Consider the following 144,179-nt stretch of genomic DNA (forward strand, 5'->3'; position numbering starts at 1 on the left):
TAGGTATATTTAATCCTATCTGGGGTTGATTACAGATGTCCATTGGCGGCAGTAGCCACTTACCATCAGGTGGACTGCATGCTTGTCTGCTACTATTATAAAAAATTATAAAAAAAAACTGTCCAGCAGGCAACCCCGGGGAGGACGGTGGTATGTGTGGACGCATACCGTCGCAAACACTAAACACAAAAATAGGTATTATTATAATATGCTTTAAAATAATAAAATATGCATTAATATTGATTACGTAGTTTTATTAATTAGCAAACAAATGCATAAAAGAAAAAAAACAATTATAAAGTCATTTATTTGTTTATTTAGTTTTTATTTTAATTTATGTTATATCTACCATATCTAGGTTAGGTTAATATAGTAATCATATTTATGTTTATAACATAATCATTTGTGATATAAAGTTTATTATAATTAAAAAATAAATAAAAGAATCGTAAAAATGATCAATGTTAAAAAAGCTCAGTGGATAAATAACTAATTTGAATGTACTCGTAAGATATCTATTGTAAGTAGGTTGTGGTGAACTTGAAGGTGGTAGAACCCTTTGCGTCGAGTCTGGAGACGCCGCTGCCACAATTTCTGCCTAATAACAGCACTGTTAAGCGATGCTGCGTTCCAGTTTGAAGGGTGTAAGGTAGATATATTTGAGGCGTTCCAACTTAGTCCTCAAGGGATAGCAACGCACGTAGGGCAGACATCATACAGGACTCTACTCTTAGTTTGATTACAGATATCCATGGGCGGCAATAGCCACTTACCATCAGGTGGGCTGCATGCTCGTCTGATACTTTTATATTTAAACTAGCTGACCCGGCAAACTTTGTACCGCCTCAAAATCTATTTATTAAATATATTTCATTTAAAATATAGCCTATGTTATACGTGGATAATGTAGCTTTCGAATGGTGAAAGAATTTGTAAAATCGGTCCAGTAGTTTTTGAGCCTATTCATTACAATCAAACAAACAAACAAAGTTTTCCTCTTTATAATATTAGTATAGAAAAAAGGTGTAGGTCTTTGGACATATATGTCATTAAGATTACCTAGATATAAGTGGAGAAAGTATTGAATGCATTCATTAAGTTCCAAGAATCATCATATTTAATTGAACATGTTCATCGAAATCTCGTCACATTTATCTTCAAAAGGGCAGCGGCATATTGTTTGGTTACATAAGAAACTATGTAATACTCACTAACCGTTAAATGCGACGTTGTTGCAATAACTTTTCTTTTCTATAATTATGTTAACTAATATTATAAATGCGAATATGAGTTGGTTTGCTACGCTTTGTCGCCTTAAATACATAACCAGTTGGCTAGAAATTTTGTACGTTGTGTTTGTGTTGTAATATATACCCTATATCCTTGTAACCCCCAGAGGGTTACAAGGATATAGGGTATATTTTATCTATACTAATATTATAAGGAGGAAAACTTTGTTTGTTTGTTTGATTGTAATGAATAGGCTCAAAAACTACTGGACCGATTTTAAAAATTCATTCACTATTCGAAAGCTACGTTATCCACGAGTAACATAGGTTATATTTTATATTAAATATATTTGATAAATAGATTTTGAGGCGGTACAAAGTTTGCCGGGTCAGCTAGTCCTAAATAAAATTATAATTTAAAAACTAATAACCACGCTAAAATGGCACAAGGAAAATTGTTAATTCTGATTCCTGACGATCCTGATAAGGAGAATGGGATAAAATTATTAAAATCGTGTATTTTATCGGTTCAAATTTTTAAATTAATCGGACCGTTCAAAGTGGGTAAAAACCGAGTTCAAAGTTTCCGTTACATACATACATACATACAGGTCAAGCTAATAAAAGCGTGGTAAAAACACCATTTAGGTACGACTGATAGATAAAAAACCTCTGACCACGAGTAAAACAGCGAATAAAGCTAATTCGTTTTATAAATGTTTAATTGCTTCTCATAGATTAGTAAAGATTACTCACTCCTAACAAGAAAATGTACCCAGTTTTGAGAATTGAAATAGTTGCGTAAAAATTACGCAGTATTAGTTATTTATTCGTAAATTTTCTCTAAAAATGTTTTTATTTGTCAAGAATTCAAAAAAAGAACTTGCTATAATAAGCCATTTGCGGCTTCATTCAATTTCAAGGCGGCGAAGTATCTTTACTAATCTATGTTGCTTCTGTGAAATGTGTATAAATGAGCCAAAAAATACTAAGGTCATCGGAATCAAACGTATTTTTCAGCGAATAAGTCTATGACACATTTGTAATTTTGTAAAATCAAATCAACTTTTTACATTAGAGGCCCATTCAACTTTTCTCCAGACCTTTTCCCGCCTCTGGGTCCATTATCCAAGATTATTGAAGAACAATAGAATTATGTTAACATGCTAAAACTAACGATGAAAGCTTATGACTAGCTTAGCTTTCTTCAGCGAGCTAAAATCAAGGTAGGATGAGGGCTAAAGACGAATGTAGCTCTCTTCATAATATAACTACGAAACCAAATGGAAACAGCGTAAAGAAAGATATTTTGAAGACAAACAATTTACTTGACAAGTTCCGGTTGTATGGGTCGCCATTATTTGTAAAAGATGCACACGTACAGTTAAGGCAATGCTTCTAAAGAAATTAATAAACAACTCGCTATGGAGAAGTACTTACAGAAATTAAGTAAGATAAGAAAAGAAATAAGGATACATAGGTTTAATAATGGGTTTAAGGTAGAATTTTAAGGTAAAATCTTCTATTCGACTCCAGCGGCACCACCTCTACATCTATTTCTGTCTAATACAGGTGGTGGTAATGGGTGGTGATATGGTAAGGGAAACATGCTTATCTGACGCATTCCGACTTAGTCCTCAGGGGTTTCGGCGCATCTATGATCAACAGGTAGGAATCTTCTCTGAGGTTGAATGCAGATGTCCATGGACGACAGTAGCTATTTAATATCAGGTGTTCTGCATGCTCATCTGCGTTTGGGTTGAAGGGAGGGACTAAGACATACATTCGAACAACATTACCCTCCGCGGTGGAGTAGAAAAACATACATTAGGTATTAAAGAAAAAAAAACACGTTTTCTACACTCTCAGCCCCACACTAGGATTCCCTGTGTCGTGGGTGCCATGGACACACACATAGACAGATACAGAAACACCCAGACCCAGAAACAGAATTCTAAATTCATCATTTAGATGTCTGTCTGGCCGGGGATCGAAGCCGCGACCCTCTGTGCGTCAAACCGGTATGTTGACCGCTCCGCCACGCAGGTCGTATTCTCCGCAGTCGGGTAAAAAATATATTATGTTTAACTATGAAATATTTTCTATACAGTTATCCACTGCACTACCACCACTATTATTACACTATTATCCACTGCAGTGTACCTACAAAAAGTAAGAACGGAACTTGTATCGCGGCTGTGAAAACACTGTAGAAAGTTTGTTTGATGTAGCGCCATCAGCTGATGTGGTGTTATGTGTAAGGCCTTGTCATACAGTTGAAGATGAGAGAAATATGCCGAATAATATGCCAAGTAATAGGAAAAATATGCTGTGACGTATGCTTCGTAATTTTTATGCTAGTAGCGTCCGCGGATTCGCCCATGTTTTTCTACAGTCATTGGAATGACAGTCGCGCCATCTGTCGAATATTAGTCGTACCAACCCAAAAACCTTCGTGGGCTCATGTACACAACAATTTTGCTAAAGAGTATCACATGATTAAATGCACACTGCTCACTGCTAGAAGTTTTTTATCTATTCCTCGGGAACGGTACTGTTTTTCGGGATAAAATATACCATATTTACTGTTCTGAACCCCTGACAACGTGTGTACCAAATTTTATGTCAATTGGCTATGAAGTTAAGGCGTGAAAGCATAGTAGATTGAAAAAAATCTTCATATTTGAAGGTGGTAGAACCCTTTGTGGTTCGACTCCGGCGGCACCACCGCCACACCTATTTCTACCTAATAACAGCAGTGTTAGGCGTTGCTGTGTTCCGGTTTGAAGGGTGTGGTAAGGGAGACATACTTTTCCGAGGCGTTCCAGCTTAGTCCTCAGGGGTAGCGGCGCATCTGTGGCCGACCTCAGGTAGGAATATCTAATCCTATCTGGGGTTGATTACAGATGTCCATGGGCGGCAGTAGCCACTTACCATCAGGTGGACTGCATGCTCGTCTGCTACTCTTATATTATAAAAAAAAAAAAGTAAACAAACAAACGAACTCACATTCATAATATAAAGTGAGGATGCGTAAATATTTGTAAATATTCTACAATATTGATAGAAGATTGCCTGCAAGCTGCCTGACACATCGTTTGTATCAATAAGCGCTGGAAAGTCTGATTTCTATAGAAATATGAACAGGCACATTGCAACTTTATGGCCATTTTGTCTTGAGCCGTGACAACTCTCTATTTGAAAATGTTAACCGTAGATCTAACAAATTCGGATATTAAAATGTTTTATTTGTGAAATGAAATAAAATTATAATTTAGAAAATGTTTAATAGTACAATGAATATATTTTTATACATAATTGCATTTCTGTGTGTTCCCATAGCTTTTAAACGAATAAAAAAAATTATTTACATTTTTTTTTAATTTTCATGTAGTATTATTTCATATCTACTGTCAACTATGAATCTTATTGCCACTCAAACACACATACTACTTTGAGTACTTATTTTATTTAAAATCTCCAGTAAAAACACCATTGCGAATACCCCAATATTATTTTGAATAAATATTATATATCCAGGGGACATTTGACCACCTGAGAATCTGCCCGGGTAAAGAGGTTATTCTCGAGACCCGAATTTCCTGCCCTTATGTTGATAATTCCGCAATATATGTGCGCCTGGAGGGTAAGGCATCCCATCTTAGCTCTCCAAAAGATTTGTGCAAATCATGGTAGTGACAGATCAGTCATAGGCAGGGTTCAACGTAAACTGGTCACTCAAATGCAAAGTAAATTATGATGGATCTCAAATGACCATTGAAATAACGTTACTATAGAATACATTATATTTAGAAAAGACCTTTGAAATATACTGTGTATTGAGATAAGTGGAAAAAACTATCAAAAATACAAATCAAGGTGTTTACGTAGGTACTGTGGATAACAAAGATAAGATCTTAAGCACCCATACTTTGAACTAAAATACGAATAGGAATTCATGTCTGTTTGACCGGGGATAGGACCTGGAACAGACGCTGAGGCGTTAATTTGACGCTGCATCGAGGGTCCAAAAATAGCTGCGACCGACGCTCAAATGCCGAACTAAAATTCAAAAATCCACAAAGTAGCCAAATCGTCGAGCGAAAACACTGAAAGTAGCTGTTCGATTGAAGCGTTCAAAAGATCTAAGTAGTCTATTGGAGCCTTTTTTTCTTTTTAAGGAGGGAGAAACCTTCAAAAGGTACCCGATGCTGTGGGAGCGACACGGGGTTATGTGGGACTCTTACCGCACAAAAATCCCGGAGACCTCTTAGCGCTTTGTCCCGTCGGGCCCCACCCAAGTGAGATTGAATCACCACACCGTCTGGTGCATACGATGGTATGCGAACACACATACCGCCGTTCTTCCTGAGGTCGCTGGTCGGGTGGTTGTCGCCAGCAACTCCGAATGCCCTTTTTAGTCGCCTCTTACGACATGCAGATACCGTAGCCCTATTCTGGTCCCGGAATTACAGGGCCAGTCCACTAGACCCTGCAAGAGAGCTGTCTACAAGAGCTACGGGGAGTCTTAACTTTATACTGGTATTACAGAAGAAGCAGGTGTGGCGGTGTCGCCGTAGATAAAATAAATTTAAGAATTCATGAATAAGAAGTTTAAAATCAACGTGACTCCGGTTACGTTTTAAATACTTTAAACGTTTTTGCTTTTTAACATTTTGGAGAAATTTCTCTTTGCTCTGCCTTATATACTTTTGAAATGAGATAAAAAGTGATTAAATGTATAGTCCGCGCCAAACTGCTAGTCCGCTAGTCTTTGCGAGTGGGTGTAGTCATACAATTTGCTATGGCGACGCGATTCATTTCTATATTTAGAGCGGACTAGTTTTATGCGGACTATACTAGGTAGGTATAGTCCTACCTACCTACGAATGAAGGTGGTAGAACACTTTGTGGTTCGACTCCGGCGGCACCACCGCCACACCTATTTCTACCTAATAACTGCAGTGTTAGGTGCTGCTGTGTTCCGGTTTGAAGGGTGTGGTAAGGGAGAAAGACTTTTCCGAGGCATTCCAGCTTAGTCCTCAGGGGTAGCGGCGCATCTGTGGCCGACCTCAGGTAGGAATATCTAATCCTATCTGGGGTTTATTACAGATGTCCATGGGCGGCAGTAGCCACTTACCATCAGGTGGACTGCATGCTCGTCTGCTACTCTTATATTATAAAAAAAAAAGAACCTACAAAAAAAGAAAAAAGATTTTAATGTGAACATTTTTGATAAAATGTAATTAATTTTCCAATATTAAGTAATAAATCGACAGCTTTCTCTTTTTTGTAGAGTTTTGGTGCGCGTGTGCGACTCTACCGATTTCGATGTTTTAAGAACTAAATAGTTAGCTTCTTAGCTATAACGAGCTTTTGCCCGCGGCTTCGCTCGCGTTACGAAGTAATATTTTCATCTCCTATTTTATCCCCTTGGGGGTAGAATTGATCAAAATCCTTTCGTAGCGGATGCCTATGTCATAACATCTACCTGCATGCCAAATTTCGCCCCGATCCGTCCAGTGGTTTGGGCTGTGCGATGATAGATAACTATGTCAGTCAGTCACCTTTGAGTTATATATATTTAGATTAGCGCCAGTAGCTAGCGCTGATGTCGACATTCAGTGTTTTTTATTTTTAGGTTTTTTTTTTTAATTTACGACTAAGTAATACTTCTTATACTTTTTTTGATTGATCGTATAAAATATTGACCAAATCTCAAATGGCCCCAACAATTTAACATTTTTAAATTCAGTGTATTATATTTTTAGGACAGTTTACTATATTTTATTCATGAATTAGTAAGCGATCCCTTAAATTATAATCTTGTTGTTTTCCGTTCCATAATTATAATTTACTCGGTAATTCGGTATAGTGGTAGGCACTTCATCTTCATATGAAAACCGTTTAATTTTAAGTATGATGACAGTAACCAAATCGAAACGCATAGCTTTCCGTTGGTTTCTTTTTAGTCTCTTCTATTTGACATTATGTTCTGTGACCAACTTTCTCATACGAATTGGATGTCAAGTATGGGCAGGCGCACTTATGTTTTGCAATGCATCGGAACTTTAAGAAGACATTATGTAAGTATGGTGTGACACGGAAAGATCGTGTTGATGACCCGCGGTCATCATACCGGTTTGACACGCAGTTCCGTGTTCGATCCTCGGCCAGGCAGATTTTTAAATTATATTTTTTTGTTCTGGGTCCTGGGTGTTTGTGTTTTTTTTTGTTCATGGCACGAAATATTCTAGTATGTGCTATGAGTGTGGAAAACGTTGTTTATTTATCATAGGGCCTATACTATTTAGGTACATTTAAGTAATAAAACAGCCCTATATGTTTTTTTGGTATTTTCTGTCTTATAGAGGTGTAGAGTTTATCTTATTTGAGACCCAGTGGCGGTTTGTCGACGATTTCCAATAAATAAAGCGTTATTAATATTCAATCTATACTTTTACCTATATTTAGGATAAAGAAATCGATCTTTGGTAGTCAATACATTGGATAGATTGATTATATTAATGGACTTAGATCATAAACAAAAGTCACATATCAAATATTTCATTTCCAACAATAAACTACACAACAAATTCAAAAGTCAAATCCAAAAAAAGTAAAATACAACTGACAGTAAACGACAAACATGCGAAATTCATTCGTAAAATAATCAGAACTGTGCAAAAGGACACAAAAATAAAGAAATTTGCTAACATTTACACTTTTTATGTTTACTATGGAGAGAACTATATCAAATTTCGAGTCTCCGATACCGTTGTCGGAGATTGAGTCTGTTCTGGCGTGGGTGGACACTTTCAAGCTGTCTAGACCCACTAAGAAGATTAATAGGGATTTCTCTGATGCTGGTTCGTATCAAATTCTTGTTACTAGAATAGTATTCATTGTAGAATACTGGTAGGTATTTTTATATATTTTCAGTATTTCTAAGTAAAAGAACCCACTTATAATTAATATTAACCGTATTTTGCTTACGTTTTATACTTGTATGATTTTAGACTAAAATTATCGCGAAATTGAGACATTTTTTTTATTTAATGGGTACTCACGATATGCGTTTTTTAATTTCTATAAGTTTAAGAAAAACGAACTAGACGTAGGGTAGATAGATTAATCTAGCACTAGTACTTGTCAACTGTTTTTCCCCGCCACCGCAGTTTCGCCGTGACCACGATCCATGCAACTGGGTCGAAATATCGGCAATAAAGAAATTAAAAAAACGCATATCGTGAGTACCCGTTATATAATAAAATGGTCATAAATTTTATTTTTATAACATGAACTAACTAACTTGTAGTTGTAGTTCATTTGATGTTAAGTGGTCACTGCAGAACATCAACATCTGTATCTAACTTCATATAGAACAGAACACTACTGAATAAATATGGTAGCTTTATGTAAATGAGCAAATATTTTAATGATACTTTGAATTCTTGATTTCATGAAATTTTAAGAATTAGTACATACCACTTGTAAAATTACTCAATTTTAGGCTTTATGTTAATTACGTAGTTAAAATGTTTCCAAAGTTCTCCCGCTTTCTTTACTTAAATCCAGATATTCTTTAGGTAATTGGATTATGACTATGGTTAAAAGAAATAAGTCTTACGGCGGTGTCAGATAAACTACTTTTACTTTTTACTTTTACTTTTACTCCACAGTTCTTCTAGCAGAGATCCTAAGCGTCCACTACCCGAAACTAGTGGAGATGCACAACTACCCACCGAGAAACAGCCACGCGCTCAAGTTGAACAACTGGATGACCCTCAATCGGAAGGTCCTGAAGAAGCTGAGATTGACCCTGTGCTGCAATACCATGGAGCAGCTCGCGAACAGTGCTCCAGGGGTCATTGAACGCGTCTTGGTCATGGGTTAGTGTCATAGGTTTTTTTATACTATAGGAGTAGCATACGAGCATGCAGTCCACCTGATGGTAAGTGGCTACTGCCGCCCATAGACATCTGTGATCAACTCCAGGCAGGATTAAATATTCCTACATGAGGTCGGCCACAGATGCGCCGCTACCCCTGAGGGCTATACTGGAACGACTTTGAAAGGTAGCCTAGTTAATTATAAAAAGAGGAGAATCGAGAGTCGACAGCTTCCTTATTCCTATTAGCTCTTTGAAGGGTGTAGAATCCTTCGCAGTTTGACTAGATGTATTATGTATCGCTGTTTCTGCTTAAGAAGAATAACAGTCTTCTGATTTAAAGAGACACTTTCACATGTCATTACATCTTATATTATACATTTAGGGTTGAAGGAATCTCACTGACCAGACGAGAGAAATAAATTTGCTATCGGTCGACATTTCCACGATACAAATCACGTAAACACATATCTCACCGTAATAATCTAAATAATCTAAATATATATAACTCAAAGGTGACTGACTGACATAGTGATCTATCAACGCACAGCCTAAACCACTGGACGGATCGGGCTGAAATTTGGCATGCAGGTAGATGTTATGACGTAGGCATCCGGTAAGAAAGGATTTTGATCAATTCTACCCCCAAGGGGATAAAATACGGGATGAAAATATTACTTCGTAACGCGAGCGAAGCCGCGGGCAAAAGCTTGTAAAATATAAGTGAGTAAAATCAAAACATACCTATTTTTTAAAAGATTTGTGCTTTGTAGTTTGCTTACCCCTTCTTGTCTAAAACGAAACACTTTGTGAAACGGCGGTAAATTATTGACGTTCATAAAAAGTCCGTAAAAAATCTATTTACTCTAAATATATAAAAAAATATTTAATGAAAAAACTTTCAAACGCACTAATCACCCCTACGATTTTTGAAAGTTCCGCTCGATTTCCTTGGTCTGCCATCATCAGATCCTGACCGCCTTGGAATTTTTATTTCCAACAAAAAATCATCAAAATCGGTTCATAAACGACGAAGTTATCCACGAATAAACATAAAAAACATATATATGGTCGAATTACCAAAACCTCCTCCTTTTTTGAAGTCGGCTAATAAAATATTTTTAATTCTATTTGTTAATTCCCGATTTATGTGTACAAAAAACTTACAGTATTAAAAGCAGGATTTAGCAGCAAATCATTGACACCGTTTTTCGTTCTGAACGATATACTGGTTTAAACCAGGGTTGTTGCTGATGCAGGTTTTTACTAGATCAGCGGATGCTGATGCTGATGCTGATTTTTTCAGATTAATATCAGCTGATGCTGATGCTGATATTTAGAAATACTAAATATATATTTTATACTAAGGTATTTGTACGTCCCTTACGAGAATAGTCTGTTTTAACCGACTTCACAAAATGAGGCGGTTTATCAATTCGACCGTATATGTTGTATGTTATTTTTTATGTTTGTTCGCGGATAACTTCGTAGTTTATGAACCGAACTGGATGATTTTTGTTTTGTTGGAAAAAAAGATATTTCCAAAGTGGTTCCATTATAAGTAAATCAGGGTCTGATGATGGCAGACCAAAGAAATCGAGGCGAACTTTTAAAAATCGTAAAGGCGACGAGTGCGTTTGTAAGATTTTAAGTATGTCATCACTAAAAAGGTGAAAAAAATTAATTAAAAAATACAATCGACTTCCATGTCACTACAAAGCAAAAATCAACTGACACAAATTTTGGCTCAGCACATATCTCTGAAGCCGGCGCTCATATTGAACTCGCTGTTTGCGCCGTTATCCAACGAAAGATATTTAGCACTGACTTCAGAACTATGTATCAAACCAACATCCACTTCAGCTACCCTCCACTCTGCAGTGACACAGAAGTCGGCATTTGTTTGTTATTACACTACACTGTGCCGTATCTTTGTTCAATAACGAAATATTTGGTCATATTGCACTTTTCACTGGATGTGGCATTATGAATTGAATACATAATTATGTTATTGATTGATTGAACTATGATCGAAAGTCATTGATGTCTGACCAAATTACTTTGTCAAATCAAATCAAATCAAATCAAATCAAATTTATTTTGTAAAATGTCAATACAATCGAATGATTGTTAGATGAGGGAACAAGTGACAACTTGTGTTTATAAACCGACTGTGATTGGCTAAAACTCCATGATTTAAGCTCGGTCCCGCCTTCAACGAACACGTTACAACTTCAATATCAGCATTAAAAATCAGCGTCTTTTGTTGCGGATGCGGATGCTGATGCTGATATTTAAAAGAAAGCTGATAATCAGCGGATGCTGATGCTGATGCTGATATTCGCAACAACCCTAGTTTAAACTATACTGTCGCTTACTTTTAACATATCTAGTGATTGCTTTTTAATATCCACAAGAAGTAGATAGAAGATAATTAAGTCCAGTGGGTCAAATATATGAATATGTGGGTTAGGCAGGCATGTCTAATGGTTATTTTATGTAATTGAAGAGGTAATGGTTAGTAGGTAGTCTTTTAATCTCTATGATAGCTAGTCCTTATGGAAAATTAAATATAGAGTCCAGCTGATGGTGAGATAATATTGAACTAAAAATAAGATTCAAATAGAATAGAAAGGGTGTGGTTAAGGACGTATTTAAAACTTGATATAATCAGTATGAGCCAGGGAGGTACCATCGTCACGCTCATTTCTAGCGTGGAGCAGTGGTAGAGGAGTGTTTTTTCCGTTTCGGTGGGTGTGGATGCTGGCTGACTTACTAATGAGGCGATCGTCATTCGCCCGTTATTAATATTCAATCTATCCAATCCCGAACATTGGATAGATTAGCCTACCAAAAATCGACATATGTCAGTTTCTTTTAATGTGTACATTGGCAAATTTCGATATTTGATAGTTAAAGATTGGATAGATTTATTTAACGGGTGTTAGTCTTCACAAATGACAACGCATTTGTGATCAACTTCAAATAAAACCAGTTCTATGTGAAGTTAGTTACAAATGTCCATCGACGGCCACTTACCATCAGGTGGACTGCATGCTCGTTTGCTACTTCTATAACAAAAAGTATACCTATATGTTATTCAGTGCGAGACAAGATCAGGAGGGACGAGGACAACCTCAGGAGTAACAGGGAGGCTGAACAGAATGCCTCCAGCGGCGGCAGCTACTACGAGGCGTGTGGTGATGACGGTAGTGGTGAATTATCCGAGGCTTATTTCCTTTTTATTATTTTATCTTATATATAAAATTCTCCTGTCACAATGTTAGTTACCGTACTCCTCCAAAACGGCTTTACTGATTTTCACCAAATTTTAAATTCATATTCAGTAGATCAGAGAATCGGCTACTATCTATTGTTGTTCACTCTTAACGTTTTTTTATTTATATGGCAACACAATGTTTGCCGGGTCAGTTAGTACAAATATAGTAGTTAGTATATTTATAACATTTCACCATCGATAGAGGCATCAAGAGATCAACACGATGGAATTTGACATAATCTTTTTCATTCTGAAAGGGTTGGTGATGATGATAGTTTGAAAATTGACGCTGCCGATTAAAATGTGGTCCTGATGGTTCGTTCACAAAGTCATAAATATAGTTAAAAGTTATAAATAGGTACGTGCTGCGTTCTGTACCCTTACCATGAGTTTTTACGTGTCGACAAATATGACTGTTTTGGTATTTATTTACGTATTGGCCCATACTATTTCCAATCAGCGCCCCTAGCGGATTGTGTCGGGAACTTGGAAATAGTATGGGCCAATACGTAAACAAATACTAACATCCTTTTTGAGTTTTTGAGTTTGAGAGCAGTCAACACACATGATGCTACTTAGACTAACAGAATCGTTATGTAATTGTAAACAATTTTCGGTTCCTAATAAAAATAATAAAGTAGAATATCTTAATTGAAGAAGACCGCCTAACCAATAATAACAAACCCAAAACATAGTAGCTTGAACTATACAAGCAAGAAATCTGGTATAACCCTTTGTGGTTCGACTCCGCCGGCACCACCGCCACACCTATTTCTTCCTAATAACGGTAGTGTTAGGCGCTGCTGTGTTCCGTTTTGAAGGGTGTGGTAACGGAGACATACTTTTTCGAGGCGTTCCAGCTTAGTCCTCCCATAGCGGCACATCTGTGGCCGACCTCAGGTAGGAATATCTAATCCTATCTTGGGTTGCTTACAGATGTCCATGGGCGGCAGTAGCCACATCAGGTGGACTGCATGCTCGTCTGCTACTCCTATATTATAAAAAAAAACTATTATTTTCTAATAAAATTCGTTATAGAAATTCATAATTATAATGTAAGAAATTTCGTTTCTTATTGTAGACAATGTGCTCGTGATACCTGTAAAAGTGAGGGTCAATGGAGTGTTGGAGACGGTGCAGCAGAAGGTGATTAGTCACGAGTCGTACCTGATCATGAAGGAGGAACTCAAGGACGCGAAGGATGCCGCTGATCTGCTTAGACAAAAAGTAAGTTTAATATTCCACTGATGTTTTTTTTTATACTATAGGAGTAGCGAACGAGCATGCGGTCCACCTGATGTGACGCCTGAAATCGACTCCAGATAGGATTACATTCCTACATGATATCGGCCACAGATGCGCCGCTACCCCTGAGGATTAAGCTGGAACGCCTCGGAAAAGTAAGTCAACCTTACCACACCCTTCAAACCAGAACACAGCAGCGCTTTACACTACTGTTAATAGACAGAAATAGGTGTGGTGCTGGTGCCGCCGGAGTCGAAACACAAAGGGTTCTACCACCTTCAAAGTTTAATATTTCTCTGATGTAATATTGACGAGGTTTAAGAGCCTTTTGATGATGGTAAGCATGGCCAACAACAATCTCCCTGTATATGAGAGCTTATGGCAATCAGTTTACATTGGTGGCTGAAGGATGTACAAGTGAAAAGCCAGGTTTCATCTACGGAACTGCCATCGCCACGCCTATAATAGTAGTGTTTAGAACTTCTTATAAGCTCTACATTAAATTGTCTTCTGGTTTGACGCTTATAGTAAAGCCAAGACATGAAACGTTCAAAATTACTTTTCAGGTATAACAAAAAATCTGAATGAGGTATTTTGATGTGATTATTGATAAACCTATATATTCATGGATGTTTCACAAATGTTACTTGTGTTCTGTATTCTGTACTAAAATATTAAACTGTTCCTTTAGGTCGAACATTTAGACAACTTATTGAAATTAAAGGACGAAAGAATAGAAGAGTTGCAAAAACAATTGGAAAGGAAACAAACCAGACGCAAAGAAGTTGAAGCAATCCAAAACAGCCTCGCCGTACCATTCGACAGTTCAGTACCTCTATCGCCTAAAATAACCGATTTTGTTATCGTACCTTGTAAAACGCAATCACTTAAATCCATAGAATCGAACACTAAAGTACCAAAATTGGAAGAGTCGAAAATACCAGTGCCTATAACAGATATAACTAAAGCTATTTCGAAGCCGAGTACAACGGAAATTTCATCGACGAATTCGACAGAACAATCGCTGAACGTGGATAAGATTAAATCGGACGTATTTAAAGAAGCAGTTGCTATAGAGGATAAGAATTTTGAAGGTTTTCAGGATACGCAAGAGTTTGTTCCCGAACAAGTGGTAGTTACAATCGAGGATACGATTCAAAAGGAAATTAAAGAAATTGTGAGTCCTTTAACCTTTGTACCGGATGCTAATATTGTGAATCAGAATTAATTTGAGGAAGTATCAGGTAATTGGATTTGTTTTATCGTAGAAAATGTTTCATAAAATATTTATATACTTGTACTTGATATTCATGGGAAGATCAAAGGAAAAGGTAGGAAATTATGAAAAATATTGCAACAAAGTGGAATGTTACTGTATTTCTTATCCGTTTTCTCATTTTGGAGAAAATTTTCTAGTTATTTATATAGGATTAAAACCATTGTTAAAATAATGTTTTATTTAATAGTTTGTTACATGTAATTTAGAAATAAATGTTTACAAAAATTTTGGTTTTTCTAACATCGGATATTGCCTTGGAATATTTCACACAGACTCGGGTGTTGTTTGAGCACTTTCTGGATGTCATGGTAGCGTTTTCTTCGAAATTCCTGTTCAGTTTCGGTGTGCCTGGAGCAAAAGAGAAGATTAGGAACAGTGTAATAATGATTGTCAAAAGTTTATGTCAATGTAAATAGGCAGCGATAACCTAGTAGATAAGAAATTCTGCTCTTGATCGTGGGGTCCGAGGGTCATATCCCAGGCACCTCTGTTTTTTCCAATGTTATATATGCAATTTAAATTAATTAACACTTGCTCAAACGGTGAAGGAAAACCTCGCGAGAAAATCTGTAGAGTCGACGATTCTTATAAAAGTCTCCCAATGCGGACTTTGGCAGCACGGTCAACTATGGAGCAATTCTTCTCATTTTGAGAGGAGACCCGTGCCCAGCAGTAGGACAAAAAAGGTCTTAAGACGAATACTAACACAAGATCTTCACGACTGTCCTGCCCAATGACTTTGAATCGATCGAATTCGATGTCCTCATTGTAGAAGCACTCTTGGTTGATCTTGTCTAGTTCTTGCTTCAATGGGATCAGCTCGGACACTGCAAAATATATAATTTGAACTTAATTTTCTGAAAAATTTTGGATTTATATTTGGTTCGGTTCTGTTATCGGGAAGTAAATCGATTTTTTATAAGAAATAGCGGATGAGGATGTAGTCCACCTAATGGTAAGTGACTACTGCCGCCCATGGACATCTGTATTCAACCCCAGATAGGATAAGATTCCTACCTGAGGTCAGCCATAGATGCGCCGCTACACCTGAGGACTAAGCTGGAATGCCTTGGTAAAGTGTGTCTCGCTTACCACACCCTTCAAACCAGAACACAGCACAATATGTTTGTTTCTGCTTCATAACATCGCTTAACACTGATGTTATGAAGCAGAAATAGGTGCAGCAATCGCATGAAATGCATTTGATAGATTATTGAAAACCGCCGATATTAGAAATTGTCTTCCAATCTTTAGTAGTCAAAATTACAGATTGATTATAATGGGATAATTTGTCAAATTTCGCTCTTTGGCGGGAAACAATCCGTTAGATTGTTTATCAATAATGGAAGTGAGACAGTATAATGAAGAACTTTATATTTACGTGTAAATACTCTCTGGGTGCTAGAAGCTGGTGTAGGGCTGGGAACTCTACACGTGCACGGTGGTAGAGACATGGAGAGTTCAGATGTCTGTATGGCAACTCCTTCTACGCTTGGTGTCCATTCGTCTAGAGGATTGTCATCCTGCAGCTCGAAGTCCACTCTCTCCTTCTTCCGCTTGTCTTCTATTCTCCGCTTTAGGATCTCTAGTTGTTCTGTTTAAGAAGAATGTTGATGGGTTGGGTGGTAATTTTTAGTCTAGCGCAGAGGATTTAGGACTTGGTTCTCGGTCAGCGAGACATTTAAATTATTAAGATTTAGATGATATATTAAGGTTTATGATGATTTTGTTTTGGGTCTGAATTTCTGTATTCGTCTTTGTGTGTCTCCATTTTATAGCATTCATTACAAAGGAATGCCAGTGATATTTAGGGTCGACACATCTATAACTAGCCAAGCAGTAATAGTCTCGTGGTTAAAACTTGGTTTCTAGACCAAGTTCGAGGTTCTAATCCCAGACACGTTTGATATTTAATGATACGTGCGTATTAGATATCAATCGCTTGCTTTAAGATGGAAAAAAGTTCTTTTGTACCCAGCAGTGGGACAATAATTGTCCACATCTACAACAGATTCTGGGGGGAAGACACATGTCCAATATAGGATTGATGAACTAACCAGGGGAACAAGGCTCGTATTCGTCATAAGTTTGCTCGAAGTGAGTGAAGGGGCTAGCCCTCATGTACGGTGGTAGAGACCGAATGAAGGAGTCCACTTGCAAATGCTGGCATTTCTCGATAGGACAAACCTGTAATCATTCATGGTTTCAGTATTATTACTATTTCTGCCAAATAATAATATTCTGATGGCAGTCAGTGCGATTCGAGGTTCAAATTCTAGAGACACTTCTGATTTTTATGATTTCGTACCAAAAAAGTAAAAACAGAATCCTTTTACTAAGCTTCCACTGCCTGTCCGTCTGTCACAACGCTCTAACTCCAGATCCGAAATAGATAGACTCTTAGAATTTTGAAAGTTAACTGCGTATAAGAAAATAATAGTCACTTGCTTAAAGATGAAGGAAAACGAAAGCAAAAACAAGAAATATTATAAAAGGGCGCAATAATCCCTTAACTTTAAGGGCGTGTGTATTCTACCAATTCACTCTTGGGCAACGCGGTGGGCTACGGCCTAAACCCTTTGAACCCTCTCACTTTAAAAGGAGACATGTGTCCCAGTAGGTCAGTAAAGGGTTTGGTAATGTCCTGTCATATATTAGTAAAGATACTTCGCCACCTTGAAATTGAATGAAGCCATAAACGGCTTATTAGTAAGTTATTTTTTTGAATTCTTAACAAATAAAAACATTTTTAGAGAAAATAAATAATTAATTCAAGTATTTTAGGGACATTTAGCACGGAGACGTGGCAAAACTTTTTTACGCAACACTTTACGGTACATTTTCTTGTTAGGAGTGAGTAATCTTTACTAGTCTATGTGTCCTGTACACCTTTTGCCTGAACGTGTTCAGCAGTCGTGTACCTTTCACCATCGGCCTTAGAGCGTTGTGCCTGGGGGCCTACCACCATCTTTTAAAAACCATCATAGTTCAGGAAAGTTTTATTTCCTCCTTAAAACAGTAAAATATTCCGTCATACGCAGTTGAACAAACTTAAACCCTTATTAATTTCTCGCTTATCTATTGTATAAAACCAACTGAAATTGTCATATTTTGCTTAAAAAGTTAAATTTCCTGCAAAAAAGTAAAAGTATGGTTAAAGTAATATTGTGTTAAGAGATGGTAGTAACCCCCTGGTCTATTTTTACAGTCTATATTGTTTTGAAAACTATGTCCTTATAGTCGGAATAACATCAGCAACGAAACCTAAAAATGGCAGAAAAATAAAATTTCACATTTAAATTTTCTACCATAAACCTTGTTTTTATTATCATTACTGTATGGAACGAAATTGAACGAAATATAAATATTAGAAAATGTGAATTTATTTTAATTTGTTAGATTATTATTTTATCGTTGTATTACGTTAATATCGTCGAAAATAAGAAACTACCATTTGAAACGTATTTTCTTTATAACAACACTTTTGTTTACATTTTGGACACCTGATTATGAATCGAACTATACGTAGCTTTTTCGGTAACCACTGATTTGACTTCTTACCTTTTCGTAATTGATCTTATGGTCGTGGTCTGGTACATGCGCTGGGATCACTTGTAAACTGTCGTTGTGAAGGCTTCTGCAAATTTATACATAGTTATAGTTAAGTATCAATGTCCCTTTTTATTCCTTATTTAAGAAGTTAGTTAAAGGGTAGAATAATAATAAATAATAAAAACCTTTATTGAGCCAATTTAGACCTGTATCGATTGACAAATTATTTAATAATAATAATTTACAATAATTGGTACAATGCAAGTGAACACTGCCTTCTATACTAAGTATAGCCTGTATCATAGAAGGCAGGACTCTTCACAGAAATGTTTCAGTTTATATATATTAATGTTATAAACATGGTTAACAGTCATATGAGGTCGGCCACAGATGGGCCGCTACCCCTGAGGAATAAGCTGGAACGCCTCGGAAAAGTCTGTCTTCCTTACCACACCCTTCAAACCGGAACACAGCAGCGCCTAACACTGCTGTTATTAGGTAGAAATAGGTGTGGCGGTGCAGTAAGTCTCTTAAGATAGTTATAATTTAGGTTAGATTTTATCCAAAACTTGTAATATTCGGTTTTGATTAAATACATATCGATACCTTAATTCGCAAATCAGCCAACTCCACTTTTTATCAAAATGTTTTTATTTATTTTGATTTCGTCCAATGCCATTTATTATCAAAATAAATAAAAAAAAAAACATTTTGACAAAAAGTCGAGTTTGCTGATTTGCGAATTAAGTTATCGATATACAGGGTGAATTTTTCAAACGGGCCTTCAGGGCCAAATCCGAAACTATAAGGATTAGCGAAAAATGCTAAAAGGAGTTACGCGGCCGATTTTGATAAAAACTAAAACTGCATCGTTACTTTTTTAAAATATCCTTTTCCCTGGCCGGGAATCGAAAAGGCTCATTTTGAAAATAAATACACCCTCTATATATTATTCCACTATCTGATAGTGTTGATTATAAGGACCAAATTCGGGGAAATAATGTTATGTGACAAATTTAAGGAAAAGGAAAATTTTGAATAAAATACATATTTTCAATCAAAATCAAAATCGGCCCTGAAGGCCCGTTTGAAAAATTCACCCCGTATATAAGTAATTCGGTCTTTCCGTATCCTGGCTGCTGCATTCCGAGGTAAAACATAACTCCATCGAAAACACTACCCATCGTAGTGGGGCAAAAACACTTAACATAACAAAATAAAGAATACTCATATTACCCAAGATTAGACGTAGAGTCATCGTTCACATAGTCTTCTTCTTCATTCTCAGTATCCCTGTTATTAAAACAACATATTTTATCTATCTTTTTAAACGCAGTGATAGCCTAGTGGTTAAGAAACTCGGCCTCTCGATCGGGGGGTCCGAGTTTCAAATCCCAGGCACGTACCTTTCGAAATTATGTGCGTATTAGAAATTAATTATCACTTGCTTAAATGTAAAGTATACCAATACGCACTTGGCCTGTGCGGTGGACTATGGCCTAATCATTCTCATTCTGAGAGGAGACCCGTGCCCAGCAGTGGAACAGTAATGGGTCGATCAAGAGGATCTTGTTAAACGTTTATTAAAAAAATAGAGCAGTAGAGATAGCCCAGTGGTTAAGAAACTCGCTAAGCGCTACTGTTCTAGCCTGAAGGGTGTGGTAAGGGAGACATACTTTTCCGAGGCGTTCCAGCTTAGTCCTCAGGGGTAGCACATCTGTGGCCGACCTCAGGTAGGAAACTAATCCTATCTAGGGTTGATTACAGATTTCCATACGGCAGTAGCCACTTAACATTAGGTGGACTGCATGCTCGTTTGTCACTTCTATATTAAAACTGTGTAGATGCTGCAAAGAAGTGTATTTACCTTCTTGTATATTCTACCTCCTCGCTGTTATCATCTTGAATATCTTCAAACATGGACGTCTGAAACATTTAAATGTAACGTTACTTAATAAAGATTTTAATCCAAAATGTTATTTATATGTGCCTCTCGCTCGTTCTCTATGATGTGTGAGCAAGAGACATGTTATATATAAAATTCTCGTGTCACAATGTTAGTTACCGTACTCCTCAAAACCGGCTTTACCGATTTTCACCAAATTTTATACGCATATTCAGTAGGTCTGAGAATCGGCTACTATCTATTTTTCATACCCCTAAGTGAAAAGGGTTTTTCACCCTTATTTTTTTTTTATTTATAGGGCAACACAACGTTTGCCGGGTCAGCTAGTAATTATATAAAAGACAAAGAAGCAATTTGGATGTAGTTTTTTATATTTAATTTAAAGTATAGTTAAAGTATACCTATTTTATATAATATCAATTGCTGCATTTTTTAGAATGAATAAAGAAGGTATTAGATACATATAAAGTCATTTACATAAGCCAAAAATATACTTAAATACTTACCCTTCTACTTCCAATATTAAGCACAACTTTACTATGATCGAAGGATTTGTTGTGCTTTTCCCGCTAAAAATAATAGATGATTAAATATTTGTTTTAAATAATTCATCATGTTTTTAATATAAATATAAATGTAAGTTGGATCAAATCAAATCAAATCATGTTTTTTTATTCAAAATAGGTTCTTTGCAGAGCACTTTTTGAATGGCATTACATCTACCACCACTTCACAGGGTGTTTCGTTATGGAGAAGAAGCGGCGAAAGAAACTCCATACCACACATCTTTTAAAAAATATAAATGTTTTTTTACAATGGCAAACTTAACCCAATGGTACTACATATGAAGCTGGAGCTACTTCAGACATTTATATTACATTTCTTTAAATAATATTATAATTTTGTATTGTTTTAGCAATGTTACTAGTATAGTAACCATCTATACTAATAATACCGTCAGATCCATAAGAATAGGGTTTAAAGAAAATATAATAAAAATATAAATTATAAGAAAATATTTCAATCTTTTGCTTGTACCATGTACAAAGTAACTTAATAGAAACACATTTTAAATAACTTTTAAATTAAGTAAAAAAGTAATGTACTAGTCTGGTAGTAGATGCAATCTCCATGGAATCTCTGGCACCAAGTAACGTGGCCTTTGTCACCGGCTGGGGATTATTTGCGGCACTGAAAATGTAATAATTAATACCACCATTGTATATTTATTTCAATACATAATTAATATTTAATAAGTGTTTTTATGACTTTAATATTTCATTGTGTTGTGTGGCGCCATCTTTTCTCAAGACGCCCTTCCACAACTTAACAAAAGATGGCGTTACGTTTTATGGAACCTAGATCACGCTATCGCAGTTTTTTAAACAGTTTGCATCCATACTGCGATTAAGGAATACGTTGGTTCTTTTTAAGTATAACTTAAAAAGAACCAACATTGAAGAAGACATTGAAGAAGTAAATAAGCATGCAGACCACCTGATGGTGAGTGGCTGCTGCAGCCTATGGACATTTCAACCCCAATAAGATTATATTCCTACCCGAGGTTTGTAAGCTGTAACGCCACGGATATCTCCCTTACCACACCCTTGAAAAAGAAACACAGCAGCGCTTAACACTGCTGTTATTAGGCAGAAAGATTTATCACACAAGACATAGGTGTGACGGTGTTATCTCCATGGTCAAATGGTCATACTAGTTCCAGTATAGAAAAGTACTTACAAAATTTTCAAAATAGAACCCATATTGCCTCTAATATCTATGCTGGCGGTGGTCACACGACGACTGGCGTTATCTGACTGAAGAGAACGTGACATCATGAATAGATTTAAGTACAGTAGAATCCGTTTACTATGACTCTTACTATGACTTAAAGCCGGCGATGCATTGGCGACTCCTCTGGTGTTGCAAATGTCCATAGGCGACGGTGACTGCTTTCCATCAGGTAGCCCGTCTGCCTTATCGTTAGGTTACATATAAAAAAAAAATCTCGGTATATATTGACCAACCGCTATTATGACGTAATTACACAGCGAAGTTTGGTTTTCATATAAAATTCTTTGTAAAAATCGGATATAATGACTTCCCTTACAGTGACATATCTCTTATTATGACCCATGGTCAATAAATTATGTCCGATTTTAATGACCGACATGACGACATGATTTTTTACATCTTCGGTAATGTTCGTTGATCTTTGTGGTCACGAAACCTAGACTCAGATTCTTTAGCAGCACCGGAAATGTGGAAAGATTATGTTGATATTGATAGCGCTCTCCTCACATCTGAAGCACCAACCGATGAAGATCTCGTACAGAACATGAATGTTAAGGAACAACTCAAAAGTGATGAGGAAGAGGAAGTCGAGGAAGAACCATTACCTACCACAGAAGAGGCATTATAGGCTGCAGAATTATTACGCTTTGTATGACGTTCGCTTATTATGACGTGTTCGTCAATTCCCTTCGATGTCATTATTAACCACTGTAATTAGTTGGTGTACATGCAATCCATAATAACATACAATCATACGCGGTTTCTTCTATGTTAAAATATTTATTAAGTACGTCAGTGAAGTATAAAATGTTGTATTTAAGACAATTTATCAGATATTGAATGCTCGCTATTGTCCACTTACGAATTTAGTATCAACCCCATAGTCTACCGCACAAGTCAAGCGCCGATTGGTAAACTGCGATTTTAAACATCTCATGTAGATTTTACGATGTATTTTGAAGAAAACACATTGAAATGTCAAATTTATGTGATAGTCAATTTCTAACTGCATTTACATACTGGGCATTTGCCAAAACCAGAAAACCTCAAACTCACAAACATGTGCGTATGTTCAAGGAATGTGGCAAAATCCTTTTAATTTGCTAAAAAAACTGACACTACATTGGATCTACAAGCGCAAAATCTACACAAACAAAGTTAAACGTTCGATCCGCACCTTTGAATTTGTAACCGTTTGTTGATGTTTGACATTTTTTTTATTATAATGTAAGAGTAGCAGACGAGCATGCAGTCCACCTGATGGTAAGTGGCTACTGCCGCCCATGGACATCTGTAATCAACCCCAGATAAGATAAGATATTCCTACTCGAGGTCGGCCACAGATGCGCCGCTACCCCTGAGGACTAAGCTGGAACGCCTCGGAAAAGTCTGTCTCCCTTACCACACCCTTCAAACCGGAACACAGCAGCGCCTAACACTGCTGTTATTAGGTAGAAATAGGTGTGGCGGTGGTGCCGCCGGAGTCGAACCACAAAGGGTTCTACCACCTTCAAACACATGCGTGCGGACGCGGCACATTACTTCGAGAACCTAAACGAGCCTAAGATTGACCCCTGTTCCCTGGCGTGAGGGGCCAAAGTTTTTTCCTAGGCAGTTACTGCTGATGCCAAAATAACTTCATGTAACTTACTCCGCTAGCATAGATCGGTTCCTGATTGTGAACTGTCTGGCATTCGAAGTTATCTCCCACGGGCAAATGCTTGAAGTACTCATCTTTGATCGTGTCCGCGTTGGGACATGTCGACTTCAGGAACATTTCGTTGAAAACTAGAAGAGATTAAAATTGCAATAGCAGATGAACAACAGCACATAGTACAACTGACAGAAAAATACTGATGTAAGTGCTTTAATTGCAACGAATCATAGAAATAGATCAGCCCTGATGTCCTGCCCCCAGCCCTGCCCTTATAATTATAAGTAACGAGTTTTTGCCTACGGCTTCGCTCGCGTTACGAAGTAATATTTTCGTCCCCTTGGGGGTAGAATTGATCAAAATCCTTTCTTAGCGGATGCCTACGTCATAACATCTACCTGCAAGCGAAATTTCAGCCCGATCCATCCAGTTGTTTGGGCTGTGCGTTGATAGATCACTATGTCAGTCAGTCACCTTTGAGTTATATATATTTACTTATTTAGATAGTGTTTTATGTAGGATACTTACTACACTTAACTTCAAGTAGTGCAGAATATACGAGCCATCAGAGGAACTATGTTATTTTTTTTAAATTAAGTAGGTACATGATAATATCACATCAAAGCGTACAAATCAGATATTTAAGAAGCCAAATTATTTAAAATCGTTCAAACATCATGTTACCCGTTAATTACCTTATGTGAATGCAATAACTCTGGTAGTTCAAAAAAGATAGGAGAGAAGACAAAAGACAAAGAAGGAAAGAGACAAAACATTGCCTTATTTAGACTTAGAGAACCTTACTTTTTCATATTATAGGAGTAGCAGACGAGCATGCAGTCCACCTGATGGTAAGTGGCTACTGCTGCCCATAGACATCTGTAATCAACCCCAGATAGGGTTAGATATTTCTACCTGAGGTCAGCCACAAATGCGCTGCTACCCCTGAGGACTAAGCTGGAACGCCTCGGAAAAGTCTGTCTCCCTTAACACACCCTTCAAAACGGAACTCAGCAGCGCCTAACACTGCTGTTATTAGGTAGAAATAGGTGTGGTGGTGGTGCCTTCGGAGTCCAACCACAAAGGGTTCTACCACCTTCCAAATACGTACCATATTCCTTCCATTTCTTTGGAGCGGTCTTTGCAGCTTTCACACTCCTGAGCACCTCTCGTCGCTGCGAGGCTTGGAAGTCAGCCATGTCACCAAACATCACGAACGGTCGGTTCTCGCTTTCCAGCATCTCCCACCAGGTCTTCTCGCGTGGTAGTTCTGGATTGATGGGTGCCGTGATATTATGTATTCAAATCCTTATCCCTACTAATATTACAAATCCGAAAGTAACTCTGTCTGTCTGTCTGTCTGTCTGTCTGGTTGTATCTTCTTCACGCCCAAACCAGTGAACCGATTTTAATGAAATTTTGTACAAAGATAGTCTGACACCCGAGAAAGGACATAGGATAGTTTTTATCCCGGAAATCCCACGGGAACTAGGTATGGCGATCTAACATTGATTAATCAGAAAATCGATCTTTTGGACCCCAAACATCGATTATTTTTATCGTTATTAGTAAGGATTGAATCGTAAACTATGCATTTGATCAAGTGATAATCTTTAGCAAAGTTCAAGGTACGAATTTCCAGCTTTATGTATGTTAGTATGTTTATATTATTTTCTTTTAAACGCGGGCGAAGCCGCGGGCAAAAACTAGTGTATTTTATAATGTAGGACTAGCAGACGAGCACGCAGTCCACCTGATGGTAAGTGGCTACTGCCGCCCATGGACAACTGTAATGAACCCTAGATAGGATTAGATATTCCTACCTGAGGTCGGCCACAGAGGCACCGCTCCTGAGGACTAAGCTGGAACGCCTCAGAAAAGTATGTCTCCCTTACCACACCCTTCAAACCAGAACACAGCAGCGTGTAACACTGCTGTTATTAGGTAGAAATAGGTGTGGCGATGGTGCCGCCGGAGTCGTAGAGGGTTCTACCACCTTCGAGTTACTAATATCTAATATCAAGACAAAAGATAAATAACCTTCTTCCATAACAGTTTCTTCTTCACCAACATCACAGGGATCTTCTTTGGGATTGTCTACGACAGGCGACTGAATTTTGAGGAGGTCTGGCATGTTGAAGAAATATTGGTTCGTATCAGGTGTTCCACCCGCAAAATGGTACACGAAGTTTTGGAACTGGGAAAAATTGAGACAAAATTGTATTACGATTTCAATATATGAATCTTATGTAAATATTGAACAGTGTAATGTGAATCTTCTAGATAATAAATATGTCTTCATCAACCCATTGTTGGACACGGGGCCAACTCCCACTCCACCAACACGCCCTTTTTTTTTTCTTTTCGAGGGGGGAAATCTTCAAAAGGTACCCGACGACGTGGGAGCGACGCCGGGTTATGTGGGATTTTTACCGCACAAAACCCCCCCCCCCCCCCCCCGGTGGGCATCCTCAGCGCTTGTTGGAGAACTCCGGGATCTCCAACGGAACACAACCAGAGTCCTCCAAGCGCGATGCCCAGATCGGGCTCTGCCCTGGGGAAACGTTCGCTCCTCCCACAACATCTGGTGATTACGACGGTATGCGACCACACATACCGCCGTCCTTCCCGGGGTAGCATATTGGACGGTTCGAGTTCCCACTCTTGTCGCCCGCAATCCCGGAAGCCCCCTTTTAGGCGCCTCTTACGACAGGCAGGGGATACCGTAGCCCTATTCTAGTTCCGAAACTACAGGGACAACCAACACGCCCTTACAACTCTTCTCAATCCTCTCAGAGTGAGAGAGTTTATGCCGTAGTCCCGTCCGTAGGTTTGGTAGACTTAAAAATACATTAAGAATTTCCATCTTTTTAAGAATTCTCAGGCGTGTAAGTTTTTCTTACAATGTTTTCCTTCAACGATAAGCAAATGACCATTAATTTCAATTTTGAAAAATCCAACGTAAGTACCTAGAATTCGAACCTTGAAATTAAAGCCACTAGACTGTTTTAAAACAATACGAATTTCAGCACTATTTTGAAATATAATTCTCAAATACACAGACCTGTTTCATAATTTGTTGCATCTTCTGTCGCCATTCATGGTCAACCCTGGCTGCAGTTTTGTATCCTCTGGATAGATGAAGGATCAGCGCTTGTCCTTCAGAAAGCAGGTCTTGTAAAGCTCGGATATATGTCGTGTATTCTGCAGAAAAATCCTTTCTGAACTTATTTAGGAACTGGTTCTTATACCTAAATTGATCTAAATTGTTCTAAATTATTGACTATTTTATTCTAAATTTACTAAATTATTCTATGCAATTTATTACAACTACCTACAGAGACCCGTGTGTGCCAATGGTTATATTTTAATTAAGTAACAATTATACATAATATATCTATCTATTTACAAACTTAAAATCTATATACAATATACACAAAAAATATAATTTAAACAAAAAAATATTAAAACTTAAATAATTAAATATAAAACAATGAGTCCAAATCACTGCCTCCCGGTAGAGTCCCAAGAATGCTGGCTGCGTTGCCGCGTTGTATGGCCAAACTTAATCTTTGGCCAAAGTACGCACCAGCTCTTATTCTAAATTGATTGTCTTATTTATTATTAACTAGTTTTATAACCGTGCAGTTTGTTTATTTATTTTGTCTGTTTGTAATTGTACTGTTGCAATATTCCTGAATAAAGTATTTTCTTTCTTTCTTTCTTAATCAAGATTCAAGATTCGTAAATCCTGGTTAGGGAGACACGCTTAAATTTTTGCGATTCTTGCAACTCGATTTAAATTGACAAATTCCAATATGATATTAATTTAAAATCACATTCTTTGAAGGTGATAGAAGTGATTCAAATAATGTCGTGAAACTAGATGTTAATATTAGGTACAGCTTAATGCGAAACACTTATTATTTATATTTATTATATTAGCAACAAAAACTAGATGCAAAAAATGGTTTAATAATTATTAAATATTTGAACGATATTCCTAACAAGTCACCATGATTATCAAAGTATTCTATAACATCCAAACAGAAGTAGATATCGTCCAGTTTGGAAGTTTTGGTTCAGATTATTGTCGCCGAAAATCTTGACCAGGGTGACCAAGGCCTGTGACAACCTAGTCTAAACTAACGTTCAGTGATCCTCAAGATCTCTAGTTTGCTCTTCTGTCGTTCAGACGCGAGGACGTACATAAGCCCCGCTAAGTTCTTGCACTCCAGCTGTCGTTGTAACGCCATTATCTTCTCCTTCCTCTCTCTATGAGCTTCTCTCAACATGTAGCTCGCACGGGTTTGCTCATTGCTGTGAATCAAATTACAATAAGATCAATTTCTTAGGTTCAAAAGGATTTTCGAAGGGATTTTAAGGGAGATCTGCGACAAGCGAGTTCTAAACTATAATACATATGGAATCTGCTAGCAACATTCCTCTCAGTAACGAAATTCCTTCCGTTGGTAGTTGACGATCAAAAAGTGAATCAATTTTAATTAAAAACCTTTTTTATTTGATTTGTTTTAGTTTTTTTAGTTACTCTAAGTATCTTCTTTAACTTAAATTGATAGCTAATAGCTATATCTATTTATATTATATTAAGTACAAATAATTACAAAGAATCTTTCACAACAGGACTTACTGTAGAATAAAATCGAATCTCTCCTTCAACAACTTTATTTCCTTCTCCATGCGCTGCTGGAAATCTGTTTTTAACTCTTCTTCTTTGTCCCTAAGCATCTTCTCCAAATCATCAGCTCTGGCCTTCTGTTTTTCTATTTCATCATTCTTACAAGGGCAGACTATATGATTGTATCTTATAGAAGGTTTATCCTCTGTTTTTGGTTTGGCTTCAATCTTAGGGGTTTCTTCTTTGGTAGGCCCATCAACAGTTAGCTCGGTAGACGATCCCACCGGCGTATTCTGTTCTTCCCGAATGATTTCTAACACTTCTGTGGTGTCTGAGATGGTGACGAGGCGTTCGTGACTTGCATGGCGGGACATCTGAGGAATTTCAATATTGCGGATGTTAAAAATACATCATCAATTGTGCCCATAATACTTCGTTTAACTCCGAGGGCATTACCGGCATACCTATTTCTGCTATAATATAACAAGATTGTTAAGCGCTGCTTTGATTTGAATTGAAGGGCGTTGTAAGATAGACACCCCAGACTCCCACTGACATTAGTCCTATCCTAATCCATGGGATGTAGTTGCCATTTAGCAGTAGGCGGACTGTAATGTTTGCTTGTTGTTTCTATAATATAATAAAAAAGATACGATCGGGTTTACTTTGGAAATATATATTTTAGCATTATTTACTGTCGTGCATTAGCTCGAAACATTGCCGATTTAAAAAATTAGGCGTTCAAAGCACACATAGTTTTTGGTTCCTCTTGATCAAATGACGGATTTGCAAGCCATTTATAATGTTAATATTATGTGGTGATGATTATGCAACCAGATACGAAGAATTTTACTAATATATATTTTATTTGGGATGGGTAACTGGCAGAAGAATGATTTGACTGCGAAAAAAACAACGCTGTAACAATTTCTGTCCTACTTAGCAGCTGTTTTGTGCTTTACAAAACACCTGCGCTATGCTATCAAAATAGCTAATACTATTTAAATATTTTAACGGGCTATAATAATAATACTGGTAATGAGATAAGTATACAAAATAACACATTTTACATTTCTTTTATCACGAGTAAAAATGCGCTTTTGCTTTGAAATTCTATAAATAAAGATATATTTTTGCTATCGGCTGGAAACATCGTGACGTGTTGTATCTAAGTATGTAAGTATTAATAAATACACGTGTTTTTAGACAGATATAAAAGGTTAAAGGTGAAAAATAAATTTCTAAACGTAAACATTGTATTTATTATGAAATAATAATAGATATTAAGTAAGTTTTTAATATTTCGAAAATTAGATACATTTACATAAACAATTGGTTTTGTACTTATGTAAGTCACCACATGGTTATTTTGTATTCATAACAAAGAAACGGCACGTGTTCAAATTGAGTGAAAGTGCATGGTTTAATGAAGCGCGCGTATATTTTGAATATCAATTCGGACACTTATGTAGTTTATGGTTTCATTTATTTTAAAAATATTTAAAAAATATCTAAGTGTTATTTGTAAAGAAAATACTGTTTACCTATATTTCATGAACAACTTAAGTAAAAAGTGAACTTAATAATTTTCGGTGGTTAAAATTACTTTAAATATTTACTTTTATACCTTAAAATAATTAATGCAAGTGTTTTAGCAATACAATTAATTTCACATTTTTCTTTTCAACTTTACATTCAAACTTTTTGTAGTTAAGCTTAAGTTAAGCTACTAGTTAAAAGTCGAAGTCGATTAAAATGTGGATATTGACCTTTAAATAATTATTTATTGAACTCAAAAGTAAAATCTTGTACATTAACGATGTATTTTGTTAAAATGCTTTTAGCGGAAGAATTGTGAATCAGCCTAAGCCTGTATAAACAATATTATAGTTATCTTAATTCTGAGAATGATATATTATTGGACATTGCGAATGTTTTTACGTTTCCAGGTATTTACGAAATTCGTAGTGGAAGGGATTAAGAGAAGAGCTTTATGTTGAGTCGCACTGTTAATATTATTATAACATTTAGAATTTTTACTACTTAAGTAAGCAGCGTATTGAACGCTCAATATTTTTTTAATACAATACCTAAATATAAAATATTAAAATCATTATTTATTGTGGCATAAAAATTAGAGCACGTTTGTGTTATTATAATATTTTCCCCGGTGAACGCATGGCAACATCGTAAGTCGGAATTTTGCTGTCGTGCATGAAGTTTGTAGCATGTGATGTATCGTGAAAAGTGATAATTTTTTACGAAAAAGTGTTGATTAATTGGACAGTGGTGTGATTGGAAGTGTTAAAAAAATCTCGTTGTGCGTGTACCAAGTGGTGTGTGTTGTGTAAACGGCGTCATAGTCCACATATACGAATTACATGGATAAAGCCGTCACCTGAGGTTTTAAAGGTTAGCTTTTTTCGTCTGTTGTTTGTCTTAAAATAGATTTCTGTGCGGGTTGCAATGATATTTCAGTTTTGTTTGTGTAACGCCTTCATGTGACTTTTCAGTTTTTTCTGGGGACCTTGAACTAGAAACTGGTAGCAACCTTTTTTCGTTATCGTATCAAGGTTATGTTTCAGTGCGCGCATTTTGACGGGATGCTAATGTTTGTTTTGTTCTTGAAAAACTGTGTTAATAGGAGAAATTAAAAAAAAATGTGTGGTGGGACTTTTATTGTCGGCGATAAAGGCGCGAAATAGCGTTTAAAATCGAATTCAAACACGACGGCCCGACCTAACCTGTACGTGGTCAATGTTAATTTTTTGCAACATTTTTTGTTCTAGTTCGAGTAACCGTTATCTCTAGCCAGGCGGAGTGCAATAAAGCGTTTTATTACAAGCAACTGATGTTTTTAGGTACAAATTGCATTGGGATCACATGATTTACTGGTTGTTTTCACATTTTGACAGATGGCCAGGTATTTCGTCCGCGTATCTTTTTCGTTGACAGTATCACGATGTAGAAGTAAATTCTACGATAACAATCTTGAGTAATACTATTTCATCCATTATCTCTGTTTGGTAATACCTGTAATAACTTACATTATTGCTACAAATCCATTTCCCGCAATATCTAATAGTTATCTATGATTGAAATGGTCTGTTTTGTCACTGTTATAAATACAAATTCAATATTTATGACTCAATTTAAATTGCATATTAATGGGTTAATTAATTATTTTTTGAATATATTTTTAAATAATTTTCGAAGGAATGTAAAGTACAGCTGATTTCTTTATGTGTGTAGTAATAGGGTTTGCTAATTAAGTTCAAAATTTGACCATAGTTCTTATGAAATATTTGAGGATTTTTTTATTACTGAAACGAAAGCTCTTTAATAAATTAAAAAAATGTTTACAATCAAAAGAGAAAAAGACACTAAAATATTTTGTCAATGCCTATGCCTGTCTATGCCTACTTATATATAGAGTTCTGTAAAAAACTTTAAATTATTAAATTGAGTCAAAAAGCTAAATATTTCAGTCTCATATTCATAATCAATTGAATTAAATTTATTCTAAGCTTCTATAAAACTACTTTGTTAGCACAGCTGTTCCTTTGCTGGGTATCGGTGCTTCTTGGGTCAAATTTAAATAATAGAAGTCTTTAACAACCATATTACTGCAACTCTAACATAAATTAGGGTAAATATGGGCAAACTTTAAGGCATTCTCGATGAGTCAACCCTGGGTGAAAGCAAAACATTGAATACTGCCTTATACTTCAAGAAATATGATGATAATACCATGTCCCTATACTTTATTATTTTAAATCAGGTTGATCCACAAGTTAGATTATTCTCACATTGTCTGTTGTTTCTCTTACGGATAGTATTATTTGCTATATAAGGTGTATTACCCATCCAAAACCACAATATGATATGGTATTGCTACTCAAATTTTTCAACTAAGCTATTTATTTATTTGTATGCAACCTTCAAATCCAATGAAATCAAATCATTTATTTTGCTTAATATAGGTATACAGCTGTTATATCCTCAAAATAGTATATCACAGGACATACCCCGCTACTTTGCAAGAAGAATGGCACAACTCAAAATTATTTTTTCTGTTAAAGATACAATTTAATCCTAAATATTTAGTATTTTAATGTGTCTTAAAAGTACTGTAGTTATAAAACTACTTATAATCATATTTATCATCATTTCAATTCTTTTAAATAAAAGATTTCGAACAAAAACATTGTTTAAATATAAACTGGCTCTCCTGGAAAATTGCCTTTTTTACTTGTGCCATTATTCTTGCATAGAAGCGATACTTGAAAAAAATACATACAGCCAAATACAGAACCACTTCATTTTAGAAGTCGGTTAAAAAGCAAAATTTCGATATTCCTACTCCATCTATTTGCAAGAAATGTGACACCTATATAAGACCTCACAAGACCACACATTAGACAGGCAACGTTCAGTAGCAATAGTGACTGATTAGGCTTTACTTTCGAAATTGGTTTCTGACACTAATATGTTCACTTTTTTTCAATGTTTATTTGAACAAAATTTGGAATCATTCAAATAATTATTACTTCTTCATATAAGTGTATTAAACCATGTTCTAATCTCAGTCAGTAAATAAAATAGAAGGACCTTTCTTCGCCAACTTCCTTCTAGAGATAGATTTATGCCATTAAAAATAACTTGTAAAAAAAACAGTCTCCCAAATTAATTCTTCTAATTATGATATTTCCATAAAATATATTTTTATTAATAATGCTTAGGGCTTTCTACACTCACAGCTCCACACTAGGATTCCCTGTATTGTGGGTGGTATGGACACACACAGAGACAAATACACAAACACCCAGACCCAGAAACAGAAACCTAAATTCATCATTTATAATCTGTCTGGCCGGGGATCGAACCCGGGAACCTCTCGCATCAGACTGGTATGGTGACCGCTCAGCCACGCGGGTCGGTATAATTGATACTTGACCCCCATAGTAAAAATATGGAGTTACACTTTAAACCCCTGTCTATTTATTGAAATATGAATAAATACAATAGATACAATTATCTATCTCTAATTAAATTCATAGAATAATTTTGATGGTTCATGTTGTTTTCAGCTGGATAAATATTAACACTGTTCTAATCTCTTATTTCAAGTGTTTATAAATGTTCGTAACACTATAAAAATTTCCATTTAATGTCTGGTTACAAGATACTTATTTTTTTTGTCTGAAAGCAGATATAAAAATAATGATTTTGCATATTAACAAATTTTTATGGCAAATCATTCGAAAGTGGATATTTTGTTTCAACTAATTAATATATTTTTTTATGTTTGAGTTAACTTTTATGTAAATAACACTGGAATAAGATTATTTATTTACGCTAGGGCTAATAAATTTGTCCCTGTAGTTCCGGGACTAGAATAGTGCTACGGTATCCCCTGCCTGTCGTAAGAGGCGACTAAAAGGGGGCTTCCGGGGTTGCGGGTGGCAAGAGTGGGAGCTCGAACTGCCTGGCACTTATATAAAATATAACTACTATAAATATACACTCTAATTTATATTTTACCTTGTTTTCACAATCCAATCAATGTTGCACAGCTACAATTTTTTTTGTTATTTTTATAATTTTTACCATATGTTTTTGATATTTGTTGTCAATTTGACATATTACATTCTGACAACTTCTATTTTTCCAGTTTTAAAGTCAAATAACCAGTATTTTTTCATACATAAGTTTTGTTTCTTTGAAATTATTTAAATAATCATAATAACACTCCTTGTTATGTAATTTAGTTAGTATATCTTTATAATCTGTTTTGACTTTTGTAATAAAGATAAAAACAAAGGGATTTGGTTCAGTTCTATAGCAGTGTTTACTAATGGTTTCTGATGGAAGCAAAGAGATAAAGTACATAGAGTTATAGAGTGGATATTGTCAATATATTCTTACAAAACCATTTATCCTACTTCACACAGATTTCATCAATAATTGATCAATATTTGACATTTCAAAACAATAAAAACCAATTGGTAGTAGATTTTTTTATTACATTTAATAGGCATAATTAAACTTACAGAAAATTGAAAGCAATAAAATAAACTATAAATATAAAACAACTTATTTACAAAATTTACAGTTTTTAGTAGATTTTAGATGATACTTCTCCCTGTGTCCGCATGCTTCTACCACTTCACAGTTGAATGTCTTTGGGTAGGGTAGGGAAGGTAAGGAAGGGTTTGGGAGAGGAGATTGTCTTGCGGGGATCGACGACCCTCCTGGCGGAGCAGTAACCTTACTAGTCTGATACACAAAGGGTTCTAGATTTGATCTCCAGATTTCCAAACAGATAACTGAAAACTGAAATTATGAATTTAGATGTTTGTGCTTTTGTCTTTGTTCACTTCCATGGCACCCACAATACAAACAATCCTAGTGTGGGGCTGTGACTGTAGCATCTTTGTTAATACGGTTTCTAAGTAATTTTTCAGCAAAATTCAATAGTTATAAGCTCTCTATTATATATACTCACTCTATTTTCGAGTTACATGCAGATGTCAATAATGGCATACATTTTCCCACTACAGTCATGTAAATCTCTATTTGTTTGTTAATTATGTTAAGATCATGACTAAAGATGGAGTGGTGGAGTGGTCACCATACGGGTCTGATCCGCAAAGAGTCCCGGGTTCGATCCCTGGCCACACAGATATGTAAATGATGAATTTCGATTTCTCTTTCTGGGTCTGGGTGGTTGTGTATTTGTCTATGTGTATGTTCATGCCACCCATGACATAGGGAATCCTAGTTTGGAGCTGTGAGCGTAGAAAGCATTTATTATTATTTTATTATTTATTAAGATGAATTCATTTATAAAATTTTTGGCAATATTAGTTGTGAATAATACTGCTTTTTTATGAATAAAATGATATTTTTGTCATTTTCCTGCTCACTTATTATTATATGTGCCTAAAGACACTTTGTTATAAAGTAGGAATTTGAATATGTTTGATCTCATTCATTTCATTCAGAAATAGGTGTGGGGGAGGTGCTTCCTGAGGCAAACTCAGAAGGGTTCTACCAGCTTTTGTTCTGTTTTCGTGTATGTCAAGTTTTGTTGTGTCCCTATATGATTAGTACTTGTTTCCAAATAAACAATATATTACACAATATTAACGCATATTTAATTAACGCCGAAAATATGAGTGAATCACTCCTAAACAAGTAAAGTATAAAACAATTAATTTTTTTGTGAGGTGAATCATAAGTGTTATCTCTTCTAGTGAAATTACATAGCAATCTCAAAATCATATTGCAATTAAGTATGACATTGATTTATCTATTCTTTCATCATTATCATTGTCCCACTACTGGGCAAGGGTCTCTCCTTAGAATGAGGAAGATGAGGCCATAGTCCATTGTGCTGGCCAAGTGTGTGTGGACTGCATATACCTTTGAGATTTTGTTATAAATCTTTCAGATGTGCAGGTTTCTTACAATGTTTTACTTTACCGTTCAAGCATGTGATCATTAATTTCCAATATGCACATAACTTTGAAAAAATCAGAGGTGCTTGCCTGGGATTTGAACCTCAGACCCCTCTATGGAGAGGCAGAGTTTCTTAACCACTAGGCTATTACTGCTATTTATGCATTCCTTACTGTCATGAAATATGGTTATTGATAAGCACATAACGTCATATAGATACAATTTCAGGGCGGATTTAGGAGAGGATTACCTACAGCCTTGAACTTGAGACTGACTTGTGAATACGTTTTAAGTTATTACAATATATTTCTGTTGTAATTTGCTGCTCTGAAAACAGATTGATGAAAAAAATCAAACTATAACAATATACAGTATTTGAAATAAATCTATAAAACATTCCAGTTCTGTCGGTATAGATGTCTCACTATTGCTGTTTTGAAGGCGGCAAGACCCTTTGAGGTTACACTTCGGGTCTACCGCCATAGCTTATTCTGCCTTATATCGGCAATTTTAAGTGCTATTGTGTTCCAGATTGCAGCTACACATATTTATTTGAGCCGTTCCAATTTATTCCTCAGGGGTAGCAATGTATATGTGACCGGCCTACGTCAGCTAGGATACTATCTCATCTGGAGTTGATTACAGATGTCCATGGGTGGCAGTAGCCTCTTACCATCAGATAGACTGCATGCTGGTTTACTACTTGAACATTATAAATATTAAAAAATAGGTACGCAACTTTGTATAGTGATCTTTTATACTTGTAATTTATATTGGTGCCATTTCTTTCCCAGATATGGAGTCGCATATTCTAAATATGTACCATCAGGCTCGCTATCGCACCATTGGCCATAAGATTATGCGCACAACAAGCGAGTCTTTGTCATCGGAGAGCAGTTGTAACCAGAACAGCCCAGAATATTCTCAGAATCAGCAGGCAAGCCAGTATGAGGACGAGAGCCATGGAAGGGAGTATTGGCATCGTCAGGACGGTAATAAGTGTCGTGAGTGGAGTCAGAGTCAAACAGTGAGTGGTCTGTTGATGTATTTTTATGTTTTAAGACTTTTATGTTGATTGCCGTGTCTGCATGTTTGCCCTTTTGTCACAAATTTCAATCTCTGTATAAATATTTGGCTTAAAAAAAAATAAGCTACAAGCAATGCTAACCTACTCAAATAACAAATGCTCTATCTACACGTTTGAGTTTGTGACGGCTTGTCAAGCGTGTGTACGCGGCATTGGAGTTGTATGGTTGAGGCAAATGTAGACATGTTTTTGTCATTTAACTGACATATTTGACATTAAATTTTATTATTGTTATTCTTTTTTAACATTATTTTAGTTTATTGGTGGAATGATTTCAGGTGAATATAACACATAGTCAAGACTCGAGTTCTGAAGATGAAGAACAAATTGATGTTCAAGAGGTGTCTGTAGAAAAGGCCTGCGATTCTGGTGATCAAATGGAGCTTCTGGAACCAGATAATATGGAAGAAAATTCTCTTGTAGAAGGAGACGACTATGATATAATCCAAGTTTTTGCTGTAGACCCAGACTTAGACCTTCTTGAAGCTTCATCGGACGAAGAAAAAGAATCTGATGATTACTATATAAATGAACATATTGAAGAAGCGGATAATAGTGAATATGTCAATACCGAAGACAAAAATAACCAAAAAAATCATATAAGTCATGATGGTATAGGCATAAACTTGGATAATCCAGTAGTTTCAAATGTCGATGAATATTTCATTAAAGATAACGATGAAAAACATATACTAGAAGTAAAAGATGAGCCTGTGGTAAAAGATGTTGATGAGTACTTCATAAAAAACCCAAAAGACGACTTAAAACCACCTAATTTAGATGATTTTCTAGTTAAAAATAAATTGTTAGAAGAAGAACATACTGATTTTCGGATACCAAAAAGTATTCCGAATGTGGATGAATTTTTCGTAATAGAACAGGAAAAAAGTCTTAAGGTAGAAAAAGATGAACCACAAGAAGACTTGGAAAACGAAGATCCTCACGATGTGTCAATTAATGAGTCTGATTTGGAAGTACTGCCCAATATTGAAGAACTGAAAAGATATCTTTTAGATGATTTGCCGTATACTAAGTTTAAAAACTTACAAAAGTCGTGCTCAGTACCACATTCGCCGATGCATAACATATGTATGGATATCGATGCTAAAACCTGTTTAAGTTTTGAAAGCCTTAACCTTGATCTATCTGATATAGCCTTTGAAAATGATAAAGACAAATCTTGCAGTACAGCCAAAAGTGATGACATTCCGCGAACGTTAACAGACGAGGACGTTAATAGCTTTTTGATAACATGTAAACCAGAAGTAAAGAATATTAAAGATGAGGATGATCTTAGCCATCAGGACATGGAAATAGATCGACCGGTTGAGTCTACGATTGCGAATATTGAAACGTCGCCAGCTCTTCTCATTCCTGACCGAAAATGCACATCGACCCCGATTCCCAAACCCACAGTGGCTACAGTCTTAGACTACTGCATAGAAAAACCTGTTCTGAAGAAGGAAACCGAAGTAAAAGTGGAACTGGATGATTTTGTTGATGTGGAATCTTGCCACGACACTGTTATACCAGTGTTGGAAGCAAACAATTTGAGCTCTCTACTGGAACAATTCGAAGCCACGGAAAAGTTGAATAGTAAAACAAAGCTTGCACCTGATAGTAGACCCGTAGTAGAACCGAAAGTTAAACCATACAATAGCTTAACGAACGGTATGCGCTTGCAGGACGCCGGAGTTCAACTGAACAAGACAAAAATGCGACAAATATTGGTGAGTATGTTTTATATTATGTCACAATAAATTTCAGATCCCTTGAGAAAACATTATCCTACGTTGACATATTGCAGATGCAGCCGACAGTTAACACAACGGTTAGGAGATCGCCAAGTCCTGTGCATTCAGACCACGACTATTGCTCTTCTAAAAAGCGCCACAGCCTTCCCAATATAAAAGGGGGACAGAGTCTATTGAAACCTGAAGTCTTATCCAGTAACAATAAAATCTTGAACTCTAGACATAGATCGTGTAAGAATAAAAAAGTTGTCTATCACTTAAGCAGTGATGATGAGAGCGAAAAGAGTGATAACGTTAAGAAAAACAAAAGTATGAACAATCGTAGTGTCGATGACAGTGATATAAAGCTTAAAAAAATAAACCTAAAACAAACTGTCAAACCTTCCGTTAATTTGAACTATCGTAAAAAAATATCACCTACACATAGTGCTTTGAACGATAGTAATGTTGACAAAAGTAACGATTCTGTGATTGTGAAACGTGCTTATAAAGCAAGTGATACTTCTTGTAGTCAAAATTCTAATGGTAGCATTAAGTTAACTATAAAAAATAAATCTGAAGTTATACTAAATACCTGTGATGCTAATGACAATCATAAAAGTAAAAGTAGTGAAAAACATAAAGTAAGTAGTGTGAGTGAAAAGTCTTTGAACAATGTTAAGAACAATTCAGTTAAAGTTATTGAAAATGTAGATAGGAACGAAATAAAAAATACCGTTAGTATAGCGAATGAAAGAAAATGTAAGGAAGAATCAAACAACAATATTGATATTAAAGAAGAACCAAACACGAATTCGGAACATTTTTACACAGCTCTGTTTAGCAATAAACAAGACGTTCTAATACCTCAATCAATTCCATTGAAAACTGAAGAAAAAATACAAGAGGAGGATGTAAAAAGAGTTGTTGATGTTTCAAGTATAAATGAAACAGAACAGCCACAAAAGAAGAAGAAACTTAATTTACAAGAATATAAACTGAGACGTGGCGTAAGTTCCAACAACAGTTCAGCGACAGTGAGTCCTGAAGCAATATTCCCTGATATTCCAATCCTTGCATCTTCGGACAAAGTGCCAAAATATGCGATCAGCCCTGTACCAGCTAATGGCCTAACACCAGTCAAAGAAGAGGCAAGCGTAGAAGCACCTAAAAAGATCTTTGATCCTATTAGAGAAGCGTCTAGGAAAATTTTGATGAATACAAAAAAGCAAAAGGCAGAGGCTACGAGAAAGCGAGATGAAGATATTGTCATGAGCAAAATACCTAAAGTTGAAAATTTACAACTGCAACCTCTTATCAGTGATGCTGAAATGATGAAAATCGTGGGTATGGCTCCTGCTGAAATATTGCCAGTCCCTGTTATAACTGAAAAACCTCAACCACTTAAAGAGTATGATGAGATAGTCATGGTCAGTATCGGTACAAACACAGACGAAAATGTTTTCAAACAATTAGCAAAGCATCATGATACCATGAAAGTAAAAAGTCCGTCGCCTGTAGTGGATAATAGCAAATCTACTATCAACTTTAAAATTAAAAAGTCGGATCACGTACTCAAACATAATGTATTCGACGCTGTAAAAAGTGACAGAGGTTTAATTGAAGATAAAAAACATAGTTCTGATATAAGAATGGACAAAGAGAGGTTTAAAGACATAACAGCGACATTGAAAAGCGTAGAAAAACAAGTTGATACTAAAATTTCTAGTAATTCGTTATTTGCGAGCATACAAGATACAGTGATGAAGAAAGCTCCGAGCAATTCTAGCCAGATGTCTGCTAATGAGCATAGATCAAAACCAACATCACCTTCGGATAAGCGTGATAGGACCAAGCGTTTGAAAACTGCAATCGTGCGAGAATTTGACGCCAACGCGGAACATGGAGAGGATAAGATAATTCTCCATCTCAATAAAGAGCGGCAAAAGCCAAACTTAGCTAGCATCACTGTTCAAACCGATCAAGTCGCACAATTCACCACTTTGCCTGACAACCGACACACATCGGTAGAAAATACAATTGTCAAACATCAAAGGCAGGAAACACCAAGAAAGAGGAATGATAGTGACATGTCGTTGTCGAGTGAAGGTAGCCCAGTTCGAGCGAGGAAACGCACGAACACAAGCAATACAGACGACAAAGTTAAGCATAAGCCGGAGAGCAGACGAGACGTGAAGTCGAAAGAGAAAAGATCGTGCTCTCGCGACCGCCACGACAGCTACCGCCGCTCGAGATCCCCATCAAGGAATCATAGGCGGAAACGTTCACACAGTAGAAACAGATCCCGATCGCGCGGTCGGTATCGACGGTACAGACGATCTGACTCGCCGTACAGAAGGAAACGAAGATCTAGATCGAGATCGCGCTCCCCTTACCGCCCAAGTCGCCGCTCACCTTCAATCAGACGAGACTACAGATCGAATCGAACTCGATCGAAATCTAGACACACGACGCGGTCTAGAAGTCCCATGCCTAAGAAGAAGAGTCCTCAATATAACATTAATAATGCACTGGATAGGAAGACCAATCGCTCCCTAACGCCTCCGATGAGAAAGCCGACTGTTTCAGAAAGTTCTGAATCGTCGTCGTCTTCGTCGTCAAGGTAAGTATAGACGGGTGGGCTTTTATGTATCTAATCGAAATTAATATAGGGTAGCAATAGATCTATAGCTCACGTTATATACAATTCTAATTTGAGGTTAATTACACTATTAAGAATGTGCTTCATAACAGCAGTGTTAAGCGCTGCTGTGTTTTGGTTTTAAGTGTATGGGAAGATTGACAGACTTTTTCCAGGCATGCCAGATTAATCATCAAGATAACGGCCCATTTAAGGCCGACCTTTATCTGGGGTTGATTATATATGTCCATGGGCGGCAGTAGCCACTTATTAGGTGGACTGCATGGCCATCTGCCATTTTATATAATAATGAGAAATTTCCATGGGTCGTGCCATTTTTAACTTAGGTGGATTGTATAGCCAGCCATTGTATAGCTATTTTTTTTTTTTTAATAAACAATAATAGCAATACGTCACTAATACGACAAAATAGTTTGCAATTTTCTTAATACTTGTATATTAACTGTTTGATTTCATATTGTATCTCATAGAATTTCATGTTGAATTTTGATATTTGTTTCATGTACTAGAAAGTGTGAAGCAATTATTTCTAAATGATATTTCTTCTCATTCATAGTTCTTCATCTTCGTCAAGTAGTTCTTCTGACAGTTCAAGAGATTCAAGAAGATCCGGCTCTTACAGAGTTGAAGACTACAGAAAAACAAGTTTCAAGAGTCCATACAGCTCTGAAGATAGGTAATTTTAAATTAATTAATTCATTTTTGTGTATGTATAATGTATGCATTGCCATCTACATACACGTAAGATTTTCTTTTATGAATTTATAAGAAATAAAAAGTAAATGATTTTGTCAACTTAATAAAATTAAGTGTTCTTAATGAAATCACAAATGAAAACATTTTGTAGATACTTGAGTCGAAGCGCCAAAAATTGTATTTAAAGTGTACAAAGTTCATATTGTGAATAGGTTTGAATGTTTATTTTAGCAATATTTTAATTTTCTTCCAGGGAAAACAATGCACCAGTGGAAGAGAGACGGATAGTGTTCGTGGGTAAGCTAGAGAAGGATATAACTAAAGCAAACCTGAGGGGACAATTCACCAAGTTTGGACCCATCACGGAAGTGCGTCTTCATACTAAGGAGGATGGGTAAGTGACTATGTGTTCTTTTGACTAATAAACTACGAATTGTTATCAAAAATGTCCCAACTAAGACTGCTACATAACGAAAAAAGTACTACAATGAAGCCAGTTGTCATTTGACTGAGCAACAGATCAGACGTTAGTCTATGCAAAAAAAAACAATTTTAACTTATATCATGTAAGTATCGTATTGCTCTAAGTTGTATTTACAATGGCATGGTTAAATAAAAAATTCGTTATAACTTCATGTTATGAAGTTATTTCCAAGCAACTCTTACTTAAACTGATTTTTAGGGAATTTACTACTATCCTCGACACTATGTTTTACTAGATCATTGATAGAAAAAATACATATTAGTATTTGTACTTACTGTTCATTCTATACACTTCTCTACCATATTAATAAAATAAAACTATTTCTTGATCCAATTTACAACTTTTATTATTACCCGCGCAAAATAAAACTCAAACGTCAAGTGTTTTTTTTTTAATTTTTTTATGCTAATGCATACAATGACTATATAAATGGGCGCTTCTTATTATAAAAATAATACTGTAATTAAATAATTTGAATATATTTCTAACAATCTATACAAGAATATATTTAATCCCAGACCTATTCTTCCAGGACTAGGTATGGTTTCGTGACGTTCAAGCGCCAAAGGGACGCTTGGACGGCGGTGGAGTCGGCCAGTACTTTCCCGCAGTACGACGTCGGCTTCGGTGGTCGCAGGGACTTCTGTAGGCAGAGTTATGCTGATCTCGGTGAGTTGATTTCGAAAGGCCTGCTTTATGCAAGGGAGGGAATTAGGGTAGGTGTGGATGGTAGGCAATTTATTAAAGAGTCGCGAATTGATATACCGATACGGATGATGGGTTAAAGAATTAAAAGCAATAACAGTATAGGTACAAGCAAAAGTAATAAAGTGATATAAAAGGAATATTCTACGTACTTTTAATAGACGCAGCTAAGTATTGGGATGAAACATAATTTTTTTAGTTTATCTTAGTCCAATTTTTTTATTTAAATAAATTTAATAACACTGTAAATTAGAGTTTTATTAAATATCAAAATATACAGATTGGCAAAACGCGAGATATAGGGGCATTTTTTATCTGTTTATATCAAATTTATTAAACATGCATGATCTTCATGAATGCTTGTTAGACACCGCTTCAACAGAATTGGTTTTACATAACCAAAGAATCACATGAAGAGATTCTTTCACATTCTTTTCCATTAACAGATGGCCTGGAAGCGAAGTATACGGAAAGCGCTTTCCACGGCCAGCCGGCACTCCCTGTGCGTAGGAACGACGACATGTCCTTCGAACAAATGTTGCTAGATATGAAAAAGAAACTAAACAAGCGAAAAGGCGAGAAGTCACGCAACGACGACAGTATAGCTTGACACTTGCTTCTTACCTTAGCCTTTTTTTTTCATTCGACGGCCAGCGCCATCTGTCACAGCAGCTGTCAAACTGACAGGTCCGCTGGCGGGTGCAAACGTCAAACTGACAGTTCGCGTTCCGTTCCGTGCAATCGAAAAGACATTTTTTGTTTTTGTTTATGATTCGTTAAAGACGTTGCTCACACGATGTACCTACTTCCTTAGTTAAATTATTTTTTAATAGTTCTCTGCTACCGATTTAGTTCTTTTAACCAATGTAAATATTAGTTTTAGTATGTTTTCGTATATAGATCTACGTATGTATGTATAACATTGTTAACACTACCTCTTATGTTATGTTAGTCAATTTAATTTCTTTTTAACATCTGTGAATTTGTACATATACTTTAGTTAGTATTCTGAAAGACTCTGCTCCTATTTACGTTAGTTTAAAAGAAATAGGTTCGTATGATATTAAAAATAGAGATTGCTTATACGCTGTTGAATAAGGATTCGGTTGTACAAAAAGTACATTTTTTTAAGTATATTGCGATCATGTCTATGATTTTCATTGTGATTTCACAGACAGACATGTACATATTAACATTATATATGTTGTGATTAATAAATACATTTGAGAGTTTTTTTTGTTTTATAGAGGCTTATCGATTAAATAATTTGAACAAAAATATAGGTCGTTACTCAGTGTTTGATGTATAAAAATGTATTATTGATGGCGATTTATGTAATAAGCGTTATAAAGTCTATACAGGGTGAACTTTTCAAACGGGCCTTCAGGGCCAAATCCGAAACTATAAGGATTAGCGAAAAATGCTGAAAGGAGTTACGAGGCCCATTTTGATAAAAACTAAAACTACATCATTACTTTTTTAAAATTTAATGATGCAGTTTTCTTTTTGATGTAATGCGGCCTCGTTACTCTTTTCAGCATTTTTAGTTATTAATCCTTATAGTTTCGAATTTGGCCCTGAAGGACCATTTGAAAAATTCACCCTGTATATGAAGCTCAGTTCTAGCTCAGTGGTAAATTTATTCGTAACTAATTTTACTGAATAATGCATTGATTCGTAATATTTTTAACTGCTGGTTGCATAATGCACAGCTCAATAAATATATGAGAGCTGTAGCTCAGCTCACGGTTTTTGAGCATTAGCTGCAGACCGGCACTTTGACAACTCATAGACTTTCGCCTCATAAACTTTATGAACTCCACTGAGTATATTAATTAAATATTAGAGAAAAGAGCTGATTTTTATGTGCCTCCGCTTGTTTGTATGTAATTGAGCTGCAGCTCGAAGCTTCTCGGTCACGTGACTTGAATACTTGAGCTGAGAACTGAGTTACACACGTCATCTATTACGTTCAATTAGACTAGTCGCCATCTTAACACTAATTAATTAAATATGTTTTGTTTATATAAAACCTGGTCGATCAACGATTTTCGCTATCTTTCTGATATATTATAAACAGTAGTTAATTGTAGTGTAACAAATGAAAGACTGCCTAACATTAGCACAGCGTTTAGGAATTGAGGGTAAAGTGTAGTGAAGAGGGTATATTGGCAAGGTATTTGTCAAATATTGTCGAAGTACTTTGAGATATTGAGAAAGGGTAATTTTTTTGGGTATCACGCCTGATTTAGGACAATGAGGGTATATGAGACAAAGTGTAAGGGCTAAAATATGTACATAGGATTGGACGTTCGTGTCAAAATGTAGCGTTTAGATACTCGCGAACAATTCGCCGAGTGACTCGCCGAACAACGATGAGTATGTAAACGTCGCCGACGAGTAAAGACGAACAATCCTTAAACCCAAACTCCGTGGAGAACGAACTTGCTTCGTGACATGTACCGAACATGTACAAGTGTACTGTTCTCGCTTTTACATATTCGTACTCACGTCTATTCGTCTCTATTCGGCTAGTATCTAAACGATGCATGCGTTATGTCGTGCAGTAATGTGACGTCGTGTCGTGGAAATCTATGACATTTATTAACAAAATTAGACCTTTTTGACTTTACCTATGAATTTCTTACCCAATTCCTTTATAGTAAATGTAAAATAATATAACATATTCGAAAAAGATAAAAATGTTTCAACTATGTAAACCGTTGTCTATGGATTGTTGTTACAATATGTAGCAATAATAACAATATATCGTTATAAATAACGATATAATATAATTAATATTATTGAGACTATTTAAACGTTTGAAACAATATAAACATTGATTTTTCATGTTAAAAATTCGAAGACTAATTTCATCTTTACATAGTTAAACATAAACATACTGTTCTGAATATATTACCACATATTTGGTGGGAAAACGGCATCTAAATCTGTCTGAAAAAGTCTATAAGTAACCAGACATACGTTACATATTATATATTTTACGATATTTTTATAAATGTTGTAATATGAAATCTTGATAGGATGGCATTTTTTTCATCTGATTGTAAACATTTTATGGTATCTTACAGAAAAAACTATATAATCGAAATACTTTGTGTATAACGACTATTGCTGCTTAAAATAATTGATACCTATTGTAAAATAGTAAACTGACTGCTTTTTAAAACCTGAAATCATTTCTAAAACTTTGGTTAATTCTATAAGATATGTCCTGGCAACCTTTTGCACTGAACTATAACATTTTATTGTGTATATGTATATAAAATACATAACAGTAGATGACAAGCACGTAATAATAATCACATGTGAATGTTATAATACGCGTTGTCGCTTATCATGTGTAGAAACTATGTACAATGATATATCGTAATTATGTACTATTTAAACTATTATGAATGATATGTAATGTATATAATAACGTTCAGGGTCTGGTAAGTCCGTCAACACTTGTTACCTATGTTTACCACTTAATGACTAAGTGCTACTATATATTACTTATAACACATCATCAGCTTTCGCGCTATAACGTTATTTCCAATGATATTATAAGTATTATATTGTTAATTGAGGCTGTTAGAACCAGAGTAGCCTAAGTACAAAAAACGATTTACAATATGGAGAAAAGTAAAAGTGTATAGTCCGCTCTGAAGTTGTTGCGAGGAGGTGCAGTCATATAATTTACTATAGCGACGCGATTCATTTATATATTCAGAGCGGACTAGCAGTTTTACGCGGACTATACAACATTTTTAAATTACGAAAATACAGATAGGTCAAAAATCATAAAAATGCACTCTGGTTCTAGCAGCCTAATTATAGTATCATTAGTTATACGTTATATTATAACGTATGTGCTGTTATAATATAACGTTATTTAGCATGTTATAACGTCGATCCAGCTATTTATAACGGTTTTTGAAATATATTTTATTATAAACGTTTAGCAATGATTTGAATAACTTTGTTACGTTTGAAAATTAACGTCGTATGCTTTTTTTTTCAATTACATTTTAACAAGTTTGTTGAATGTTTTGTTTTTGGAAACGATTTTTTTAGTTATCTTGTATTTAACTCTAAAATGTTTATCTTAAGTTTTCAGCTAGTAATCTTTAATCTAGCTAATATGTAATTCGGAAGTAAATTATGCTATAATATTTGGACGCCGTATTAGTTGTCTGTTAAAATATATTTTGCAAAGAATCTTTAGCATATAAGGAGATATATAAATGTGAAGAATCGGTGTAATTGTGTTTGATGTGTATTAACAAGGAAGATAGAAAAATAAAACTAAAAAATCTTTATTTTCATGCAATGTTTCATATTTTTGTTCAAAACTGATCAACTATTTTGCTTACACGTTGCATTTTACAAAAACTATAGATCCTACTGTAAACTTTGATATGTACGTTAAGAGATTGTTATATGTAATTAATATATATTTTTTCTGCTGTATAGAATATTCTTAATTTATAAAATTGCTTCCAGTTTTTATGCCAGTGCCAAATGAACGCCGAAATTTTTGTTCCTATATTGTCAACTACAATAAATTATACTGCGTATCAATAGAATTTTACTGTAGATAATATTAGCTGCAAATTACACGCTTTATATAAAAACACAAGATGTAGTAACTTATATAATATTGTATGATGTATTTATTGAATTTATTTCCGTATTAATACTGAAAGAGACATGAAATATTATACACAATATATAAGTAATAAAAATTACAGAATAGTTACTGGCTGCGTTCCAATTCACATAAAAACAAATGATTGAGGAAATTCCGTTTTGCAAGATATTTGGGATGATAATATTCGAAGTGTGATATTTTGGGATTTTACCATAAATTGGAATGCGGCTAGTACAATTAGAAATATAGGTGTTGTCGTAGGTAACTTATGTCTCTATGTATACACAGGTATTATATGTAGATAGACACCTAAAACTTGATACTAAATATATTTCTACGACTAGATTTTTCAATGCGGATTAAAATTTCGAAATTATTACACGATCTTTCAAAACAATACAGTTGTTATTGGCTTCCAACTGCCAATTGTACGGTAAGTTGTATGACGTTAAAAAACCAACGTAAAATATAATTGAAGCAAAAATAACGTAGCTGCTATATTTAACGTTGTAATTATATTTGTGTTTTTAACGTAACCGTTATTCTGTGTTAATAAGTCCAAATTAGATTTAAATACCCTTCGATACTAAGCTTTTACCCTTTCGACGCCTCTGTGGGCGTGTAAGTAGAAAAACTATATAGATGTGAAAGTTCAAAAAGTTTTATTTAGCGACTTGAAAGTCTAAGGCTGCTAGCATTGTGGTGCGCCGATATTTCTGTGAAACGAATGCATTGAGAAGAGATTATCTAATGCAATGAGGACAAAATGTAAGTACTCTACAACTATTGGCTTTGTCAGGGAATTAAAATGAAATCAGCATTTGAATTTTTAGAATCGTACCAATGTGATTTATGTGTTGATATCAAAATATTTCACATTCAAAGAATTTTGATAAAATATATTCAATATGGTCCTTACTAAGTTTAACAAAGTAGTCTTCGTTACCCAAATAAATATGTTTATGCATTATTTTATGCATCAAATTTAAAGCAGTATCTGTGGTCGTAATATAGAAAACTATAATGTTTTTTTTTGTTTATCAAATGGTCTAAGATCCGAAGCTAAATCGAACTGGACCGAGCTGATAATAGAATGAAACTCATTTTATAATGAAATTAGTACATTGGGTAATACATTAAAAATGGGTTTGCTAAAAAAATCCTGGAGAGGATAATTTTAATTATTTTTTGAAAAATTAAAATTTAATTGAAAATTAAATTTTGCAACATCAAGATAATAAGAAAATTCTATTCTGAGTGAATGTTAAAAACATACAGAATGTGCAGGCTTTGGGTTGCCTATTATTTACGTGGACGAACTACTGGGTTGTCAGGTATAAACAGGTATTTCGCTGGCAACTACTTTCACTCATGATGATAATAGATAAAATTTTATATCAGTAGAAGCGCTGTTTTATTGTGAACACGTTGATATAGGGTTGTCTGCAAAATGAAAATTAATTTTTCAAAAAATAATTAAAATTATCCTGTCCAGGATTTTTTTAGCAAACCCATTTTTAATGTATTACCCAATGTACTAATTTCGTTATAAAATGAGTTTCATTCTATTATCAGCTCGGTCCAGTTCGATTTAGCTTCGGATCTTCTACTAAAAAGCATTACGTTACAATAACGCTTTCCGTTAATAACTGTCACTTCTTTATTATAACAGGAACTTTATGAATCCACACTATCGAATTTTATAATATAATCTTTATGCCACATACTATTTTTGTGCATCATCATCATCAACTCATTACTGTCCCACTGCTGGGCACGGGTCTCCTCTCATAATGAGAAGGATTAGGCCATAGTCCACCGCTCTAGCCAAGTACATGTATTGGTAGACTACATACATTTGAGATTTTTTTTTATAAATCTCTCAGGTTGCATACCTTTTCCTCACGATGTTTTCCTTCACCGTTTAGCAAGTGATAATTAATTTCTAATACGCACAAAACTTTGAAAAATCAGAGGTGCGTGCCTGGGATTTCAACCATGGACCCCTCGATCGAGGGGCCGAGTTTCTTAATCACTAGGCTATCACTGCTACAAAATTATTGTGCATATTATATAATTAAAAATTATATTAAAACTGCATAATAAAACATTGGTATTTGGTATTGATACTGTTCAATGTTTACCGGGTATCTTTTTATCTATGGAGTAAGCTTTTTTGTAGAAATATTAACTTTTCCCAAAGGAAAATCTAATATTTTGCCTTTATATTAGGTGCCCGTTTCTATAGTCGTGGTTCGTTAATAAAAATCGAAAGTATGACCTAAGTCTGTTTCAAAAAAATAAAACTATAAAAAAATGAAATTCTATTTTTGTACGGTAACAGATATGATTCTGGCTTTATGGTTAATATTAATTGTAAAACGTAATGTAATATTCTTAAATTTGTCTACTCAACAATTTGAATCTTAGTTCAAAGGTATTTTGGGCAGTTTCTAGGTAATTCCATTCCATACAGTTGCCAAAAAATTGGTGCTGAAGAAAAATACGTATGTTCCGATTATGGTATACGGTTCTGTAGAGTGTGGTATCTGGGGGCCTACCACCATGTTTTAAAAACCATTATAGTTCAGGAAAGTTTTATTTCCTCTTTAAAACAATAAAATATTCCGTCATTCACAGTTGAACAAATTTAAAATCTTATTAATTTTTCACTTATCCATGCATAAAACCAACTGAAATTGTCATATTTTGCTTGAAAGTTAAATTTTCTGCATAAAAATGAAAGTATGATTAAAATAATATTGTGTTAAGAGATGGTAGTAACCCCCTTGTCATTTTTCGCGCGCTCTTTCATATTCCAAATCATTTTAATTTATCGGACTTTCCTTTTACCGGTGTATAGATCGTAGAATGGAAGTCGATTTAAATGTATGGTGCTTAAAATGTTTCTGATTTTGTAACTTAATCTAAAGAATGACATAGGAATTAGAGAGACTACAGCTTTCAAAAAAAATAATATCATCGCGTCTTTTATCGATTATTTTATATTGTATTCTAAAATGTATTTTTACGCTTCTTTGTTACTGAAAATGAGAAAAAATAACAAAATTATGTAAATACACTGGGGGCAGAGGTTGCATATTGATTTTCATAAATAAAGTTAGGATATGAAAGAATGGATACGAAAATCGTTTTTAGAAAATTGACACAATTAAAGGCTGAAGTAGTATTGTAGGTTTAGCAGCTTTCATATTACGCACTATGGAAATATGGCAGTTAATAGTAATTTCACACTAATTTTACGAAAAATGTAACGATTTTAAAATACAAAACATTGGTAAAAATAAAGGCATTGCATTATTCCTAAAGTCTGCATACGTCTACATACGTGTTAAATAAAATTGGCAAATGATACAGATAATACTATAAAATGCTTTTCCCGCCATAAAAAGTTGGTGTAATAGACTATAAAATAAATATAGCACTGAAATGTTTTTGTATATTCCGTAATTTTCCGTATTTGGTTGAACTAATCACGGGGTAGAAAATAAAGTTTCCTTTATTTTTACATGAATGAGTACTTTACCCTTATACAATTATATTGCCGCAAGGTAGTGGTTCTTGTTATTGTTGGTGTTTTACAGTCTGTTGTACAAGCATCAGACCAGATGTTAGTACATACAGTCAATAAGACCATCGTAAACTGACCCCGACAACATAACTTGGTCGTATCCGGCGCAGTGCGTAGTTGATTGGATTATTTATGGATTTTATTGGATAATTAAAACCATATACTAAGTGACGGGTCACAGACCTCAATAAATGGGATTGACTTTCCTGGTATTAAGGAGTCATAAATACTGGACATCCAACTTAAAATGTAAATCATAGGAGAATAAAAAATGCGTTTGTGACTAATCTTAGGTGGATATGACTACTGTAATTTTAAAAACATTTAAATATAACTCCTTATTCAAATTTATTATTTATTTTGTTTGATTAACAAAAGGCGGTGTTAAAAATTTGTATATTGTTTCACAGACCAAATAACATTTTTTACCAAAATAAAACAATTTATATTATATATTTTATACATATTTCAATAATCTATATATAATATGTTTCAATGAACGATATAAATCAAAATGGTGACTTGTGTATTGTTTCTCCCTCGCACTTTATAGAGAACGAGCAAGAGGGAATTAAAAATTCTGCCATTTTGAAGTACGATCTTGAATAATATGCCAGTTTGTTCTTCGTAAGTACAAATAATTTTATGTATTTGTATACGCGGTTCTATGTGTGTGTAAATTTGTAAATATGGAGGGTCTGTGTGAGTGTATATATTTATGTGTGTATGTTTCATAATATGCTGTTCAAAATTTCTAAATTTATTGAAATGAAAATGTACGAGTATTTTTCATTTTGTCTAAGGCTTATGTGGGGTAGAATTTATGCATATCTAACACACATAAAGACACATACACACAGTTTGTATTTATATAAACACACATAACACCACTTGTATGAATACTATTATTATACTCAAATTTAATCTTGCTCTTTTTAAAGTGCAATAATATTTAATAATTATTAAACAGATAATTAGACAGAAGTCTAGTTACAGGGTATTTTTTTGGCGAACGTAATAGGTATATTTTTATCTACAATTTCAATATAAATCCATGGTTTATTTCTTTTAGGATTGTCTGTGCTGGCCGCGAAATCTGTACTACAGATAATATAATATATAATAATATGATTTTTTAGAAAATAATATTCTGCCAAGTAATACTCTAAAATCTTCGAACTGCTTTAGTTAAGTTTTTAGTCAAATTGATTTGTACGAAGTTATGATAATTAAGTAGGTTTTATGAATTACCATTGCTTAAAACAAGGAATATATTGCCTTATAGGAAATGCTTCATATCAAATTACATAAATGTAAAACATGCTGAATTACAAATTAAAATTGACTTCTAGGGATTTATTGTACTTGATATGAGAGATCGGTTTGAAAGGTTTTTATTATTTTTTAATTGAATAAAAAATGCTTCAACGACAATCAGCAAAAATATAAACAAAAAATTATATTACAGATTGGCGGGATTCCACTTATACACAACGATGACCGCGCTGTTGTGTAGAAATGCAATGTGTAATTTTTTTCGGGTTTTAGATTAATTCTTAGATATTTTCGTTTAAAGAAATAATCTTTATATAATCGGGAAAAAATAATCTATTTGGCCTCTACTAAATAAGGTGTAATAATTGATTTAAAAAGTTTTAGTTTTTTTAGCGTGCAAATTACGTAAAATATAAGAGTAGATAACAAGATAATTAAAAAAATAGAGTATTCAAAATTTAATCGAACCGAAGAGACTGTCATTTGTGGCTAAAATTGAAAATATTTTTTGTTGATTGTCGTGAGCTCAGTATGTCCTTGTAAATAAATAAATAAATAAATAAAAGGTGACTACTGTAGGTACAACGCAATAGACACTACGGCTAAAACATACGACACGACGTCGTATCGTGGGACATTGCGCGGTGTCGCGAAACGATTTCGTGACGTGGACTTGCACCGTAGAAAATCACGACACGACATCGTAAAGTGCCTCGTTACGGCGCCGTGTCGTGTGCCTTATAAGGTCGTACGACTAGTCGTACCACGTACACTAAAAGTCCAATTTTGATCAAACAATAGTTTTAGTTCATAGGTATGGTTAAATAGTAGCAGTGAAAATGTTTTATACGTAATGTTGTTGAAAATAAAGTATTTTGAACAGAAATGTGTTTTCTTTTACCTTCCAAGCGGTTTGGTATTACTACATTTGTGTCCTTATTTTAAAAAGGAGAATAATAGGAGTTCTCAGCTGGGTTTCGCAACCCAGACTAGGCAAGTTTTATTTCATGCTGAGCATGCAGCTTACCTTTTTTTATAATATAGGAGTAGCAGACGAGCATGCAGTCCACTTGATGGTAAGTGGCTACTGCCGCCCTGGACATCTGTAATCAACCTCAGATAGGATTAGATATTCCTACCTGTGTTCGGCCACAGATGCGCCGCTACCCTTGAGGACTAAGCTAGAACGCCTCGGAAAAGAATGTCTCCCTAACCTTCAAAACGGAACACAGCAGCGCCTAACACTGCTGTTATTAGGCAGAAATACATGTGGCGGTGGTGCCGCCGGAGTCGAACCACAAAGGGTTCTACCACCTTCACCATCACCCTTCACCTGATGGTAAGTGACTAGAGTCGCCCATGAACATTTGTAATCAAACCCAGATAAGATGTCTGTTTTACCTGAGGTAAACCACAGATGCGTTACAGGATCCACCAAGGACTAAGTTGAAACGACTCGGATAATCATGGCTTATTAAATCCTTTAAACAGGAACAATTAGCGCTTATTTACTGCTGTTATTCGGCAAAAAATGTGTGGCAGGTGCCTCTGGAATTCAAAGGGCGCTGCCACCTTTAAGAGCAAATTGGGTATTAGCGATTTAAATTCCATAGTAATTTAACAGAAAAAAACGTACATCATGTAATTCATATGGAAAATAATTTATTTAACGGATTTTATCAGCGACATCTGTCATGAAGTAATAGAACCTCCACAGTGTTTGTATGAAAAGTTTATCAGAGACATCTATTGTGATTTTTTAGAACTACAACGGTTATAAGCTGGGTGCTATAGAGCACATTCTATTAGAAACTGTTTTGGCTGTGTTTCAGTAAAAAGTTAACTAGATGTCGCTCAAATGCTTTACAGAAGAGCATCGAAGAATATAAAAATATCTGTGATAATAAATGTACATGTAGTATGAATTCTATAATGCAATTTATTAGAATAAAAACTACGTAACACCAACTCAGCCTACACTTGTAGGTTATGAAACCAAAAAATTTGTTAACTTTTTCTAAAGTTAAGTTTCTAAACATATATAAGTAATATGTCACTGCAATTTTAAAATATGGGTATAGTTAGCAATTCTTCTGTAATCTAGTAGGATAAATCCAATAGAACAGATCTAAGCTTTGTCCTGTTTTAAAGCTTGTTTTATGTAAGTTTAGTTTGACTGAAAGTTCCTTACCTATTCCTGTCATAAAAAAAACATTGAATCGAAAAAGTTACTTAAACACAGTACAAGTTAGCCACATCCATAAACAAGTATCACATTCGAAAAATAACCAAAAGTTGAAAGGGCCTCATTATCCATAAGTAGGTACTCAGATCAGAGAATAAAACGTGCCCCTCAAGGTTCCTACAAGGGCAATTATAGGGGTAAATTAGTCGTAAGGGTCCGCACACCGACGCGGAAGGCCCTTAGGCTACCACACTAATTTTCGACGGCATTACACTTCCTTGCAACCGAATTTATTTAACACAACCATTGCTGCTTACGTAACGAAAGCTTAACAATTTTGCCTTTAAAGCCAGCAATGGATTGGGTGCAAACAGAAATTGTGAGTTCGAATTGGAATAATAAAGAAATGCTCCATTTCGCCTAAGGGCTAAGGGAGTGAATGAATGGGCATTTAAGGGTTCTAGCAGACGGTTCTCTGCCGTAGATCTCAACAAAGAACTATTAAAAGGAAGATTTAAAAGCTAATTGGTTGGGAAAACAGATCGCGTCTGCGATATCGGAAAACTGTAATTAATGATACTGAATATCTATAGTGGTTATTGAATATAAATGGAAGTTTAAATAACGATAAAAAGTAAAGTTCTGACATTGATAAATGACATACAATACAATATACATTGATTTATTTATTGCAATAAATGGTTTATGGCATTTAAACAGGCTACGATTTTTACAGATAAAATGGTTGCATTAAAACACCTTCCAATTTTGGCCTACTAAAACATTGTGGCTACCTACTTTAAGATTGGAGGGGTGTGGCAATTTGCTACATTCCTATAACAGGTATGCCAACCTTGAAAAATATTTTTATAACATTGAAGTAGGAAACGATCATAGTCCACCCATTGGTAAGTGGCCATTGACTTCCAAGGTCATCAAGAACAGGGATTCTACCAGAAGCCAATCACAGATGCGTTGCTATTTCTGTGGACTAAGTACAGGCCTTATACGTAATTCAGTGGTAAAGTAGGTATCTGCAAGAGACGTACTTATTTCTGAGCATAGATTAGTAAAGATTACTCACTCCTAACAAGAAAAAGTACCCAGTTTTGGGAATTGAAATAGTGCGTAAAAAAGTTTTGCCACGTCTCCGTGCTAAAATGTCCCTAAAATTGTTGAAATAATTATTTATTTATTGTGTATTAGTTATTTATTCCTAAATTTTGTCTAAAAATGTTTTTATTTGTCAAGAATTAAAAAAAAAGAACTTACTATAATAAGCTGTTTGTGGCTTCATTCAATTTCAAGGCGGCGAAGTATCTTTACTAATCTATGGTTCTGAGGGTAAGCTGTGATTCGACTCCGGAGACACCATCGCCACACCCATTTCTGCCTCATAACAGCTGTGTCAAGCGCTGCTGTGTTCTGGTTTGAAGGATGTGGTAAGGAAGACGTACTCATCCGTGGAATTTCAGCTTATTCCTCAGGGGTAACGGCGCATCTGTAGCCGGCCTCAGATAGGAATCTTATCTGGGGTTGATTACAGATGTCCATGGACCGACATTTACCATCAGGTGGGCTACGTGATCGTTTCCCACTCCTATTAAAAAAAAACGGTAATACAGGTAAGACCAATCTGATTTATACTTAATTACATATACATATACATGAGTTACCATCAGGTGAACTGCATGCTCGTCTCCTACTCCTATAGTCCTATACTTAGGTATAATAAAAACTAGTGAGTGGCTTATGGTACGAGTACTTCAGTCTGATTTCGACTTAATTACAGATTGACTTACCATCAGGTGGTGCACGCTCGATTGCCTTCCATAAAATATTACTACCAACATCAAAGAGCGTAGATAAACCAGAAAGTTAATGCTTGATGAAAGGCTTTTGCGGTTAATTACTGTTTTAAAGCTTGTAGCGCTGAGTCGGTTGAGATAGTTTTAATGGGGTATAAATGTTCACAATACACTTGATTATTAGTTCGTAGTCCCACTGCTGGGCACAAGTTTCTCCTCAATCATAAATATTCTTGAGTATCTACCTTCTTTTAATAAAGAATCACGTCGTCGTACGTCATTAACCTTTTACTGTCACACTGCTGGGCTCGGGTCTCCTCCCAGAATGAGAAGGATTAGGCCATAGTCCACCGCGCTGGCTAAGCGCCAAGTATTGGTAGGCTTCTCGTACCTTTGAGATTTTTTTATATAAATCCAGTCAGTCCATGGGCGGCAGTAGCCACTTACCAACAGGTGGACTGCATGCTCGTCTGCTACTCCTATATATTACGCCTGCTACTCCTATACTCTTAATCGAGTTCGTACTTTAAAACCCAATCAGGTCTTAAAGGTCACCCATCTAATTACGGATCGCGTCTGCCGTTGCTTAATATTGTATAGTCAATACCTACTAACATGTGCCGCGGGACGTGGAACATAAACATTGGTTTCCTCTGTACTTTTATTTATACCTAAAAATATCCTAAGTATTAAAAACCCATTGTTTTAATGAGGCAGTACGGGGTTCGTACTCCTTGCCTCCTCTGATTTTTAAGTTATGTGCGTACTACAAATTAATTATTACTTGCTTAAACGGCAAAGAAAAACATCGAGATATAACCTGCATCCCAGACAGTTCTTAAAAAAATTGTGAACCTAAAAGTAAAACAACAGAAATCCCACGAAATAGGTAGGTACATTTTCATTTACATACCTATGGGAACCATAGGTCTTACAAATTGTTGTACTTGCTTCGGCAGTACATATACTAAAATTGGAACGATACAGAGATTAGCATGGCCCCTGCGCAAGGATGACACAATCGTGAAGCGTTCTTTGCTTCTTTCCCTGTAGTTCCGGGATCAGAATAGGGCTACGGTATCCCCTGCCTGTCGTAAGAGGCGACTAAAAGGGGCTTTCGTGGTTGCGGGACGGCGGTATATGTGGTCGCATTCCGTCGTATACACCAGACGGTGTAGTGACACAAATTCGCCTAGGCGGAGCCCGATGGGGCAGTGCGCTGAGAGGACTCCGGTCGCGTTCCTTTGGCGATCCCGGAGTCGTCTACGCAGCGCCGAGGACGGCCACCGGGGGTTTTAGTGCGGTAAGAGTCTCTGTCCATCCCTGTCCCTGTCCCTGTCTCGCTCCCACGGCACCGGGTACCTTTTGGAGGTTTCACCCTCGAAAAAAAAGGTCTTACAAACTGTTACAATATTTTGTTCTTACACTAATAACGGATTTTGTTTATTTTGTTACGACACACGTAACAAAATAAACAAAACATTTAAACATATAATACCTAAATATATTTCAATCCCTTTAATGATAAAGGACAATTTGCAAGCCTTTCACAAACGCATTTCATCTCTACAATAATTAAAGATTAACAGAGCGCAGATAAAACGGTAGAGCAAATGGTAGAGCCTTTTGTGTGGTCGGTTACACAGCTGTTTAAGCGCAGTTTATCGGAGTTGGTAGAGTCGGCCGCGGTTAGGCTCTACCGGCTGTTTATAGGTAAAACCTAAATTACTGTGCGCTTTTTATTTTGTAGAGCAAATGAGTGTATAGTACCCCTTGCCATGAGTTTTTACGTTTTGACTAATATAACTGTTTTGGTATTTGTTTACGTATTTGCCCATACAATTTCCAATCAGCGCCCCTAGCGGCTTGTATCAGAACTATAGTGTCAGTAACGTAACATTAAATGTCTAAATTGACAAAATGGCGCTTATGTTTTGTCTCTCTTTTTTGCGAACATGTGAGGTTGACAAAAAGACTTGAGCACTTAGGTACTTATTGTTACGTTTACTCAGTCTACTGAGCAAACGGAACAAAATAATGGATTGAGTAAACGTAATGTAAAAATGTGGGATGTTTTGAAAACTCATGGTAAGGGTACAGTCCACCTGATAAAGGCTGTTCTTTGTAATCGATCTCCAATAGTAAACTTGCAGTTTTTATGAGATTGAAGTAGGAAATGGGCATATGGTTTTTCGGATAATAAATGGCTACTCCCGCCCATGGACATGTAATCAACTCCAGATAGTATTAGATTCCTATCTGAGGTTCGCTATCCGGCGCTATTCCTGATAACTAAGCTAAAACGCCTTGGAAAAGTATGCCTCCCTCACACCCTTCAAACCACAACACAGCAGCGTTTAACATTGCTGTTATTAGGCAGAAATAGCTGTGGCGGTGCTGCTGCATGTGATTAAATCTCAAACCAACTCTATATAGAACAGGGATTACTAAAGTCCATCACAGATCACTCCTGAAAGCTAGGATTGCCGCCTCATATGCAAGTCAATCTTTCTACTGAAACAAAATATTTGTTTTACACTAGAAATACATAAGTACAAGTAACTTTCTAGTACCTCAGGTCGAGTTATTCTGGTTCTACCAACTTACAAAACACAGCAATGTTATTTTAGGGTGGTTGTTTTGACGCCATATTCACATTACATACCTACAAAACACACTTAAAATACATAAGTACTCATATAAAATAATAAAACACAGTGGCATATTTACGGCCCCAGCGAATGACAAGAGAATGACAACTTTTCAAAAAAAATAAGGTTCAACCTTGAATTACTCTCAAATAATAAAAAATCTTATATATAAAATTCTCGTGTCGTTTACCGATTTTCACCAAATTTTATATGCATATCAGTAGGTCTGAGAATCGGCTACTATCTATTTTCATACCCCTAAGTGATAAGGGTTGTTCACCCATAACATTTTTTATTTATATGGCAACAAAACGTTTGCCGGGTCAGCTAGTAGGTAGGTATATAAAATGTATGATGAAATTAAAGGTAATTAAAATATCTTGTTAAAAGTAATTAAAATTAACATTTAAAAAATATCAACTTTCAGGAATTTCATAAAAAACTTGTGAAATTTATTTGACTAGTTAACAGGAATGTGGCATGACTCACGTAATAGTTCCTATCCTATTTAAGTAAACATGAATGCCTTGTATGTTCCCTACGATTTGTGATAACGTTAAGATGACCTTCTATTTGAAGTCGATTATTAGACCCTATGGACGCAGTATCACATTTGCAGTCTGCACAATCATTTATATATGCATAATATGATTAATAAAAAATATAATCAAGAGCCAAGAGGACTCCGGGATCTCCTACGGAACGCAACCGGATCCTCTGAACGCGTTGCCCCTTCGGGCTCCACCCAGGTGAGCTCCAGGACTCGCCACACCGTCTGGTGTTGCCACTCCTGAGGATTAAGATCCTGACGATAAGACCTCATAATATATGTAAGACAGGCGGCAGGTTTAAGATCCTGATATAAGCGAAGACGACCTTCCCGACGATCATATTCTGGACTGAAATTTTAGTCAACCCATTTGCAATATACTTATGCAAATGGGTTGATATAAAAAAACGTTGATATAAAAGCATAGATTAGTAAAGATTACTCACTCCTAACAAGAAAATGTACCCAGTTTTGAGAATTGAAATAGTTGCGTAAAAAAGTTTTGCCACGTCTCCGTGCTAAAATATCCCTAAAATATTTGAAATAATTATTTATTGATTACGTAAATTACGCAGTATTAGTTATTATTTAGTATGAGTTCGTAAATTTTCTCTAAAAATGTTTTTATTTGTCAAGAATTCAAAACAGAACTTACTAAAATAAGCCGTTTGTGGCATCATTCAATTTCAAGGCGGCGAAGTATCTTTACTAATCTATGTATAAAAAGACATATTTAATTTGATATAAAAACGTTTCATCCATTAACCAGCTCGATGAAGGTCGTCCTATACTGGGATCCTCTACTAATACGCTTCCACTGAAACTAACGCTTCACGCTAGAAATAGGTGTGACAGTGGTACTTCCCTCAAAACAAAAGGTTTAAATCTAAATATATATAACTCAAAGATGGCTGACTGACATAGTGATCTATCAATGCACAGCCCACACCACTGGACGGATCGGGCTGAAATTTGGCATGCAGGTAGATGTTATGACGTAGGCATCCGCTAAGAAAGGATTTTAATAGATTCTTCCCAAAAGGGGATAAAATAGGGGATGAAAATATTACTTCGTAACGCAAGCGAAGCCGCGGGCAAAAGCTCGTCTGCTTTAAATTAACTTTATGTAAAAAGCTTATTATAATGTAAATCAGTACTTAAATAACAAATCTGCATGGTATGACAACTCCAGCTCCAACATCAATAATTAATTATATGTACCACTATGTAAAATTGTATATTATTTACCCTTTAAAAGATGCAAATATGCACACGTATGGAGTTTCTTGCGCCGCTTCTTCTCCATAGCGAAACACCTTCCGAAGCGGTGGTAGTTTGTTGACTTTCAAAAAGTATTCTATATGAATCAGTTTTGAATAAATGAGATTTGAATTTGAATTTGAACTAGCTCTACCATCTATAACAGGTACCTACGCCAAAAATACGTCTGCTTAATAGTTTTGCATATGTTAAACAAATGTTTTACTGATTAGCGTAAAGAATTCGTATCATTCCTGTAAAGTTAAAAGGTAATATATCCAAAATTTTACGAGAGTACTTAACTCCATTACCCTGTACGATTCACCCTGACAGTATTTAGCACTCTGTAACCACCGCAACTCACCGGTGCGCGAGTTTCAACAATTCGGGGGTAAGTACCAACCCTTAATTGTGTTAGACTTTAGGCTGTTACTCACTTTTGACGATCGATTACCTACCACCGTTGTGTGCGCCCTTACCACCCTATCACGGTAGCGTAAGGGTGATTTTGTTTGTGAGTATTTGTGAGAATAGGACAGCGATATAAACGCTTGGTTGAGTCGATAGGGGTGGCGCCTCTGGCAAGTGACGCCCCAAATTCTAAGGGTAGTTGTCAGTCGCGAAACAAGGCTACCCGGGGTCTCACGTTAATAATCGAGGCCTATTACGAAGTTGACTAAGTGAGTAATCAGTTGTCTTGTGAGAGTAACGGACTGTGTTGTGTTATGTTTTAATTTTTTGTGAAGTGGAGAATCTGTTGGTGGTAAGTGTTCGTTATATTTAATTGTACTTAATTGTGCCTAAAGTTAGTTGAATTTTATTTTTGTAAAAAAAAATATTTTTCTCTTGTAATAATTTTTCATTATTTTAATCGGTAATTGCATAGTCGAAAATGCGGTCGAAATATCCGTTTTCGAAAGACGGTTAATAACTACCTATATGTTGGTACGTTTGTCAAAAGTTATTTCTCGAAGAACCTATTTGAATGAATTTCACTTGAAAGGTTCAAAAATTTATAAAATGATTAGAGATCTTTATTACATTAATTTTAGATTTTTTTATTAGATTAATTTTAGAAATCTTTGTTAGATTTCTATGATTAGATTTCTAAAATTATTAGGCTTATTTTTATAATTTATGTTACATTGATACCTATCTCTAATCATTTTGTAAGTTTTGTGTAATCATTACAAAACGGAGAAAATATCCCCATTTTTTTAATTTACTACGAAACTGTTCACTGTAAGAATCATAAATTTTAAAAATATTGCTTTACTATTATATGCAGCTGGATGAAAACTGAAAATTTTGAGTCAAGTTTTTACATTCTTTACCATATCACAAAGTCATGGAGACAGTTATTCTATCCCATCTTAGTCAGTGTATTCTGGTTTTTGTGGGGAACTGTTGCCCAGTCGTGGGAAAGAACTGAGCAGTGAATCTAAAATATTTCACTAGATGTTTGTGAAAGCATAATAACAAGACCATAGTAAAGTGGATTTTAAAATCGATTTATATTTTGAATCCGGGTTTTCTATTATCATAAAGATGTAAAAGATGGTAGTGATACAATCTTTTATATATATCTTTTACATGGAGTTTTGCTTATCATAATTTTTGAAGCAAAAGACAGTGGCGCTATACCGCGGTTATATCTTTTATATAGGTGTGGTATTGGTGTTTCCCTTTGAAACTTGAACGGCTTTATCATCTTCAAATAAATAATTGGTGCATAGAAATACATAGGTACCTATTATTGCCCATTTCTTTTTGATACTATTTGTAGCAAAAAGAACATGCAGCCCACCTGATGGTAAGTTTTTGCCGCCTATGATCATCTGTAACCTCAGATAAGATTAGAATCTTACCTGAGATTTGGTCATGGTATCTCAGACTAATTTTTAAGGGCTCAGATAACTATATCTTCCTTACAACACATTTCAAATCAGAATATAGCAGTGTTTAACTCTGTTATTAAGAAATAGGTGCGGCGGTGGTGCCTTCGGAGTCGCACAAACACTTTTACCGCCCGCCTAATTTTGTATTCTAAAACGTGTTTGAACAAAGTGTATGGGCGCAATGTATAATAAATAAAAATGCTGAAAAAGCCTCAAGCATTAATTTCGGAAGTGTAATTAATTAAATACGAGTGTACTGGGGAGGACTATGGCGTTCTAATGCCGGATTAAACGTGTAGTTGTTATGTTTTTTGACACGAAAACCTACATGTTTTAGTTAAATTATGTGTCGATTAGACGGTCTTTTCCGGAATATAATTTTATAAGCGTATAATCCTCTGAATATGTGATTTATTACGACTTTCCGTGGTTCTTCTGTGTGGGAGATTTTCGATGCTTTTTTCAGGTTTTAGAGGTTTTAAAGGTGGTTGTAAGAGGGAAGGGACAACAAACTGTGTTAAACGCTAGGAGTAAGAAAGTAGGTAGATAAAAGTGGTAGAACCCTTTGTGGTTTGTCTTCGATAGCACAACCGTACCTATTTCTGCCTAATAACAGCAGTGTTAGCTGATGTATGCATTGAAGGGTGTGGCAAGGGAAAATATTTATTCAAGGCGGTCTAACCTAGTTCTGGGTGGTAGCCTCAAGATACTTGTTATATCAGGGGTTGAATACAGATTGCAGTTCAAAGACTCGTGTTGCGGGGCGCTCTCAAGACTAGTTTGATATGCAGATGGTATTGGGTTTGATTCCTGGCCAGGTTAACGATAAATTTGAGCTTAGTTCCGGGTCTAGGTGTTTTTTATTCGTATTTGTGTGTCCAGGGCACCCACGTGCCATCGTAGTGTCGTCGTTAACACCTTACTGTCCCACTGCTGGGCACGGGTCTCCTCTCAGAATGAGAAGGATTAGGCCATAGTCCACCGCGCTGGCCAAGTGCGTATTGGCGGACTTCACTTATTTACTTTTAAAACTTTTATAAGGCCTTTTTCTTTTTTCTTTCTTTTTCATCTTAGGTATATATAAAATTCTCGTGTCCTCCGGAACGTCTTCACCGATTTTCACCAAATTTTATATGCATAATGCATATTCAGTAGATCTGAGAATCGGCTACTATCTATTTTTCATACCTCTAAATGATAAGGGTTATTCACCCTTAACATTTTTTTTATTTATATGGCAACAACGTTTGCTGGGTCAGCTAGTTTCTATATAGTAAAGAGAACTCGCAAGTTGTGTAGGTTTCCTCAGGGTGTTGTCTTTCACCCTTAAAATGAGAAAGAATTAATTTTTAATTAAATGCTAATTATTAGCATTGTTTCAACGGAAGTTTAATTATTTTACATGTCAAATTTCAATTTAAAACTTAAAAAAGTCAATTATTCAATTTGATGGTTTCAATTTTTAATTTATTTAAATTTTATCGAAACACACTACAATGTTGCTGCTAATTAATAAATGAACTTTTAACACGAGTGCACGAAGTCATAAAGATTAGAAATTCAAATTCAACCCTTTTACGATTTGAGATGGCTGATGGGCGTTTATTGTCCCGTAACGATTTTTTTGTAATTAGATCATTTTAGGTTAAGATAACATTTTATGTAATAGAGTTATTCAATCATGTTTTTGTTTTTCTCAGATTTCTTAGTTTACATTTTATTATTATTGATATCTGTATTGTCTCTTATATATTTAAATGTTTTTGGGTCAGTACCTACTTTAGAGTATCTTTTTCTAAGTCTATAGGTTTTTTACAGTTTAATCTCTCTCTAGAAAATCGTTTATATTCCATAAATTCAATTAAACTTATACATTTAAATATGTAATGTTTATTTGTACTCGTATATAAGTTAAAAATACAGGCGTGTTGGACAGCGGGAATCTTCGAAATCGGTCAACCGACTTAAATGAAATTTCGCCAAAAATATGTGTACTTATGTTGGTTACAGCTTGAAAGATGGGATACTTTAGCATTTGATAGATGGTACCATTAAAATTACTATTTAGAAGCAAGAGAAGAAAACTAGGTGTAATATTGCCTCTATGAATCAACTAACTTATTTTATTATAACAGAAAAATATGTCACGCTTGCTTCATCATTAAATTAATGAATAAACAAATAACCTTTATAATATTTTGGTAACCTAATCGCCTTCGGAATCAGGTGATTAGCATGCAAGGGGTTATGTTACGGCGTTTACGGCTGATGGTATCAAAGAGGCCATATGTCCGTGCTTGCTCATCAGCAATTTGAGGGTTAACTTTGTTAATTTATCTGTGCATTCGATTTATTATCTGTGGGTCGTTTTGTTTTATGTGGAGAGACTATTAAACATTTTTTGGTTTTAGGGAATAATATTTTTAAATTTTTTTTTTAATATAAAGTACTGGATTAGTTAATGCTTGCAGCCCACCTAATAGTAACCTAATACTACCGGCCATGGATATCAGAGCCTAAATGCATGTAGAACACCGATTCTACCTGAAGCTTTCACCGAAATGCAAGAACTACTTCGTGCTAGAAATAGGTCCACAGATATCAGAGCCTAAATGCATGTAGAACAGCGATTTTACCTGAAGCTTTCACCGAAATGCAGGAACTACGTCTTGCTAGAAATAGGTGTGGCGGTGGCGCCTCCCCAGTCAAGTACATACTTGTTCTAATGCCTTTCATTAATATATTTTCTTAAGTAATAACTATATTTATGATACCTACATTGTTGGGCACGTCACTTCTAAGTTCTGGAGACGTCTAAACCCTTAAGCTTACTGAAATCTTTAACATATTATCCTTGTAATGGTTGTGTTAAAATTATTGTGTTATGTTTCAAGATTAGGTAGAGACACTTCAGACCTTCTATCTTAGTTAGGTAGCAACGCATTTGTGGACAACTTCAGGTAGGAATCTTGTATTGGGTGTTGGGGTGGGTGGGTACTTGGGTGTTAATTACAGATGTCCATAGGCGGCTAAGGCCAATTACCATCAGCTGAAATGCACGCTCAGGTGTACTTAAAAAAACAATTTCTCTATTAAAAGCAGTCAATCCACCATAATAGTAACACCACCCGTAACCCATAACACTAACAAACAATAATTTAACAAAAAATCGATTAGAAATTCGAATTCAAAACAGTACTATTCAAAGCTAGTAAAAAATTAATCGATTTTGAAAAGTATCGATTTCTCTTCCACTCGGTTGGTTTGACGCCCGGTGCTTCAGATTTAATCTGTATACACGTATCAGTTTACAGGATTGTGTACAAACAATGACCGATTTAATGTTTACTTATAGTACCTACTTATATTGAAGGTGGTATAATCCTGTGTGGTTCGACTACGGCGGCACCACCGCACCTATATCAGCCTAATAACAGCAGTGTTAAGCGCTGCTGTGTTCTGGTTTGAAGGATGTAAGGGAGACATACTTATGTGAGGTATACCAACTTCATCCTCAGGGGCAGCAACCATCTGTGACCGACCGTGATTACATATATTCATAGGCGTATACCATAACCACTTACCTACAGATGAGTTGCATGCTAGATTGTTACTCCTAGAATTTATATTTTATCTAATTGTACATTACATTTCTGTAATGTATGTCAATTGGAAACTAACCTGAAATTGACCGCAGGGCGTGTTTTACCTCTGACTACTTAGTTAAACGTTTTCTGCTTAGCCTAAAGGTAGACTGGCAGAGAATGCTTCTGGCATTAAGTCCACCTTTTATACCAGTGTTAATTAAAGCATTATAAAGTAAATAAATAAATAAATGTGTCGGGTACATGCCCTCCTAAATCCTTATCACATTCTTCAAATACAGCAATATAGCATAGCTACAAGCTACAAAGTGTTATAGTGGGAATGAATGAAGCCAAAAAAATGTTTATAATATTTTTTTAATTATTAGGTTTTTTATAATATAGAAGTAGTCGACAAGCATGCTTACCACCTGATGGGGTGGCTACCATCCTCCTTTGGCATCTGTAATCAACCCTAAATAAGATTAGATTCCTACCTAAGGTCGGCTGCTATGAGGCAGACATAGGTGTGGCGGGTGCCACCGGACTCGAACCACAAAGGGTTCTACCACCTTCAAATATAGAAAAGCCGACGCGTATGCTTACCTCGTGAAGGTAAGTGGCTACTGCCGCCCATGGGCATGTGTAGTCAACCCGAGATAGGATTAGATTCCTACCTAAGGTCGGCTATACATGCGCCGCTACCCTTGAAGACTAAGCTGGAACACCTCTGAAAAGTATGTCTCCTATATCCTATCTCTATTGGATATCACACATCATATTTAATTTAAACGACCACTTAACAGTTAAATGCGAACGCGGTCTAAAAAACCATGAAACATGATTTCGTGTTAATATAAAATGATGCCCGATTTCAACCCGTAAACGTGCGATACCGCAGTGATAGAGCCGCCAGTTGAGAGCGGTACATTGCATTTTACGCCGGCCAATAAATATGTATTAAACGAATGATGCTTATCATTGGAAATTTAGTGCTCGGGGACTTTTTGTCCGAAGCGATCGACGGGTTGAGTGGTTTCACATAATGATTGCTCTGTTCGATACATTTAATCGTGATTTATTTTAGTTATGTTCATTTTGAAGTAATTATGTTATTGACTCATCCAATACTAAGTGGGTTACGGAAAAAGTATCAAAATTACGTTTATTACGGCGGGCAGCATTTCCTTCTATTTAATGCCATCTGATACAATGTGGATACTGCCGCTATGGTCACCTGAAGTCCATTACATTTGCATTGATGTTCCTGAGAACTAAATGATAGTCTCATATGAAAGTCATCCACAACCTTCCACCGAAACACGTGTTTTTACGTTAGAAATAGGTGTGACGCTGGTACCTTATCAAACCACGCTGATTTTACCACTTTTCAAGTATTATTAAAGATTTACTTGAAGGTGGTAGAACCCTTTATGGTTCGACTTCGGAGTGTAATAACGGCAGGGTTAAGCTTTCTTGAGTTGCTTTGAAGGGTAAGGGAGACATGCTTATCCGAGGCATTCCAACTTAGTCCTCAAGGATACCAAGGCATCTATAACCAACCTTAAATAGGAATCTAATCTTATCATGGGTTGATTACAGATGTCCATGAGCGGCAGAATTTATTAACCATTTCGTGGGCTGCATGCTCTTTTACTTCAATATTATAACAAAACAGACTTATCTGGGGTTGATTACAGATGTCCATGGGCGGCAGTAGCCACTTACCATCAGGTGGGCTGGATTCGTTCATATAATATAAGAAAAACAAAAGAAAGCTGCTCTTTTTATTCACTATCGACTCTACTATAATCCTAATTACGTTAGAACTAAAAGAAACTTGATCCAAATCTAAAAAGTATCCGGCGATTACGTTAAAACCTCGATCGCGAACACATTACTTATTCATCTGGTAAGTACGGAACCCTTAATATTGCGGGCCCTTGGGACAGCCCTAATACAACTAAGAACAATAACGCACTTTAGGATTATGAATTATAGATCACTCATCTCTTAAGACGTTTAAGAGGTAATAAAAGACGCAAGGAAATTAGGTTAGGATTTTTTTTGTTTAGGTTAGGTTGTGTAAGAGGTTTTTTTAATTGAAGTAGGAAATGAGTATGCTTGCTTAAAAGGTGAAGGAAAAAACCGTGAGGAAACCTGCATACCTAAGAAAACTTAAAAAAAAGTTTTCAAGGGTATGTCTATTAATTCGCACTTGGCCAGCGCAGTGGACTATGGCCTTATCCTTCTCATTATGAGAGGAGACCCGTGCCCAGCAGTGGGACAGTGATGGGTTGATGATTAAATGAAATGAAATAAATGAGCATGCAGCCCATCTGATAGTAAACAGTCACTAACCCCATGGACCCATTTCATGTAGATAAGGCATCCACAACTTCTCACCGTAACACAGGAATCACTTCGCGAGGCATTCCAATTTAGTATTTAGGACTAGCAATGTGATCACAAATACACAAATAAATCTAGAATTACAATCATATTTGAAGTTGATTACTTCAGCAATGGCCGTCTGTTTGTCTCTTCGTCTTTTGGAAACTTAAGTAGTGTCTTAAAATATTTTTCCGAAACTTCCAAAGATTCATTCACTATAAATTAATGGTACTAAAGTCATCGAAGATAACTCTAAAAATCTAGGAATTTGCTTATCGTATTTTGATGATTTACATTCAAAGATAGATCTTCATTTGCGATCTCTACATTCATTCGTATATACAATTTCTAAAAAGACTTTCTCAAAAACATATTTTGTTCCAGGTTCCTATAATGCGGTGCTGATTCCACCATGGACTCCCCGGTTTCCTCCCAGGACAACGACATCGAGGTGAACGTGGTCTCCGGCGCCAGCAGCCCCGACATCCCCTCATCACCACGGAAAGACCAGAAGAGCCCCTTCTACGACTTAAAGAAGGATAAAGAAGAGAAGGCAACCGGCAGTGCTCCTTACACGAGCTTCTCGATAAGCTCTATTCTGAATCGAGCGGAACCTAGAAGAGAGTCGAATGTTCTAGAAGCAGCCTTAGCAGCGAATCATTTTGGAAATGCTAACGATGCTATGCTATCAAGGTTAGTATTTTAAATATTACTATTGATGGAGTAATGAGTCGTTTTTTTTTTGTTCACGAGGGGGAAACCTTCAAAAGGTACCCGATGCCTTGGGAGCAACACAGGGTTATGTGGGACTCTTACCGCACTAAAACCCCCGCGGTGGCCGTCCTCAGCGCTGTGTAGAGGACTCCGGGATCTCCAAAGGAACGCAACCGGAGTTCTCTTAGCGCATTACCCCGTCGGGCTCCGCCCAGGTGAGCTTATTGCTCACCGCACCGTCTGGTGCGTACGACGGTATGCGACCACACATACCGCCGTCCTTCCCGGGGCCGTTGGCCGGGCGGTTTGAGCTCCCACTTGCCACCCACGACCCCAGAAGGCCCCTTTTAGTCGCCTCTTACGACAGGCACGGGATACCGTAGCCCTATTCTTGTCCCGGAAGAAGTAATGAGCCTAGTAGTCGAAACAGCCTCTCAATCGGAAGTCTGTGTTTCAAAACGTAGGCCTCTGATTTTTTAAAGTAATTTAGCCTTTTTTTATATATAATATAGGAGTAGCAGACGAGTATGAGTCCACCTGATGATATGTGGCTATTGCCGCTAATGGACATCTGTAATCAACCCCAGATAGGATTACATATACCAACCAGAGGTCGTCCGCAGATGCACCGCCATCCTCGAAGTCTAAGCTGGAACGCCTCTGAAAAGTATGTCTTCTTTATTACACAAAAGTAAAAGTAAATGAAAAGTAAGCTTGTATATTATCCCTAAATTACTAAACATAAGCATATCGCTTGCAGAGATTAAAGATTTTCCCACGTGTAAGTTTGCCTTATAGTTAATTTTTGGAAAATCGAACATGATTGCCTTGTCGTGAACACAAATTGGCGAGGCCACAGAAACCGATGCTACTCCGACCGTATCTTAGTCTAATCAATGTGCCTCGTTTGAACAGGCGAGTGTACTTGAAACTGAAGCTTATCCGTTGTAAGTCACGAATACGCAAGTCTGCTTGAAAGAGCGACAAGCAAATATTTTAACTCGTCAACAAAAAAAAAAAGGCAAATATTTACAACTGCATATCGTCGTTGTCAATTAATAACCTACTGCTGGGCACGGATCTTCTTTCAGAGTAAGAAAGGTTTAGGGAATAGTCCACCATACTGACCAAGTGCGCATTAGTGGACTTCACATGCCTTTGAGAACTTTTTTAAAGAACTTCTAAGCATTCTCTTTTCTAGGTTTTCTGACGATGTTCTCGTACACCGTTATAGCAACATTATTATTTTATTGCACATAAGATACATTACATACTTTTGTGTATTTTACACCATTTTAGACATGTATCCGGTTTTCCCGCGATTTTCTCCTTCACTGTCAAAATACACAAAAAAAAAAAATCAGAGAATTTCCACTCAATAGCCCCAATGTGACCAAAATTCATACCACAGCTGTTAAGTGGACTACTTGCTCACAACTAAGTAAGTATTAATGTTCACTTAGTAAATACTCCAGTAAATGTTTGATGTAAACAGAGCACAATCGATCAGCGGGCAGTAGCCAGGCAAGTTGCCTAATAACATTATCCTACAACTTTGATCATTTGCGGTTCGAACTTCGGCTTTTAGTGGTCTTGTTCATGCAGATTGGCGGAAACTTTCTATTGTCCATATTGAATTACTGATAAGATAAGTGATAGTCTGGTGTCAGTTTGTAGGTGAGAGTCTTGTTTTGAGAATAAATTTGAAAATATTGCTTCATGTTTCGGATTTTTTGGTTTTTAGTTTCTGGTCTTAGTATTATTTTAGGGGTTGTTTTTTAATAAATTAGGGGAATAAAACGCTGAATTTATTTCTTTTAATTAAGTGCGATTTGAAGGTTTGAATAAGCGATGAAATAATATTAATTATTGTGCTACTGTGGGGTATGGGTCTCTTTTCAAAGTTTAAGCCACAGTCCACCACGCTGGCCAAGTGCAGATTGGAAGACTTCCTTGAGAATATTTTTAATTTTCAAGTGTGTAGGTTTCTTCAATATGTTTTCCTTCACTGTTTAAGAAGTGATAATAAAACTCTAATATGCACATAACTTACTGCCTGGGATTCGAAATTCAGATGTCCTAATTGAGAGGGCAAGTTACAAACCACTAATCTACTACTGTTCTTTAGTTTATCCTTTAACAATGAAGACAAATGTTATGACGTAATCTAACGACTTACAACAGAATTTGCCAATCTGTTACGAATCAACGGTTTACATTTTAATCAAAGATTTCAACCCTACCATATAAGAAAATCTTTGGTACCATCAAATACCACCGCAATTTTCTTCAAACTAAACTTCCTAAACCCACAAACAGTGTTATTCCGCTTAATCCACGGCCCACCAAACGAAATAAAAACAAAAACCCTCTGCCCTTATCCATTTAATCCGTATGAAGAAACATCATTACCCCATCTAATCAACGGGGGTTACAAGTAGTTTCCCCTTTACAGGGTAAAAACGACCCTTTTATCTTGCAACACTGCGTAAAACTCGGCGGAATGGGCAAACGAGGCTGGCAACAAATTGGGACACGTCACCCGTCCTGTACAACATGACAGTTGAGGTCCGTCTAGTGACATTTCGACCGCTTATTTTGATTAACGTTGTTCAAACTTTGAAGATTTGGTTACGAAGCCAATATTTGTAAATAGGGGCGGCTGTTACAACTTTGAAGATCAAATTGGCGATATTGAAAGTATAATTATTTAATTTATGAAATGAATTGCGCGGGAATTAGAACAGATTCAAATTTTATTTTTAAATGTCAATAACGTACTGGCTAAATAACATGAAAATAAAAGTATGTATTGAAATAGTATGCATCATGCAGGGCCTTCGAAGTATGTTTTTAAATATTATATTTCTCAGAATCATAGATTAGTAAAGATTACTCACTCCTAACAAGAAAATGTACCCAGTTTTGAGAATTGAAATAGTTGCGTAAAAAAGTTTTGCCACGTCTCCGTGCTAAAATGTCCCTAAAATATTTGAAATAATTATTTATTTATTATGTAAATTACGCAGTATTAGTTATTTATTCGTATAGTATCGTATTAATTCATATTTGTCAAGAATTAAAAAAAAGAACTTACTAACAAGCCATTTGTGGCTTCATACAATTTCAAGGCGGCGAAGTATCTTTACTAATCTATGCTCAGAATATTAAGTGTACGATAACATTGCAGTATAATTATTTACGTCATCACATCTATGGCCATATTTATTTGCCAATATTTTTTTATGTTGGTATCACCGATTTTGGACTATCTATTACCAAGTGATTTAATCCGATAATCAACTACATAACTATGTGTATAACAAAAAGAAAATAGTTTGTTATATACCATCTCCACATAAAGAAAACATTACGTTGATTGATGTCAACGAGCACAGATAAAAAAGACATACATAATCTGTATCGTCGTTTTCAAATAGGTAAATAAACTTGCAAACAAATTGGCTGAGAGAAAAAAAATCTGTAAGCGTCCCGTTCCCTTAATTACGCCTACGGTGACGGCGGACATTTTCCTGCGATGTAAACGATCTGTCATTGTTGGCGCCTTTTTGTTGACGTTTCAATTTTTTTCTTTTAACTTTTTTTTTCTACACTGTTTTGTGTACGGTTTACGTCTTAGTGAGCTAATTAAGTAATTTTAGAAGAAAAATACGAAACGATTGTCGAGGGTTGTTTTTTAAAAATTAGGGGAATGAAACGCTGAGTTTATTTCTTAATTAAGCGATTTTAAGGCCTGAATAAGCGAAATAAGATTAAGATTCTTTGAGCTTTTATATTTGTAAAATCTCATTGTGTTGGAATTATTTGTCCAAAGTGAGCGCTTTGATAAGTTTTTAGGACCAAGTGTCATGCAAAAAGCTCAAATAAAAAAGGTTTTAAATATGTTTTAAGTAGTATTTTAATAATTATCTGGCATACCGCGCTTTACTACTTTATCACAACAGCATTCAAATTCTTTTTATAGACATACAGATAACATAAAGCATAAAGATAACATATAACATAACACATAAAGCATAGCAAGTATAAAACTTTTATAGATAAAACAGTATGTCAATAAAGTTGTCAAAACCTATGGTCAAAAAAAAAATCATAGACAATATGTGTCAAGAATATCAGTAAACCATAAACCACCATTTTATTATCTACTTCACAAAACAATATACGAAAATGGAATTCGAACCACACTATTCCGTGTTTGATTATCTACAAATCTTTCTGTCTGTCAGTGGAAAGCCCTAAAGCCTTTGATCCCCATTGTATGTTCTATACGTTATTTACGACTAGCTTTGTCCCCTGACTTCGCTTGATCTTAATTTTTCCTTTGGGAGAAAAAAGAGTTGATTGAAATGTATTTTTGAAATTCATAGATTTAGATGTTAAGGTTTAAAAAAAATATTAGGATTTTAGAGTTTATAGATTTTTTATACACACTTATCGTTTCATGTGCAAATAAATTTGTGAAGAATATTAGAATATTAAAAAAACAACAAAAAAAATTTAATGGATATAATTTTTTTATACTTTTGTTAATTATAATAATGTATATTTTATGAATATACCGATAGTAGCTGTATGTACACACTATATTTTATTAAATAATGTGAAGAATTAAATTTTAATTACCTTAATTAAAAATGTAATCACGAGGTAAAACAATGGTGTAGATGCTACGACAAGGTCTACGAAGTCTACGAAACTCGTAGAGGTTGATATTGGAAATCCAATCGTAAAAAATGTAATACTTTTTTCGATATATGTTTTTTCGACATACATATCTATTTATTGAAATACTAATTAGTATGTAGTATACCGAATAGTAAATGTTTATTGCGCATATAACCATTTTTCTCAAACCTAAAGTTAACAGGGTTAAAGACCTAAGGTTAACCACAAAGAGTTACTGCCTCTTAAGTTAAGGTATTATGCGTTACCATACGCTTATAATAGACCACAGCAGCGCTTAACACTGCTTTTGTTAGGTACAAATAAGTATGGCGGTGGTGCCTCAGTAATCAAACTACTCTTTTTTTTATAATATAGTAGTAGCAAACGAGCATGCAGTCACCTGGTATGAGTCACGATGGTAAGTAGCTACTGCCGCCTATGGACATGCGTAATCAAACCCAGATAGAATTAGATATTCCTACCTGAGGTCGGCCACAGATGCGCCGCTACTCCTGAGGACTAAGCTGGAATGCCTCGGAAAAGTATGTAACTCTATCTACTCTACAACATAAGATAACTTCAAACCCCTTTCATAGTTTTTTCTATTATCCCAAAAAAACTACTTTTTAGATACCTTCTCATGTGAAAACATATCAAACATCACGACACATTGGCTCAACAAAAATATTTACAGTGAAAAGATTAGGTGCATCTTCACACGGCGTGGCTACCCCTTATAAAGCAACCCTAAATGGCTCTATAATAATAACGGAAGCACCCCAAATCTTGCAAATACCGTCAAGACTCTTAGGGTGGTTCTCGCCCCCTTTATAAGTATAAATTATTTAACGTCTGCTTTGGTGGTCCAAGTTATAAGCGACAGCAGGGTTGGGAGTTTTGTAAAGTCGAGTTATAGGAGAAAGCGGAAAATAAATAGATTCTATACATTATATTGGAAAATCTTAAGTATATTAATGATAGTTTTAGAAAAGTGCGAGTTATGTCTTTTCATCCGAATAATCTAAAAAGTAAAGTTTTCAAGACTAGTAATTAGTTAGAAAAAAATTGTAGCATAGTGTACTAGACCCTATAAAGTGTACAGTATCAAATAAGTTTACGATTTATTAATGAATTTTAATAATATTAAGGACTCTTAATATATTATTTGTCTAAAAAAATAACCATTGCAAGTTCACTATTGGAAAACGTCGTCCAATAATATCCTACTGCACTTATGACCGCGAATAACAATGATTTAACCGCAGTTAAAAATTAATTAATTGGTTTAACAGTCTAATTAGTAAACTTAAATAAATCTTTACATATTTATGTTCACTAAAATAATTAATACTTAAGTTTCTAACTTGGACCAAGCCTCAAATACTCTCAAGTTATATACGCCAGAATTCCTTAAACAAGGGGAAGTGTTTATGTTCTTATCCGTTTACACTGATTTATATCGGGGTTCTTGGGGTTTTTGGGGTTTTTGGGGGTTTTATAGGAATCCTTACATTTTGTAGCGTTATTTGATGTACGGGTTTTGAGAAAAATGTTAAAGATTGTAAAAATATGTAGCGATTATTAAAGATATCTAAAAATGTTATAAAACATTTTTCGGATTTATTGACGATAAAGTTTAGTTATGTATTTTAGTACAAGATTTTTTTCCAAAAACGATTCGTGTTCTTTCTTTCTTTTATCTAAAAATAACAAAGATCTTTCACGGATTTATGAAACATACTTTATACTTTTTCCAAATAATAAGAGAAGCAGTTACACCGATTTAGTCGTTTTCCAAAATTTTCTCTTAGTGTAAATACAGATAAAAATAATAAATCAGTTGAACAACAATCTGAGTGTGATGCAAAAAAATAATTTAGATTGCGAAACCTTTTAGCGCGACATCTCCCCTCGCTGCTTTCATTCAGCCAATGCCGTCATATAATATCGACAGTTAGTTAACCTTACACTGGAAAAATGGCTGTTACATTGTCGTCTCGACCTAGGAAATAAGTGAAAAGGTATCTCCAGAAGCTTTTAAGCGCGTCCGAGAATACCTCCCTATCTGTGAAACCAACAAAAGGCTCCCGCTTGCACGGACAACGGATACAACTAAACACTTGCTATAAAAGAAAGTACAAACGCCATTATTAGTAACAAGCGCAGAGTGTCGGGACGACGCGCCGCGGCAAAAAGAGTAAACTTGCGACGCGCATCGATTTTTATACCCCTCGAGGGAGGCGGGGTCACGAATGGGCCAATCAGAGCGCGGTGAGCCGACCAATCACGTCACGTTCCTTTCCGCTTTAAAAGGAAGCAGTACTTTCGTGTAATGGAATTTGAGTTTGGAACTTCTCGGATTAGTAGCGGGCGATGCAAATTGGTGGAGCCGCCGCGATTTTGTACAACCCTATTGACTCGGTTTAATATCGGTTTTTAAATTGGACTGAATGGAATATATTTATGGAGTGGAGAATATCGTTGCTATGGATTTAATTTGACGGTTATGTAATTGGACGGTAGTTTGTAAAGATATTCTTTGATAACGGATTTACGAGTATTATTTTGTTTATGGTTGTTACACATTTTTAGCAAAGTATTTGATTATTTTTTTTATTTTTGGGTTTCAGTTATTCGGAAATACGATAAAATATGATTGATTAGTTTTATAGACAAATAATTTTAAATACAAAGTTTTCAACATTGTATGAAGTCATATTTTTATTATAAATGTTTTTGGAATGTTTTGATTCATGTTTACTGTAACATGTTCACCTACGCCTGTAGCATACATTACGGCATGAGATATATAAGGTCGTGGGTTCAATTCCCGAATGAATGAACATACTTCAAGATTATTTATGGAGATGTTAATTTGTAATTTATACTAAATTAATGTATCTACTTAATTAATTAAAAATGACCCTCGTGGCACCGCAGGCGGCATTATCGGACTGACACGCAGAGGGTTCCGGGTTCTATTCCCATCTAGACCGACGCCTAAATGATTAATTTGGATTTATGTTCCAACTTTGCTCGTTTTTACACGACTATGTCAGAAGGAGAGTAATGTTTTTGAACGTATTTATGTCTCATTCTTTGGCACGTTGCAGCCCAAACGGCTAGACGTATTTTGACATATGACGTGTCGTTGGATTCGTCTAAATTGTGAAAGTGACATAGACAAAGATACATAGTTTTTCTTAAATATGGCCCCTAAGAGAATAAATAGGGGGTGAGAATTTTTTTTTTATTTATCAATATGTGTATCAATCATTTAATTGTTTTAAAGCATTTGGTTTATTGTTTTTTATAATTATTTCTGTAATAACCAGTTATTATTTATAAACGCAGGCTTTTTGAAAATATGGCCCCTGCGAATAAAAAACAGAGGGCGGGGTGGTACTTTCTTTTTATTTATTAATATGGCTAGTAAACACTGAATTGTTTTAAAGCTGTTTTTTTATAATAATTTGATTAACTACAAGATATTGTTTTTAACGCGGATGTAACCGCGGGGTCACAACTAACGTTACAAGTTACATATTTAGTTTGTAATAGGATAAAAACCTATCGAGATCGAGTACATTGAAGTGCATTCAAAGATTATATATAATCCATTTACTTTCCTTATGTAACGTCGAGTTCTGTTCTTAAATGACGTGGTATGGAATAGTAGGTACCTAATAATAATGTAGACGTTATTTTTTACCCGCTTGCAGAGGGTAATGTTTTTTATTCGGAGGGTAATTTTGTATATCTATATATATGTCTCATTTCTTGCCTTTTTAATATAATATAGTAGTAGCAGAGGAGCATGCTGTCCACCTGATGGTAAGTGGCTATTGCCGCCCATTGACTACTGTTATCAATCCTAGATAGGATAAGGTATGACCTGAGGTCGGCCACAGATGCGCTGCTACTCTGAGGACTAAACTGGAAAAGTATGTCTCCCTTACCACACCCTTCAAACCAGGACACAGCAGCGCTTACTGCTGTTAGACAGAAATAGCCGCCGAAGTCGAACCACAAAGGGTTCTACCATCTTCGTACGCCCTACAGCCCAAACGGCTTGACGGATTTTAACATATGAGGTGTCGTTGGATTTGTCTAAATTTTGTGACCGTCAGAATGGCCGGTCACTACCCATATTTTACATCGAATTAATTACTAAGAGTTGCTACCTAGTTGCTACTAGTTGTTATTAGTTGCTACTAATTGCTACCTTCGATTAAAAAAAGATAAACTACTTTTTAAGGTGACCGGCCATTCTGACATCAGGATGGCCGGTCACCTATCCAGTGAGTAGAAACTACGCAAATGAATAGAGTTTTTTTGTAATCAATAGTTGCTACCAAATTGCTACCTTCATATGCATCGTATTGGACTTCATAGCTTTTAAGGATAAAAAAATATTACGGATTTAATATAAGAGGACTAAACGCCTAATACGCCTGTATAATTAAAAGAGAAAACCCGAAATTAAACATATTATTCTTATACATTATACAGGCGTTTAGGCCTCTTATATTAAATCCGTAATATTTTTTTATCCTTAAAAGCTATGAAGTCCAATACGATGCATATGAAGGTAGCAATTTGGTAGCAACTATTGATTACAAAAAAACTCTATTTATTTGCGCAGTTTCTTCTCACTGGATAGGTGACCGGCCATCCTGATGTCAGAATAGCCGGTCACCTTAAAAAGTAGTTTATCTTTTTTTAATCGAAGGTAGCAATTAGTAGCAACTAGGTAGCAACTCTTAGTAATTATTTCGATGTAAAATATGGGTAGTGACCGGCCATTCTGACGGTCACTAAATTTTGGAAGTAACATAGGCTATAATTTAAGCAGACGGGCTTTTATTTTTATAATTATTACTTGTCTCTTTTTACAATATTGAATAAACAAGCAGACCACCTGATGGTAAGTAGTCACGTCAAGCCAACCAACTCCATTTTGATCATAAACCAATCATATCTCAAGCCAATTACAAAAACGTTGCCATTTCAGAGAAAGTGATAAATAAGTAAGTCAACCGACAATCAAACCGATGTAATGTAATGTAATGTCGCCAGCGTTTTGGGGACTCTACCAAGGGACAGCAATTTGGATGAAGCTTTTTATATTTAATTTATTTTTCATAACTATTTTAAAACCTGTTTTATTAATATTTTTTGTATTTCTATTAGGTTAATATTGTTAATAATTTACTTTGTAATTGACAATAAATAATTAAGCAATCAAACCTCATGACTCATATTTGCTTTATGCTAAAAATAGGTGTGACGGCGGTACCTCCATTCTGAATCTAACCTTTAATACATAATAATACTTATATAAATAATAACAAACGCTACAAAAACTACTTATTTCCAGCAATAGTGAAGCATAAAATAAAACCTCTCCTTAAACACTTGCAAAGAAATTCTTTGAAACGTTCCGATGTAGGTATTTTCCCATTTCCCTATGTATTCATTTGTACATTCCCGGTGGGATAGCGCTTGTACAGGAATGTTAAAGGGTGATAACGATTGGGAATATAGTGGTTATATCGTAACACTACTGTATTTTATAGATGACTCTTCTCCATAACGAAACATCTAGTGAAGTGGTGGTAGATGTAATGACACTCAAAAGTGCTCTGCAATGAACCTATTTTGGTAAAAAAATGTTTTTTTGATTTTGATTTTTGATTGGTGTTGAGAAGGAAAACAGTGATAGTTATATATCTGATAGGGTTCTATTTCTGATTTTTTCAAGTATGTTTGCGTGTTAAAAAAATTGTTGGTGACGGAAAACATCGCGAAAGAACCTAGATTACAGAGTTCTCTAAAAAAAAATTAAACATGTGGAATTTATCAATCTGCACCTGGTGGACTGGTGGACCTTGCCTTCTCACTCTAAGAATAGATAAATACTTTCTGATTGGTAATAAATATTTAGTTTCTACAACAGGATTTTTTGATTACCCATTTAAAACTAAGTAGAATTGATTACAGGTGTCACGGGGCGGTAACCCACTAACCATCAGGTGGAATACATGCATGCATTTGTTACTCCAACTTTATAAAAATGTTACAAGTACTATTCTCATTATAGAGGAAACTTAGAAGTGATCTAGAAAAGTTAGAATCTTTATGATAATATGCCTAAGCATAAACATCAAACTAAAATCTTAATGTTAAACTCCCATATGCTAACTACGTTTTTTAGCTCGAAAAATTCGATAAAAGTATTAATACAATATAAAGAAAATAATATATACGAGGGAATATTAAGTTTAAAACTACAATATTTACATAAAATTTACTAAAGTGCTTCCGTGCATTGCAACATTCAAATCTGAATACAAAGAATTACTTAGGATACACAAAATTCGCTCAAAGGAACCCTAACAATAAGCATTAGTAATAATAAGGATACATCATAATATAAATGCAAGATTCGAAGCGGCGTAGACAGCCGTAGCATTTCGTAGACGTTTCGTAGCTCCGTAGCGCACCGAAGATCTAGCGTAGGAGCTCTCTCCATCTCAGAATTTGTGTACAATAGAACTTAGATATTGCAAGGGATGAAATATAAAAGAAGAATATCATATAAAATTAAAAAAAAATATTAATAATAAAAGTGATGGAACTTTTTGTGGTTTAATTTTAAAGGCAATGTCACACCCATTATATTTATTATATTTATTAGTTTGCCTTATAAAACCAATGTTATAAGTTATAAACTGTTTTGCTTTAGTTTAACATAACCTTTATTGTGTAAGGCACATTAGGCGTTCCCGCTTAGTTGTCAGGAGTGCCTATGGACGTTTGAATCGAATCCTCTTAGAGTTATAGATTACAGATAATATTATCATGGCAATCAATAAAATAAATCTTGATAGGATAGAACATTTTATAAAACACTAGCTGACCCGGCAAAAGTTGTGTTGCCATATAAATAAAAATATCTTAAGGGTGAACAACCCTTATCACTTAGGGCTATGAAAAATAGATAGTAGCCGATTCTCAGACCTACTGAATTTGAAATTTGGTGAAAATCGGTAAAGCCGTTCCGGAGGAGTACGGTACCTAACATTGTGACACGAGAATTTTATATATAAGATAATTATATAAATTGAATGAACCTGAAACCCATAAAAATATCACAAAACTATTACAAAGACGAAAAATTCCGATAACTCTATAAAATAAAATAAAATAAAATAAAATAAAATAAATAAATAATCTAATTTACACCATTTGGAATATAATGAATTCCAGATAATTAGTTTCTGATCTATGATTTGTTGACATTTTTAATGACATAAAACCTATTTTATTTTTTTATTAGTGGATAGCCACGTGTTTGGCCTCAATCTCGCCTGATGAGGCCTATGATGTGGCACGCTTGCCTAGAAGTAGCCTATTCATTATCGATTTGAAGACTCCTAGATTATATTTATTAGGAAACAGCCGGTACGGCATTCCACTCCTTGAATTTAGATAATATTTTTTTAAATAATTATTATAATCTTTAATTATAATAATTAACAATCATTACTGTACATTATGTGCGTATTAGAAATTAATTATCACTTGCTTAAACGGTGATGGAAAACATCGTGAGGACACCTGCGTACCTGAGAAATCTTAAAAAAAAAGTTATGTGAAGTCGAAGGTATGTGAAGTCTACCAATACGCACTTGGCCAGCGCGGTGGACTATGGCCTAATCCTTCTCATTCTGAGAGGAGACCCGTGTCCAGCAGTGGGACAGAAAGGGGTTGATGTTGATGATGATGATGAGGATGACGATGATGATGATGAAAAATCATTACTGATTTATAAGATATTAAACTACACATATCAAGTTACAAACACGAATCTTGTATCATAAAACAATCTATCGATACGAGCACATCACTATCGCAGTTCCCGAGAGTGCGGCGCCAATCCGCTTTGTTCTCGACAATCGATATTGTACCCGCTATCGTGGATAGCGATCGCTGTTTACCGATTCTCGATAAGTGAAGTTGTTTATTTACTGTAAACAGAGTCAAGAATATGTGTGTTTTTTGTATGTGGAGTATTAAAAATGTGTGTGAGAAGTTGTATTATAGTTTAATATAATATATATAATTTAATAAAGGATTGTCTATCTGTATAAATAAATAAAAGTGAAAATTAAATCTAGTAAAAATATATAAATTTTGTAAAAATAAGTAATATTATGTTTTAGTAAAAATATGATAGTTTTAAAAAACTAAAAACCACGCTAAGATCGCATAAAATACCGCTACACCTGAGAACTAAGCTGGAACGCCTCGGAAAAGTATGTCTCCCTACCACACTCTTAAAATCAGAACACAGCAGCGCTTAACACTGCTGTCATTAGGCTGATTACTGATGTCCATGCCATAGGCGGCAGTAGCCACTTACCATCAGGTGGATTGCATGCTCGTCTGCTACTCCTATGTTGTAAATAATAATAATAATCACTAATAATAAGAGTCAAAAAGCCTATGCGGACTACCTTTGAATTTAAATTCATTTTTATATAAAGCTTATATTTCGTAGGGTTTTTTTAAATCCTAACTTAAAAGATTAATTTTAGTCATTTTTAATAAACCTTTATATTTTGTAAGTTTTCAAACCTAACTTTACTTTATCTTTTATCTTTTAAGATTCCACTCCATAATCATTTCCCAATCGATACCCATAAAGAATAGAGTGCGATCGTTTCGAAGTGAAAAAGCTTGTTTATGTCATCGGAAAGTGTTCACGAAATGGGAAAAACGCTCCAACTATCAGACACAAAGTGATTTATTACCTTCCGTTCGGTATTTACTATTATTTACTTTATTTTTAAGGTTCTGTAGGGTAGAACGGAACCCTGTTACTAAGCATCCGCTGTGTATGTTTTTTTTTTATTGTAAAGGTGGTAGAACCCTTTGTGGTTCGACTTCGGCGAAACCACCGGCACACCTATTTCTGCCACATAACAAGTAAAAGCAGTGTAAAGCGCTGCCGTGTTATGGTTTGAAGAGTGTAGTAAGGGAGACATACTTTTCCGAGGTATTCCAGTTTAGTCCTCAGGAGTAGCGGCGCATTTTTAGCCGACCTCAAACAGAAATATCTAATCCTGTCTGGGGTTGATTACAGTTGTCCATAGGCGGCTGTAGCCACTTACCATCAGGTGGACTGCGTGCTTAACTGCTACTCCTATATTACAAAAAAAAACACCGTACACAAGGTCAAATAGTTCCACGGGACACTATTGTAAAGCCGGTAGAACACGCAGAAGGAAACTATGTAATAGGTAACACTTGACATTTTTGCAAAGTATGTAAATGTTGATTTGTTTCAGATTGGGCCTGATCTCCCAGTGGAGTGCACTTGCCGGTAGATACGGCGGTTTCCCCGCCCCCTGGTACTGGCAGAGGCCGCATGAACGGACGCCACCTAGAGGTAACTATGCTCAAAATAAAGACTTGGAGTTTCATCATCATCAACAACCCATTACTGTCCCACTGCTGGGCACGGGTCTCCTCTCAGAGTGAGAAGGTTTAGGCTATAGTCCACCGCGCTGGCCAAGTGCGTATTGGTAGACTTCACATAGCTTTGAGATATTTTTTTAACAAATCTCTCAGGTGTACAGGTTTCTTCATGATGTTTTCCTTCGCCGTTTTAGCAAGTGATAATTAATTTCTAATACGCACATAACTTTGTAAAATCAGAGATGCATGCCTGGAGTTTGAACCTCGGACCCGTCGATTGAGGGGCCGAGTTTCTTAACTAGTATGCTACCACTGCTCTCAATAGGATTAGAAAATAGGATTATTAACTTTACAGAATTAAAGAAGTGTTTACAATTATTAAAAAAGTCAATATTCGATAATATCTCTGAATATTTCGACCAGAGAATTATTATAAAAATACAAAATGCGATTACTTAAAAATATAATCAAAATTTAACGATTTCTGGTAGGCATATTATCAGATATCGAACGTTAAGTCGATGAGCCATTGGATAGATATATTATGAATGACGGGCGTAAATCTGTAATAAATTACATTGATTCTCTTGGAGTCAGCAGTGGGAAAGTAATAAACTTGTTGGTCGGTGTACATAAATACATCCAAAAATCGTATAAGTCAGACTAGCTTTTACCCGCGGCTTCGCATGGGGTTAGAGGTTTTCTGTATCCCTCGGGAACGCTACTTTTTTTCGGGATAAAACTTAACATAAACACCTTTTCTGAAACCCTGACAACCTGAGTTCAAAATTTCATGACAATCAACTATGTAGTTCAGGCATGAAAGTGTAACAAACAAACTTACATTCGCATTTATAATATTAGTTATGTAAGGCATAGGTTAGTAAAGATACTTCGCCGCCTTGAAATTGAATGAAGCCACAAACGGCTTATTTGTAAGTTCTTTTTTTGAATTCTTCACAAATAAAAACTTTTTTAGAGAAAATTTACGAATAATTAACTAATACTGCGTAATTTATATATAAATAAATAATTATTTCAAATATTTTAGGGACATTTTAGCACGGAGACGTGGCAAAACTTTTACGCCACTATTTCAATTCTCAAAACTGGTGACGTTTTCTTGTTAGGAGTGAGTCATCTTTACTAATCTATGTTGTTAGGTTAGGTTTCTTTTATTTTTTTTATTATATAGTTCGGAGTCCTGGTTTACATTTTTCTTTTAATATCATTTACGTTTCTACGTTTCATTTACATGTACTTTACTTTACATTACTTATTTATGTTATCTCTATTAATCTTGTCTTCTAATATGTCACAAAGTGTATTTCTACTTATTTTGTTAGGTTAGGTTATGTCAGACTAGCTTTTACCCGCAGCTTCGCTCGCTTCGATTGGAGGTTTCTATCAACCCAACAACAGTTTTTTTTCGGGAAAAAAGTTACCTATGTCCTTTTCTGATTCCTTGACAACGTGTATACAAAATTTCATGATAATCGGATATGTAGTTAAGACGTGAAAGTGTAACAAACAACATTCACATTTATAATATCAGATATGTTAAGTTAAGTTATGTCAGACTGGCTTTTGCCAGTGACTTCGCTCGCGGTCATAGGTTTCATTTATTACTTTTTTTTACGTTACCTTTTTTTTAAATAAAAGGTACCCCATATTATTTTATGAAAACCTGAAAACGTGTGTATAAAATTTCTTGATAATCGGTTACTTAGTTAAGATGTGAAAGTGTAACAAACAAACTTACATTCGCATAATATTAGTTAGGATACAACAACGCGGGCGCCGCACTTTTAAGGCTACATCGATTGTGGTCGGGTTACCGTGATTTTGAAGGGTTGTTAGGTCACTCGGTTTAAAGGGCTTAGTACTATCCCCTAACCACTAGTGTTCAACGTTAAGTTCACGAAAATTTATCGGTACGGACGAATATATTTGTCAAAATTGTATATTGGTTATCAACGCAATCATTTCTTGGTTAAATTGTTATTTTTGTATTCGATTTAAGCAGTAAAAGAGCTTACAGCCCACTTGATAGGAAGTGGTCACCGTCCATCTGCCGTCTGTGACATACTCCATATAGAAAAGGGGGCCTACCACCATCTTTTAAAAATCATCATAGTTCAGATAAAAAATATTTCCTCCTTAAAACAGTAAAATTTTCCGTCATACACAGTTGAACAAACTTAAACCCTTATTATTTTTTCGCTTATCCATTGTATAAAACGAACTGAACTTGTTATATTTTGCTTAAAAAGTTAAATTTCCTGTGAAAGAAGTAAAAGTATGATTAAAGTAATATTGTTTTAAGAGATGGTAGTAACCCCCAGGTTCTACCAGAAGCCGACCACAGATGCGTTGCCACTTCTGAGGACTAAGATGGTCGTCTCATATGTAAGTGACGTAAAGTGCAATTTTTATAATATAGGAGTAGCAGACGAGCATGCAGTCCACCTGATGGTAAGTGGCTACTGCCGCCCATGGACATTTGTAATCAACCCCAGATAGGATTAGATATTCCTACCTGAGGTCGGCCAAAGATGCGCCGCTACCCTTGAGGACTAAGTTGGAACGCCTCGGAGAAGTATGTCTCCCTTGCCACACCCTTCAAAACGGAACACAGCAGCGCCTAACACTGCTGTTAATTAGGCAGAAATAGGTGTGGCGGTGGTGCCGCCGGAGTCGAACCTCAATCGAATCATAATCCTCATGTTAGGTTAAGCAACATCATTTGAAGGCGGTAGAACCCTTTATGATTCAACTCCGGCAGCACCACCGCCACACCTATTTCTGTTATAACAGCAGTGTTAAGCGCTGCTGTGTTCCGGTTTAAATTATGTGGTAAGGGAGACATACTTTTCCGAGGCGTTCCAGCTTAGTCTTCAGGAGTAGCGGCGCATTTTTTGGCGACCTCAGGTAAGAATCTCATCTATCTGGTGTTGATTATGATGTCCATGAGCGGCAGTAGCCACTTATTATCAGGTGGACTGCATGCTCGTCTGCTACCCATATATTATAAAAAAAGTGTGCATTATGAAAGTATTGATAAAAAATCATTATATTGAGTTTAAAAACACGTCGCCCATAGACATCTTATCTGAGGTGAATAATCTTAGATAAGGTTACACTTCCACCTGAGGTCAGCCATAGATACATTGTTACACCTGTAGACTTAGTCACTCCTAGGAACACCTTAGATAACACTTCTGGTATTAGGCAGAAATAGGTGAAGCATTGGTGCGTCACGAATCTAACCACAAATAACCTCTCTTCCTTTGGGAAGTCGGTTAAAAATAGAACTAGTTATTCGAGGAATATACATCGATAAATTCTATGATTTTACAGAGGAAGTAGCTTAGTTCTAAATATTAATTAAACGTCGTCTTTCACTTGATGTTTTCGGCTCAAAAGCCTGTGACCGAGTTTGCAGCTACCTTGCATTTTGATATAACACGAAATTGGAAGTTTAATTACTGATTTTAGAGGAAAATCTATCTCCATTTCGTAGTTTAGTAAAGGCGAAATATAAATGCCCTATAAATCTATATAATTTTGACACTCAAAGATCACCGTTTATCAATTTTAGTATAGTTACTAGAAATTCAACAGTTGAGTTTTCAGTTATATTACTTCTTATTAATCAACCGTTTCTGTCCCACCGTTGGGCACGGGTCTCATTAAGAGTGAGAGGGATTTAAGACATAGTCCAGTACATCATCAACCCATTACTGTCTCACTACTGGGCACGGGTCTCCTCTCATAATGAGAAGGATTAGGCCATAGTCCACCGCGCTGGCCAAGTGTGAATTGGTAGATTTCACACACCTTGAGATTTTTTTCAAACTCTCTGGCAGGCCAGTTCTTCACTGTTAAACAAGTGATAATTAATTTATAATACGCACATAACATTGAAAGAAAGAGAGGAGGCCTAGGATTTAAGGCTCGGAGCTTACGTATAACGTAACTATGTAGACCAATTCGAACATCTGGGAGGAAACCAGTGTCCAGAGATAGGACAAATGATAAAAATATGATGACAAGAAATAAATGAGACTTAATTATGCTAAATCACGCGAAAACATATTCACACGAAAACCACCAAGCATTACTAATTAGCATAACAAAATACAAAATTAATAATCGCTTCAAAACGTAAGTAATTGGCTGTATCGCGAATTTGTCAAAACAGTTACCCGTCTGTCTGTTAAAACAACTTTGTCCTTATTTAAGGCTCTGCTACAGCGAAACGAATGCGAAACGAAAGCTGTCCGAAGCGATTCTGTGGTATAGTCCGCGTAAAACTGCTAGTCCGCTCTGAAATTGTTGCCAGGTGTAGTCATACAATTTGCTATGGCGACGCGATTCATTTCTATATTCAGAGCGGACTAGTAGTTTTACGCGGACTATACCTACTTCCATTAAATAGCAATGAAGAAATAAATAAATAAATATAGTTCAAAAAACTAAAAAACACGCTTTTGTGATAAAATCAACTAAAAAGCTTTCGGTACTCTATTTCATTCTTTCATACATGCAGGGTAAGATAAGGATGTATGTTGATCTCTTTCTACTGAAAAACGGAGTTACTCACTGACAAACATACTCGTACAAGTGAAGCTAATATAAAGCGTCTAAAAATAAAAGAATTATTGAAGTCTTAAAGGCAGTGGTTTGACGGGTAACAAACTTTACGCCCATTGCTAGTGTGAAGTTCTGTTCTGTTCCATGATACCAGTGGAGGGTGTGGATGCCTATACTTACATATGGGACGACCATCCTACTCCTCAGGAGTGGCAATGCATCTCTTATCGGATTTACATAAAAACCTTTGCTTTGAAAGGGGTAGAACTCTTTGTGATTCGTCTCCGGCGGCGCCATAGCCACACTTTTTTTTTATAATATAAGAGTAGCAGACGAGCATGCAGTCCACCTGATGGTAAGTGGCTACTGCCGCCCATGGACATCTGTAATCAACCCCAGATAGGATTAGATATTCCTACCTGTGGTCGGCCACAGATGCGCCGCTACCCCTGAGGACTAAACTGGAACGCCTCGGAAAAGTCTGTCTCCCTTACCACACCCTTCAAACCGGAACACAGCAGCGCTTAACACTGCTGTTATTAGGTAGAAATAGGTGTGGCGGTGGTGCCGCCGGAGTCGAACCACAAAGGGTTCTACCACCTTTAGAGACCTCTGGTTTGAATGATGGGGTAAGAAAGACCAACTAAGTCCTCATTGGAGATTAGAATGGTATGGTAAGATTACAAGATTAGAATTCTATTCTGTCGGACACAGCTAAGCTGGAATATTTCGGGAAAGTATGTCTCCATTCATCATCATCAACACATTTACTGTCGCACTGCTGGGCACGGGTCTCCTCTCAGAATGACAAGAATTAGGCCATAGTCCACCGCGTTGGCCAAGTGCGTATTGATAGACTTCTCATACATTTTTGATATTTTTATAAATCTCTCAGGTATGCAGGTTTCCTCACGATGTTTTCCTTCACCGTTTAAGCAAGTGATAGTTAATATTTAATACGCACAATTTTGAAAAATCACAGGTACGTGCCTAGGATTTGAACCTCGGACCCCTTGATCGAGAGGCCGAGTTAACCACTAGGCTACCACTACCTTTACGTCTCCATTAGACATTGCACTTTGTAAACAAATAAATAAGCCAAAATCTCGTCCCACTCGCTCCGCTGTAAGTGTGACAGCGGGTTGAAAGCGAACAAGCAATCGTCATCTACTGCTCCCTCAACCCCACTCATTTCGCTTTAATTTTCCAAAACCCATCTCAGAAACAAAGGCAGCGCCATTTCACGCGGCTAAAACCGACCGAACAATGCTTTTCTACCATCCGCCTACGATTATCTACGTATAGCAACACTGGAATGTCAAACATGTAGCCGTCCCGCTCGCACGCACGACCCGTGTGACATAGTGATGTGATATTTAGGCGTTTTATCCGCGGATCGTTGATCCGAACTTTATGTATGATTTCTTTCATTGTTTTTTGATGTGAAACATCTATAGCCGCACGTAAAACAGATTTCTGGCGTGGCGACGCATGCCGTGCGCAATAACTATTACCGAAGTCACTGATTAAACCAATTAAGTAGTCACGATTTGAAATAAATTCGTAAATTTTTGTATTTAATGAAAATAAATGTTTATTCAATAAATAGTCATCGTAATATTTTATTTTATCATTATGACATATTTAGTTCCTATCACAATATGTTCTTTTCTGCATATTACTTTTACAAAATAATGTCGATGTTTCACATCTGCCAGGCGTCCCGTGACGGCTCACATTTTTTTCATGATCACTTTAATTGTGTACTTAATTTAGTTTTAATTTAAGTGAAGTCAAATTTTATTGGTATCAATTTAATTTAATCACTTTTTGTTATTGTTGTTTTTATTCTGTAAACCATAAGAAAAAACAAAATTACAAATTCCTGAAACTTAGACGAATATTTTGTGCTCCATTTGTAGTATTACATTTTTTTTTAAATAAACGACATTTGTTTCACAATGGTACTGCAATTTCGTTAATAAAAGCTTTGTATCTTTAAATACTTGTAACGAACACTGTCTATATTAATTAATTTATCAAATTATCTGTTAAACATACAGTTGCGAGTCACGATATCCGATCGCAGAATCAGCAAGTTCACATCACTAAGTTCGCGCCAAAAGCAATGTCGCTACGTAGATGTCGTGCGGTTGTTTTAATTTTCGAATGCGGTTGGTTGGATGCCGGTTGTTAGTAGATTCGTACTTTATTTTGTATCGGCCCTTCCCAAGTGATGCGGCAAGTTGGGGCTGATTGCGAAAGTAGGATACAGATTAAAAAGCTTAGGAATAAAGTTGAATTGACAGTAGCGATACGACTATCTCATGTACTTAGTTGCCATAATTTTGTCAATAACGCGTTTTTTTTAAGTAATAAAAAGTAACATGCAGCTCGCCTGTTGTGTTTTTTACAATATACTAGTAGCAGACGAGCATGCAGTACACCTGATGGTAAGTGGCTACTGCCGCCGATGGACATGTGTAATTAGCCCCAGATAAAATTATTACCCACCTGACTTAGGCCACAGATGCGCCGTTACCCCTGAGGACTAAGCTGGAGTGCTTCGGAAAAGTATATCTCCTTTACCACGCCCTTAAAAACAGAACACAGCAGTGCTTAACACTGCTGTTGTTGGGTAGAAATAGGTGTGGCGGTGGTGCCGCCGGAGTCAAACCATAAAGGGTTCTACGGTTCTACCACCTTCGAACGCATATTTCACTTTCACGAAGTAACATTCGGTGATGTTTCGATTTAGGATTAAATTATTTAAAGTTTAATAATGTTTTTAAGTCTTAAACTTTATATTAATTACAGATCATTATTGGTTATTTTTACCCGACTGCAGAGGGTAATTTTTTTCGAGCGTATGTATGTCTGTCTGTCTTATTCTTTGACAAGTCCTACAGCCCAAACGGCAAAATGTAAACAGATAAATTTTAGGTAGATAAAAAAAGTGGTAGAACCCACTGAGGTTGGATTCCAACGGCACCACCGTCACACCTATTTCTGCCTAATAACAGCAGTGCCTGCTTGCCAATCTCTCTCTGCCCGATACTTTTCCGAGGATTTTGTTTTTAGAAAAATATCTCGTAAAACAAAACTCGCCCACTTAAAAACATAACTCGTTCTACAAACTGTAAACTACTTAAATGGTAAGCGTTTGTGTAAACAGCAAGCGAACGGTAACAAAGGATTACAGGGCTTCTAAAATCAATGATATCACAGCACACGGTCCAGTAAACACGACCTCTTTAGCATACGACTATTAATAACTACAAGAGATCTTCGTAAATTGGTCAACCCTTGTACAGTTGGAAGCGGGAATGCGAGCTGTTTTGAGCCTTTATAACTAGGAATATGGGTAGTATTGGTTAGTTTGTAACATGAGCTACATTTCGATTGTAGTGATTCTCACAGCGCTGATGACATTGCGTTCGCGCCCATTTCGTGTTCGATTTCGATGTTCGAATTGTTTGATGCAATTCGATACGTTCGGTGAATGCTTTTGTCTATGGTTGTCATTTTTTCTCGTGTGATTTTTTATGACTCTGATACTAGTTTTTTGGCTAAAGGTTTTGTATTGATATTTTATGAATAATTTGATTAATATTGTGAATTTAAATGCTATCGCCCATTGTTATTTTCTAGCATGGAAGTAATACTTGGAAGATATATACTCGTATATTTTCTAAGACCCAATTTGTCTCATACCGCTCATGCGCGCGTAGGGTTCCGGGTTTGAATCCCGATCAGACAGATATCTGAATGATGAATTTAGATTTCTGTGTTGGGTCTGTTTATGTATTCGTCAAATTCTTGGCACCAACAACACAGGGAATACTAGTGTGTGGTTGTGAGTGTAGAAAGCGTTTATTCTTGATACAGTTATATATTTATTTATTTAAATCTTTATTATAAATTAGAAATTGGTACAAAAGGCGGACTTAATGCTAGAAGAATTCTCTACCAGTCAACTATTGGGTTAAGCAGCAAAATACGCAAGGCGGAATTTATATGTAAAATGATAATGAATACCTATACACTTTGTAGGAATAAATATATTTATCTATATACAATTCATTCGTCCTAATAAAGCCTGACCTAGAATTACGAATCCGGCTTTGTATACAAGAAAAGCCGCGAAATTGCCTAATCGTAGGCGCGGGATTACCCCACCGCGGATTAATTCCATTAATTGGATATCAAAAATACCGATTTTATCGAAACCTGTGAAATGTAATCCTTACAAATGTATTATTTACGTAACGTACATAAACTTAGCATCTATCTGAAAGTCTAAGTTTTGAATCTATAGTCTGATTCATAATTAGGTGTCCAAAATGTAAACAAACAAATGTCACTGTCAAAATTAACAAGAAACCAAAACTTTAACAAACTCAACAAAAAACGAAAACTTTACAATTATTCACAATTAAACAAACGCGCTATGAAAACGATAATACATTCGAGTTTGATTACAATCACGAAAATGAATAACATCAGCTACGAAACTTAAAAATGACAGCACAAGAAATATCTTGGGTTCCGATTGTGTTACCATTATCACATTTTAATTTTCTACCATAAACCTTGTATTTTATTATTATTACTGTATGGAACGAAATTGAGGTAATATAAATATTAAAAATTTGAATTGATCTTAATTTATATATATTATTATTTTATTATTGTTGTATTAATTTAATATTGTCAAAAATAAGAAACTACCATTTGAAACATATTTTCTTGATAGGACAACACCTTTGTTTACATTTTGGACACCTAATTATGAATTGGACTATAGTCTAGAATTTTTATTAACTTATAGCCTAGTCAACTAGTTGAAAACGTGAAAAATAGAAATAAAGCTCCCAAACATATGAGAAATAGCTCATTCGATTCAGAGTGACGCATTGATAAGTGTACAACAAAGTAAATTTCTTTTTAAACAATAAGATGAAATAAAAATGACTTTATTTTTTGTTCATAACTCAAAAATTATTAGGAATATAGAATTATTAAATAAAGATTCTGAAGGAAGCGGAAATTTAACATAAGGTGTTTCATTTTACCGGAACTCTACCACTATTACATATTTATAGCTTTAATTAAACGCCGAACATAGATAATAAAATAAAGTTGATGTATTGATAAAAAGTAACTTTACGAAAAATTGGACATTTTCATAAAGGTTTAAAGGTCTTAAAGGTAAATTGACGACTTACATGAGGCTATCTTAGTCCTCAGTACCCTTACCAGGAGTTTTTACGTTTCGGCAAATATGACTGTTTTGGTATTTGTTTACGTATTTGCCCATACAAATTCCAATCAGCGCCCCTAGCGGATTGTGTCCGAACTAGAAAATCGTATGGGCCAATACGTAAACAAATACCAAAACAGTCATATTTGTCGAAACGTAAAAACTCCTGGTAAGGGTACAGGAGTGGCGACGCATCTATAATCAGCTTCAGGTAGATCCATATTCTATATGGAGATGTTTAAAAATTTTATGACTACCCGCGTGGCGGAGCGGTCACCATACCGGTCTGACGCGCAAAGGGTTCCGGGCTCGATCCCCGGCCAGACAGATATCTGAATGATGAATTAGGATATCTGTTCTGGGTCTGGGTGTTTGTGTATTCGTCTTTTTGTTTTGTTTAGGAAATCCTAGTGTGGCGCTGTGAGTGTAGAATGCGTTTACATATTTCTTTATTTCATAGGACGTAGTGAACACTTACCATCAGTGCATGCTCGTTTTCTAACTCAGACTTACAAAAACATGTAACTATAACAAAAAAGTTATCACTAATATGAAAATTATGTAAATCAAAAAGACACGCAAATAGGCATTTGGTATCTTGCAACCCCTTTAATTAACCCTCATATGTTTTTTCGAAAGCTCCAAATTTAACGAATGTGAAGCTTCATATCTCTTTGATAAAGTTGATGTCCGGAGGGGAAATTACTTGTTATTTTAATCAAATGATTTTATATTTCATTTATTAGAAGTTTTTATTTAATGTGCTTTGTTAATTGGTATGTGATAGCCTAGTGGTTAAGAAACTCGGTCCTTGATTGTAGGGTCCGAGGTTCAAATCCCAGGCACTTACTATTACTATTAGGTGTAAGTAACTTGTCTGAAATTTCATTAATTAATCAGTATACTAACATTTTGTTCTTTGTTACAGAAGACTCGATCACCAACGAAGATGGTTCAGCCGGCGGTTCCCCACGGCCGCGTAGTCCCCCACGGGCCCCTACACCCCCATCCCCTTCCAGATCGTCCCCCCGCTCCCCCCGCCTACACCCCGCGTTGTACCCCCAACAACAAGACCCCCAGGACTCCGACCCTGATGTTGACGAAAGCGACGACTTTGATAAAGATGAGAAAAGAGACCCCAACGCCAATCTGGGGAAAAGAAAGAAGAAGACCAGGACCGTCTTCTCCCGGTCCCAAGTCTTCCAACTCGAGTCTACCTTCGACATGAAGAGATACCTCAGCAGTTCTGAGCGCGCTGGCTTAGCCGCTAGCCTCCATTTGACGGAAACACAAGTCAAAATATGGTTTCAGAATCGTCGTAACAAATGGAAGAGGCAATTGGCAGCTGAACTGGAAGCGGCGAACATGGCCCACGCTGCGCAACGCTTGGTCCGAGTGCCCATTTTGTACCACGAGTCCCGACCCACGTCGATGCCGCACACGCCATTGCCGATACACCCGCAATTCTCCAACGAAACGGGAGTCTACTTCCCCCCTCAAGCGCCGCAGCAGCTGCAGCCGCTGCCAGCCTCCCCCGTCACGTCCCGAGCGCCGCTGTCCAGCTTAGTGTAGTGTCCGCTTCAAGCCGCTGGAAGATCAGCGGCTGACGGACCAGTTTGAATTCGGAACGTGATTTAACTTTAAAGTGGCGCGAACTAGTCATGTGAAGTGTCAAATGCCAAGCCAAATCCATAATTCTAGTGTTAAATAAGCTTTAGGAGTAACGTTTCTTTTTGGTTTTGAAGTTATACTTCTTTTGGCGTTTGGCAAAACATTTTTTTTTTTAATATGGGTCGGAGTTGCGTGCCGATGTAACACATAATTTATTTGTAGCATTTACTTTCGTCCATTGCTCGGTTGCTCAGTTAAAAATATTTAATTATTACGCCAAAGAAGTATAACTTTTTACGCTTTTTTTTCAACGGAATAGAGATGTTGATAAATTTAATGTACCGTACAAAATCGTTGTCATTCCACGTTTGTATATTATTGTATATAGAGAAATGTTTTAATATCTTTCTTGTATTTATTCTGTGCTAAGTATAGTTAATGTTGTAAATAGTTAGTAGCAATTCATGGAACTGATTAAGATGGCGCTTCTTGTGAGGTTCGTCTGAAAACATGGCAACAAAATTATTATTTAATTATATGCAAATATGAAATAAAAAAAATAAACGTCAAATTAAAAAAAAGATGGTAATTGTGACAAGCATATTAAATAAAAAAATTGAACGTTATAAAAAGCCACGTAAAAAGAGATTTTTTTACACCAAATATTAACAAAAAAATGTTAAATTTTGCTGTATTTAATATAAAGCGAGTTAATTATGAACTTAAAATAATCGCGAGTCAATTTAACAATGATAATTTCAAGTAGGTAGTAAATAAAACATAATTTTAATGTAGCTAATTTAACCCTAACAATCCTGTTTATTTGCAAAAAAATAAACTTTACATGACGTAATACTGTCTAATATCGTTTTCAAGGGTCTCTTTCCTGTCACGCAGGTTTATGTTCATGTGCTGCCACGCGTGAATCATGCTCCCATTTATAACGGCCATTTACGCGTGGATAAAGGTCACATTTACGAGAATATCTAGAGACACTTAACACAATATTTAGACAGACGCAGCCCGTGACGGTCGTGTGACAGGATATACACATTGTAATAGAATGATTTGGTTTTGTTTGCTACCGTGTCACACTCATAGGTGCAGATATAAATGCACCATATTTCGCTGCAGTCTCTTTGTGACTTGAGTGTGGTATGCATGACAAGAAAAGTACCTTTAACGATATGCAAGTGGTTCACATTTGGACCACATTCAAGACAAAAGCCCGCGTGATAAGAAAGCCCTAAGCCCTAAAGTGAAACTAATAACTAACTAAGTGAACTAATAAGGGAAACTTTTTGTACGATTACGAGAAACTTAGTGCCAAGACTTTTTCATCACCGGTTTTTATGTTTCGCTGCTGTGTTCCGGTTTGAAGGGTGTGGTAAGGGACACAGACTTTTCCGAGGCGTTCCAGCTTAGTCTTCAGGGGTAGCGGCGCATCTATGGCCGACCTCAGGTAGGAATATCTAATCCTATCTGGGGTTGATTACAGAAGTCCATAGGTGGCAGTAGCCACTTACCATCAGGTGGACTGCATGATCGTCTGCTACTCCTATATTATAAAAAAAAGACCCATAAACCCTCCAGCTGGGAATCATCTCAGGATATAATACGAGTAATAGTTAGTACGAGTAGTAGTTCTTTTACGGATGTTTTCTGCATTCGAAGTCCATTGGCTGCCATTATTAATAATCTGATGGAGTTGTCAAATTTCTTATAATAATAATAACTTTACTGACACAAAAATTGTAAGTACATTTCAGAAGTTTGAAGCCTCTGGTTCCTGAGTTAGTCGAAACTGTGTTTCAGGAACCAGCGTCTTCTCCCATTATCGAGTAATATATCACTTACATAAACAGACATTGAAACGAAAATAATTTAGTTAATAAAAAAATAAAACAATTTTCTACTAGGCAATAAATGTCAAGTCTTTCAAACCAGCAAAAATTGACAAAGTTCAATTCATGTTAGGTACACAATAATTGGTTAAGATCGATTATTACGAGTGGGTTGCATCATGTTACTTTAACGTCTACAAAAGCCTAAGCAACCGTCAAATGCATGGTTAAAAAAATCATTAGTTACACCATTTTAGTTTGATATTACGTCATAACTATCACCTGATATTAACCGCACGATTTCGATCGGTTAAAGATCGGAAAATCAACTGTCATCAATCCATTACTGCCGGGTCTCCTCTCAGGATGAGAACGATTAGGCCATAGTCCACCACGTTGGCCAAGTGAGTTTTTTTTTGTTTTTGCAGGTTTCCCCACTTTTTTTTATAATATAGGAGTAGCAAACGAGCATGCAGTCTACCTAATGGTAAGTGGCTACTGCCGCCCATGGACATCTGTAACAAACCCCAGATAGGATTCGATATTCCTACCTGTGGTCGGCCACAGATGCGCTGCTACCCCTGAGGACTAACTAAGCTGGAACGACTCGGAAAAGTATGTCTCCCTTACCACACCCTTCAAAACGGAACACAGCAGCGCTTAACACTGCTGTTATTAGGTAGAACGATGTTTTCTTTCAACGTTTAAGCAAGTAATAGTAATTCCTAATACGCATAAGTTTGAAAAATCAGCCTGGGATTTGAACCTCGGACCCTTTCGAGAGGCGGAGTTTCTTAACCATTACGCTATAGCTATCAGTAATTGCTTGCAATAGTTACAATCAAGTCAAGTGGTAGAGATCGATGTCAATCGCCGGATGACGTCACAAAGGGCTAAGTGTAAAGGCTCGATTGTGTCTCCACTTAAAGCACATAAGCGGCGTTATATGGCTATTATGTTGTTTGTCTCTATTGTATCACTGAATAAGGTACACAAACAATATTAATTAATTGATTAAGAGATCTGTAGCACTACCATGAGTTTACAAAAGTATTACTCGTTAGGGACTGCGTAAAATAAATGTATGAAAAATTGTACAGCGCCTCTGGTGGTTACTCGTAGAAGTAAAATCTGTAGTGGCGTAACTCGATACGTAAAAAACCTATCGAAATCAAATCGCTAGCGAATGTCATTATGATTTATTGCCATACAAATTCGGTCCCATGAGTCATTAATTTGACAGACGTTGTCAAGAAATACCGTAACGATAGTAGTTATATTATTCACTAGCAAATGACAATAGTTTTCTATTTACAATATCTATAGTGGCGTTTCTATGCCAACTCATGGTAGTGCTACTGTACCCTTACCAGGAGGTTTTACGTTTCGACAAATATGACTGTTTTGGTATTTGTTTACGTATCGGCCCATACAAATTCCAATCAGCGCCCCTAGCGTTGTGTCAGAACTAGGAAATCGTATGGGCCAATACATAAACAAATACCAAAACAGTCATATTTGTCGAAACGTAAAACCTCTTGGTAAGGGTACTGTGCTATTTCTGGCCCTTGATCTCTTAGAATGAGAAGGGCTTAGGGTATATTCTATCACACCATTTTCCTTAAATAAATGTCAGGCGTGTACAGTCCCCGTAAAACAGCTAGTCCGCTCTGAATCATCAGCAATCCATTACTGTCCCACTGCTGGGCACGGGTCTCCTCTCAGAATGAGAAGGATTAGGCCATAGTCCACCGCGCTGGCCAAGTGCGTATTGGTAGACTTCACATACCTTTGAGATTTTTTTTTTATAAATCTCTCAGGTCAAGTTTCCTCACGATGTTTTCCTTCACCGTTTAGCAAGTTATAATTAATTTCTAATACGCACATAACTTTGAAAAATCAGAGGTGCGTGCCTGGGATTTGAACCTCGGACCCCTCGATCGAGAGGCCGAGTTTCTTAACCACTAGGCTATCACTGCCTACTGCTAGTCCGCTCTGAATATAGAAATAAGTCGCGTCGCCATAACAAATTGTATGACTACACCTACTCGCAACAACTTCAGAGCGGACTAGCAGTTTGGCGCGGACTATAGTTACGTGACGATTTCTATTCAACTCCTGTAAACCGTGTTATCGAGCTTCTTTTCAAAGGCCAAAACTTTGTTATAAAATGGAGTATTTTTTCTTTAAAATATAGTTTTCTTACAAAATGTTAATTTATGCATAATTTTATGTGATTTTTCTTAATGTTTGAACTGATAAAATGTTAAGAAATTGTTTTCGATTTTTTTTCCAATAGAATAATGTTGCTATGTTATAAATTCTCCTAAAATGTTGCCATGTCGCATGGATGTAATTCTGTAATGTTGCTAGCCTAAATAAAATGCTTAATTCTAAATATTAATGTTATTTATTGATAGTAGTTCAAGGATATTCGTAAAATGCATTGTATTATTATCTATGCTAAGATCAAACAGTAAATAAAAGAATTATGCCATATAAAATGTATATTTAATTTTCTATGTATAAGTTCCCTCTAAATAAATATTTAAAATAAGTTTTTTAGATATTGTATAGGTTATATTACGACTTATGTAGGTACTCTACATGTACAAGACTTTAATGTCTTGTACGACTGTCTCGGGTTCGATCCCCGGTCAGGTAGACATCTAAACAATTTAGTCACGCGACGGATTGTGTATAACTATAAGTAACGAAAGGAAAATGGATCATTTTAAATTATTTAGCATTTTTTATTGTAAAGGTATTTTCAAAATTTTCAAATTGAGAAATTCTGGTATTCCTTAAAATTTACACTTAAATTGTTTATATAACTAAAATAAAATTTATTAAAACTATTTTCATTACACAAAAAATATTACTGACATAATTAAAACTAAATTCATTTATAACAATGTAATTAATTAGTAACATTTAACTACACAACATTACTTAACTAAACAAACAAATTACTAATATGTTAAATCTCCCACAAATTATCGTAAAGAGAATTTGGTCATGAATAATAAATCGGGGAAAAATTAGTAAAAGCAGGGTAACACTAAACGTTGGCGCGTGGCTTCCGGCCAGCCGCAGCCTTCCGCCGGAAGTGGGGTGAGGGTGTTATAAATTTAGGGGATCAACAGGCTATTTATGACCATGGTGGTCACCACATATACTCATATAGGAAGCTTAAGACTCTTATAGTCGTCTTTGGGTACATTACAATTATAGTGTTAATATCGAAATTTATTGGTTAATATACGTGTCTCCCTTACCACACCCTTCAAACCAGAACACAGCAGCGCCTAACTCTACCGTTATTAGGCAGAAATAGGTCTATTATTGTTACAATTATTACCTAATTTCTTGCGTTAACATTTTAAAACATAAAATGGTGTGTTTATAATACATATTATAAACACACCATTTTTTTTGTTATCGAGGGGGAAACCTTCAAAAGGTACCCGGTGCCGTGGGAGCGACACAGTTATGTGGGATTCTTACCGCACTAAAACCGCCCCGGTGGCCGTCCTCGGCGCTTCGTAGAGGGTTCCGGGATCTCCAAAGGAACACAACCGGAGTCCTCTTAGCGCGTTGCCCCGTCGGGAACCGCTCAGGTGCGCCTCCTACGACAGGCAGGGGATACCGTAGCCCTATTCTGGTCCCGGAACTACAGTAACAATTATAAACACAGCTAATAACTACTACGCACTAATACATAAACGAAGCCTGAAATTTATGTCTCAAATGAAGTACCAAGTACAAACAACCAATTCATTAACTCGAAGTAAATATCGATTATCATAACGCAATAATCGCCACTAAAACGGTCTGAAGATATCTATTTAATTAAGTGATTCGTTATTAATACCTTTTGCTCGTAAATGTAGCAAACGACGCCATATCACGAAGGTTCGCAATAAAGCAGCTTCGCTTTTATCGCCTCGTAATACAGATTATATTGGTATATCGGTGCTATTCTAATTACTGTTGGATGTAGGGTTGCCAGCTTTGAAGAAAAAAATAGCTTTTTGAATGTAAACAATGCAAAAATATGAACTGTGGTTAGAAATACGAAAACATAGTAGCTTATTATATATTTTGCCTCATCATTATTATCATCAACCCATTACTGTACCACTGCTGGGCACGGGTCTCCTCTCAGAATGAGAAGGATTAGGCCAGAGTCCACCGCGCTGGCCAAGTGCGAATTGGTGAACTTCGCATACCTTTGAGATATTTTTTTATTAATCTCTCAGGTATGCAGGTTTCCTCACGATGTTTTCCTTCACCGTTCACGCAAGTGATAATTAATTTCTAATACGTGCATATATTACGTAATTTTGAAAAATCTGATGTGTGTGCCTAGGATTTAAACCTCGGACCCCTCGATTGAGAGGCCGAGTTTGTTAACCATTAGGATATCAATATATTTTGCCTATCCATCTTTATTCTTCTGACAAGCTTTTTCGAAGGTTTACTAAAGGAGCATTTTTATATAAAATCCAATATAATTTTCGGAAATAGGAAAAAATAGTAGTATATGATGATGAGAAGCTTTTTCGTTGATTTACTATAATAATCATCATGTCATCATGTCATCGTCGTCAAACCATTACTATGGCACTGCTGGGCACAAGTCTCCTCTTATAGTGAGAATGGTTGTAGAGAGAGTCTTAGAGACCTCTTAGACCTCTTAGAGAGGTCTAAGAGGTCTAAGAGGCTCATTAGTATATTACTTCAATATTTCATCAGGCTCATTAGTATATTACTTCATTTATATACTATTTTAAATTTTTCTTACGTAAAAATTGAATGAGTTTCTTTTTTAATAACGGGCTTTATTTTGCTTTCGCCATTCGCTATGTTGGTACATTTTTTACAGGAGTAGCAGACGAGCATGCAGTCCCCCTGATGGTAAGCGGCTACTGCCGCCCATGGACATCTGTAATCAACGCCAGATAAGATTAGATCCCTACCTGAGCTCACCTACAAATGCGCCGCTACCCCTGAGGACTAAGCTGGAATGCCTAGGATAAGTATGTCTCCCTTACTACGCCATTTAAACCAGAACACAGTGCATAACACTGCTGTTATTAGGCAGAAATAGGTGTGACGGTGGTGCCGATAGTCGAACCACGTAAAGTTTTACCACCTTCAAATTCAAACTTACTAAACTATATTTTAGTGCAATGCCGCTTCTTCTCCATAGCGAAACACCTTGTGAAGTGGTGGTAGTTGTATTGACATTCAAAAAGTGCTCTGTAAAGAACCTATTTTGAATAAAATATTTTGATTTTAACATTTTTATAATAATAAATGTTAAGAAGGTGGCAACCCTAATCAGAACATGGAATCGCGCTATCAGATCGACTCCAATCTTAGTCTTATTACATCACAATAAGGTTTATTTTGTCAAGTTTTACCGAAATCATTACGTAATCCCTCGTATTGATATGCAATTATAGCGCTTTTGCTGTTGTGTGAAAGACTAAATTGGTATATCAATAACGTGTTTGTTAAATTGAGGGCTAGTTCCTACACGAATTAGTTTTACAAATGAAATCTATTTACCTTGAAGTGTTTTAGCGCTGTTTTGTAGTTTAAGGGCGTGGTAAGGGTCACACACTGAGGTATTCTAGTTCACGTCAGATTATAACCAAACTGAATTTGGGTTTGGTAATCTCTTGCTTGCTACAAATAAAAAAAATATCTATGGTTGGTATAAAATTGATAATGGATTGTTGTTAATTAATTGATAAATACCGTTGATCAATTACTAGAATTTCAGTCCTGTACCCTTACCAGGAGTTTCTACGTTTTGACAAATATGACTGTTTTGGTATTTGTTTACGTATTTGCCCATACAAATTCCAATCAGCGCTCCTAGCGGATTGTGTCAGAACTAGGAAATCGTATTGGCCCATACAGTTGTAATTGTAATGTTCTGTGTAAACAAATATCAACACAGTCATATTTGTCGAAACGTAAAAACTCCTAGTAAGGGTACTGTTCAGATTTAGACGACCGTATAACGCACATTATTACCTAATAATCAATCGATCCAACCGTTTATGTACTAAAAATGGAAATTTGACAGTTCTAGTGGGTAAAAATTGACAAATTTTGTTGTTTGGTAGGCAGAAATTAATACTCGTAACTGACGTAAGTGTCTATGAGCTGTAATAGCTAATTACTTAATATCAGATAAGTCATATGCCTTTAGCGTTCAGATTTACAGATTTACCGCCAATATTAACAACAAAAGAAAATATATTAAATAAAAAAATAAAACTATGAATCCAACAAAAATGTCACAGTAGATCATAGGTATAGCTGCGCCAAACTGCTAGTCCGTTCTGAAATTGTTGTGAGCAGGTGTAGTCATACAATTTTCTATGGCGACGCGATTCATTTCTATATTCAGAGCGGACTAGCAGTTTTACGCTAACTATACTTAGCTAAGCTACACGCAATAAAAAAAAATGTTTAAATTAAAAAACATTTTCATTCACAACACAAATTCGTAAAACAATATTCAAACTCGCAACTAATAACCGAATCGTAAAAATGAAATATCAAAAAATGGACGCTTAAAAAATAAACATAAAATACCATGTCCACTATCCGTACGAATTAAAACGAACGTTCCGGACGGAATCCGGCGCGTGTCGTGCGTTGCGTTCCGGAATCTTAATTTAATTAAACAACGTTATCGCAATCGGTAAGTGTTGCCACGCTTCGACATTTAGATTTAGTTTGTTAGGTAGTTCATTATTGGAATTAAATGTGTTGTGTAGGCTATGAGTGCTGATAAAGTTGATTTTTGTGTGTTTGTTTATAATATATGTGTAGGAAATAAGCGTGTAATTCTCCTGGATGATTCGTCACTGTCGCTCATGAGCATACAATAAAAGAAAAACAATTGTTTACAAAATCAACAGATTAGACAGATAACATTAGAGTCGTACAATCACAGATGCGATCCTTCAGGAATAAGTTGGAATGCGTCGTGATTATAAGATAGAAATCGTTTTTTTTTGTCGTGGCGTTGGAACCTCCAGTGTCCAACCATTAAAGCTCTACCACATTCGCTCTACACTTTTCTACAAATTCATCGAGACTAGAGCGAGCCACAAAAATAAACATACACTCGTATATACTTTTATATATTTTATATCACTTTTTGAACCATTTGTAACTTTCTACATCAATTAGGTAATAAATATTATTCTCTACTCAACAAAAATTAGATACTTTAACTATTACAATTAAAATCGTGTACCTAACCAGTAAGTTCCCAAAATCAAAAGCATAAATGAACATACCAAAGATAGATATTTACTATTATGAAACAAATACTACTTGTGACATTGCAACAATATTGAATAATGATTTTGCCGGTTTATCGCTGTTAAGCTCGTATACCGACCGTATATTGAGAAAAAAAATAAACAGACAATTAACAATAATTTGAGTCTGTAAACGAAAGGAAAAAATGTCAGTAACAATTAATTACGCACAGATAATTTACGCGGTGTCCAGTACGATAACGAAATGGCCAGCTAATGGCGGGCTCGATGTCAACCATGTTTGCTTTTAAAACGTGTCATTATTCAAATTTCGAATGGCAGATGCGTTCATTAATCGATTTTGGACGCGCGTGCCGCTATTTATTATTTACCGTTGATTATAAAATTTTTGAACGAAAATGATCTTTATTAGAATTGAAATAAATTTAATTTATTGTTTTATGGATTATTAATTTAATTTTGTCTAAGACTTAAGAGTGCAAAATTAAATAGAGGGTTTGAATTTAAATTATGTACTTTATTCCAATGGTTTATGGTACTTATTTAGTGTAAGATAAATTTGTTACGTAAATTGTAATTGTTTAGTTATGTTTGGATGCATGGGTTTTGAGCAAGCAGTTAATGATCTGTTTAATTATAATTACGTGAGTTAACAGCAATTAAATTTGGAGTTAATGACTCGTGGAGAACAGTGATACTGACAAATAACTGTTGTTATTGATATGTAGATATTAGGTTCAAGAATAAGTAATTATAAGACATAGATTAGTAAAGATTACGCACTCCTAACAAGAAAATGTATCCAGTTTTGAGAATTTAAATAGTTGCGTAAAAAAGTTTTGCCACGTCTCCGTGCTAAAATGTCCCTAAACTATTTGAAATAATTATTTATTTATTATGTAAATTACGCAGTATTAGTTATTTTTTCGAAAATTTTCTCTAAAAATGTTTTTATTTGTCAAGAATTAAAAAAAAAAACTTACTAATAGCCGTTTGTGGCTTCATTCAATTTCAAAGCGGCGAAGTATCTTTACTAATCTTTGTTATAAGATTGTTTAATAATAGAAATAGTCATCTAGTCGAATAACAAAAAATTCTAACATTTTACGTGATTCGACTAGATGACTATGGCTACAAATTATTTTTATTTTATAACTAACGTGTGCATACAGCAATTTTATTCTGGTTTAAGGGTAGTTGTAGATTTAGGTGGGTTAGGTGGGTGATTGTACATTTAGGTATATATGTACAACGGAACAATATTTTTTCTTTAAAAAAAACAGTGTTTTGTTAATCGGTAGGTATTAAATAATATTTTCTTAGTAATTAAAGAAAATTTAATTATCTGGCTTTTAATTATTAAAAATAACAGCATTACTCAAATGATAAATAATATGACGAAAATGATTTATGAAAATCTAGAAACAAATTTGAACAGTCGTCAAAAAATATTTCTAAATTTTTGGAAGCACTCTACCGCTATGTTAATCGTAACCCCTCATAGGTTATTTTGCACCCCAAAATTACTTAGGGTTTCGTGGCAAAAATCGAAAAACCTTAATATAATTGATTGCTCTATTAACGAGCCGTTTCCGTGTCTTCATAGTCGAGAACTTGATATTGCTGTTAAGGGTAAGTCATACCTTAGTATATTAATAATGTATTTATTTGAAAGTGGTAGAACCCTCTGTGGTTTGATTCCGAAGGTACCGCTGCCAGACTTTTTTCTGCCTAATAATAGTGTTAAGCGCTGCTGTGTTCTAGATACGACCTTGACCTTGGTATCGAAAGCATAGTTATCGGAGGCGTTCCGATTTAGTCCTCAAGTGCAGCAGGCCGTGAGTTGTGGCCTACCTCAGGACGCTTATCCTACCCGGGGTTGGTTACAGATGTCCATGGGTGACAGTAGCCACTTACCATCAGTGACTGAATGCTCATTTCCTATATTTAAAGAATGTGAGTAATTTAGACGAATCCAACGACAACTCATGTACTAAAATAACTCCAGCCGTTTGTAAGCTAGGGCATGCAGGAATAAGGAAAACATACTAATACCCTTGAAAACATTACCCTCTACAGTCGGTAAAGAAGAAACAAAAAACAAAACAAAACAAAAAATGAAGGTGGTAGAACCTTTTGTGGTTCGACTCCGGCGGCACCACCACCGCTCCTATTTCTGTCTCATAACAGCAGTGTTAGGCGCTGCTGTGTTCTGTTTTGAAGGGTGTGGCAAGGGAGACAGACTTTTCCGAGGCGTTCCAGCTTACTCTTCAAGGATAGCGGCGCATCTTTTGACCGGCCTCAGGTAGGAATATTTAATCCTATCTGGTGTTGATTACATATGTCCATGGGCGGCAGTAGCCACTTACTGCACTGTGGACTGCATGCTCGTCTGCTACTCTTATATTATAAAAAAAAACCTTGCATAAAAATAAAAGAATATAAGAAATAGAATATAAGAAATAAAATACAAAACATCCTAACTTCTCCTTAAGCGGTAGTTATTTCAACTGACTGTAACCGGGTGTGGTGGATACTGCCAGTTAACGACTTTGTTATTACCGTAACATAAACTGTATTAAACTTTAGTAATAATCCACTAAACTATTATAAATAAATAAATAAAGTTAGAAACCTTCGTGGTTCATCACTGCTGGTATAGTCCGCGTAAAACTGCTATTCCATCTATTCAGATTGACATGAATCGCGTCGCCATAGCAAATTGTATGACCAGGAAAAAACAGCTTCAGAGCGGACTAGCAGTTTGGCGCGGACTGTATCACCGCCTGAAAAAGAACTGTTCTTTTTGTTTTTATTTTTTTTATATATATCTAATATAGGAGTAGCAGACGAGCATGCAGTCCACCTGATGGTAAGTGGCTACTGACGCCCACAGACATGTGTAATCAACCCCAGATAGGATTACATATACCTACCTGAGGTCGGCCACAGATACACCGCTACCCTTTAGGACTAAGCTGGAATCCTCGGAGAAGTATGTCTTCCTTACTACACAGTAACGTCTAATACTGTTATTATTAGGCACAAATAGACAGAAATACGAGTAGGTATAATACCATTTTAATTAAGAATAAATAAACACATGATTACTATTTAAACATGCAACTTAAAAAAAGAACACATCGTTAGCGCCAAAATACAAACATGACCAAAAAGCCGTTATTACGGTAGCTTCTATCTGGTGGTTAGATCGCTAATTCAGCGATCGAGCGATACAAAAATTCGGGGGTGAGCGCGTGCGAATGATAATTTTAATTTTGGCCCAATTTTATGAATGCGATAAAACAAGCAAGAAACGTAGGCTATTATGCTCTTTAATTTATGGTATGCGCACACGCATAGTGTCGATGTTTTTTGACTCAATGTATAGTCCGCGCCAAACTGCTAGTCCGCTCTGAAGTTGTTGCGAGGAAGTGTAGTCATACTATTTGTTATGGCGACGCGATTCATTTCTATATTCAGAGCGGACTAGCAGTTTTACGCGGACTATTAGCTGGATATATTTAGAAATAAAAATGTTGTTTAAGTAAGACCAATGATGGAATTAATAGTTTTTAGAGTTTAGAAAAGGTAGTACTTATTTTTAATTATAGACAGACAGTATATAGAAGACAAATCGTATTTTACAAAATAGTAGGCACTTATTGTAATGGATCTATTAGAAGGAAATCAACACGAAAACGGCTAATACTCTGTAGTTTTAGTTTTACAGCAAGTCCTTTTTTTTTTTTTTTGTTTACGAGGGGGAAACCTTCAAAAGGTACCCAGTGTCGTAGGAGCGACACGGGGTTATGTGGGATTCTTACCGCACTAAAACGGGATCTCCTACGGAACGCAACCGGAGTCCACTGAACGCGTTGCCCCTTCGGGCTCCTCCTAGGTGAGCGTCAGGTCTCACCACACCGTCTGGTGTTTACGACGGTATGCGATCACTGATACCGCCGTCCTTCCCGGAGTTGCTTGCTGGATGGCTCGACCTCCCAATCTAGCCGCCCGCAACCCCGGAAGCCCCCTTTTAGTCGCCTCTTACGACAGGCAGGGGATACCGTAGCCCTATTCTAGTCCCGGGACTACAGGGACTTTACAGCAAGTCCTACGCGAGTATTGTTCACGCGACAGTAAACGGCGTCATTCCTGTCCCACTGCTGGGCACGGGTCTCCTCTCAGAATAAGAAGGATTAGGCCATAGTCCACCGCTGGCCAAGTACGTATTCGTAGCCTTCACATACTTTTAAGAACACAATGACATATGTAAGATCTCTCCGGTACGCAAGTTTCATTCACCGTTTGCACCCCTCGATCGAGAGGCCGGGTTTCGACCACTAGGCTATCATTGCCATGACCAATGGGTCATCATCATCATCATCATCAACCTATTAAGGTCCCACTGCTGGGCACGGGTCTCCTCTCAGAATAAAAAGGATTAGGCCATAGTCCACCACGCCAAGTGCGTATTGGTAGACTTCACATACCTTTGAGATATATTTTTTTAAATAAATTCCTCAGGTGTGCAGGTTTCTTCAAGTTGTTTTCCTTCACCGTTTAACAAGTGATAATTAATTTCTTATACGCACATAACTTTGAAAAATCAGAGGTGCGAGCCAGGGATTTGAACCTCGGATCCCTCAATGGAGAGGCCAAGTTTCTTAACCAGTTAGGCTATCACTGCCATTCTCCACTACCAATTGAAATAGAATACCAATGGGTCGCCACTTATTTTTTTCTAAACCAAGCACAATTACTTCCAATTGACAAACGTAAAACCAATTAATATCCGTTACACGTGCGTACCGTACATACATTTGGGTCTCATTACCGACAGACAGACAGATACATTATACATTCGTGTAATTAGACAATAAATTAACTTCCTTATGGATGCGCGGTGAGATAGCGTGGCGGCGGTTACACTCCATTCGACTGTAATAGGTGCATCTTTTTTGTTATATCATCATCATCATCAACCCATTACTGTCCCACTGCTGGGCACGGGTCTCCTTTCAGAATGAGAAGGATAAGGCCATAGTCCACCGCGCTGGCCAAGTGCGAATTGGTAGACTTCACATACCTTTGAGATTTTTTTATAAATCTCTCAGGTATGCAGGTTTCCTCACGATGTTTTCCTTCATCGTTTAGCAAGTGATAATTAATTCCTAATACGCACATAAGTTTGAATAATCAGAGGTGCGTGCCTGGGATTCGAACTTCGGACCCCTCGATCAAGAGGCCGAGTTTCTTAACCACTAGGCTATCACTGCTTATTATAATCAGAGGTGCAAGCCTGGGATTCAAAGTTTTTGTTATATAGTTTTTATTATATAGGTTTATTTGTTTTGTTCTATAGGATTAGTAAACTAGAAGGTGATAGAACCCATTGTGGTTCGACCTCGGCGGCACCACCGCCACACCTATTTCTGCTTAATAACAGCATTGTAAAGCGCTACTGTTGGTTTGAAGCATGTAGTAAGGGGGATATACTTTTCTGAGGCGTGCCAGCTTAGTCCTCAGGCGTAACGGCGCATCTGTGGCCGATCTCAGGGTAGGAATATCCTATCCTATCGAGGGTTGATTACAGATGTTCATGGGCGGCAGTAGACACTTAACATCAGGTGGACTGCATGCTCGTCTGCTACTCTTATATAATAAAAAGAAAAAAACACGTCTGCTTAAAAATATTGTTTATGTCACTTAAGACGTATCCAACTACATTTTCTTTAATTCTTTAAGCCGTTAAGGCTATAGGGAAGAATAAGATGTACATACTCAGACATTACCCTCCGCGCTCAAAAAGCCTCACCGTAGTTAAGCGAGGGGGATGTATAGGGGTGGAGTGCTAATGCTTATTGTATGTTAAGCGTATCCAGTGCGGAATTACTCAAATCTAATTAAGTACCGGCCATCATACTTTTATTACGAGCACGAAAGCGACACTTACTCTTGTAATAATATTATTATTAACTTGTATGTTTGTGTATAATGTAATTTTTATTTACACAAATATAATTGTGTTTTATTAATGTATTTCTTTCTTTGTTTGTTTTTCTTTCTTTTCATTATGTTGCTCTATCTTTTTCGTACAATTTATTTGTAGGAACTATATTTGTTCCTTTTTGTTGTATTTGAATATCGTGTTTCCCAAAGTATTAAAAAAATGTAGTTTGATCATTTACGAATGAAACGATATTTCACCGCACTTTTTATTCGATTTCGTGTTTTTGCACCATTTAACTGGGCATGTCGGCATTGTTCCGCGTAAATGACACCATGACAGCCATTAAATGGCTGACGGAATTGTCAGCCGCTTAAACCATTTAATGGCTTCCTTCAATTAAAAGGCGGTGAGATATCTATACTTATCTATGACTTAGATTTACGTGGATCTAACTACAATAATACTTAAGTTATAATTACTTATTAAGTATCATTTTAAGTACAATGTACATTATAATAAGTATATTTTGATTAAATAAAAACATACTACTTAATCCATAGATTAATAAAGATTACTCACTCCTAACAAGAAAATGTACCAAGTTTTAAGAATTAAAATAGTTGCATAAAAAAGTGTTGCCATGTCTCCGTGCTAAAATGTCCCTAAAATATTTGAAATAATTATTTATTTATTACGTAAATTACGCAGTATTAGTTATTTATTCGTAAATTTTCTCTAAAAATGTTTTTATTTGTCAAGAATTCAAAAAAAGAACTTACCAAAATAAGCCGTTTGTGGCTTCATTCAATTTCAAGGCGGCGAAGTATCTTTCCTAATCTATGATTATAATAAGTATATTTTGACTAAATAAAAGCATATTACTTAATCAAACAAGATCGTAATTGTGCTCAGCGGGCCGCGGGGGCCGCTAATAGTCGACGGATTGACGATATGTGTCGCCACTCGCCATTAGCCGCCATTACTGGTACCGTCACAGATTAAATATAGTTACAGACGAGATAAATATTTTTTTTTATAAAACAATAATGTGTATCAAAAAAAATTTCGTTTATAAGCAATTTTTATTTAGAATTTTTTTATGCATACACTATTTTGATACAACAATAAACTCTTAATAATTATTTAAGCAATGTTATTAAGTCTTATTTTGAAATTCTTTTAACTCTTATTTATACTTCTTAATCATAAAATATTATTGGTATCCATAGATTAGTAAAGATACTTCGCCGCCTTGAAATTGAATGAAGCCACAAACGGCTTATTTTAGTAAGTTCTTTTTATGAATCCTTGACAAATAAAAAACATTTTTAGAGAAAATTTACGAATAAATAACAAATTTACGTAATAAATAAATAATTATTTCAAATATTTTAGGGACATTTTAGCACGGAGACGTGGCAAATTTTTTTACGCAACTATTTCAATTCTCAAAACTGGGTACATTTTCTTGTTAGGAGTGAGTAATCTTTACTAATCTATGTTGGTATCTATCACTTTTGTATTTACTACGTATACTACAGAGTTTTGTTCATATTAGAACATGCACAATCATTTCTGAAAGGTGTGATTAAAAACCATTTAAAGGCATATTTTCAATCAAAATTAACATTAAGTAAAGTAATAAAAATGTATAAAAATTCGTACATATGCCATATAAAAAATAACGCGTAAATTTTTTTCTTCATAAAACTACATCCTTAAACACCATTATCATAATTAAGCGATTACATACCCATCTAAAATTATATAATCTATTGTAATTGTTTATATCATTTTTTAATCTGTGTAGACTGTCAGTAGATAAAAGTAGTTTATAATCTGTGCCCGCCCTTCGGTCGCGCGGGAGGGTCGAGTTTCGCGCCATTTGGCCAACCGGCCGTGTAATAGCTCTGTAGGATGAACTCTCACTGGAATGTTTTATGAAAATTGGATGTTATTTTATTTACTCGTAAAATAATCTTGAAGGTGGTAGAACCCTTTGTGTATCGACTCCGGCGGCACCACCGCCACACCTATTTCTACCTAATAACAGCAGTGTTAGGCGCTGCTGTGTTCCGGTTTGAAGGGTGTGGTAAGGGAGACAGACTTTTCTGAGGCGTTCCAGCTTAGTCCTCAGGGGTAGCGCCGCATCTGTGGCCGACCTCAGGTAGGAATATCTAATCTTATTTGGGGTTGATTACAAATGTCCATGGGCGGCGGCAGCCACCTACCATCAGGTGGACTGCATGCTCGTCTGCTACTCTTATATTATAAAAAAAAGTGTGTAGTCCGCTCTGAATACAGAAATGAATCGCGTCTCCAAAGCAAATTGTATGACTACACGTGCTCGCAACAACTTCAGAGCGGACTAGAGCTTTGGCGCGGACTATACCTACTATAAAGATTAACTTACTGTGAAGATATCACATTGACAAAACACGTGATATTATATCGTGATATAATTACATACATTTACACCCCTCCTATATTCACACACATTTTAATAAAATATTAAAATCAGCAACATTTATAGCATTTTTGTAGCAGTTTCACGGAATACGGAATAATAATAGTCTCTACGATTTCAACATAAAATTAAGAAACCGTTTTAATGTATGACATCTTTTTCATATACATTATCTACTAAATATCAACTCAATTAAAATAAATAATTTCCAGTGTGCGCCTCCCCTTCAAATCTCTGATGTACCACAGCTACTGGCATTGTCTATTTGAATTTAGAATAAGCCAGCTCGAAATTTGAATTGAGATGTTTGTTTTCGATTCGATGGTTTAATTCGATTCGCTGCGGAAGCTGTTAGCGTAACAAGGAGTTTGAATTTCGAATGCGCTCCGCGAATTCTGATTGGCTGTGAGATTTGTTCCGAGTTTTAGATTTCGATTTGGTTTGTTTGCGCAGTGGTAAAAATGGAGTAGGCGTCGTAATATTTCACATGAAGATTTTTTGTAGGTATTTACTATGCGTTTGGACTATTGTAAGTGCGTTTATAGAGAAGTCGTTTTACGAATTAGAAAGCAAAGCTAAAAGAAATAAGTAAGTAATCTTAAAGGGACTTTTACGCCCGTAAGCAATAATATTTAGTCTTAAGTATTTTTTGCTGACCTAAGATCGAAATATGACAATTTCTAGTATTAAGTAATTGTCAAATGACGATGTTTGATAGACAAAATATTAGATAGATTGATTATTGATAATGGTCGCTATTATTATCATAAGCAACTCTATTGATCATGTCTCAGAAAAGTATACTAAGTTATTGATTACTAAATAAAACCTTGCAAAACGTGCTCGTAACTATATTTATTGCGGTCATAGATTAGTAAAGATTACTCACTCCTAACAAGAAAATGTAACCAGTTTTGACAACTGAAATAGTGGCGAAAAAAAGTTTTGCCACGTCTCCGTGCTAAAATGTCCCTAAAATATTTGAGATAATTATTTATTTATTATGTAAATTACGCAGTATTACCTATTAATTCGTAAATTTTCTCTAAAAATGTTTTTATTTGTCAAGGATTCAAAAAAAGAACTTACAAATAAGCCGTTTGTGGCTTCATTCAATTTCAAGGCGGCGAAGTATCTTTACTAATCTATGATTGCGGTACCCAATATTTAAATTTTAGCGTTTCGCAATCCACTATTCCTTGACTAAACCTCAACAAAACGCCTAAAGCCATTAGTGGCTACTCTTCCACTTACTTTGACTAAACATCTTGTTCTACCATCCATTTTAGATTGAGCTGCCTTGTCTTAACAACAACCAACTTAAGTTGACCCCTATATAGTTACGAATATTAAGCTACGGGGGTTCAAGTTATACTGGATGGTGTGAAATTAAGTATTTGTCTAAAGAAAATACGCTTATTATCCGGGCAATTTGTATTGAAAGAGATCTGATTAAATTGGTAGATAATTTATCCTTTAAGCATATTTTGGGACAAGGCGTATTATACGATTTTAGTATCTTAGATCTTATTTTGTAATGTTAGGTATGTGTAACTGGTTAATGATAAGTGGTCGTTGCAAGTCATTGATATCTACAACTGACTTGATAGAACAGGAATGATAGGTACCTAAAGTCAGTGGTTGGTGCCCATTAAGGTCTAAGCATAGATTAGTAAAGATTACTCACTCCTAACAAGAAAATGTACCCAGTTTTGAGAATTGAAATAGTTGCGTAAAAACGTTTTGCCACGTCTCCGTGCTAAAATGTCCCTAAAATATTTGAAATAATTATTTATTTATTATGTAAATTACGCAGTTTAGTTATTTATTTGTAAATTTTCTCTAAAATGTTTTAATTTGTCAAGAATTCAAAAAAAGAACTTACTAATAAGCCGTTTGTGGCTTCGTTTAATTTCAAGGCGGCGAAGTATCTTTACTAATCTATGGGTCTAACTTACAACGTCTTATCTGCCTTACCATAACCTTCAAACCAGAACACGGCAATTTATGGTAATTTTCATGATCCATTTTCCATCCACCGAATATTTTAACTATAGTCCACCACGCGAAATGCAAATAGGTAGACAAAACTGAGATCATTGGAGAACATTTAATTATTTTCTTTACAATAAATTACGTCATAATATACTAGTACTTAATACTAATCACAAAATCTCTTACCAAAACCATCCATCCATCCCAATCAACCAAAAAAACACATCAAAAGACCAATGATAAATTCATAAAAACCGCACCCATAAAGGGATTTGCCAAACAACTGGCAAAATGGACCAATTTTATGGACATATCAGATGGGACGTCCCGAGGGATAGTGATGGGACGCCCGGGAGGGGGACAAACCGAGTGCATCAGTAGTTAATGACTATAAACACTAGTTAAATGATTGAATGCGTTCACTCATTCACTCTGGGGTGGCGAATCTCTAGAGTAATATTTCGTCCGCTTGGTTTCAAATGTTTATATTTACAAGCTTTTTATTAAGTTGTGGCTTATATTTTGTAACTATTTTTAAAATTGTCGCCCTTTTTGATGCGTTTGGGATAACAAATCTTTGTAATTTTAGCGTAGGACGGAGACGCGCGCGTCTATGTGACATTTAATTTATTTGTTAAAATTTGTTTGAATGCATATTTAATTACGCTAAATAAATTTTAACTTATTACCACAAGATATTTTGGTACCCTTTAAGACGAAGCTGAAATGCCTCGAACATGTGTCACTCCCTTACCATACCCTTTAAAGTGGAACACAGCAGCGCTACATTGCTGTTATTAAGCAGAATGATGTTATCGACTTTCTGTCTCAATGACGAAACACCTTCCGTAGAGTAGATTATTGACATTCAAAAAGAGAACAATAAAGACTTACATCGAATAAAATATTAACATTTTGATTTTGAGAAATTGGTGTGACGGTGATACCTCTGACCTACAAAGTTTAAGTTCAATAGATAGTAGGTTTTATTTTTTGTTAACCGATTTTTTACCACGCTTTTATTGCTTGACCTGTATGTATGTATATAACAGAAACTTCGAACTCATTTTTACCCACTTTGAACAGTCCGATTAATTTAAAATTAGAACAATTATCAAGAACCGATGACAATACACGATTTAAATAATTTTATCCCATTCACCTCATCAGGATCGTCAGGAATCAGAATAAACGATTTTCCTTGTGCAATTTCACCATGGTTTTTAGTTTTTAAACTATAATTATAATCATTACAAATACAAAGTCCTACTTTAAAAATGTACTTTTTTATTCTGATATGTTTTGACGTTTATGTTAGATATGAATTGTAATTTGTTTTAATCTATGCATAAAACAGAGTATACTTAAAACAATATTATACACGACACCGCAAACATCAGGGGTTGTGTTACATGGTTAACGAATTACGCACCCCTAATACTTCACCCCTAGTATTTGAAGAAGGTTGGTTAGTTACTTAGATTTAAGGAAGACAGTTTCAAATTTTTCATCAAAATTAATGAAGTTAAAGTAGTTAATTAAGGTGATAGAATCGTTGTTCAACTCTGAATCATCGTCACACTTATTTACTTGGCTGCTTGCTGCTGTGTTCTGGTTTGAAGGGTGTGGTAAGGGAGTCTCTACATGCCATTATAACTTATTTATCAGAAAGCAACGGGTCTGTGGGCGACCTCAAGGCAACTCTTATCCTATCTGGGGTTGATTACATATCGTCACTGGAAGGACTAACATGTAGAGGCCACCTTGCGTGACTTTCCAGTGACGATATACTTTTCCGAGGCATTCCAGGTTAGTCATCAAGAGTAGCGACGCATCAATGGCCGACCTCAGGTAAGAATCTAATCTTATCTGGGATTATTTACAGTTATCCATAGCTCGCAGTAGCTTTACTATTAGATGGAATACGTGCTCCTCTGCTACTCCTATATTATAAAAATCATATTATTGTCAGTATTAAATCAAAGTTACTGCGCAAAATATTTACAACGCGAATCAAAGCGAGACCATGCGTAATCAAATATACTCGTAGGTAGAAACAAGTATAATATACAAAAGGTGGTAGAACCCTTTGTGATAGAACCATTTGTATACAAACTGAGCATATAACTTGCCAACAAACTGTACATAAAGTTTGGACACACAAGACATTATTGTCAGTATCAATCATAGATTAGTAAAGATATTTCGCCGCCTTAAATTTGAATGAAGCCACAAACGGCTTATTAGTAAGTTCTTTTTTTGAATTCTTGACAAATAAAAACCTTTTTAGAGAAAATTTACGAATAAATAACTAATACTGCGTAATTTACATAATAAATAAATAATTATTTCAAATATTTTAGGGACATTTTGGCACGGAGACGTGGCAAAACTTTTTTACGCAACTATTTCAATTCTCAAAACTGGGTACATTTTCTTGTTAGGAGTGAGTAATCTTTACTGATCTATGGTATCAATCTAAACTTACTACGCAAAATATTTACAACAAGGTTTATAACAACGCGAATCAAAGCGAAACCATGCGTAATCAAATATACGTCGAAACAAGTATAATATACAAAAGGTAGTATTGAATAGCAAAAAATGGCAGACGCCACTAAAAAAAGCTGTCTATACTAAACAATGGCGTAGTCAGCGCAGCCCGACAAAGGAACCGATGCTGTAGATAAATGATATTTTCATATCCATCGTGCTTTGGTACGGCGTAAGTGAGAAGAGTACAGCGGGAGGCTTAAGAATTTTTCTGTTTTTTTTTATAAGTAAAGTATTGAACGAAGATGCAGTCCATTTGATAGGAAGTGGCCTCTGTCGTCATGGATATCTGTATATGTTGCGTAGTGAACAGTACCCTTACCAGGAGTTTTTCCGTTTCGACAAATATTACTGTTTTGGTATTTGTTTACGTATTTGCCCATACAAATTCCAATCAGCGCCCCTAGCGGATTTTGCCAGAACTAGGAAATCGTATGGGCCAATACGTAAACAAATACCAAAACAGACATATTTGTCGAAACGTGAAAACTCATGGTAAGGGTACAGGGGTTCTTCCTGAAGTCGATGGGGAATACTTTGCCACTTCTGTGATTACAGCCGGCCTACACCCTCTAAAGCGCAAGAACTTTAAGTTAATTATGTACAGGCTAATTCTAGAAATAGGTAAAAAACAATAAAATTTTGTTATCGATAAATATCTCTATGAGAAATATTTTTGAGGCAATTTTACACGAGAAAAGAGGAGTTAACAGCAATTGGCATAAGGTAAGGTTTAACGAAAATATCAAGATTTTCTAAAAGTAGAGCCAAATAAATCATTAGTATAATAGAAATAAACACACTAATTTTAATACGATAAGAAATCTTCCCTGTATTATTAAGTGTCTATTAACACTTATACATATAATTCTAGTTTAATAATAACAACAATAACATTATTGCCGGCGATGCATGTGCGACTCCTCCGGTGTTGCAAAGGTTTTTTTTTTTATAATATAGGAGTAGCAGACGAGCATGTAGTCCTACCCGAGGTCGCCCACAGATGCTTCGCTACCCCTGAGGTCTAAGTTAGAACGCCTCAGAAAAGTTTGTCTCCCTTACCACACCCTTCAAACCGGAACACAGCGGCGCCTAAACTGCTGTTATTAGGTAGAAATAGGTGTGGCGGTGGTGCCGCCGGAGTCGACCACAAAGGGTTCTAACACCTTAGAAACGAAACGTCGAAACGTCCATAGGCGGCGATGACTACGTTCGATAATAGCACGTCTGCTTAATCGTTAGGTAAATCAATAAAAAAAAATGTTTCCGCTATCGCTTACCACATAGAGCGTTGTGAGAGGGAGCGTTAAGGGTGCTTCATACGAGTTATTAGCTCTTTTGTGGAGTGCGTCTATATTTCACGCTTCGGAGCGCGGGAGTGGCTGGAATTTGTTATTGTGACCGCCTTTAATGGCCGGCTTTAGTTGCTCTGACGGCTCTATAACTCTATGCCCGTATTTGTGATCTGTGGTCATTGGGGACCTTGATGTATGGATATTTAATTATAGTTGTTTTGTCTTTGTTTTGCTGTTACGTGACTTATTTGTTTGCACTCATTTAATCACCGAGTCTTCTGGCTTGGTATCTGGTGTGGTGGTGAGTAGATATGCCTTTTCAAAGCGTACAACTCATTTAATATAAAATAAAATAAACGCTTTCTACACTTACAGCCCCACACTAGGATTACCTGTATCGTGGGTGCTATGGACACACACAGAGACAAATACACAAACACCCAGACCCAGAAACAGAGGTCTAAATTCATCATTTAGAAATCTGTCTGGCCGGGGTCGAACCCGGGACCCTCTGCGCGTCAGACCGGCATGGTGACCGCTCCGCCACGCTGGTCGAGGCACATTTACGAATATCTAATTTAAGATAGATACCTTTTCTATGATGTTTATTTAAAATATCTGTTAAGTACTTGCAAGCAGGTCGTAAAAGCCTTAAGGTAACCGCAAGGCTTGTGGTCCGAATCGGGAGGCACCACTGCGGCACCACCACACTGATTTCCGCTATAACAGCAGTGTGACATTTGTAATTAAGTTTGAGGGTATAGTAAGGGATACACACTTACACGAGGCGTTTTGACTTACACTCAAGGGTAGCAAAGCATTTATTTCAATCTTTAATACTATCTGAGGTTGATTAATTAGTTAACCGTAGGAAGCAATAGCCAATTAGCATCAGGTGGACTGAAGTGTTCGTTTGCTACTTGTCTAATAAAAACCAAATCTGCCATTTTAATTTTTTTACCACTATTACCTACAGCAGATTATGCAAAAAAATGCTTAATTTTCTAAACGGCATTCTTCAAACATTCCGTTTAAGATTTAACAGAAGCCAATCTTTCTGCTCGAGTACACAAAAATAACATAACGGGCAGTCAGATCAACTACAAAAAATAAACCCAACGATCTTAACTAAAATAAACGGATTGAGTGCGGTTAATTTCACCAAACAGGAATCAATGGCGCGGAAAATCGCAAATTTTGTCTATGGGACCAAAGATGGCCGCTTGACAGATGCAAAAAGAGCGCCAAACCCTTTGGGATCTGTCAAATGGCAGCAGATGGCGGTAATTTGCAATTTGGTCGATTTGTTGACAATTTTATTGTAATTTACTGTTCTGTGATAATTGTTTCGACAGCTGAACAGTATACTACTAATAAATAATTATAAAGCGAACAATTTGATAATTTATCAGTCCAATAAATAGAGTAACTTAATTGGTAATTGTTAATGTCATGAATATTAAACTTAGTTACTTATTACAAGTTATCATTGCGTAAAAAAGACAATAATTTGGTTGTAATCATAAATAATTATTAGGAGTTACAGGTAAATTACGTGCCGAAAATCATCGTGAGGAAAATTACACCCCTGAGCCATAGATTAGTAAAGATTACTCACTCCCATAGATTAGTAAAGATTACTCACTTCTAACAAGAAAATGTACTCAGTTTTGAGAATTGAAATAGTTGCGTAAAAAAGTTTTGCCACGTGCTAAAATGTCCCTAAAATATTTGAAATAATTATTTATTTATCATGTACATAAATTACGCAGTATTAGTTATTTATTCGTAAATTTTCTCTAAAAATGTTTTTATTTGTCAAGAATTAAAAAAAACTTACTAATAAGCCGTTTGTGGCTTCATTCAATTTTAAGGCAGCGAAGTATCTTTTACTAATCTATGCCCTTAAGAGACTTTTTTAATCTCAAAGATTTGTGAAGTCTTCCAATTCGCACTTTTGTTACTTGGCTATAGCACCCTCAAAGGGTCTAAATACAGGTCTAAGTATATATCTATCCATAACTCCTTTGAAGGCTTTAATAACATTTCAAACAGAAATACAGACGGACAGACAAACAGACCTTAAAAAAAAATATCAATTTATTCAGGACATTACATTTGACCCGCTAATCCGAAGCATTTTACAAAACAGTGTCCTAAAATAGTCTGACATAAAAAAGTATACCCTTAAAAGGTGTACATAGGTATATAGATATATGGACATCCATAACCTGAAAATTTGCCTAACCCAGGCCCCGCAAATCCCTACAAAGCCGCCTTTAATAACGTTACTTTGACGGCGCGTAGATTTTTTGCAACCCATTTGCTCGCACTTTTTAATTCTTTTGACGTTGGCTTCTGGCACGCGGGGGTTGGAGAGAGTGTACACTGGCCGGGAATTTTAGGTATGGGAATTTAGGATTTTTTATAATATAGGAGTAGATAAGCATGCATCACCTGATTGTAAGTGGCTACCGCCTCCTGTGAACATCTTCAATTAACCTCAGATAGGACTAGATTTCTATTTGAGGTCGGCTATGGCCGTTACCCCTGAGAACATGTATCTCTTACCATTTTTTTTTTATAATATAAGAATAGCAGACGAGCATGCAGTAGTAGTAGCATGCACCTGATGGTAAGTGGCTACTGCCGCCCATGGACATCTGTAATCAACCCCAGATAGGATTAGATATTCCTACCTGAGGTCGGCCACAGACACGCCGCTACCCCTGAGGACTAAGCTGGAACGCCTCGGAAAAGTCCGTCTTCCTTACCACACTCTTCAAACCGGAACGCAGCAGCGTTTGACACTGCTGTTAGTAGGCAGAAATAAGTAGGGCGGTGGTCGCACTGAAGTCGAAACACCTTCTATTTCTACCATCTTTATTTTTTTTTCTACAATGATACATAAGAAGCTACGGCCGCCTAAAGCCATGTATAGTAAATTGATTTATTTCTTTAATTTAAAAAATGGCAAACCAACTAAATACATAAACAGCATTAAAAAGAGACTATACAAAGCTAGTTATTATATTATGTACTTAAATTATAGGTGTCCCAGAGAAGATTGCAATCTTGCTTTGGTTCGATTACAGATTGCTATTACTGAGGAATAAGTTGGCTTTGAATAACTGCTCCCTTAACACACCTTTCAAACTAAAACACAGCAGTACTTAACACCGCTGTTATAAGACCGAAATAAGGGTGGCGGTGTTGCAACACAAATGTAGAACCATTTACACCACCTTATACTTGTACGTATATGCATTTACCGTAATAATATTTTGGTCGGGTAGTGTAAGAACTCCTTTACAGTCATAGATGCGTTGTGGGTTGTCCTAAAAGTATCGATGATTTTTGAAAATTCTGTAGTGCCGTACGAATTTTTCGAATTCGTTTTTAAAATTCACTTGAAATTTTGAATGTTGTTAACAATTTAACTGCTAACTAGCGAACCTTCCCAACGACCAATATATTTACTTAAGCCAGTGCAAATTTATGTTTAATCTTATATACAAAATTCTCGTGTCCCAATGTTAGTTACCGTACTCCTCCGAAACGGCTTTACCGATTTTCACCAAATTTTATATGCATATTCAGTAGGTCTGAGAATCGGCTACTATCTATTTTTCATACCCCTAAGTGATAAGGGTTGTTCACCCTTAACATTTTTTATTTATATGGCAACACAACGTTTCCCGGGTCAGCTAGTATCGTATAGTTATTTATTTTATTGTCCCGTTTTTTTCAAAATTAATTAATAGAGTACACATACATTACATGGGCATACATTAGATGCCATTAGATTAGATAGATTAGATACATTAGATGGGCTACCTGATGGAAAGTAGTCACCATCACCTATGGATATTTGCAACACCAGAGAAAACATCAAAGTATTGCCGGTTTTAAGGAAGAGCTGTTTTGCACCTTTCTTGAAGAACCACGTAATACTTCTACAGAAAGTTAAATTTACATTTCCATGTACATATATAATCAACTCTAGATTGGATTAATATCCTATCTAAGCTAACTGATCATTGCTACAACTGGAGGCTAAGTTAGAACGCGTCAAAAGTATGCCTCTCTTACCACAGCCTTCAAACCCGAACACTGCAGCGCTCAACACTGCTGTGTTAGGCAGAAATAGGTGCTATAAGGCAAAATAAGCTAGCATGAAATCCAGTCAAATTACTTAAAGATCTCCATTCCCTTTATCATATCGATTATAAACCCATTTGCTAATCAATTCGCTATTACAAAATAAATAATAAAACCTCTAAGTAACGATATCGATATCCCATCCCACCCCTACACAGCAGCCATCATATTTCATTTTTATCATTTTACCAATCCTTTGGTGAAACCATACTTTTCGAGTCTTTTTAATTCGTTTTACCGTGATAACTCCGGTCGGTTTTATTATTCGTCGAATATTACTCGAATGCAAGGCTTCGGTGCCGCACTCCGGGTTTGCACTTTGATTTCGATACTCCGTTTTTTTGGGGTTGAAACAAATTTTAAAATATGTGGAGTATTTTTGGTAGTGTCTCCAAGTTTATAATGGGAGTTACTTTACGTAATTTGTAATCTAGGTGGTATGAAGATGCTGTAGGTGGAACGCTTTGTGGTTCGACTCCGACGGCACCACCGCCACACCTATTTCTGGTTCTAGGTTCTAGTTTGAAGGGTGTGGTAAGGGAGACATACGTATCCGAGGGATTCCAGTTTAGACCTTGGTAGCGACACATGTGTGGGCTACCTCAGGTAGGAATCTAATCTTAATTAGGGTTGATTGCAGATGTCGATGGCGACAGTAGCCACTTACCATCAGGTGGACTGCATACTTGTGTGTTGCTGTATATTATAACAAAAAACTTATTTAGACATATCTTTAGAGTAGGGAAAGTATAGCTATATTTATAGGAAAAACCGCAGGTTAGCACAAATAGTACCGCGCTTATATCGTGTTGCTCCACCCTAATCAGTGGATTAAGTATTTAATCCGGCAGCATTACAGGCAATGCTAGCAGTAAATATCTGTTATGTAGTCATTAGCGAGGGTAGCTTGGAGACGTCGGTTATTTTTGCCTACTGAGAAAAATGCGGTTAAATAAAGGATTACTATCTAATATAGTGTAAGTATTGCAATTTTCGTTACGAATTGACTTCCAATTTAAAAAAAAATGTTTCTAATATTTTAATGTATATAATTATTGATATTAAAGATTTGTTATCTAAAGGAAATGTATATAAAAGTATATACGGTTAAAAAGAAATTATAAACTTTTTTCTTCTTAACACAGTGTCCTGATGCCATTACTGCAAAAAACCAATTGCGCCATAATGTCAATTCTGCGTTCTTTTTTACGAGGGCAGTACTACTACTACTCCAAGTAGTGATAGCCTTTTTTTTGTTGACGAGGGGGAAACCTTTAAAAGGTACCCGACGCCATGGGAGTAACGCCGTGTTATGTGGGATTTTTACCGCACTAAAACCCCCCGGTAGCCGTCCTCAGCGTTTGGTGGAGAACTCCGGGATCTCCAACGGAACACAACCGGAGACCTCCTAACGCGATGCCCTTCTATCGGGCTCTGCCCTGGGGGGAGCAATTTACGCTCCTCTCACATCCCCTGGTGATTACAGCGACATGCGACCACACAAACCGCTGTCCTTCCCGGGGTCGCTTGCTGGACGGTTTGAGCTCCCACTCTTGCCGCCCACAACGCCGGAAGCCCCTTTTAGTCGCCTCTTACGACAGGCAGAGGATACCGTAGCCCTATTTTGGTCCCGGTACTACAGGAACAAAGTAGTGATAGCCTAGTAGGTAAGAAACTCGCCTCTCATTCACGGAGTCTAAGGTTCAAAACCAAGACACACCTCCGATTTCAAAGTTATGTTCGTATTAGAAGTTAATTATCACTTGCATCACTTGCTTAAATGGTGAAGGAAAACATCGTGAGGAAACCTGCATACCTGAGAGTCCTGAATCAAAATCTCAAGGGTGTGTGAAGTCTACCAATTCGCACTTGACCAGCACTGTGGACTATGGCCTAAGCCGCTCAATCTGAGACCCGTGGCTTTTTTTATAATATAAGAGTAGCAGTCGAGCATGCAGTCCACCTGATGGTAAGTGGCTACTGCCGCCCATGGACATCTGTAATCAACCCCAGATAGGATTAGAAATTCCTAAGTGCGGTTGGGTACAGATGCGCCGCACCTCTGAGGACTAAGCTGGAACGCTTCGGAAAAGTCTGTCACCCTTCAAACCGGAACACAGCAGCGCCTAACACTGGGTTTATTAGGTAGAAATAGGTGTGAGTATAATGATTACTACCAGATAATAATGACCAGGACCGACATGACGTGCCCTTCAAAGTACCTACAGAAGCGCGTATTTTGCCACTAACGGTTACCCATCTTACTGTCGACCATGATCACAATAAGCATTAGGTATATTATAATTTTAATGATCAACGCTAAATAATTATTTTTAAAGCCAAGCTGCGAACAAAACTACTTACTATAAAATTTAAAAAAATGACTTCGAATTATTCCTAATTCCTGAGTCATCCCTTTTAAAGTTATCTGTGGGAGGGCTGAGGGCATTAGAATAAAAATACAATTAAACATTAGGGGCAGGCATGTTTTGACCGCTCGTATTAATTCCCTTAGGTCGTTAAAATAAAAAAAAATGTTACACGTCATAGCCCTCAGACATCAACATATTTTTATACTTAACCCTAGCGAAAGGCAGTTCTAATGATGTAGTCAACATCATCTTTAGGCATTTGCAAATCAAAAAATCCAATCAAAATGTTTTATTCAAAATAGGTTCTTTAAAGAGCACTTTTTGATTTTTGATTGCAACGTCAGAGGAGTCGCCAATGCATCGACCGTTTTGAAGAAGAGCTTTTGCAAATTTTTTGAAAAGCCCCATCTTATAGCGCTCCGGGAATACCTCAGGAGGAAGTTCATTCCACATCTTAAATGTGGCAAAAAGGATCTAATATGCGCTGACCCAGAAGACAGTATCCACACATTTTAAGTTATCAATTGAAATGTATAGTAGGGCAATAGTAGACCATCTGTAAGCAGCAGAAGCCCCGCTACCCCTGAGGACTAAGCTGGAACGCCTCGGAAAAGTATGTCTCCCTTACACACATACACACACTTTACACACCTTTCAAACCAGAACACAGCAGTGGTTAACACTGCTGTTATCGGGCAGAAATAGGTGTGGCGGTGGTGCCGTTGGAGTCTAACCACAGAGGGTTCTACCACCTTCAAAACAACGTAGATGTTATAGTCCGAGCCAAACTGCTAGTCCGCTTTACAGTTGTTGCGAGCAGGTGTAGTCATACAATTTACTATGGCGACGCGATTCGTTTCTATATTCAGAGCGGACTAGCAGTTTTACGCGGACTATTTAGTGAAACCAGACCACCGCCATCGACTTTTAATTAATACAAATTCCTAAATCATCTAATACCGTTGCACATAACTAGTGACCATGAAGGGGCATTAGAATAAAAATCCAATTACATCAGGGTAGCCATGCTTTGACGGAGCGTGGTAGATAACTATCCTGTTTGATAACTGATCGGAACACTAAAACTATGGACTTGGGAATATTAAGCTCTTCATTACATTCATTCTTGTCGTAACCAATGTGGCACAGCACCGACGGGATCTAACCATCTCCTGCGTCCTGCCGTGCCTGTGTCGCACGTGTATGTCTCACGGCTCCACTACAGCACGAAGCCGTCTGACATAGTGGAGTATTTGGCGGTAAAAACCAAGTTCCGATTGGTGGTCGAAAAGTTGGAGGCGCGTAACGCGGTGAACTTTAGTTCATTTGTTGTACGCGTCCCAACTGAGCAATTGTCGACCTTCCTGAAGGAGGAGCTGTGGCCTAAGGGAGTTGTGTTCCGGAAGTTCCGTGGACGGAGAGGACCCCCGGAAGTCACCAGACTCGCGTCTCACGTCGCCGCAAATACGTGATTTAGTTATAAGTATATATTAGTATGTATGTTAGTCTGTAAGGTATATGTAATATGGACCTTGTTGTCTGAAATAAATGAGTAAATAAATAAATAAATAAAATTAGTTATTTTATAAAAAACGTTTCATTTGCGATTAGATATTTTATTAGGTTGAATTAACAAGTCTGTGAAGCTGATCACAGACTCCTGACGACTAATATTGTCCGCACATACCATAGATTAATAAAGATTACTCACTCCTAACAAGAAAATGTACCCAGTTTTGAGAATTGGAATAGTTGCGTAAAAAAGTTTTGCCACGTCTCCGTGCAAAAATGTCCCTAAAATATTTGAAATAATTATTTATTTATAATGTAAATTACGCAGTATTAGTTATTTATTCGTAACTTTTCTCTAAAAATGTTTTAAATTGTCAAGAATTCAAAAAAAGAACTTACTAATAAACCGTTTGTGGCTTCATTCAATTTCAAGGCGGCGAAGTATCTTTATAATCTATGGCACATACATGTAAGTTAGTCTGCATCCACACTTTTCCACCGAAAAGCAGGAACTGCTTCAAGCTAGAAATATGTTTGACGGTAGTACCTCCCCAGTTACAGCATACCTTGTCTACCACCTGTATGTATGACTTAGGTACATAAAATTTAACTATATTAAAATAGAAAAAAAATATCCTTTGTTCATTTTTTAATAAAGGCACACCTTTAAATAAACACCTTCAAATGTATAGAGATTTTATTTCAAAAATATGACCATTGCCACCTTTTATTTAAATTTACAAAGTTTCTTGCCAAATCCGAACGAATTTTACGTTATTAAAACTTGCTTAATTAAAACAGCCATAGGTCGCTGGTTCATATCCGGCTCGAAGGACCAAAAATATAAATATAAATGTACGGGTTATATCTATATTTAGAATAATGTCAAATGCAATTAAAACGCGTGTAATCCGCGGGAAGCCTTTATTCGAACTGTCTTAGTAACATGTCATACACATAAAGATTTCACGGAATATGTAAAATGCAGTGTAATGCAAAAATGTGCGAGCTGGCTCGTACAACATTTACCTTAAGATTAAGTCAGCAATTGTAAACTTAAATAAGTTAACTAAATTTAAGTAGATTTTAAGTAAAATGTTGAATAATACTTAAGTTCATAGTTTAAGCAGTCGTAGCAAATGTGTCGAGATATAATCAGCTGTTCTTGTGTAGTCGAAAATTAATTGTTTTAGTTGCCATAATATTTTACACAATAAATATGGTCGTGGGTGTCTTCTTTTGATAATTACGAACCTTCTTAAATGTAAAATTGATTTCTGGATAATTATAACGGCAAATAACCACAAAAATGTTTAAATAACTCGATTTATCTTGTTATATATGGTCAATTATTTATATTATTTATACAAAAATCAATTTATATTATATGATTATTATTAGTCACCGTATTTCGTAGTCACTTTACGAATTTCATGCTAATAGGATTTCGGGTTTGATTCCGGCCAGACAGAAATATTAAAGTTTTATTTATTATTTATTTTATTATTTAATTATGGAAGTAGTAAATGAATATGCAGTCCACCTGATGGTAAGTAGCCACTCCCGCTCATGGACATTCATAGTCAAACCCAGATAGTAAAATACACGTTCTACATGAGTCTTGTCAAAGATGTGTTGCTACCCTTAAGAACGAAGTTTAAATGTCTCTCCTTTACAACCTTAAAACCAGAACACAACGCGACTTACAATGCTGTTATAAAATAGAAATAAGTGTGACAGCAGCACCTTTAGAGTTAAACCACTAGGTGTTTACCACAGACCTATATATCTATGGGTTTCTACCACCTTTACATTTCTACCAAACACAATTTCAAAACATTTACACCGACAGATGGTACCGACGTCACCATTAAAATGTAAAGGTGACAATTTCCCCTAATTTCTATCGGTTTAATTGCCCATTGCTCCTATAATCCGCTATCAGCCGGAAATACGAATTAATGTTTCAATTGTCATGTTGATTCCTTATCTGTGGCTCTATCTATGGTACCGTCTATGGTCAGCGACTAACGTAATGGAATTAATAGATAATATTATCTGTAGTGCATCGATTGGACTGCGTTTTATTTTTATTTTGTAGGTATAATCCGTGTGTCTATCGTGTCTGAATATAGAAATGAATCGCGTCGCCATAGCAAATTGTATGACTACACCTGCTCGCAACAACTTCAGAGCGGACTAGCAGTTTGGCGCGGACTATACCTAGTATGCTTACTTATAAACTTTAAAAAATATAAAAGGATATTATATATACAAATCCCAATTGCGTATATCATAGAAACATGGACGTAATTCAAATAAAATTCGATTTAAAATAATTCGAATCTAACAACCCGAATTACAGTAACTTTAAAAACGTCTTGGCATTTAAAATAAAATTTTAATACGATTGCCCAAAGTCTATATTCTTTTATCAACGATTAATGTTTTTTGTATTCATTACTTTGCAACACGACACTACAGTATTTACCTATACATTTTAAAAAAGGAACTTAACGCCCAAATCGGCGCATAAATACCGAACAAAGAGAAAAATAAACGGCTTTGTATAATTCGACAAAAATATGTGATACTTCTAATCTAAAAAAGATCAATCGTATTTCTTTAAAAATAAGCTTCAAAATATCCGAACGCGTTGATAATAAGTTTGTGGAAAAGAAAAAACAGCTCCCTTATTTTTTAAATTGTAATTTGTAGGTTCGAATTTCGAATGCGGTTCGTATTTCAAAACATCATAGGTGTCACTGGACACTCCCTTCTCTATGGTTACGGAGGTGCTGATTTTACTTCACTAGTTTTTTGCCGTGGAATTATTTGCGCCGAAATTTTTATTTTCATTATAATTGTGGCTCACACTTGACTAGGAAAACAAAACTAGGCAATAAATATAAATATTTTTTTATAAAATTAACATTAGGGTTTTGATTTTTTTAATTATTGATTTTAAATATCAATTTGTCATTTTTACGTTACTACGTCAATATACTTAAATGAAAATGTATATAATGTTTCAAAACGTAAATTTTATTTATTTTTGTATTTATATTATTAGTACAACACCTATGTTTAATAAATAATCAATCTGTCTAATGTTTTGCTAACCAACGACCAAAATTTCAAGACATTGCCGAATTTCGATCTGTGGTACAAAAAAATGGACAGATCGATTATCAATAACGGACGTAAGTTCGTATAGTTGTGTAAAAAGTATGTCCCATCAATTCCACGTTACTAATATAATATATTTTCCAACTATCAATTGAATCGGGGGCGACCGCAGGCAATTAGCCTTCGCAGAGCTTAAAGCTTTCATTGTGAGAGCTTTCGCTAATTACTTTGATATATAAATGACACTGAACGATAATTTAAGTAGGCTATTGAACCTATTTGTTTTTATTTTCAAGATTTGTTACAATAGTAAATACAACAAAAACATTATAATAATTAAAGTAATATAAAAAAATTATGAAATAATATAACTATATTTTAAATTAAATATAAATTGAACCTTATTAATATCGGTTGTTATTAATAACTAATCTTTCCATTTTTTTACATTGCGTACCATAGATTAGTAAAGATTACTCACTCCTAACAAGAAAATGTACCCAGTTTTGAGAATTGAAATAGTTGCGTAAAAAAGTTTTGCCACGTCTCCGTGCTAAAATGTCCCTAAAATATGTGAAATAATCATTTATTTATTATGTAAAATACGCAATATTAGTTATTTATTCGTAAATTTTCTCTAAAAATGTTTTTATTTGTCAAGAATTCAAAAAAAGAACTTACTAATAAGCCGTTTATGGCTTCATTCAATTTCAAGGCGGCGAAGTATCTTTACTAATCTATGGTTATAAACTTAAGAAATAAAAAATAATAAATCTCTTCCTGACATTTCCCGCCATCGACCCTCGTTTGAAATAGGAATCGAATGTTTTTAAAGGCGACGCATAATGGCGTTCAAATTGTCACCAGTTTAGCACCTCGGGTTACAAATGCATTACAGTTTTACAAACTTATCTATCTTTCCAAAATCCCGTAATGGAAAAGATTAAAGTTGAGAATGAAATGGCAGATTTACGATTTAAGTTTGTATTAATTTGATCCTGAAGCAGTAGTTTATCGTTTTGTATAATCTCTTTATTAATCCGAAAAGAACTGGTAAGAGGATAAGTAGCCAAAAATATAATCTATGAGTATTTTTGTAGCTACAGGTACTTGTATTTAAATACATTATTAAACATTATCTTTTTATATAATAATGAAAATAGTAAATGAGCTAGCAGTCCACCTGATGGTAAGTGGCTACTACTATCGCTCATTAAAATCTATAACCAACCCCAGATAAGACTGATTCTGAGGTCTGACCTGTACCCTTACCGTGAGTTTTGACGTTTTGACAAATATGACTGTTTTGGTATTTGTTTACGTATTTTCCCATACAAATTCAAATCAGCGCCCCTAGTGGATTGTATCAGAACTATAGTGTCAGTAACGTAAATGTCTAAATTGACAAAATGGCGCTTTATGTTTTGTCTCTCTTTTTTGCGAATATGTGAGGCAGACAAAAATACTTGAGCACTTACTTAATAAAATGTAGTTATAATAAAATGTAGTTTGGATAATATTAACGGGAGGAAAATATGACAGAATCTAAATATATATACCTCAAAGGTGACTGACTGACATAGTTATCTATCAATGCACAGCCCAAACCACTGGACGGATCGGGCTGAAATTTGGCATGCAGGTAGATGTTATGACGTAGGCATCCGCTAAGAAAGAATTTTGGTCAATTCTACCCCCAAGGGGATAAAATAGGGGATGAAAATATTACTTCGTAACGCGAGCGAAGCCGCGGGCAAAAGCTCGTCTTCCATAAACCTATTGTCGAATATATAGATAATTAAAAATAATATATAATTAATGGTTATATTTTCGTTTACATGCCACCTAGCCGTCGTTCTTGTCTCTACAATGACTAAAAATGCTTAACGTTCTGAAGCACGAAAGCGCGCCACTAGCGGTCACCCATCCAATTCCCAACCGCCTGACGTTGCTAATTGTAAATCGGTCATTACATAAGCGTGGAACCGCAAACAAATAGTATTTCTATTCACTACATAATCCTACACAAAATAATTTAAAAGAACCCAAACAAAAATTAATACCACATCAACAAACAGAACCACAAAATGGTAACATATTATGACTAGCCCAATTAAAATAGCGTAACTGACAAATAAATTCTAGTGAAGTACCTCCATAATGACATCACAGTCACGCCCTGCACGGCATAGTAATTTTATTCATAAACTAATTGACACGAAAACTGATTCATATAGACTTAATTACTTGTGCCACCCTCACCGAATTACTCTAAGTACTCGATTCTTTAAAAATAGCCATTAGGGGGCGGGTTAGGGATGGGACAACTCGATATTAAGTATACGAGTTACTCAAGTTGGATGCTTGTCACCTCGATTAGCGAAATATGCTGTTTTTTGTATAATATAGGAGTAGCAGACGAGCATGTAGTTCACCTGATAGGAAGTGGTTAAAGTAATCAACCCCAGATAGGATTAGAAATTCCCACATGAGGTCGGCCACAGATACGCCGCTGCTCCTGAGGACTAAGCTGGAACGCCTCGGAAAAGTATGTCTCCACAACACACCTTTAAAACCAGAACACAGCAGCGTTTAACCCTGCTGTTATAAGGCAGAAATAGGTGTGGCGGTGGTGCCGCCGGAGTCGAACCTCAGAGGGTTCTAGATTCAAATGGGTGGTTTTCTGTAGTGGTACAACCAGCTTAGTTTAACTGGCGGGGGTACCAACTACACCTATTTCTAGCGTGAAGCAGATCTACAGTGAAAGGGATCGAAAATATGAACCATAGGAAATAAATCGATAAATAAATAATGATAGGTACCTAAAATATAAATAACGTTTTCAATTTAAGGCCTATCTATTAATATTAATAATGACAATCCTAGTCCACAGAGTGATATAAACAGAAATATAATAATAAATATTAATATTTATAATAATAGCATATTTCAGCCTAGTCGATTGCGTAATCAAGTTAAAATCGAGTCACATTAATTTCAAGTCAAAAGTCGAGTCGTTTTTGACATCACTGTAAATGACGTAGCGCGCGAAACAGTTTTTTATCTGTGGGCGATAGTACTTCGCTTGTTTCGTGTTCGAAATTCGAACGACCATCTGCCGCCACGGGCACTTACATACGTGCGCATTTATAAATATCATTTAAAATGAGCTCTATTTTGTCGACACACGGTTGGTTTGCGGGAAGTGCTCTAGAAAGTCTCCCCCGTTTTTATTCGGATTAAGTATAATGAATCGTAAATTCGATCTTTGACACCTTTTTCATTTGGACGGCCGCATACATTTCTATGATTGTCAGACAGGTTAGTAGAAAAGCGACTTTGGAACGCAACGATTAGGTCCATTTTCAAGTTAGAAGCCATCCGAGGGTGAATGGAGTGATTTCGGCTCTTCATTTTATTTGTAGTTATGTAATTGTATTTTGCTGTAATAGAGAACATATTTGTTATTAAAGAGGGTTCGATTTTTGAAATATTGTCAATAGATTATGATGTTACGTTTGTGGGCTATAAGTTAATTGGTTATCTGTGTTCGGAAGTACATTTAGGGCTTGTTTACCTTTCGCCGAGAGACAAAACTTTCTGTTCACAAACAAAACCTGCTCTTTGCGATTTACGCCCATTATTAATAACCAATCTATCCCACTTTTTGCCGGTCAAAAATCGACATTGCTGAACCTTTGGTAGTTAATTCTATCCAAGATTGCTTTTTAATAACGGATGTTAGAGTGAACAGCAACAACTGTTAGCCAGGGGGTCAAACTCTACATTAGACAATCTGTAGAGCTGGTCTATTGTGAACGGGCCCAAAGATTACAACTTTTAATATTCTTTGTAACATGCATGTAGTTCATCTGGTGGTAAGTGGTCACTGCTGCTCATAAAAATCTGTAATCGAAGGTGGTAGAACCCTTTGTGGTTCGACTCCGGTGGCACTACCGCCACACCTATTTCTACCTAATAACAGCAGTGTTAGGCGCTGCTGTGTTCCGGTTTGAAGGGTGTGGTAAGGGAGACATACTTTTCCGAGGCGTTCCAGCTTAGTCCTCAGGGGTAGAGGCGCAACTGTAGCCGACTTCAGGTAGGAATATCTAATCCTATCTGGGGTTGATTACATATGTTCTTGGGCGGCAGTAGCCACTTACCATCAGGTGGACTGCATGCTCGTCTGCTACTCCTTTATTATAAAAAAAAACCAAAATCGCAACATCAATCAAATAATAAATACGTTTATACAAATTTTCCACACACACACACACACACAAGTATTTTGCCGGTCACGCTCCGTGTCTGAAACGTTCATTGTATGGCTGTAGATATAGCACAAATCTAACCTTTACTTCCATATGTATCTTCACATAGTTTGAATAGGCCTTGTATTTAGGGCACGAGGCATAAGAGCTTCATTTGTGTTGCAGTGGGTCTGATTAGACACGTACTAACAAACGAAAAATAGGGGGAAATACTGACACAAATAGACAAGGCACTAATCTATGTTAGTACTAAAATATAGCATAAAGGATTAAAGAGAGATTATCCTACTTTATTGTTTGATTGTTTTATACTTAATATAGTATTGCCTGCTTTACTAGACCCTACGAAGCGAAATACAATAGCGCCAAGCACTGCTGTTATTAGACAGAGATAGGTGTGGCGGTGGTGCCGCCGGAGTCAAATCACAGAGGGTTCTATCAAGTTCAACTTCACTTAACTTGAATCACTAACTTGAACTTGAATGAGTAAAATTAAACTTATTTAAACGAATTACATAATATCACTTTATTATTATCACGATACTGTGTACATCCGAGATGTTACACAGGTATTCTTCACTTTTCACTAGATGAAGCAGGAAGATAAGAATTTTGTTTTACATTTGTATGACCCGTAATATGCAAAATAACAAATGAAAATACATAAACTTTTCTGGAGGATTTGAGTCCTAGTAGCGTATCAAATCGCGTATTAATCACATGAAAATATTTATAAAATAACCATAGATTAGTAAAGATTACTCGCTTAAACCTTTTGACAATTTGTCACTGTCCTCTATTTTCGTGTTTGAAAATAATAAAAAGATGTAGTTTTTAGATCATTTACGAATGAAACGATATTTCTTCGCACTTTTTCTTCGATTTCGTGTCTTAATTGCGCACGTCGGCATTGTTCCGCGTACATTACACCATGACAGACATTTCTGTCAGCCGTTTAAGTCGGTTAATGGCTTCCGTCAATTACAAGGCGGTGAGATATCTATACTTATCTATGAAAATAATATAAAAAATACTAACAAATCAATAAAGAATTTCCAAAAACTAGTCATTTCCAGCCACATAATCCTGTGGCGCTGCAAGGATTAACCGACCTCCATTTACAGGCTGTCTTTGAGTTTTGATGCTGACGTGTCACTCAGTAAATTGGAACACCAACAATGACTGTGGGACTCCTTTGCGAGGAGTCAAGAATAGCTACGTAAATACTGACATACTGACTAGTGAAAATTGATACGATTTTTTATTTGGAGTAGCAAATAAATTTGTTGTCCACGTCGTGGTAGGGTTTAGTACCCTTACCAGGAGTTTTTACGTTTCGACAAATATGACTGTTTTGGTATTTGTTTACGTATTGGCCCATACGATTTTCTAGTTCTGACACGATCCGCTAGGGGCGCTGATTGGAATTTGTATGAGCAAATACGTAAACAAATACCAAAACAGTCATATTTGTCGAAACGTAAAAACTCCTGGTAAGGGCACAGAGCCATGGACAATTTGATATCAGTGAATTTCATATGTTAAACGAGCTTTTGCCCGCGGCTTCGCTCGCGTTACGAAGTAATATTTTTATCCCCTATTTTATCCCCTTGGGGGTAGAATTGATCAAAATCCGTTCTTAGCGGATGAATACGTCATGACATCTACCTGCATGCCATGCCGGTCTGACGCGCAGAGACTCCCGGGTTCGATCCCCGGCCAGACAGATTTTTAATGATGAATTTAGATTTCTGTTTCTGGGTCTAGGTGTTTGTGTATTTGTCTCTATGTGTGTCCATAGCACCCGCGATACAGGGAATCCTAGTGTGGGGCTGTGAGTGAAAGCGTATTGTTTTTTTTTTAATTTTGAGAACTTAAAAGGGTCAAGTATGCTGATTTCCTCACGATGTTTTTCTGCACCGTTGAAGCAAGTGATAATTTCTAATATACACAAAATCTGTAACTGTAGTGTCACTACTACACAAATTTGCACTGAAAGTTATATTTATACATTGCATCCGTCGCACCTCCCGTTTGTAGTCTTTGAGTCTGAAAACCGATGCCGGGCCTCAATCAGCCAAATTGGACTCCAAAGAACGGAACGCACTCCATTTGCGATCCTCAATTCAAATTTCGAATTCGTCGAACGGAGTGAATGAGTAAACGATGCGCCTTCTGTTTCTATTCGATTTCTTTTTAAATTTTAACCATTGAATATTTTGCGCTTTTAAAACACTCAAAAAAAGCGTTGAAACGTATACTTTAAACTCGGAATCGGTCCAATATTTTTGCTTTAGTAATGAATTGATGCTGATTATTACGTGGAAGCAATCTTTATTGAGATAATTGATTAATATCGATCAATAGCTATTGTTTGCATTGTAAAGGCCAGCATAATCCAAATCTGATCGTCTCAACATCGCACACGACAAAATTAATCACCGGACAAATCGTACTCGAATCAAGAAACCATTAAACAACCAATCCGTTTTTATGAACGCAGCCATATTTATTTGCTGTCAACTTAGAAAACGTTCTTCAAAATCCGATCTTATTCATAGACAACCAAGAACGTTGACGTTTGACAGCGCGCGTAAATTGACGTGTACGCCATATTTAATCACCTACAAAAGACCTCGTTGAGTTGCGCTTCGCTTTTGGAGCAACATATACGCATTCAAAACTAACAAAAGAAAAAAAGCAATCTCCTCAGATTGGCATTTGGGGTCCACGGTACAAAAGAGGGCTCCTTTTAGGGGAATATTGTTAGTAGAGATTGAAAAGCGTTCTGTCGTCAACATGTTATTCGGTAATTTAGTGTTGCCCGATTCGTATAACGAGGGATGTAATTGGAAAGGAGGTTTTAAGTAAAGCCCATATGTGTCTGATTGATTGCTTTTTGTTGATGTTTCTTATTTGAATGAGTGACTTCTGAAGTGTTTTTTTGTTGCTATTTAAATGGAAAATAATAAACTAAAATACTATTTGAACTACTTATTAATATTATAAGAATTTTAAACTTATAACAAATGATTACTTTGTTATAGTCCGCGCCAAACTGCTAGTCCGCTCTGAATATAGAAATGAATCGCGTCACCATAGCAAATTGTATCACTACACCTGCTCGCAACAGCTTCAGAGCGGACTAGCAGTTTGGCGCGGACAATACAAGCTTTTATTTATTTCGCAGTGTATATGTATTTATGTATACATGTTCGGGACAAATCTTGCAAGTTAAATTTGACCCACTTTCCGGTACATATCTAATTGAGTTGAAAATTAACATACATATCGATACCTTAATTCGCAAATCAACCAACTCCACTTTTTGTGAAAATGCTTTTTTTTATTTATTTTGATTTCCTTCAACGCGATTTACTATAAAAAATAAATAAAAAAACATTTTGACAAAAAGTGGATATGTAGATATGTAGACCGGATGACAATACAATAATTATTAACTACGTGCTTATATTTACTTTTTGTGTTGACCACTCTACAAACCATTAATATTGATAGTTATGTAGATAAGCCTTTTTTAATAGCTAATGTTATACTAGACTCATACCCAATAGCCTTCACTTCGTCTGAATATTTGTAGCGAGCTAAGTTCACGAGATTATAACGTTGTCGTGGAAATAAGGCATTTTATAGGATATTTCATACAAATTCATCAGGAAATCATATATCATCATACATCTACATGAAGGTTGAATGTCTGTTTTCTGCTGAGTTATCAGTGAGGTACTTTTTTCATAACAGGTGCGATGCTACTTGTTGTCTAGTTTGAAGGGTCGTGTAATTGAGGCCAAAATACTTATCTCTCACTTCAGTCCTCGTAGATAGTAACGTCTATGTGATCTCAGGAGGGACTTCTAACTGTACATAAATTTTACATGTTCATGGGTGGCAATGACAGCATAGTATCATGTGAGCTGTATTTGCAATCTTTGCTAGCTTTTATCGTTACATAAAACATAATATTTATGATATAAAAAAGCACACAAAATACTTTAACCCTTTTTATTACAACTACGCGATAAGTAAAATAAGGAACTACATGAGACGCCGACCTAACACCATATCACTTTTATAGCAGACATAGGTAGAAACTTTTGCGGTTCTACTCCCACACATCTATTTCTACCTAAGGACATCTTGCATCTATGGTCGACCTGAGGTAGAACTCTAATCATATCTGGGGTTGATTACAAATGGATGGCAGTAGTTGCTTACAATCAGAAGGACATCATGCTCGTCTGCTACTTTTTTATTATAAAAAAGTTTATAGCTCTTATATTACATAACATAAACAGACTTTAAAATAAATATCCTTCAATCTAAACATTATTACCGATCGCCCTTTAGAATGAGTTTTAAACAAATGATTGTATTACACTTTCAAATTTCTCAAACCACACGGGATCGTCAACATTTTTCTCCTTATTACCATTCGAAATACGCTTAGGGTTCCCTACAAATATAGATACATCCTTTATTTTCGATTCTTATAAAACCATTCCCTTTAATATACTTGGGAATACGCGGCACAAGTTTTAATATGAAAAATACCATTATCATAGCAAACAAAACACGTTTACATACCAAAAAATTAAGGTACTTCCAATATAGATCATATTGCTATGTAATAGGAGTGAAAAGTTGACATGTTATGATTTCTGAACGCATTCTTATTTTGTCGTGGTACCAACAGAGCGGAAATCGTATTCGCGCTTACGGAGACCTTCTTTCTTCTCTATGGTATAGCGTTAAGGTTTATTTTCTTATGTTGGCAGCGAAAGAGCGGCAAAACGTAATGTCATCAGTTGTCGCATCTTTCACCTAAGTTGACACAGCTATACAGAAATTGTTTAACATTCGACGGGAGTCGTTTTTTTCAATAAATATTGATGAGTTTCAGGTGTTATTGGATTATCCCTGTTTTTTCCTTTCCACCCTCTTACTTTGATTAACAAAGTTGGCAACGGCACCTACTTTAATGTTATTTCATGAGATAATTATGTTTTTTTAATACCTACGTAGTTTTTGTCTGTGGGGAATTTGGTTTTTTGTAGACATATTGATATAAGTATTATAGAATGGTATCTAATCGTTACAGATGGTGTTTCATTATAATAAATGTTAGAAAATATTTGTTTGCTCTGTAGTTTGAAATGATAGTTAACTATGTTTGTCATAGATAAGTATAGATATCTCATCGCCTTGTAATTGAAGGAACCCATTAAATGGCTGACATATAAGTAAAATGACTGACGATTTAACCATTACGTCTCCGACTGTCATGGTGTAATTTAAGCGGAACAATACCGACATGTGCAGTTAAGTGATGCAAAAACACGAAATCGAAGAAAAAATGCGAAGAAATATCGTTTTATTCGTAAATGCTCTAAAAACTATTTTTTTTTAATATTTTTCATACACGAAAATAAAAGACAGCGACAATTCCAATTGTAAAAACTGGTTATATTTTCTCGTTCGGAGTGAGTAATCTTTACTAATCTATGGTGTTTGTACAAATTACACGGAATGACATAGTGGAGTGATGTTCTACGTTTTTTCCGCTTAAGTTTCAAAATGGCTCAAAAATAAGAAAAAAGAATGTGCATGAGCGAATTTTAAGCGGAGTTTTTTAATTTGTCGATTTTAAAATCTATATGCACACTGGTGACCATTATTTTTTTAAAACTTTTTAGGAACTTAATTTATTATTATTATTACTTTAACGAATTGTTTTGCTGCGAAATTGTTCAGCGATTTTTTCGGATAGTCGTCAAATAACTAATAGTTATAGTAGTGTTGAAATTACAAATATGTCATAATCATCGATATACTATCTACTAATAAAGACGCATAATGATTTATATTAAAAGTAATTAAATAAAAAACATAAACAAATCCGTCTTATCTCAACCCTACAAGACCTGTCCCCAAAGCGCCAACTTCAATCAAAAATGGAGCATCATCTATTTTTTTTTCACTCCACTGCGACAAAGGCACAGCCGTCAAATGCCATTGCTAAATGAAAACGCAGTCATTCGCGTGTGTGGTGAAACGGAAAAAATCATCGGGTGAAAGAAAAAAACAAAATGTCGGCGTCATTTTCCCCGCGAAAATACATTTCAATTGCGCTCGACAAAATGGATGCCGATCGATGTTTTATGCTATTATAAGTTATTAATACGTAAAGTCTGTTATTTTAACACGTGTCTTTGGAATAATATGTCTGGAAGTCCAAACGATGTTTGGTTTTGAGCTCGTGGGATTTTAAAACCATAGAACAATCTTTTACGTTGAAACTGTTTCAGAGCTTCGATTCAGTGTGAAATTTCAAAGCGTTTTTCATTGCTTGCTTTTAATATCAGTTTTAATACTTTTAACTTTAGTTTGAAATAGTAAATCAGATGGAATTAAAAAGCTTTTCTTGAGTATCGGTGAATAATAATAATGATAATATTATGATTCTTTTTTATTTAATATATAATAATATATATAAATTATAATGAACTATGCCCGCAGCAATTATAAAAAAGTTAGTGGTACGAAAATCAGTTTCCCATTTTAGAATGGGCTAAGTTTTCCACGATCTTTTTTTCCTTCTGCAAGCAAGTGATTTGTAATACGCACTTTGAAAACTTTGAAAACCGAATGCGTGCCAGGGATTAGAACCTCGGACCTTCCGACTGATAAGCCGAGTTCCAACTAAGCTATCTGCTTCAGACTGCTTAAGAGAAACGGCCCAGCAGTGGGATTAATGATCATATAATTCAAAATTTCATCTACAATGCATAATAACCAGCTGTGGTAGGTAGCTTTGTCTTTTGCGAAGCTTAAGCAAGTAGGAAAGTGTCCGTCTCTACTGTCTCTAGCTAGACTGTTGGAAAACACCGAATTGTTACTAGTGTGACCACTTCTACAAGGTAAAATTCAGGACATACCTGCTTTAAAAATTGTCTTTACATTGCAATTATTATTCTTTTGAAATTGAAGTTGTAAACAATCATTCTGTTCACAGAATGGCAAATATTATTTTATTTTATTGAAATAGCGAACAAGCGTGAATCTATCCCTACCTGAATCTTCACCAAACTTGGTGACATATGTGTCGCTCTGAGAGGACTAAGCACGAATGCATTGCGTCTTCATAACAAAACTCTAAAAATCGTTAAACTCCGTAGTTTATTTATGGTAGCACCACCTCCACACCAAAACTTGTTTCTCTATGATTTCTCATGTATACTGGTTTCCTCACGATGTTTTCCTTCACCGTTTAAGCAAGTGATCATATCTAATACGAGGTATACGTGGGATTTGAATCTCTCTCTCGATCAAGAGGCCGAGTTTCTTAACCACTAGGCTATCACTTCAATAGTATTGCTTTATAGATATCAAAAGACAATATTGAGCAAAAATAAGCGGATTGCAGATAAATCTTGCAGTTGCCTGGCCACCCTGGCTGTCGCGAATTCGGCGCGGCATGTTACTTTACCTTACTTATTGTACCGAGACTTGCACAGGCTAGTTGTACATAGAACTTAAGTGATCATGGTTTATAAAAAAGTTAAATTTAAAGATTTTAAAGATTTTTATTGAACAAAAACACGTTACAAAAATACAGTATTCGTAAACATCTGCAATAGTAAGAAACTGCGTCGCAGGTAATAATATAATGTAAGTGGTCATTGCCGCCCATAGACATCTGTAGCCAACTCTATTTAAAAAAAGCATCAGAGATGCGTTGCCACTACCGAAGACTCTGATATATACTCGTATGTCAGAGATGGTCTGATATGTAAGTCAGAAGGCCATGTAAGACAATCTTTTACTCTACCCCACCCAGAATGAAAAGGATTTGGCCATAGTCCAACGCGCTGGACAAGTGCGTATTGGTAGACTTCACAATCCTTTGAAAACTTTTTTTAAAATTTCTCAGGTATGCAGGTTTCCTCACGATGTTTTCACCGTTAGAGCGAGTAATACCTAATTATTTTTTAATATGCTCATACCTTGAAAAAAATCCGAGCTTCGTGCCTGAGATTTGACCTTTGCACGCCCCGATTGAGAAGCTGCGTTTTAACAACTGATCACTGATAATTAATATTATTTCCTTACATTTTTATATTTCTACGCAAATTTTTAACGTTTTAAGTTGAAACACACTGTGGTTGAAAGAGATTTCTAATTTATTTCGTATAGGCTGCGCCAAACTTTTAGTCCGCTCTGTACCCTTACCAGGAGTTTTTACGTTTCGACAAACATGACTGTTTTGGTATTTGTTTACGTATTTGCCCATACAAATTCCAATCAGCGCCCCTTGCGGATTGTGTCCGAACTAGAAAATGGTATGGGCCAATACGTAAACAAATGCGCTGCGATGCGACTCGTTCCTATATTCAGAGCGGACTAGAAGTTTGGCGCGGATTCCACTACATTGGAGTACATCCACAGGCAGCTTGTGGACTCTATGTGTGTTTGTTACTATAATTTGATAAAAAAAAATAGTTTACCTATATCCTCTGTAAGAAGTAACTACTCTGTGTACCAGAGGAGTACATTCGCGTAACGACGAATTGATTTCCCCGCGGCACGTGCGCCAATCATGACGACATTCTGATAGAGTTGCTCTATATAAATGGATAGAGTTTAAGTGTCTTTATGTCATTTAAACACTATTATATTTCATACCACACCTATTTCTGCCTCATAATACCGTTAAGCTCTGCTGTGTTCTAGTAAGGGTGTGGTAAGGGAGACATACTTTACCGAGGCGTTCCAGCTTAGTCCTCAGGGGTAGCGGCGCATATGTGGCCGACCTCAGGTAGGATCTTATCCTATCTGGGGTTGATTATAGATGTCCATAGCGGCAGTGGCCACTTACCATCAGGTGGACTGCATGCTCGTCTGCTACTGCAAAGTGCAAGTCGACCTCGCACATGGAGAGTTCCGTACCACCAAATTGTTCGTTAATTTTTAGTATTTGTTATTATAGTAGCCATTGGATTACATGCATTCTGAAATTTTGACCAAGTTCTGATATAATCAGCTGGGGGCGCTGATTGGAAATTGTATGGGCAAATACGTAAACAAATACCAAAACAGTCATATTTGTCAAAACGTAAAAACTTATGGTAAGGGTACAGGGTACTAGGTACCTATTACAGTTCAATAGATAAAGGTTCAAAAATAGCGATTTCTTGTATGGCGACCCACATTTATTTTCATTTCTTTATTTTTAGTACTTGTTGTTAAAGCACTGTTATACATACTATGTAAAAATTCAAGTATTACTTAAGAACAGTTCAGGCATAGATTAGTAAAGATACTTCGCCGCCTTGAAATTGAATGAAGCCACAAACGACTTATTAGTAAGTTCTTTTTTGAATTCTTGACAAATAAAAACATTTTTAGAGAAAATTTACGAATAAATAGCTAATACCGCGTAATTTACATAATAAATAAATAATTATTTCAAATATTTTAGGGACATTTTAGCACGGAGACGTGGCAAAACTTTTTTATGCAACTTTTTCAATTCTTAAAACTGGTTACATTTTCTTGTTAGGAGTGAGTAATCTTTACTAATCTATGAGTTCAGGAGATAAAACCCTATGACAGACGGATAAATCAAATCAAATCAAATCGTTTATTTGTTATTAGATATAGGTACAACAAGATGTATTACATATTACTGACAGTTCCATTATATCTAGTCATATTGTCATGACATACAAGTATTCATATAATTATTTATAAAGAAGATTATATAATTGAATTTAATTG

General features: G+C 35.9%; 4 protein-coding genes and 1 pseudogene across 5 annotated transcripts; 4 read left to right on the forward strand and 1 right to left on the reverse strand.

Moving 5' to 3' along the window:
* Positions 1-7,838: 7,838 nt before the first annotated feature.
* On the forward strand, positions 7,839-14,988 carry LOC140745843 (sperm flagellar protein 1). 2 transcript variants are annotated; one of them, XM_073077770.1, is made up of 5 exons: positions 7,839-8,098; positions 8,912-9,121; positions 12,225-12,335; positions 13,482-13,627; positions 14,337-14,988. In XM_073077770.1, the coding sequence occupies exons 1-5, from the start codon at positions 7,960-7,962 to the stop codon at positions 14,871-14,873; spliced, it is 1,143 nt and encodes a 380-aa protein (XP_072933871.1). In that variant the 5' UTR covers positions 7,839-7,959; the 3' UTR covers positions 14,874-14,988. The 2 variants fall into 2 exon arrangements, with proteins under 2 accessions (XP_072933871.1, XP_072933876.1); XM_073077775.1 differs by having other exon boundaries at positions 12,225-12,329.
* A 38-nt stretch (positions 14,989-15,026) lies between these two features.
* Positions 15,027-34,140, reverse strand: LOC140745771 (uncharacterized). The gene is made up of 17 exons (XM_073077670.1): positions 34,014-34,140; positions 28,482-28,843; positions 27,981-28,150; positions 26,895-27,034; positions 25,871-26,027; positions 24,942-25,100; positions 23,828-23,964; positions 22,123-22,199; positions 21,489-21,573; positions 20,889-20,951; positions 20,344-20,402; positions 19,713-19,769; positions 18,486-18,561; positions 16,982-17,111; positions 16,306-16,518; positions 15,631-15,751; positions 15,027-15,272 (listed from the first exon to the last, which is right to left on the reverse strand). Exons 2-17 carry the CDS (start codon positions 28,841-28,843, stop codon positions 15,161-15,163), a joined length of 2,118 nt encoding a protein of 705 aa, XP_072933771.1. The 5' UTR covers positions 34,014-34,140; the 3' UTR covers positions 15,027-15,160.
* srl (PGC-1 family member spargel) lies at positions 30,679-44,761 on the forward strand. Its single transcript, XM_073077653.1, has 8 exons — positions 30,679-30,881; positions 36,728-36,960; positions 37,299-38,750; positions 38,828-41,376; positions 41,972-42,091; positions 42,365-42,505; positions 43,128-43,264; positions 43,747-44,761. Exons 2-8 carry the CDS (start codon positions 36,730-36,732, stop codon positions 43,908-43,910), a joined length of 4,794 nt encoding a protein of 1,597 aa, XP_072933754.1. The 5' UTR covers positions 30,679-30,881; positions 36,728-36,729; the 3' UTR covers positions 43,911-44,761.
* A 12,999-nt stretch (positions 44,762-57,760) lies between these two features.
* Positions 57,761-57,860, forward strand: LOC140747781 (uncharacterized; annotated as a pseudogene).
* Positions 57,861-61,906: 4,046 nt separating this feature from the next.
* LOC140745896 (homeobox protein Hmx) lies at positions 61,907-96,084 on the forward strand. Its single transcript, XM_073077847.1, has 4 exons — positions 61,907-62,041; positions 69,539-69,847; positions 83,914-84,014; positions 94,831-96,084. The coding sequence occupies exons 2-4, from the start codon at positions 69,567-69,569 to the stop codon at positions 95,472-95,474; spliced, it is 1,026 nt and encodes a 341-aa protein (XP_072933948.1). The 5' UTR covers positions 61,907-62,041; positions 69,539-69,566; the 3' UTR covers positions 95,475-96,084.
* The last annotated feature ends 48,095 nt before the right edge of the window (positions 96,085-144,179 follow it).

The sequence above is a fragment of the Epargyreus clarus genome, unplaced genomic scaffold (genome assembly GCF_041222505.1).
Source record: "Epargyreus clarus isolate Ecla_fem2 unplaced genomic scaffold, WU_Ecla_fem_2.2 ptg000002l, whole genome shotgun sequence".
NCBI lineage: Eukaryota > Metazoa > Arthropoda > Insecta > Lepidoptera > Hesperiidae > Epargyreus > Epargyreus clarus.

Bases quoted from the DNA above. Each gene is read 5' to 3' on its own strand.
- LOC140745896 (XM_073077847.1), top strand. From the start codon at position 69,567: ATGGACTCCCCGGTTTCCTCCCAGGACAACGACATCGAGGTGAACGTG. The intron at 69,848-83,913 runs GTTAGTATTTTA...GATTTGTTTCAG, and splicing joins AACGATGCTATGCTATCAAG to ATTGGGCCTGATCTCCCAGT. The intron at 84,015-94,830 runs GTAACTATGCTC...TCTTTGTTACAG, and splicing joins TGAACGGACGCCACCTAGAG to AAGACTCGATCACCAACGAA.
- LOC140745843 (XM_073077770.1), top strand. From the start codon at position 7,960: ATGTTTACTATGGAGAGAACTATATCAAATTTCGAGTCTCCGATACCG. The intron at 9,122-12,224 runs GTTAGTGTCATA...TATGTTATTCAG, and splicing joins TGAACGCGTCTTGGTCATGG to TGCGAGACAAGATCAGGAGG. The intron at 13,628-14,336 runs GTAAGTTTAATA...CTGTTCCTTTAG, and splicing joins CTGATCTGCTTAGACAAAAA to GTCGAACATTTAGACAACTT.
- srl (XM_073077653.1), top strand. From the start codon at position 36,730: ATGGAGTCGCATATTCTAAATATGTACCATCAGGCTCGCTATCGCACC. The intron at 36,961-37,298 runs GTGAGTGGTCTG...GAATGATTTCAG, and splicing joins AGTGGAGTCAGAGTCAAACA to GTGAATATAACACATAGTCA. The intron at 38,751-38,827 runs GTGAGTATGTTT...GACATATTGCAG, and splicing joins CAAAAATGCGACAAATATTG to ATGCAGCCGACAGTTAACAC.
- LOC140745771 (XM_073077670.1), bottom strand. From the start codon at position 28,843: ATGTCCCGCCATGCAAGTCACGAACGCCTCGTCACCATCTCAGACACC. The intron at 23,965-24,941 runs GTACGTATTTGG...AATCTCTTCTAG, and splicing joins AAAGAAATGGAAGGAATATG to TTTTCAACGAAATGTTCCTG. The intron at 15,273-15,630 runs GTTAGTATTCGT...CTTTTGCTCCAG, and splicing joins GACAGTCGTGAAGATCTTGT to GCACACCGAAACTGAACAGG.